At 37.8% G+C, this 144,179-nt stretch overlaps 2 protein-coding genes across 2 annotated transcripts; one reads left to right on the forward strand and one right to left on the reverse strand.

The window, feature by feature from the left end:
• The first annotated feature begins 21,763 nt into the window (after positions 1-21,763).
• On the forward strand, positions 21,764-32,590 carry ZNF518B (zinc finger protein 518B). The gene is made up of 2 exons (XM_032686248.1): positions 21,764-22,011; positions 28,782-32,590. Exon 2 carries the CDS (start codon positions 28,995-28,997, stop codon positions 32,229-32,231), a length of 3,237 nt encoding a protein of 1,078 aa, XP_032542139.1. The 5' UTR covers positions 21,764-22,011; positions 28,782-28,994; the 3' UTR covers positions 32,232-32,590.
• A 2,938-nt stretch (positions 32,591-35,528) lies between these two features.
• On the reverse strand, positions 35,529-92,320 carry CLNK (cytokine dependent hematopoietic cell linker). The gene is made up of 19 exons (XM_032686249.1): positions 92,217-92,320; positions 87,558-87,606; positions 67,211-67,282; positions 66,161-66,210; positions 63,248-63,285; positions 60,701-60,860; positions 58,894-58,970; positions 58,544-58,589; positions 56,377-56,405; positions 56,015-56,034; positions 54,474-54,602; positions 51,583-51,610; positions 48,370-48,388; positions 47,350-47,413; positions 46,145-46,185; positions 42,201-42,334; positions 41,759-41,836; positions 41,472-41,627; positions 35,529-36,024 (listed from the first exon to the last, which is right to left on the reverse strand). The coding sequence occupies exons 2-19, from the start codon at positions 87,566-87,568 to the stop codon at positions 35,881-35,883; spliced, it is 1,296 nt and encodes a 431-aa protein (XP_032542140.1). The 5' UTR covers positions 87,569-87,606; positions 92,217-92,320; the 3' UTR covers positions 35,529-35,880.
• Between the last annotated feature and the right edge of the window lie 51,859 nt (positions 92,321-144,179).

The raw sequence follows: 144,179 nt of genomic DNA on the forward strand, positions 1-144,179 counted from the left end.
TACCTGTCTCTGGCACGACAGAATAATGAAGAAGGATGTAGGAGAAAGTTTCAGCTGCTTGTGGTTCTTTTCTCCTGCCTCTCTATTTCTGCCCTGTGGGACAAGATAGTGACATTTAGCAAGAAAACAGCTTTCTGTTCCTTGTAGCCGCATGTGTGAGTTCTCCACAGAGATTATGCATGTGGCTTTCGGAACATGCTCTGCCTGTGTCATATTGAGGCCACAGCATATGATCATTCCCTTTCTGCTAAAGGGAAGGTAAGTAAACAACCACACAAATACAAGAACTGCAATGCTGGGAAATCAACTCATGGCACACAATATAAACAGAGATATTGTCCCAAGAGTCGTTATTATTTGGGCCATTTACAAGAAATCTTCTACCAGTGCACTGTATAAATTATTTTGATTTATAGGAATGGCAGGTTGAGGTTTTAGAAAATAGCTCTGAACTAGGGAAAAGCAGCTGGTGGGTCTCAAATTCGGTATTTATGATTCTTCCTGATACTAATACGTGCAATTCAGATTTCATTTCTGTGCTGCAAGTAGAGAGTAAAGGGACATCCAGGTGGAATTGGTTCATTTCCTTGAAACCTGTAAGGAAATTCTTTAAAAAACAGCCTAACAAGAGGTCTAGCTTTCACATCACTTACATTATCTGAACAAAATTCCCTTTAACTTACAAAGTATTTGAATAAAACACACTATTGGTAAGGCTCATAGTAGTTTATAAATCCTGGCTGTCAAACAGGGATCCACAAGATGTGGACTACTAAGCAGAAAATTTTGGTGTGTTTTCAGAATGAAATTGCACTATAACAATATCTACCATTGAGAAGTTTTCTAGCCAAATCCACCCACAGTCCTATGAAAAGACAGGGATTAGATTTCAAAGGCTATAGAGAAACTCTGCCTAGTCTGGACTTGAAAACAGGATGTAAGTCATGTAAAAGGAAAGACTCGAATTGTAGTAATAACTTCTACTATTCTGAAATGATTTAGGACAGAGATTATCTTTCCCTCTTAAGAAACAAGTAAATCTCACCATTTCATGTATTAATAATGTTAGATTCATAGATGCACCTATGAATTAAAATACTGCCCTTGAATAAATTGAAATCCTGGACAGTGCACAGCATTTTAGCTGAGTGTTGTAGTGTAACAAACACTCTGAGTGTTGTTGATTCCAGAAGAATTGGGACATTATAGAAAAAAAGTTATGCTAACAACCATACCCAAGAAAATAATGACAAATTTATCCTGGACAACTCTGAAAAATCAGTTCATGCAAATGTTTAACCTTATGTGAAATGACACTTTTTGCTGTCATGTAATTGGTGCTGTTTTAAAAAATGTCTAATCAATGGCTGCATTAACTTTCCAGAAGACAGAGCTGGAATGGGTTCCAGATGGGCAGCAGGTGGGAGATATGGGAAAATAAAAAGCATCTTGAATTCCAGTTTGGAGGAACTAGTCTTGTTTGTAACTGCATTAAACGCTGAAAATATTTATTTATTGATAAAGAATTATGTAGAAAGATTTAGTTTGATGGCATTTCTCCCAGCAAGCTTTTAAAGAAAGAAAAAACACATATTTTAATTTTTGTCAAAGCTCAGAACGAAATGGACCCATTTAACTTTCTGTTCTCCACTAAGGTTAAAATGGCAGCTCTGCTAAGTTGTCTGCTGCTTTCTACACAAAATCTCAAATTCACCAATGTTCAAATCTGCCGAGAAGGATTTCAGTATTCATCAAATGAAAAATAAAGTGTACTGTGGACATATTAATGACAGACTTAATCTGTAAAATGTGAAGGCTTCTACATTGACCTTAACCTCTTTTGGTAGCAGAAATTTATAATGGGGTATACACACGAGCCAAAATCGCCCATTCAAGTTTTTTTCCTTTCTATGTTTATAGCTGGTAATTATTTGGCAAGAGAGGTTGATGTTTCCAGCTGGCATTTTAATAATGCATTATAAGAGTCACCGAAGGACAGCTATTGCATCTGAAAATCTTTGCTGTTATTTTAGCAGACTCTACTGCAGCTGGTAATGCATCACATCCTGCTGCTGCCAGGGCAAGCCCAATCTCCTGCCAGAAGTCACAAAGAAATAGCTCAGGCATGATATAAACCTTATAAATGTTTGAGTACTCTAATTTTAGGCTCTACAATTTACATTTTATAATCACCATAAATATAATATGGTGTCTCTTAAAAGTTGTATTGCTTTGTCAGGAACTCATATCAATAAGAAGTCTGTATCTGCAACTCTCTGGGCAAAGGAACAACATCCCTTCATTATTACATTGGCCACAGATCAACTGACTGCTGCTACAGCTGCCACTTGAGTTAGCTGTTGTGATGCAAATCTGCATCTTCTTGACCATCTTCCCCAAACAGTGCTTTCTCTGCTTCTGCTTCATTTTGCATTACTTTTAGATTTGTTTTTCACTGTTTCAGGCATTTATCATCAACTGCAAATTTTGCATCATGCTAGAGTCATGTTTGGTGGTTATTTGGGGAATAAACAAATGACTTCAGTTATACCGACTTCTCATTCCATTCTCCTCTTCGGGGAGGTAACAGGAATGTGATGTTTTACTTCCCACACCTCGATCAGTAATTTAAATTGTGGCAACTTTCCACAGCTGTGTCCTGACTGCAAATGTACATTTAGTTGACATTTTGTCCCTATCAAGAAGGTTTTCAATATTCAATTTTCATTTAATAGCAATTCTAATTCGTTTTTCGAATGGACTGCAGCCTCAGTTTAAACATTTGGACAGAATTATGGCTAAGGTTTGGTTCTATTCCAAATAAAAATAGATTCCTCAAGTTCTGTTCTTACACTGGTCTGACTCATTGAATGAAAATGGTTGTTATTTACAGCTGGCTGACAGCTGTAATACATTTGAAGCCTTCACTATTTGCAGTGTATCACGGGCAGGAAGCTTTTAGCAAATATCCTAGCTGGAGCAATAACAGAATAGTTTAGTGGTTCTGTTAATAGTCAGCACACTGCATCTCATCCCACAGGTTTGTTAGGTCTTACACTGGGAACCCCTTCGCTTGTTGGACTGAACAGCTCATCAGAGCAGCAGCACAGCAGAAAACCAGAAAAAAAAAAAAAGCAAAGACATAGAGCAAAAAGCATGGATTCAGATTCCCACTGTCCTCCAAACAGCCTGGAGTGGCAGTAGCAGTGGCAGAGGTGCAGGCATGAAGGATCCTCCTGGCCCATTACCACTCTGCACCATTTCTCCTCCATTTTTCAATGGAGAGTGAGCTCAGACACATTTGTAAAATTGTGTTTATATTATTCAAAATATAAGGTGAAACCCAGGAGGATTTGGCTGTGTATTGACTGGATATGATCTTTATTCTTTCCAATATTTTCCCCCTATTGTTAGCATGCTGTTTATAATGTAATACTGTATTCTTCTTATTAACTACTAGACCTTTGATTCTTTTTTTTTTCTTCAATATGAACTATATGAAGGAGTTTGTTCTATTTAACTGTCTCTTTTCAAGGAGTTCTTTCTCTCATCTGGTGAAAAAAAGATTAAACATGATGAAAGTACCTGAATAGTGATATTTCTTAGACTTTGTTTCTGTTCTTAGTTCATTCATTATTAGAAATATGAGACAACTGTTATTTCAGTTTAACACAGTGGCTTTTTTCTTTTCTTTTATCTACTCTCCTTTTATTACATACCCCTGGTTGAGACACATGATCTGTTCTTCTGTTTATATGCTTAATTCAGGCTGTAGTTCCACCTAAAATAAGATTCAACAGGAAGTTTTAGCTTCGTTTATATTTTTGTATTATTTTAGTCTAACTCAACCTATCAGAGCTATTCCTTACTTTAAATATAACAAGTTTTTTGCCTTCATTCTAATTACCTATTCTGCTTTGTATTGTGTTTTAACATTGTGAGCTTAGAGACTAGTATAATTTCATTATACTGAATTCCATTTCCAATGTTGTTACTAAGTAGCTGTATTATTTTATGCTTATACACACTTCTTTTAAACAGATGACATGATAAGCATTAAAATAATGACTGATTACTTCGATTAATTCAGTAATGAGTATATACATTTCTTGGCTTCTATGATCCTACATCTCAGACTGACCTGAGCAGCTTTTGTGAAAAACCACCATATTACCAGCTGAATATCCAAAAACAGTCTGTTGGGAAACAATGTCCTCATTGAAAATGTCAGTTTCCTACTTTTAAGGGCTAAAGTTGTGTAATATTATCCAAAGGCTGACATCCTGTTTCACTTGATTTAGGTTAAGATAAGTGGAGTGGAAAGTACATTACAATTTCTCAAACAGCCAGGACAGCTACAGTTACAAGTGTTAGTAAAAGGCACCAATAAAAAAAGAAATAAAACTGTAATTTTATCTTTTTTTATAAAAAATTTAGATCTCAAGTCTGCTTGCAATCAGACAACCTATTGTAGGCTCTTTCCTGGCCCACACAATGAGAAACTTCTCTCTTCATCCAGACTTTTTATCATTTATCAGAAAAAAATCTCCTTTACTGGGTCTATTTTTTGAAGCTCTCCTTATTCATCTCTAACATCCTGAGGGATTGCTTTGATGCTCCTTCCCTAAACTAAGAACTTTCTGACTTCCTTCAACAGAGCTCGTTTTAGCAGATATATCTTGACCTTGATTGTTGTATTATGTTTCTTTACTAAAGAAATACTTGACTTGTACCCGGTGAGCTACAAAGTTCTTGTATTTTACAGGCATTTGGCATGCAGATGAGATTTACCCATGCAGTGCATCAGTAGTGCTTAGCTGAGAACAAACAGTATGGGAGTCACTTACTTCAGGGTGATATTTGCATTGTGAGGACTGAAGTCCAGATCCTATCTTTGAAAGCTGCAGCCATAATAGTATCACTTCATACAGGAGGAAATAAGGTTCACTTTACTCCATCTCAAAGATTTTTCCTGATACATATGAAGCCTTTTAGGCAGACAAACAAAATCCAGTCTACTCAGCAATGGAATGTAATATTTGTGGCATAATCTATATATGAAGGATTACAGCAACAGTTTCACAGGTCAGCAGTCAGTCACTGGTGACTATTTTACATTAAATAGGTAGAATCCAGTTATCTACTCTGGAAATTATTCTTTTGGTGTGTGTCCAAGTGCCATTTTTTTAAACACTATGGAAAAACTAGTGGGATTCATTGAGTCATTGGTTCTTCGTCTCTCCTCTAACAGGCGTTTTCACAGTTCACTTTGCTATCTCATAATTTTAATTTCACTGTTGAACCATTAAACATTTCCAATGCCTCCACACCACCACAACTGTTGCACCCTATTTTACATTGTTTTGATAATAAATCGCTGTGATAATACATCACGCTGTCCTGTGGGAAAGTTGGATTAGGAAACAGAGAGACACAAACTGCTCTTCAACATACTTATTTACTTAACTTGAGGGTTTGATAAAAGAAAACCTTTTGTGTGTAACTGCTGGATCATGGGAACAAAAGGAAGGGAGTGACAAATCAGAAAGTGCTTCTTCTTTACTAAAGTTGGGGGAGGTAGTAGCTATGGTGGAGCAGTGACATTACTCAGATATTACTGCTCTGTAACTGGAAGAGAGGATGCTGGAGCAATTTATTTATTTCTGCTTTTCCTTTGTTACCTAGGAACTGTGTTGGTTATTTACATTTCCTGGTTATATTCTTTGTGTTTTCACTGTAGACGGGATAGTTTACTTACAATAGATACATCTCTGTTCTCTTTGCTATGCCCTAAACCCACCTCTGCCTGGCTCCCAAGGCTGCATTCCTGCACTGACGAGTTGTTGACCTTCAGTGGTTTGTTCACACCCCAGTGTGGAGCCCCTGCTCTCAGCCTCTGCCAGCACTCCTGGGGGCTTTGCAATGCTACTGCAAAATCCGACAGGCTTCTGGCACACAGTGACAGACCTTCAAAGGGCAGTAGCACCCCAAAGCTCAATATTAGCATAATAAGCCCCATTTCCCTAGTTCCCTGCACAGTCAGTGTAGAGAGATAAGCTCTCCAGAGAGAAATTCAAAGTGGTGAAATTGGAGTTTCACTCCTGAATCTTTCTGAAGGACTCCAGCTCTGACTGTTGATGCTAGAAGAAGCCAAGATGTTAAGTCTTTGAATATACTGCCTACATCCATCATCCCTCACCTACTGCCTCCACAGCCTTGCAAAGGAAGAGTAATTGTCCTGTGGATCAATCATTTTGGGATTGCTGAGCAGCACTGACAGGCTCTATGAGCAATAAATCCTCCCATGAACCAGTTCAGCCAAAGAAATGAGTTCAATTATTGAAGATACAGAAGAACGGTAACACTTGAAGGATACACTTTAATCCCAGTAAAATCGAAGGAGTTAATTTTTCCAGCTACTCATGGTATAGTATCACTACAGTCTTTGTAACTCTTCTTGTATAACCTTTAAATACAGACAGGTTTTGTTAACTGTTTTCAGACATCAGTCATTCTGCTGCTACATCCTGTCTGTAGCAGGATGCTCTGCCCTAGAATGTGGTCAAACAACCCTAACAATGCCCAGGTTGCAAGGCTATCAGTGGTGGACTGAGAGAGGGTATGTCTTGCTGGTTTTAGTGTTGAATTATGCTAAAACCACTCTGACACATCAACCTCAAATTAACAACCTGACAGTGAGGCACAGATTTAGCAGAGAAGCTGCTAAGCTGACCTGGAGACCTGTGGCTGGCAGTCAGTCACTTTATACTACAAAAGTTTGGTCCACTTTCATACAGCAGGTTCTTCTAACATAACCCTTCTCAAGGTGTATGTGTGGAGATTCCTCCCTTGAGCAGAGGACACCCCTCAAGGTTCCTCCTCCAGTGAAAGAGATGTGTCCATGGCCATTGGTATGGGTGAGTTACATCAATCTCTACTTAGTAATAATTTCTTTCTTTTTTGCTAGTTTTAATAGAATTGCTTTAATGTAATTGTTTTAATATAATTGCTTTGATATAGTGCCCTATCTTATCCAATCCTAGACTATACTAGTAGTTTTAGCTTCCATGGTATGTAGTAAATAATTCTGATTAAGATCTTTTGTCTAATCATTTGTCATAATAAATAATTCATTTTTTATAAATATAGCTGGTTTGCTATCTTTAATTGTGTGGAACAAAGTTGTACTTAAAATTATTGACAAAATCTGGAGCTAAGATTGGATCCAGCTGCACCCAGGCTCCTCTCTGAGAAGGAGTTTAGAAAGCAAGGGGGTCCTTTCTGCCCCTTGTGACTCAATGACAGGGCTTCTCTAACAAACTTTGTCTGAAGCTCCCACTCCCACCTGCACCTCAGACCTTCTCACTCACTTTTTCTCACTTTATTCATAGCTTACTTTCCTAAAGAGTACTTACACCACTGCTGTTCATTCCTGTGCTTAGTTAATGAACTTCTTGTCTCTGACACTGAGCTTCTACCTTATTTAATATTCAATGTCCATAACCAAAATGTCTCAAATTTTGGATCAGTTCTCATGGGCTATAAAATTGTTTTATGGAGGAATAATATAAACACAGATATGCCAAATATTCATATTATATAATATTTATGAGGTAATTATGCTATTTTCTGAAATCTGTGCCAAGTACCAATGGATAACTTAAATTTCCATGTGCTAAAAAATCCCAAATGCCTTTAGACTTCTAAGTTACAATCTTGTCACATCACTTTTTAACATCCTTATGCTTGTCTGGTAACAAACCTCCTTTTATGTAAGAAATACCTATTGTTGTTTTTGTTGGTAAAATCACTGTCAATAACTTACTATTTAATTCTAGTTTACAGATCCTTAGCAACAGCTCTCCATTGCTCCCGTCCTTTTTGACAGGGTGTAAGATCATTTGTGTTGTGCATCAACCTGATACACAATACAAAAGAAATTTAGGACAGAAGCACAACAGCCTGCAGCAGCCTGAGTATAAAAATGACTCACTAAGCCAATGGTCCTTCCAACCCAGTAATCTGCAGCAGCCAACAGCAGATGCCTAGTGCAGAATACAAAACCCAGTAATCATGTAGTGATATTTTCAGAGTGTGATGTGCCTTTACTTAGTCCCCCATGGATATTTCTTCTATTTGCCCAACCGCTTATTGAATCCACATACACTTTTGCAATGAACAACAATATCCCTGGAATTTTTATAACTTATTTACTTATTGTGTGGAAGATCATCTCCTGTTGTTTGTTCTGCATCTGCTGCCTGCTTGCTTTATTTGAGAATAACACTGCTGTCCCTTGAACTGTAAAATACAATTGTTCTCCATTTATTCTCTGTGTTGCTAATGGCTGCAGAGGCCTCCATTGTATTCCCTTTTCAGCCATTTCTTTTTCATGCTAGCACTTGTTCTTCACAGAGTTGGTCCAGACTCTGATCATCTCTGTCCTTCTCTGAACATGTTGTAGTCCCTGGGATAGAAGAGTCATAACATCCCAGAATACCCGAGGTGCAGGCACACGGGGTTCATATAGGGGAAAAAAATGTTTCCTGTTGTCTTCTCTATTCCTTTCTCTGTCATTTTTAGCATTTGATTTGTTTGTTTGACTTGAGCACTTGACCACTTAGTTGACATTGTAATAAAATTCTCAATTTCAGTAGCAGGCAGCAAGGCTATTATTTTATATGTAAGATTTTCATATGTGAATCATCTGCTCTTTAGTACTTTTCTCACTCTTGGTTTTGTTCCCAATACTCATGGCCTTTGTTCCCAATAATTCAGTGATGATTTTGAAAATCTTGTTTTGCTTTAGATCATTTTCAGCTGCTGCCTGCTTTGCATGTTGAAAGTACATATCCAATTATTTGATGTAAATCAAAGCTTCCAGGCTACTACCCAATTTAAATTCTCCTTCAAAGCCATGATTAATTTGAATAGAAAAGGTTAATATCCCCTTTTTTATGCAGAGACATATTTTAATTCAACCAGGTTTTCATCACAAGAGACAGTTCTAAGATTTCTACCTTAGACTATATGCAGTTCTTTCTTAAAAATAAAATGTCCTTATATTTTTTCTCACAAAGAAGTTTTTATCAGTATTTTTTTTTAAAGTTAGATTTATCGTCTTTTATTCTTTTCCCACTTTGCTTTTCTCCTTGAAAGTCCTTCATAACTATCTAGTTTTCCTCCAGTAGCAGGTATATTCCATGTGGAATCTACTAGGTATGAAATTTCCTGATTTTCTGTATTCTTTCTTTTTACAAAACTTATGTTGCCATCTGGCAAACTGCACTTGGTCATGCCGCAACATTTTTTGAGTTTCAGGCATCTGTGAAGCAATTCAGAGTTCGCAGACATGTATAACATTCTATATTGACCCTAATTCTCCTGTCAATATCTGTCTTGTGCATGTAATGCCTTAAGTATACAGATACGCAAAAGACTCTCTTGTGTCAGTGCCACAGGGCTGGAAATTGCAACAAATGCATTTTTCCTGTTCTGTCTTCCACGACGAACACCCGTGGTGTTTGGATAGGGAGAGGAAAAAACTACGTATTTCTTGTCCTGAGGCTGAAACAATGTTATACCTGATTCAGATTGCATGTGCAATTACATGCCAAAGAAGTAGTGAAAAGGCTTTTGAATTGATTTAATTTTTTTTATAACCATATCTCATTTCTCAACTTGCAGTACTCCAGTGGAGGTGTACAGTACTATCAGTAGAGTATATTTTTCCATTTAACAGTTTTCAGGATTTCAGGCCACTTAGAATAATGGTTCAAACAATCCAAACAGAATTAATTTTGTTTTCTATTGAGTTTATTTTTTCTCTTTGTGTTCTTGCAGTAGCATGGAAGAAAATGTAATGTGTGGGTGTTTTGTAGAGGCTTATTCATCTGCTTCAGCGGGTCTGCTCATTTTACATCTAAGCATTCAGTTGCTAAAATCAGCAGTATGTGTAGACCCCTTCTTGCATAACAGCTGATACAAGACCAAAGAGAAATTCAAACTGTTTCTAAAAATTCTTAAAAATTTCATTAGAATAAATTATCCTGAAATCTAAACACAAACATATTTGATAACCAACACTGAAATGATTAGTTTCTCCTTTTGTGCTGACAGAGCTGATATTTGCAACAGAAGAATTTTTGTGTGTGTGTGCTCTGAGTAGGGACCAGAGGCCTCAATAATTTTTGGTTTTTCTCTCATGAAAGACAGTGTAAATTGAAGATCATGCTGGGATTATGAATATACCACCAAACATACTCTCTAGTTGCAAATGTTATGATAACATTCCTGGAGACGAACATCAACCAGAACCACATGAGGCTTCTGTACTGCCCTTAGTACAGAAGCAAATTCCTCAGGAGGAATAAGTTTTGGGTTACGTTTCTGGACAGACAGAATCACAGAATATTCTGAGTTGGAAGGGATCCACAGGGATCATCAAGTCCAACTCTTAAGTGAATGGCCCATATAGGGATCAAACCCACAATGTTGATGTTATTAGCACCATTCTCTAATGAACTGAGCTAATCTCAGGATCAGGCTGATATAAAGGGTCACTGATTTGGAGACAACAAAGCTGTGATTGTTTCTCACAGGAAGGCTTTCTCCTGCAGTCTCATCTATGTTTATGAACACGTGAAAATTATGTTTTCTTTTAGAAATGGTGTGCAAAGGCAATAGCTTGGCTTTTCATCCTTTGTTATGCTGTGTTTCAGAACTGGTGTGCCTGCTATGTAATGCCTACTTCATACTCAGCTTTGCTTTCCTCATGTGCTGGCTGTTCACTGTGCTTATCCTGCAGTTTGGGGGGTCTTCCTCTGTGTGTGGGGGCTCAGACTCACCCTCTGAACAGGTTCATTAAAATTGATGTGGCTGCTGCAGAGTGAACACTGCTGGTGTCTTTTAAAAGTCACTTAGTTTTACATAACCTATGTAATAATCCAGCTGACTATCCACTTTTAAGAAAAATGTGTGTATGTTGGCGTAGAAAGAAAAACCTGAGACAGTTTATTTGCTGTTGACTTCGAACTTAGAAGCAAGTGTATGAGAGGAAAGTGCAACACAAAGACATTGGATTGTTGGGCACAGGGAAGCAGCTGGAGGTTAGGATTTCCCTGGGTGGCCTGAGAGGGCCACACAGCCATAGGGTAAAACACCCTTCAAGATTACAGGTCTCCACTCTGCACTCTATAACATTGTGTACATTCATCCACTTTACCTGCATAAAAAATAATTGAAAACAAAGACAGGGAATAGAAATAACCTTATGTTAATTCTGAAATGTTCAGTTTGTAGCAGGTTGTATCAAGAGAAATTAAGATCAGAGAACTAAGGTAATTAAATGACACTTGTACAGTAGATTATTTCAGGTCTGTCTCTTTAAAATCCACCTTTTGCTAGTGCACTGTTTCATCAGTAGCCCATAGAGTATAGTGAGATTAAATGAGAATTTTTACCTGCTTCATCACTTCTGTAAAGAGACAGATTCAAAGAGTTTCAGCTTGTTTATTGACATAATTATCCAGGTCATCCGGGTCTTGACTAAAGCCCATTGAAAATCAATGGAAAGACTCCCATTAGCTTAAGTGGATTTTGAATCCTGCATTTGAAACTTGGAATAAGGGTGGCAATGAGCAAGGAATCCACTTCTGTGCATAGAAAGAACAGATCATACTTCCATATTTTGTTTTAGTAAGTTAATGACTGACTTTTAAATACAGAATTGAACACGGACCTCATGATGTTTCTAATTATGTTATGAAGTGTCTTGATAAACATTAGTTATAAAGAAATTAGGAATATAAATAAATAAATTTAATATGGGTAAAATTGGAGGACAATGGAAAAGGTGGAACCATTTGCACTTCTTAATTTTAGTTCTGCAGAAATATAGTTAAAGACACTAGCAAATCCATGTAGTACTTTGTGCTGTTAAATAGGTCAGTGATGTGTGCTGAGCAAGGGCTTTAAAGTTCTGTTGGTAGCTGAAGAGGTAGATGGAGTCTTGGGGCCATTCAGTTTTTTTTTAAGGTAGGACCCTCAGAAACTCTCAGCAATAACATGAAAACAGACTATAGATTTGCTTCTAGAATAAAACCACTATTTAAAGTTACAAGTCTAAACACAAGGACTTATGCAGAGTAGCTCACTTTAAGGACTTAATAAATTTAATCAGTTTTAACTCCAGGCCATGTTTTAGCTATAACAGTGGAGAATAAAACGCTCTACAATAAAGTAACAGTATAAGCAGTGTGTCCATTGGAATTTTATTCTGTTGGTTCCCTTTATGTTGAACAGTTTCCAGGAATGGAGATGGAAGATTATATTTTTCTTGAAAAAAATACCAATTTGCAGCTGCTAGGAAATGTATTCTAGTCTTGAAATTCTAACTCGACTAAATACTTGACTCTGTTGCAAACCTCATTATTTTAAGGAATTATTTACTGCAGATAAAAATATCACTAAGGATGTCTGTTGAGATATTAAATTGACTTCAAAAAGCCAAGTATTCTCATGAGGTGTGTTCAAAAGATTACCTGAATCCATTATCTGTTCAAACTAATTTAACTGACTTTTATATAAAACTAGAAATCCTTTCTACAACTGTGTACATTTTTTTTTCAGTGATGATTACAAGACTAAACATACATTAAAAGAATAATACACTTCAGAATACATATACATCTAGGTCTTTCCTCACCATAAACTGTTTATATCTATTTCCTTCCAATGTAGCTTGTAAAAGCTGCAAAAGAAATGAAGTATATCAGTCCTAAAACAGGAGTCCCCAGGTGTCTAATACTCTGTCAGCACAGTTATCCTCCCAATCTGAGTTGTTCTCTCAGCTGTCCAGAGCGATGCCATCAAACTAGACCTAGGCAGCTAAAAGTAAAAGCCTAAGAGACTTCTCCAATTACTTACCCAAGGCCTTGCACAGCACCAACTATCTTTTGAGATTTTCTGTAGAACTGAAATTGTGTAAAACTCCAAAGGGAAGAGAGTAACTTTACATATGTGGGGTTAGAAGTGGTTAGACTAAAAATCTTACTTTTTTGCCTCATCTCAAGTAATTTATTGTTATCACTCTTCTGGGCACATTTAAAATAAAAATATCTGCAGTTGTAATGTATAGGGAGCAAGTGTCACAGTATTTATCAGATCTAATTTCTGGTAAACAGTAGAGATGATAACCTGGAATTTATAGTATTCAGTGTGTTGTATCTGATGTTTATAAAATTGTTGTTCAGATATTTGAGCACCCAAGACCTTTGAGGCTCTATTTTGCAGTTGCTTGGTAATGTGATGCACTGTTTCCTCTCACTATGATTACGACTATGTCAGAAGACCAAGGAATTTTGTAAGATTTCTTTTGTGATTGTACAAATATGAAACATTATCTCTTTGTTCTTTAATATTAGATTCAAGAGAGTGAATGATTACTACTAGAAGGGCAATGAGACTCTTTGATTCAAAATGAAATGGTAGTTCACCACAAAGAGAGTTCAACAGATACTTGTGACTCATCAAAGGGGTATTTAAAATGCATTTATTGCTAAAGTTGCCATAGCAGCAGGAAACTTAAAAACCATACTGAAAATTTGTGACTCTGCGGCATTTTCTAAAATTCAGGTTCTTTTGCATCAAATGAGAAGCTGGGAATAACTTTCATAGCAGTAGGCTTGCTGGAAGACTGTCCTAAAAACTATGCTCTTCTCTTTTAAATTGTTTGGGTGCAGTGTTGGCACCCTTAACTATCAGATGTCAGAGATACTTTACAGCATCTACAGGTTCAGGAAAAAAATTAAACAAGAATCTGTATAAACTTTTAATCTTCTAATCCTTTCTAAGATGAGAAATTAAAAGGTGCCCCTTAAATGTGATTTTGATGCAGGCAGTTTTGATACTGCATCGTGTCTCAGGTTTGTATTGAAAGACTCATACTTCATAAAGCACAATCCTGTCTTGTGCCATTCTCAGTGCCCTGTGCTGACAGAGCAGCTCCAGTGCTTTGGGATGTTGTGCAGGAGAAAGAAAATGCTGTTCTCAGGCTTGACTGAAACACATATTTAGTAATTCTAGAACCTTGAAAATTATTAAAAATATTTCCTTCTACTGATTTTTCACCTTTACTTCTTCAGGAATTAAAATCCACAGATACAAAAGTGAAACACAAGTGATAGCAATGACTTGAACTTCTAAGCTATTGGAGGAAAAAAAACCAAAAATGGCCCCAAACTTCTCTTTGGCCTTTCCTCATTATTCTAAAGAAGAAGGCACACACTGAGCAGTCTGGATTTACATTATTCTTGAATATTTTCTTCAATATTGAACTGGATCCTTTCAGAAAAAGTCACACAGTAAAATTATTTTAAATAAGAGAATGCCGTTTAAGACCTCTATAGCTTTATCAGGGTTTAATTATGTACAGATTTAACAGGGATAATCATCCACCTGTCTTTAATTTCTTCATAAATGACAAACCAAAAATTTCACAGAATGGGTAGTTATCTGAAAAAGCTCTTGTAATAGTTATGACAACTAAAGAAGTCTAAGGCAATGAAATTTGAAATTTTGATTAAGTTAGGGGAATGAGGCTACTGCAGTAGGGCAAATATGCTTTCACAAAAACATGAAACCAGTTTATTTCTAAAGAAAAAGATATATAATTTTGGTATCACACAGCAGCCAACACAGATACAGATACAAGTACACCCACACTGATTTTGTCATCATGTTTGTTCATCACTGTATCCTAAAGCTCTCCATTTCTCCTAGATAGGTTGTTTTTCCTTGTATGATCACTCCTTCAGAGAATATGAAATAGAGGAATTAAACCTGGGGAGTCAGTGTTGATGGTAGTGGTTCCTAGGAAAGCACTGGGCGTTTGTGAGGAGTCAAAACAAAAAATTACTGCAAGGTTTGTTTTTGACAAATTATACCACCATACAGCAGTAATGGATTGTGTTACTGCATATATATATATTTATATGTGAAACAGATATTAAGCAGAGTATTCACAGCACTTAAAATACACTAATTTGTGTTCTAGAGCACTCACAGACTGTATATGAAAGACCTGAAGAGTAAGACGTGTTAATGGTATTTAGCTAAGCAGTTTTCTAATTACTGTGTAAAATACAAGACTATTTCAGATTTCTCCTACTGTATTGGTTCACAGGACACATCTTCACCATGAACACTTTTTACTGCTTGACTAAGGTTGTTATTCTATCCTTAAGTGGTTTCAAATGTTTTTTAAGGAATAGCTAAAAGCCACAAAAATAAGGGGTGGGAGAGAACTGCTGACTTATAACTGCATATGTTTTTAATCTAATTGATCCACTACTGATTTTTGCTTTCAATTATTTCATATTTCCTCCCCATTCTCTTCTGGGAAGCTGTAGTGTGCACTGGAATCCTTGCCACTGCCCGTTGCCTTCCTTCCTGGGTGCTGCCAGTGGAGATGTGCTGGTTGACAGCCGCAGTTCTCGGGCCCTTCCCCCGGGGACTTTTCTCAGCTCAGCCACCAGCAGGGAGCACAGTGCTAGAAGGGTCTCTAGCTCACCTTTGGTCTCTTTCTTGCAGGTAATCACTGTGTGCTGCCCTTCAAAAATGTGCCCAAGTCGCTCCCCAAATTAATGATTGCTCAGCCCAAATAATGATTGAGAAGCTGTTGCAGAAGTTCCAGCCTCTGGTAGCTCAGAACCTCGTTCCAGTTTCTGCTCTGACCACACTCTCAACTGGCTTCTCTCTTCTTCGCCTTGACTTTCAGCTGTCAACCTGGTTTCCCAAAGGATCAAGGCTTATGTGATCACACAGCCCACAGCCTTCACCCTTACGCTTAAATCTATTTTCCAAATAAAAACATTTGACAAATGAGCCGAGTTCTAAGTGAGAGTGTTGCCCGTAAGAATCTAAAACCAGTTTACTTGCTGGAAGAGCAACTAAATTAATCCAACTCGCAGCCGTACTGCGATGCTTGCTAGCAGCCCGTCAAAACGTGTTTTGCTTGGCGAGAGGCAGCATATGGCACTGCCACGTAGCTCAGAGCAGAGGGGCGAGGCTTTGTCTGTGTGCGCTTTGGGGTGGAGAGGAGACACTGTCTGTGAGGCGGTGAGGTCACCGACAAATGGGGAAGTAGGTGGGAATATTAGAAATGTCGGGGCAAGAGAGGGAAGAAAAACGCGGGAGACTTGTATTTTTTTTTTTCTCCTCAGGACTCGAAGTCTCAATTTCCTTAAACCGAAGACGAGACAGCCTCGCCCGCGGGCGGGTCCGCGGTGTCGCAGCGCTGAGCGCGGGCGGCCGCCAGAGCGCAGCAGAGCACCGCGAGTTGGGCGCTCGGGGCCGCGGCAGCGCCTTCCAAAACAGGGACGCAGAAAAGAACATCGTAATGTAAAATTACCCTCTTGACTCTTCTTAAGGGTCCTCATGCCCTGACAATCAAACAAATTAGCAGGAGGGAGAGATATGGTAATTAGCAGCAACCTGTATCTAAGGAAACCTCCCGAATGCTCACATAGTGTGTGCACTTCGCTTGGCCACTTGAAGAGGAGCGTATCATAGAGCGTTAATATCACCTGCAGAAACACAAAATAACAACTAAGCTAGTTCTTTCCGTTTCAGTGTCCAACCCTGCAATATGTGGGGCTGGGGAACTCAGAATTAAAACTTCTGCTGCTTCTGCACTAGATCCTGACTATTGTCATTGTGTGCAGTTTGTGCTTGCACATTTTGGAAAACGAAGATTGCATTTCTCTTTTCTTAGTGCTTTGAATGCTTACAAAGTAGTATATTTTCCCCCTGCCAAAATGTTCCACTCAACACAGTTCAGATCTGCAAAGTGCATTCCCTGAGTTCAACAGATTGTGCTTTTGCATTATTGCAGCCTATAGAGTGAAAAAACATATCCACATGACTACGGTTTTATGATAGTGTCCTGAAAAGGGATAGGAGAAGCTGTTATGTGAAGGTACTGCAGCTATTGCAATAGCCAAGAGAAAATTCTGTTTGTCTCCAAAAAAGTGCCTTTCTTCATTTTCAGCTTGGGTTATCACTGCTGAGGGGTTTTTTTTTGTTTATTTGGTTTGGTTTGGTTTATTTTTCTTTCCTTTTTTTTTTTTTTTTTAGGTTTCCCAGCGCATTGCCTTTTTACTTTTTTTGGGGGGGTGGGGGGAAGACTTGTGATTATAGTAACACGCAAAGCAAAACTGTTCAAAGAGAAGCACCTAGAGCGTGTGATTTATCTTGTAGTTCACTTACTCACCCTCTTCATTATCTTTTGTCATGAATCTTCTCCAGACATAGCTATTTCATAGTTTTGCAGTTGAGATTCAAAGCTGAAGGAGCTGGGCTTGTTCAGCCCCAAAAGGAGGTGACTGAGAGGAGATCTTATCAATGTCTGAAGTGAGGGTGTCAAGAGCACAGAGCCAGGCTCTCCTCAGTGGTGTCAAGCAATAGGACAAGAGGCAATGGGCAGAAATTTAGGCATAGCAAGTTCCACCTGAATATGAGGAAGAACTTCTTTACTGTGCAGGTGATTGTACACTGGAACAGCTTGCCCGGAGAGGTTGTGGAGTTTCCCTCATTTGACATATTCAAGAACCATCTGGATACAGTTCTGTGCAATGTGCTCTAGGATGACCCTACTTGAGCAGGGAGATTGGACCAGATGACCCACTGTTGTCCCTCCCAGTCTTGCCCATTTTGTGATTCTGTGATTCTTTCTACCTGTGGTTCTCATGGATCCACAAGCAATTAACTTTTCATGTCAGATAATCTTGTTAGAGGGTAGAAAGAAATGCAGGCTGGCAGCAGGACAAGTGGTGGCAGCAGAGGAGTCACGGTGAAGTCCTGGTATGAGGGTGTTCTACAGCATGTGACAGGATCAGCTTCATGGCACAGCAATGCTGCAAAGGATGCAGGAAGTAAAAGAGGCTACTTGCTTGGATGTTCTTCTGTTTGCCAATTAGTAGCATTACTATCAGCATTTCCTACTTGGGTAACAACCCTTAGCACTACTAAATGATAATCCTCCCTTTAGGGCCCTGGGTAGGGATGCTCACAAATGCCTAACTAGCACTTTCAGGGTGGGTGAGTCACAGGACAAACTGAGAAGGAACAAAGGACCGGGCAAGAGCCGGGAATTTGGAGGTCACCAAAGACGACTTACAAATGGCAAACCAAAGGAGACTGATAAGGTGGAAACTGCAGAGGAAATTATTCCTTGTCTGGTGTTCTAAGTAGGCTCAGGGCTGGAGCCTGAGTGAGAAAGAGGCACTATGATCTGATTGGGTCTGACTTGTCCTTGGAAAGAGAGCCTTCATGTGACAGGGAAAAGAAATGGCGTAGGTTTGAATGCAAGCTTACAAAATGCAGAGGAGGGACTCAACTTATGTAGCTGAAAAACACTGAGAAAGATGTAAATTGTCTCTCAAGCTTTCCATAATAAAGCCTCTTCTGTATAACACTGTTTAGTCTGGCCTTATTTAAACACTGAATAATACATTTGCATTTGTTACAGGGAATTGCAGTTCTAACCTCAGAGCAAGCTAGCTATGTATATCTAAGAAAGAGAGGTAAAAGTGCTTAATCAGTGCTGAGTATCAGATAACTGATTCCATTTTACTGACATGAAGTATATTTATTGCAGACTGAATCTTTTCAGCCACAGATAGATGAGATAAAAAAAATAGCGAAAAATTTCTTGAATTATTATTTGTGTTAAAGATTATACTGTTGTATTTTAGGAATGTTTCTAATTTTTCTGGTTTTGAAAAAAAACAGATCAACTGAAAAAAATAGGAACTGCTAAGTGTGTTAAGAAAATTGCATCAGTTGGTGCTGACCAAGAGAGGCCAGGAAACAGAGTATAGAATTACAAGTGCAAATATTTATTCATGTGCCTGAGGTATCCCAGCCAAACTGGGTCCCCCTGAGTGGTTTTACACAGGGTTCTTATAATCTTCAACCACTCAGCTACAACATGATTTGACTAATTACTAAGACCCACAAGACTGATTTCTAATCATAGCAAAACTTTGCCAAGCAACCATATTTCTGCAGGAATCTTGCTGCTTGTCTATTGATCCAGATGTTCCTGGGGTCAGTTTTGCCACATAACAGTGGAAGGGTTTCAAAGACATAGTAGAGGGGTTAGGATGCTGGCTTTATCTGGGTTGTCTATGAGTGTCCTTCATCCTTCGTGAACAGTTCTATGCTTCCAAGAAGCAAAGTCCTTATTTCCAGGGCTGGGCTGTCCTTTAGCTTGTTTTACTTGAGTATGAACAATACCAAAGACTACACTAAAATTCCACTATCTCATTCTGTTGCACTGTATACTGTGAACTAATTCATAGTGACAAAGTGAAAACACGTTCATATTATGAAGACTGACTGATACAATAGTTAGGGAAGTAAATTTTCATAACACTACATAATCACCTTTGCAGAATAGCTGTCACTAGTCAGTAAGTACAAATTGTCCCTGATAGCTTTCAAGACATCCACATACACAATTTCCAGATGTAACTGCTCACATTACAATGTACACTCATGGTTTTTAGCCCTTTGTTATATCAATAGTCATATTTTTTTTCCAGACAGAAACTTACTTAATTGTTCCTTACGTGAAAGTTGAGAGCGAAGTACCTTTGATCATCCTTTTTACCTTTCATTGAACCTTTTCCGCTACTATTCTGTCTTTCCTGAGCTGAGGGAACTTAGAAACCCAAAGAGCTTTCAAGAGGTGTAAATCATGAATTTACACAGCAGCATAAGGCTGCTTTGTTCTCTGTTCTTTTTCAAATCTCAGCATACAGTTTGATTTTATGAATTCTATTAAGCATCAAGGTGAGATTTTAACAGAAACTTTTTGTGAGTCCAAGATTTTGCTCCTGCACAGTACTAGTCAGCTTAGAGTTCATAATTTTATATTTGAAGTTATGTTTTTCCTCACTGTGCATCACTTTTAGCTATCCGAAAATCTAACCACCATTTTACTTCCTAGTTATTCAGTTGCATGTCCTTCTGCAGATCTTTAGTGAGCTTCTGTCCTTAAGTCCCTGAGTAGCTTCGTACCATCAGAAGGCTGTCACTTGAGTGCCCAGCTCCTTTTCCAAGTCACTTGTACGTTAAGCAGGTCCAAGCAGAGACTGATATAGCAGCACACCCACTGTATCTATGCTACGAGGATCACACATTCACTCCTGCTCCATGTTTCATCTTTAACCAGCTATTCTTGACAAGATATTTGGTCTTATGCCGTTACTGCTTAGTTGCTTTGACAGTCTTTGTCAAAAGCCTTCTAGAAATCCCAACAGGCTCAGTCAGCCAGAAGACCTTCTTCACATTTAAAAATGTTCAGTAAACTACAGTGTTCCAAACTCCTCCATTAACAGTGTTTTCTTACACTGCTAATCAAAAGATGTAACATACTCTGAGGGCAACATTACATTTTGGAACTAAAAAATTCATAGTTGAGAGGATTCTTTTTCTCCAGACTTCCCTCTCTGATAAGATTAGCTTTCCCTTTTCTTTTTTTGTGACCTGAAGAGCCTATCCCAAAATCTGAGATCCCTGAAGAGGTGTGCTCATGTACAAGACCAAGCACTCTTTCAAATCATTCCAGTAGAGAACTGATTGCAAAATGTACCTTACTGGTTCCTCTTATCACACAGAATCCATGCTAACAAAACAATCAGCAAAATGGAGTTTAACTTTGAAGTCATGTACTGAAGAACACCATTTCTAAGACCTCATCCAGAACGACATTGGGCCCTGTGTTAGTTTCCTTTTTAACTGGAGGTTACGTACAAAGGAACATGTAACTTAAGTAACATGGTGTACTGACATTAAATGCACTTTCAGAGGCCAACATGCTGTCAGTTTAAATAATTTTTGCTCCTTTCAAATTTGGATAAGAGCAGTTTATTTAAAAAGAAGTCTGGATTTTTCAGGACGCATCCGAAAACGTGCAACTACCATGTTACTGTAGGACTTAATTGAGCAATCCCCATGAAAGGCGCGCCCACGCCATACAGTGATGACACACAGCGGAACCGGCAGGGATGCAGATCCATTATTGGGAACAGCAGAGCATCCTTTGGCCCGTTGCATGTCAGAATGTGGAGGGACGGCCAAGGGCTTTCCTCGGCCTCTTTTCCCCGGCCTCTTCCCGCGCGGCGGTGCCGGGTCCCTCGCGGGTGCCCGGGGCGGGCGCGGCCGCGCTCCCTGGTTCTCGGCGGAGCTCCGCGCTCGGTTCTCAGCAGAACTCCGCGGTTCTCAGTAGAGCTCTACCCGGCGGTGCCCCGGCGGCGGGCGGGGCGCGGCCGTGAGGTCAGTTCCGCCGCGGCGGTGGGCGGGGGCCGCGCGGGGCCGGGGCGGTGGCGGGGGGCTCGCCAGCGCGACCGCCCTCCCGGGGTAAGTGCCGCAGGGCGGGGCGGCACCCGCGCAGGACGCGGGGCGGCGCTGCGCTGCTCGCCTGTGTCCGGAGACGAGGGGAGCGGCGGCGGCGGCGGCTGGCGGGGTCTGCCCTGAGGGTGGCAGCGCTTTCTTTTTTCTCCTCGCCCTCTCCCGAGCCAGGCAAGGCGCCCCTGCCCCGGGCCCGCGGCTCCCGCCGCCGCCGCCCTGCCCGCTCGCACCGCGGTGCCGGCGGTGCTGCCCCCTGCGGGCCGGCGGCGGCGCTGCGGGGGCGCTGCGGGCGGAGGTTTGCGCGGCCCGCGGAGGGGCCGCTCCGCCCGCACCGCCCGCACCGCAGCGCCCGGCTCGGCCTCGGGACACGGGCAGCGAGCGAGCGAGGGAAGGAGAAAGCGAGGCCTCTGGAGAGGCGGCAGCACTGATGCGTGGGTGGGCTGGATGCCCAAGACAAGGAGATTTTTTTTTTTTTTTCTTGGTGGTTTTTTTTTGTCTCGTGGACGCCATCAGGCCGCTTTGGACTCGTCTGGACTAAGGCTGTTGTCCAGGTTTGTCGTCTTGGTCATCTTCCCGAAGAAAAGGAGCTCTCGGGTTAGTAATTGTATTCCTGAGCAAAATAGAACATCCTGTTTTGTGTTCAAATGAGGTTCTTTTGAATATTTGGGCGTAAGAGTCGCTTAATTAAATCCCACATTGAGTTTTGTTGCAAGAGAATCTATCATTGAGAAGTATTACATTGGACACTTAAACATTTTGTACGTCTGAATTACCTTTTCTTTTAAATAGATGATCCAGTGTTATCATAGATGTAGTCAAGGTGTCCTACAATGTACATTTAATTAAAAAAGTCTATTTTATGATTAGGAAAACCAATGGTGTTTTACAGGGTTTTTCTAGCAGTCTGTTGTGCATTGTTACTGCAGTAGGTGGTTGCAGTCAAGGCCCTTTTCTTGCACATGCAGATAAGATGTGGCTAATCTTAGCAGGAATGAAATCTGTAGAAATTAGTTTTAACATCTGCATGAGTGCTTTGAGAACTGGGCACGGAGGGATATATGCTTTTAATGACACTCTTCCCCCTCCACTCCCATTTTCTTCAGTGCCATACTTCCTTGCTGTATTGCTTACAGGCCTTAGAGCTTAGAGAAAAGCAGTGCTACATACTAGTCAGTATGGTCTGGATACACAGAAAGATTCTCAAAATGGTCGTGAATTGTGTGAAATGACGAAATGAGCAGCACAGATTTAAAAAGTTGGTCATAGATGTAATGATATACAACTGTATAAACATCTCTGAGCACTCTCTAGACTATTGCTTTTGATACGCTAGTTATTTGGGAATACCTTGTTAAGCTTATTGCAGGAAGACCACCAAGCAGTTGAATGATATAATAGAAGTGGGTAGCTTTCAGATATGAATAAAGCTAGGCCTAGGTCCTGGAGCCACAGGGAAGCAGACCTCCATTTCAGTAGAATACTGCATAGTACATACATGTACTTGCCTTCGTACAATGCCAATGAACGTCAGTAGATTGGACATTTTTTCACTTATGCTTTTGAAAAATAGTGTTTTAATCAATGTTTTGCATGACTTTATAGGTAGTAAGCATTCTAAATGTAATTGATTTTTTTCTGTAGAGTGAAAGAACTGTATATTTTATAATAAAAATGAGCTCTAAAAACTTGATGCATGGTCTTTGCTGTTCTTAATTCTCTGCATTGTCATTCTTCATTAATTTTGATCGAAAATCTTCACGTGAATTTCAGATACAAAACAAAAACTGCTATGACTGTGATTAGCTGTTACTGTGAAACAAAATGTCTTTTTAAGAAGGAATAATTGTAGACAAAATTTATGTTGTGTATTTGAATAGTTTGCTTTAACACAAAATTAATTATATTAATTAATACAATATGCAATACTTAAGTGAAACACTTTGTATCTCTACCAGTATTAGGCCTAAAATTAGTGACTGATAATTGGCAGCTTTGTAGTTGGGTCAGTAGAACAGTTAACTGCTTAACAGAGATAGTCAGTTGATGTTACACGGTCAGTATATGGTGTGTATGCATATATAATTGCAAAATATAGAGAAAGTAGTTTTAAGCAAGGACAGAGATTTAAATTTTTCACGGGGACTCAAATTTTACACACTGCATCCTCTTGATACAGTCATGCACACGAGATGCATGCATACATGTCTTCCAGTTTTGCTTAAACTTCTTTCTCCTAGGCATGACTTATATGGGCTTTTCACTACCAAAGCACACCTTGGTTGTTGGCTGCAGCCTGTGAACTTAGTATGTGAGAGGTGTGTGCTTTGCTGAAGTAAGGGCTTATTTGCTTGATCACATAGGATAAATGCTGTTCATCACACCCTTTTCATTGATAGCAGCACATAGTTTGAGCTAAAGGGAACTAAACCCCTGCAATATAAATGTTTTTCTTTGAAATGACGAACAAAGTGTTAATGTATTTGAAGTAAATAGAAATTTCCTGTCTGACAGGTCCACATCAGTAGTTTGTAATCTTCTGCAGAGGAAAAACCCTTCTACTGGATGAATTTGGCATAGTCAGGCTGCACAGGATGTTTCATCCTATTTTCCTTTGTTTTAATGGATCTTTTGAACCATTACATACATGTTATATCCACAGTTTGGAATACCTTTTGACTCCTGTGGATCTGTTAATCTCTGTGTGTTGAGCAGCACAGTTCAAGATATGTTAGCATTGTGTGAAAGGTGGGAATGCTTCTTTTCATTGGATGCCTGAGTTTTTAAGGTCACTGAATTTCAGGTGTTTGGTAGAAGGAGTGAATGAGGAAGTTTGGTTTATCTTTCTTCTGCTGTCCTTTTTCCACATGCCTCTAAATTTTTACTTCTTTTTTCCCCTTTTTTTTAAAAAAAAAAACAAACCTAGGGCCTCTAGATATTTTTTTTTTCATTTCTCCTAATTCAAGTACTTTATTGTATTTCTGAGTATTTTTACTCTTTTTTCTGAATCCATTACTGTAAATATAATGACTGGAACTGATTTTAACACTCTTAGTGTCTCTTACTCCATTCTTTATCCATCCCGTTCCTATGTTTGCCATTCACTCCTTGTGGACTTTCAGGTCTTCCTTTAATGATGTCTTTGGATCGGTCTGTGTGCACTGCACATGAAGAATCAAGTATCTAAATTTTCTGAAATGTGTTTCTGCCAGCCCTTTAAACACCAAAACAAGTCTTAAGGGGAATTCCTCCCTCTCCTGCCCAGTGATATGGAGTGTATGTAATGTTCTCCTTGCTTTGTACATTGATGATCTCAGTTTTTTGAAGAACCCAGAAAAAGCAAATGTATTTTTTTTTAAATATAAACATGAAATTACAATCTCATTTTGCCTTATTTAAAATAATGATAAATTGGACCTGTTTGTATCAAAACTTTTCTTATTAACTGTTCAGTGTTCAGGGTACATGGTGAATTACTAGCTAGGAAGACAGCAGAGATGTTACTTTGGCATCAAATCATTATTCACTTCTTTTTCACCTTGTACTAGATCTGGCTGGGATGGAGTTGAAAAGCAACCTGTACAGTGATGTGTTTTGAATCTGTGGCTAAAACAAAGTTGATAACACACCAGTGTCTTGGTTGTTGCTGAACAGTGTTTGCACAATATCGAGGTTTTCTTTTCCCCCTCTCTCTGCCTTTGCCGCAGTGAATAGGCATGGGGTGGGCAATAGACTGAGAGGGCACACAGCTGGACCAGCTGATTACAACTGGTCAGGGGGATAGTCCATGTCACATGACGTCATGCTTAGCCAGGAAAACTGGAAGTAAAAGAAGAAAGGGAGAGTGGGGTTGCTTTCCAATGTGGCTGCTGCTTGGAGACTGGCTGGGCATTTTTCTGCTTGTGGAAGGTGGTGAGTGATTTCCCTTATGTCACTTCCCTGACTCTTGCCTTCTATTCAGCTACCTTTGTGCTGACCCATAAACTTTCTTGTACTTTTTCGCTACTTCACTCTTCTTCCTAGGCAGGAGGTTGTGTGGCTGCTTGGCTGCTGGCTAGGATCAACCCACTGCACATGGAAGACAGTCACACACCAACACTTGAAGCCTGGATTCTAGCAACATGGTATTTGTCACAGGTCTGAATAAAAGCTTGATTTTGGGGTGACAAACCTAGTTGGTTTTACTTTCCTACGTGAAGCTGTTTGAATTAGAAGAGTTTAGTAGGATTGCTAGCCTATTCTTTGAACTACCTCTATTCAATTTTTCTAGTGTCTTCTTGGACTGAGCAGCCCAGATCTCTGTTAAAGTGAAGGGTTCTTAAAATGCTGGACTGTGTTTCTTGTACTTCCCTGCCCTTTAAAGCATGTGGATTGTTTTTCATGTTGTCCCTTAAGATGAAGTTTACAATGTTAAAAAAAAATAAGAAAATTCTCTGGATTTATAATACTTTTTTTGTGGTTAAGCATGTTGGTGGCATAAAGTGCTCTATATGTAGCTTTTGGTCAGTTCGTATGGAAGGCAGTTTCAGTGTCAATGGATAGCTGTTAAGAGCCAAAAAAAGGCAAGTGCTGACCTAAAGTCACCCTTTGCTTTCAAATGAGATTTTAGTTCTTTCTTAAAGCTTATAGAAATGTGCAAAGCATCTTTGGTCTGGATATTGAGCTTATCAAGATCTGTTACCATCTTTCTCTTGAAGCAAAATAGTGGATCTCCTGAACACAGGCCTACCATCACACTTGTCTGTCAATGGGTTCATCTTAAAAGTGGTAGTAGCAGAGGAAGAATGTTCCATATGAACTACTGCACACATTTGCTTTTTCTTTCCTTTTTAGAATCAGAATAATAGAGGCCATAATGTCACCCAGATTAGAATTGCTTAAAAAAAAAATTCTCCAGATCGTGATACAGCAGTCGTGTATACTTTCCTCCTTCCTGCAAGGCTGCCATTGACTACTTTTTCACATTTTTCATAAGTATTTTTACAACTGTCTCCCTTGCACTGAGATGAGGTTACTACAGTCCTAGAACTACCTATTAAGGAGTTTTAGTGTGCAGCCATTCATCTTCTAAAGAGTGAAAAGCTCATTATGTTGTCCCTAACCAGTTTTCTGTCTTATTTTTGCAGTTGTTTGAAGTTGCATTCAGTATACTTTTTGCGGAGTCCCATCTTTAGGGCAGCATTGCTATAGCAGTTAGGGATATTGGCAGATGGAGCACAGAAATATAGAATTACTGGATGGTTTGGGTTGGAAGGGACATTAAAGATCATCTAGTTCCAACCCACCTGCCGTGGGTAGGGGCACCTTCCACTAGACCAGGTTGCTCAGGGTTCCATCCAGTGTGGCCTCAAACACCTCGAGGGATGGGGCATCCACAACTTCTGTGGGCAACCTGTCACAGTAAAGATTTTCTTCTTAATATCTGATCTAAATCTACCCTCCTTCAGCTTGAGGCCATTCTCCCTTGTCCTGTCACTACATACCCTTGTGAAAAGTCCCTCTCCAGCCTTCTTGAGAGCCTACTTCAGGTACTGGAAGGGACTATAAGGACTCCCCAAAGCCTTCTCTTCTCCAGCTCTCTCAGCCTGCCTTCATAGGAGAGGTGTTCCTGCCCTGTGGTCAACTTGGAACGATTCCAGAGGAGAGCCACTAAAAGGCCCACATCTAGACAGTACTCCAGGTGGGGTCTCACAAGAGCAGAGTAGAGGGGGATAATCACCTCCCTCAGCCTACTGGCCACGCTGCTTTTGATGCAGCCCAGGATACAGTTGCTCTCTGGGCTGAGAGCGCATAAAACATGGGTAAAGCTGTTTGGATGAGATGCTGGCTTCTGTCAGGCCATTGAGGAGATCACAGAATCATTTAGGCTGGAACAGACCTCCAAGAGTTCAACCAGTAACTCAGCACTGCCAAACCGACCTTTTCTCCTGAGCCTCCTTTTCTCCAGGCTAAACACCCCCAGTTCCCTCAGCCACTCCTCATAAGACTTGTGCTCCAGACCCTCCACTAGCTTTGTTGCCCTTCTCTGGACATGCTCCAATACCTCAATGTCTTTTCAGTACCATAGGGTAATTTCTTCATTAACATAGGATTATTGTCATGGGAAGCTACTTAAGTGATCTCAGCATTGTGCTTTTGGAGTCTAAATCAGGTCTTGATCTCCGTAGATAGACTTGGTGGGGAACTGGATTTCAGAAGCAGAAGCCTTCTGTTGGATGTATTGAAAAGGCATATAGAATTAACCTCATGAAATAGATTATTTGTGAATGCAGGTCTGTGCAATGCCACATCTGTAATTAACTGTTAGAATAGGAAAGATGTTGAGTAGATTTTATTTGTTGGTGTTAGCTTTGGATTTTATTTTATATATGTCTCAAAAGCCTAATTTAGTTGTTTATTTTCCAAATAACAGTGGTTTCATAGTCTTGCCAAAAACTTAAAGGCTGAGATCTTGTTCCTGTTAAATGTAGTAAAGAGACAGTCAGAGTGCTGGAACTTGTGGGGCCAAATATACTGCACATGTTCATGTGGTGGTTTACAGCGATATTGCTGTTCTCCTTCTGCCTTATGTTGCATTGTTTATTTTGCTTGATTGACATTCTGTATTATCAGGATGCAGTGAATTATTTATATGCTTGTCCACATATATAGAAGTGATTACACTGTGATATTAATAGAAGAGAAAGTAATTAATTTTGCAGCCACAGATTGTTTTGACTTCATTACTTTGAGAACATGTGAATCATGAATCATATCTTCTTATGAATTGGCATTCAAGACTGTTTGGATCTGAAACATTGGCACTGATTAGAAAAGAACTTCCCTCTATATGTCAGGAATTTCTGTGCTAGCTTAAAAATCCTTGTATTTAAAAACAAACAAATAGTTCTGTGTTTCTACTAACCATTGTAACCATGTTCTGTTTCCCTGCTGAGATTCACAAATGAGTGGCACTTGCACTGTTTCATAATATCTTGTCCTGAATCAAGGGCTGTACTTGAAGTCAAACTGCTGCTCAGTTCTGCTGCCAAGTATCTTTCTTATTAGGTTTCTAAATACGTTTCTTAAATGTAAAATTTTTCTTGACGTGGGGGAAGTAACACGAACTCTTTAGGTTTTGATACATAGCAGATAACTTATGTATTTATGAAATTTTTGAATAAGAGCAAATGTTAAAGGATTATTTGATTTGGTATTTTTTGCTTAGAGTTAATGGTGTATGTGCAGAATACAATCAGTGGTATATTAACAGTAGACTTGCACTCTGTAATTCAGCTGTAGTCTGCTAATAGTTCGCTTATTAGTTCATTGTATTTCAGTGATCACTGAATCCTAACTGACTTAATCTTCTGCTTTTTATTCTTTAGTGCTGCAAGTTGATTGACTAAAATTAAGAACATGGGAATATAATACAGATGCAGTTGCTTGAACATCGTTTCTTCCAAAGCATATATTCTGCAGATTGGCAGCCTGAATGATTGATTGATTGATAAGCAGCATATACAAGACTAATACCAAGAAAAAATTTTATCTGTTGCTGCTGTGTTTGATGAAACTGGTGCAGCGTCACGTCTTCTGAAATGCAGTTGAAAAAAATGAGGGAAATATTACCAAGATTGTACCCTGGCCAAGTTAATGATAGGAATAATTCCCTAACTACACCCCGAAAGCAATCTTCTGAGGATAAAACAAATCCATCAAATGGGGAGGATGACCAAAACTGTTGTTACCAAGGAACTGAGGCTGAGAACAATAAATTGTCACTGATAAGCTGTCTAAAATGCAGAAGTGTTCAGAAAATTTCAGTGCAAGATATAGAGAAGCATAAGAAGATTGGGTGGACTGAAGACAAAAATTTCATCTGCAAGAAATGTAGTCATATTACACCACCAGCTTTCCATTTTGTTCCCACAGGTGCCAATGCTGCAGACTTTAAAGAACATGAAAGGAAAACCCCAAGTAAACCCCAGAAAACATTTAAAGTAAAAAATTTTCTGCCAGGTAAATACTACTGTGATAAATGTAGATTTTCAACAAAGGATCCTTTACAGTATAAGAAACATGTAGGGCAACATGAAGAAATTAAGTTTCTTTGTTCCCACTGTAGTTATGTATCCTACACCAAAGGAGAATTCCAGAGACATTTGGTGAAACACACTGGAACTTTCCCATATCAGTGTGAGTACTGTGAATATGGTGCTGTTAGACATGACTATATAGTGAAACATACGAGAAGAGTACATGAAACACCCACAAAACGGCTGTCAAATACTCTCATAAAACACAAGCAAAAGAAGCCGAGTCAAAGCACTTTATGTAAAAAGCAGAAATACAATAAAATTCCTTTTCAGAATGAATTTTCGAATTTGTCTTCAAATATGGTTTGTGAGATTCCAGGTAAAGCAACTAAAACAGTCTGTTCATCTCATAATGTAGAATGTAGTGTAAATGCAGCGTCAGTTCGGGATAAAACAGTGTCGGAGCCATCTGAAATGAGTGTATGTGAGAATCAAAGTGTGGAGGTTGAGGTTTATTCTCCAAAAACAGAGCCTTTACAGCCTGGGATGCCTTTAACAGTAATTGCGCCGTCTGAACTTGTAGTTCCTTCTAATTGTTTAGCTCAGATAGTAGAGATTAAAATAGTGAATGGAGCACAACAGCTGGTTCTTAAACTAATTCCTATGAAAGAAGCAACTTACAAACCTGTGAACTGTACTGAAGAGGAACTTGAGAGTCAAGGTATAGAACGATCTACAGAAGGAAAAAAAACATCATCTGTGTCTCAAAATGACTTACTAACCATGGAAGTGAATGTAGACAAATCATCCAGTGTTAGTAACCAGCTTAATTTGGATAGTACGTATGACAAGAATTCTGAATGTCTTTGTTCTCCTGATTCTCAACTCTCAACCTGTAGCTCTGTATCTATGCAGAGAGAAGATGCATCAAAATTATGCTTTCATTTGGTGAAAGGTGTTGATGTCCATTCAGGTGTTATAAAACTTTGTTCTCCATCTCTGGTAATGAACAGTACTGAAAAAAAAAGTGATCTTAAGTCCTCAAGGTGGGAAGTAGATGGAAAAAGTAATTTCCATTGTGATTTGTATCGTTATGAAGAAGCTGAGGATATACACCTGCGAAAATACGCTTCTATTTCTGAAGATAAAGGTTCCAAGAACATTTCGTTAGAGGCTGCTCAGGAGAGCAGAAATTATTCTGCAGTCCTAAAAGAAAAGTATACATTGCCTGTGAAGAGGGATGACAAAGAATGTAAGAGTCTGCCAGTCAGCTCTACAGAAGCACATTTAGCTGGTATGGGTTTTGATAAAAAATGTGTTACATCTTCTGTGGCAGGAAAAAAAATTCGCATCACTAAAACTCCACCTTTTGAGGATATAACTTTTGGCTTTAGCAAAGTAAAGAGAGCTGAAACCATAAGTCAAAAGAACAGTCGTCTTCTGGAATCACTAGAACTACAGAAGATGAAAAATAAAGGCAGTACGTCTGAAGGACCTGTTATTTCATCTGTATTTTCCCTTAGCTCTGGGGCTGAAAACGTTCCAGAGGATGTCAGATGGGTTGACAAAACACGCAGTAAGAAGTCAGCAACGTCGCTGTGTAGAAGGATTGCTCAGCTCATGTCTGAATCTAACATGAAGTCCCTGCCTTTGAGATGTCAAGCTTCTCGTAAGAAGGTGCTTTTGCCTCAAGAAAGTTCAGCAAGTTGTGAGAGAGTTGTATGTGCTACTGAAGTGGAACAGCCTGTAACTTTGTCTCAAGAGCATGGTGCAGACAGTGTGATTAGTAGCAAAGAACACAGTGAAGATCGGCTATTTACATTTGCAAGAACATCTAAAAACAGGGTGACTAAAAATTCCCATGTTGCTACTCCCGTATTTATCCCCAAAGGGACAATGCTGAGAGTGCTGAATGCTACTAGCAGTCAAAACTCAGGTGGAATAGAAAACAACGGTGAAACATCAGCTCCTTCTGTGTATTGCAATGAAATGTTTCTGCCTCGCCCTGTCCCTGTTAGTGTTTCTGAGACACTTAGTGATAATTTGCCCTGTTTGCCTAATCAGAGTGAACCAAATGCTGAGTCCCGAAGTATATCACTCAGGCAAAGACCAAAGCGAGAGGCAAGTGTTAAAAATAGTAGCAAACAAACTGGTGTAACATTTCAGAAAAGCAGTGATGTGAGCAAGCCAAGCAAGCCCTATTCAAAAAGTCAATTAAGTCCCAAAAATAAGGCAAAACAAGCAGGCTTCAGAGAACTTCCTAAGAGGAAAACAAGAACTCAGTTGGAAACCACTTCAAGTTCTGACATGTCATACCTGTTGACAGCAAGACGTCTTCGGCTTGTCCCTCTGAAAATTAATCAGTTGATAAAATGCCCTCGTCGTAACCAGCCAGTTGTGGTACTAAACCATCCTGATGTTGATTCACCAGAGATAATTAATGTCATGAAGACTATCAACAAGTATAAAGGTCAAGTCCTGAAAGTAGTTCTGTCAGAAAGGACAAGTAGTTGTCTTGGTGTCAAACGTTATCGAAAACGTCTTACTCTTCAGAATGTTGAGATAGGAAACCAAACAAAAAAGCAGAGTATGCTAAAAATGAAGCTGAAAAAGACCCATAAAAACAACTACCAGGTGGTGGAAACCTCACCACCTGAAACACTTCGGTGTCTTTTTAAGTGTTGGTTTTGTGGAAGAGTATATATGGACCAAGAAGAATGGATAAGTCACGGACAGAGGCACTTAATAGAGGCAACCAAGGGCTGGGATGTTCTTTCTCTTCAAGCAAAAAACCATTAAGTGAGAGACTAGCGGAGGTTTCCCCTCTTGTTTATGAGTGCCACTAACATGCTTGGGATGGAGGATTGAAATAACTGCTTTATTTTGCCAAAAGATCTCTGCTGTTAGCAAAGTGGAAGAAGAGAGCAGAATTAGAGAGAGAGAGAGAGAGAGAGAGAGAGAAGCCAATAGCAAGGATTAAGCACTGCTTTGCACTCATGCTTGAAATTTGTATTGGAGTTCAATTTCATCTGTTCCATGGGAGAAATTTGAAAAAGATTTGCTATGCAAACATCTTTCTACTTACCCTAGGATACTGTGCTGTAACTGGTTTGTGCTAGGTCTCTGTGGATTAAAGTCTTAGATGGTGAGATCTTTGTAAATTTAATAGGATTTAGTTTGCTTTATTACAGCATGGTGTGTCAGAGATCGAGCACATGTATACTGAAAAGCACCTTTGGTCCTCTGTGGACAGCAAGTGTATACATAGGTTTTAGTGGCAAACTAAGCACTATCCATAAAAAGTAAAAGTTAAATGCAAGTGCTCTGTTTCAGTGGAGTAAAAACACTTCTGCTGACTTCAGAGGAGATACAAGGGTGTAAGTGAAAAATCTGTGGAATCAGTTACTCCCCACTAGGTCAGATAGCACTAATAAGTTTGATTTTGTTTAGTACTTAGTCTTTACTTAGCCTGTATTGTGTAGATGTGAAAGAACAGAGCAGTCAGGTTTGTGTACCATCAAGCCAGATATACAATCAGGCTTGAGTTGATAGGAACAAGAAGCACTTCTCTATATGGCCTGTAGGCTGTTCTGAAATAGTAATAGCCAAACATAAACCCTCTACCACCATGTGTGTGATAGAATATTTACAGAACTCAGCATTTGGTTAGAACTCTAGTTAGTGAGCTTATTTACAGAGGAACTTGCTGAAGATGAAGACTTTTCAAAATGAAAAGCCACGTTGCACAGTTGTATTTTGACAGTGTTGAATCAGATTTTCAGTGCAATCTTTCATCATTCTTAAGAATTTAGATGTTGTTAGAATATATTTTTTGGAAGCCTCAAATTCATACAAGCATGTGCCTAGTTACAGATTATGTCTAACATGTACCTGCTGACTTCAGTGCGGTGTGAACATTGCTCAGTTTCTTAAACAAATTTCTAAATCAGGGCCAAATTTCAAGTTTTAGTAAAGAAGAGGGATGAATGACACTGAAGTCTACTGTTTCTGGATGTGTACTATAGATGTTTCTCTTCATCCTGTCAATTTTAAATCATTTTAGAATCATATAGAATGAAGTATATTGAAGCACATACTTACAATTAAAATAACTTCTTACAGTTTTAGGGATAAGAAAATCAATACTGACTCTAATGCTGGATGTGTGTTCTATGTTTGAACTGGGACTTCTCTTGAAAAACTGGTAGTCCCTGACTCTTTCCACTGTTGGTGCATTTTTGTAAACAGTTTAAGCTGGGAATATTTTTTTATATACTCCAGCAGATTATACATTGTTTTGATAAAGTATTTATCATATCTGCATTGAAATGTACATATTTTAAAACTACATCTGACTGAGGTTTATTTTCAAAACCACTTATTGCTTTCCCATAATTTTGCAATACAGTGTTAAAATCCTTCAGACAGTTGGTGCTTTAAGTCAGATCTTTTTTGTCATGTACACATTGAAAATTTTTGTATCATTTGTATCAGACTAACCTATTCCACAGAACAAACTTCGTTTTGCCTGTTTTGTCAATAATAAGGAAATGACAGTTCTCATTTTGTATTCAAATGGAATTATATTTTTTTAGATGGGTGCACTAGAGGGTTTTTTTTTCACTTCATATACTTTGATGCCAAACCTAACAGTGCTCTTTGCATTTTCAATAGTGAGAATAGTTTCCGTTTTAAAATTCTGGCATATCATATACAATAAATACTGAAATGGTTAACATAAAAAACCCCACAAACGTGGTTATGATTCCTCCTTTGTTTTAACTCCTTCAGTCCAGGTTACTGTTTGAATTAATTTTGTTTCTGTAGAAGCTCCTAAATAAATAGTTTTGAATTTGCTTTGTAAGAGTTGTCACTGGCGGAATTAAAACATTGCTTATGACAGTTGTACTGGGGAGGGGTGGGGGAGGTGTTGCTGCTCAACTTTAAAAATTCTGGGTGGATTAAGTATCCTAGTAATACTTGTCTTCGTCTGTAAGCAGGTTTACTGTTTACTTTAGTGAAAATCTGCAAAACTTGGTATGTCACTGCCATAACCTGCTATCTGAATTGTTGAGATGTGAGGATTTTATGGTTCTTAATTTAGAAATTTTTTTTGTTTTGTTTTTTAACATGGGAGTCTTTTGTAAGTTAAATTGTATTGTGGCTATGAAACGCTTAAAGCAGGTTACGTCATGCTTCTTTTTATAAGCTCTGCTAAACTCTACTTTTAGCAGCTTCTGTTTTGTTAATTTTATTCTTATTAGAAAATGTTATGTCAGAGTAATTTCCTTTGAGTTTAACAGGTTCATCAGTTTGAGAGAAATAATTACAGTGAATGTTCTCTTGCATTTTGATGCAGCATCGAGAAATAAAAATGTTTCAAAAAAATAACAACCTAAATTTTTTTAGAGCTGGTTTGTGCCACCTACTACATCATAAATTGGGTTGGAATGTTGTAGTTTTGGGCTTGAGTGTTTTTATTCTCATTTCTGTTCTTAAGGATAAAGTAACTGAAGTTACTTTTTTATATATTCCAATTACCTAGCCAAACTTTCTGAGTGTGCTTAGAAAGGAAGACTATGGATGCTATGCAGAAAAAAACCTGAAGTTTGCCTTTCATATACATATGGAATTTAGTTAGGGCTTCCAAAACTCAGATTGTATGAATAAGTATTACGGTATTTTTTTGCGGGAAAAAAATCACATTCTCATGTTCTTTGATACACACTGGAGCATGTTTTCTTGCTGAGTTTGAAGCACATCTACTGTTCCTATTGATGATTTTTATCTCTATATTTGCACACAGTATGAATCCAAAGTGACTGTTTGCATAATTGTTCTACTTATGTAAGTGTTTGAAGGCTCAGGGATGGAATACAAGTATCTGCTACGCAAGTTAAAGAGTAAGTGTTAGCTGTAATTGTGTAAATTCTATTACTTAACCATCTTTATAACCTGCTCCAATACCTATGAGCAGCAGCTAACACTCACTGACTTCAGTGTTGGCTGAGCACAGCTTGTTGTTGAGCAAACATACGCACACCACATGAAATTGTTAGACAGTGAGAGCTCTGGCACATAGAATATTTTTTTTATATGACTGTGATATGCTTTATTAGTTTTTGCTAATAAAGTGGAGTTTCCATGACATTTAGGTGAGCAAGGGTGAGTTTGGTTTCCATGTTATGGTAGAAGGTGGAGTGCAAGATAAGCAAATTGGTCCCTTGTTGTCAGGATACCAGGAGTCGGTTTCAACACTTCTCTGTGAATTAATATGTTGACATACACTTTACCTGTATCCTCAAAGTTAGATTGCAACAATCAAAAAATGGAGTAGATCTGTAGAATGCCACATATTGTGGGGAGCTCCTCGCTCAAAAGGCTAATCTGATTTTTGAGACATTTAAATAACTGTTCCATTTACATCTGTACAAGTGAATCTGCGATGTTAAGGCAGAAAACATCTGCGTGACTTGAATGGATGTGTGAGGTAGCATTGTTCTCTGTGAGTTCCTGACTGGTCCTTTCCGTCAATGAGTTTTATGGGAACGTGTTTGTAGAATTCAATGATCTCTTCCACAGAATTAAATTTCTGGGGGAGGAAAAAAATAGTAATCAGTGACTGAAAATACAATTGCTGTATGGTTTAATCTATAACATTAAAAGACTATTAATTGACAGTATTAAAAATAGGTAGTATTTTGCATAGAATTATGATTAGATGGAAGTGATTATAAAAGGAAAAGTACCATATTTTGATCCTCTTATTTCCTTTGTGTGTCTCTGTTTTGTGTAGGAGAAAGTAGCTGGCTGCTTAGGGTAAAAAGGGAGCATATCTAAGCCCTGATAATGCAGTATCACCTATAAAAGTTTGTGATGCCAGGTGTGATGACAGATGTTGAAATGACGAAATAACTAAAAATCATCACTAATTTTTGCTGGCAAAAGTTGCACTTAATTAGCAGTACATGATACTTTACTCTGCAAGTTTCGTTATTAAATGTAACCTTTTTCCCCCCATTCAGTTTCTTGAGAAAGTTGCTATAAAAGTGTGGAACAAGGAGCATCCCAGCAGAGTAGTAGTCTTGTACTCAAAACAAAGACAACCTCCAAGCACATTCCTAAAGTGATAAAGGTGTGATTGAAGATTGCTGCCTTGATTAAACAGGAACAAAAAGCTATCCAAGGTGTCTATCCTTATCTGTCCTAGTGAAGGCATCTTAATCCTCCCAATCCACTGGTTAGCAGTCCTTCAGTTTAAATAGTTCTCTTCCCTATGTGTAACTTCTAAACTCTCATCACACCATGAAGCTCTCACCATATTACTGTTTTTCCTCTTGGTCTATTCTTTGGACTCATTGGTATTAAATCACTAGAACTGCACACAGTAATGCAAACTTACTTTGACATTAATACTTATCATGTATTTATGTAACATTTACTGTGAGTGTGAACCTTCATTGTACACCTGGTGGTATCTTATCATAGCTTCTCTCATCCCCACCTGTTTCACACCTAGATTATAACAACAGAATCTGATTAAATATGTGATTTGGTGAAACTGTTTCTGTATTAAGATAAAAACCATTGTGCTAATTTTTTTAGTTTTGTTTTGATAATTTTTACTTGTATGCATTTGTTCTACTTCGCTGTCTTGTCTTTGTTTATGTTCAAAGTCCCTGTTGCTACTGAAAATCCAGGCAAAAACTGTGGTTTTTTTGTTTGTATTTCATACTATAACAGAGTAACCCTTACTTTTTTTATTCTAAACATTTTGTGAGCACCAATTCTTTTCCTGCTTTCTAATGCTTTTTTGTTGGTTGGGAGGTTAAAAAGTCTTACTGTGATTGTTCACCTGCTTTGGAAATTTGACTAGGCTAATGTCACGTTATTCATTGCTGTACCTTTAAGCTGTAGTTCTTTGGTAATGAGGAAAAATGTTTCAGATGTTACTTAGGTATTTTTTTCTATTTTATTTCATGCTGTACTCTTATTTGAATTAATGAATTTTAATATATTAAGCTCTGAGTCTCTTTATGTCTGCTAGAACATGAAGTTGACTTAGACACTATAGTGATGAGGTCTAGAATTTTATGTCCTCAGATCTTTTAATGAAACTCCTCCCTCACTTCATTAGGTGTAAAGACACCTAAAGACATAGAGATGAAGAAAATTCAGTACTTAATTTGTTTCCCTTCACTGTGTGAAGAAACTCAAGCAATCTCTACTGTCATAGGAATGTCTACCTGCTGGTCTCCAGACTGTTCTGAAGAGATGGGAATAGGGTTTCAAGGATTGCTCATGAAAGATATGGTTTTGAATTGTGTTGGGGTGGTAGCAGGAATCTTGGCTCTGTCACACATCCTGAATGAGACTATTCATCCTTGAGCTGTCATTTAAGCTGTGGACAAGATGTTTACCTTGTAAATATCTTTCTCATTTGGAAGTATTGGCTGTTTGCTGTGCTTGTTCTCCTGGCAGTAACTTTTGACATAACACTGTCAGTGGAAGGCATCATGGAAGTGCTCCCTAATCTACTCAAATGAGGCAGGCCAGTTTGATGGCTGGTGAAGGTAGGTGGAACTAATCCATTTGACTCACATGCAAATAAACTGACTGAAATGTTGTAGCTGGTATGACTGATAGGTTGAAGATGAAAGTTAGCTGCAAATGGAGTGGTGAGAATGGAGAAATCTCTCTGGCCAGAACAGGGAGATCCAGAGATCTACACCAGGCCATGCACTAAGCTTCTTTGTAAAATAGGCACAGAGTTGAAGAGAAGCCTACTTCTGCCTTTGATTTTCAGTTACTGAATTGGGAGTTGAGTCTGGTGCTGCAGACACACTAAAACCCTGTATTTTGTGTGTGGCAGGTCTAGTTTTGCAAAGGAGATAAGAAAAATATTTAAATTTTGTGTCATCATCTTTATATGCGAGCAAGGTTTGTCTTTTTCATCTTCAAAAGAGTTGTGCACATGAAAAGAGGCAGTATTATAGGATCTCTGGATCTTTACTAGTGAAACTGTCTGGCATAGAGAAAGGCAATATCCAAGTAAATGGTGCTCAGGACAGCTGTTTTGAATGTAAATGCCTAAATTCTATGTATGCCTCATTTGGGATCTGGTCTTTATAGCTTTGTATGATTTGGCCTTTAGTAAGCTCAGTATAATATATTAAATATGTATTTAGGTATGAACATCTGTGGCTAAATTGCTAGCAAAAGATGTACCTTCACCAAGAGAGTTAGTGGTGGATTGTTTCCCCCCCCCCATCCCTACTTGTATTCATTATATTAGAATTTGATACTAATTTAGCTGCATGGAACTTCAGTTACTTCAAATATAAAAATCTGATCATCAACCCATCTTCCCCCCCTCTTCAAGGCCTTATAGGGCTACATCAGAGCTAATGATAGAAGTACTCATGAGAGTTGAATTAAATAAGTTTTAAAAAATAATTGAAAATCTTATTCGATGATACAATGCGTTAACAACTTGTAAACTGTATGTGAAAAATCAAAAGTTGCAGTAGTATAGGGAAATCTTTGAACAATTATATTTACATATAAACCCCCCCATCTTTTTAATGGATGAAAATAGACTAATTTGAAAGTGAAAACACTGCAGAAAATCTATTAAGACTGAACCTCTGAACAAAATCACCAACTGGGGAGAAATGTAATAGGTCTGCACCTGTTTGTTGGTGTTCAGATTTCTTTCTCTTTGGCAGGTGAAGAGGGAATATTCAGCTAATCTAGATAGAGCAGCTGGTTTGGCTGCACTGTGCTGTGCAAAATGCTGTGTAACAAAGGGTATCCCTGCTGAGGGACAATGCAGAGTGCTCTGGAAAGCATTTTAACAGGCACTGGAAAATTACAGGCAGCAATTTGCTGTAATTCACAGCCCTACAAAGTGTTTTCACCCTCCTGAGAAAAGAACCTCAGACGAGCTGCAGAAGTTGAGATGAGAGTTTTCAAGAAAGAGCATTTTTAGGGAATCCCTTGAGACTGCCTGAGATGGAAGAAGCTCTTCTGAGCAATGCTGGTGCCTCTGATTGTTCATTACTGCCCATGTGCCTTGTACCCAGTTCTGTTTTCACATCTTGCTGCTGAGCATAATACACAGGAGTAGGAGATTGCCATGTCTGTGATTCTTTGATACAACACTTAATTAACTGACTAGCAACGCAATTCTGGAATTTTTTTTGTTGTACTTGAAGTACAGGAGGATTTCTGAGTTAAAGAGAAACAATACTTAAAAGAGAAGGCGTAAAGTAAGGTGCCGTGATTATGGATTTGACCTGTTAGAGCCAAGTCTTGATTGTTAGCTAGGTGCTTGGAAACCTTATTCTGGAATTTTTACTTTCCAATTTGACTGTTTTCATTCCAGACCCACTCTTAAGATATGTTCTGTCTGTGCAGAAGTTGGAACAAACAACAAAGACATATATTTTGGTATTTCCTGAGATGGGAGGGATTGTGTTCTCCTTCCTTTTAGTTCAGTAAAAAATTGTTCATGTACTGTTCAAGTAATTTTCTAGTTGCCTTAATTGTTAAAGCTGTTAACACGATGAAAATTTAGCTTTATGTCTTTATTCTGTAGTCTACCATACACGTACTACCTTATGCTGCAGTGTGCCATGTTTCAGTTGTTTCTGATCTGAGCTAGGAAGACTAAACAATGTAAGAACTGTGGAAAACTAAACTTGCTTTCTCCTAAATCATACTTAAACTCCAGGAAATCTTCTGTGAGGTTCAGTTCAGAAATGCAGTCAGTCCTTTACAGAAGACTGATGGTCACTACAGCAGCACCAGGACGATGGTACCTGCAGTACAATTCTCGATTTGTGCTACAGTTCAGCTTCCCAAAGCGTTTAAATGTGTTTGAATAATGAAGGATTTTCTCTCACCCCTCATCATTAAACCAGTGTTCCTGAAGAACAACCTGCCAGTAAACCTTGTCCCTCTCGTGAAAGCTCATAAATCCTATCCCATGTTTTCTAATAAGAATTCTAATATAAATTTTGAACCTGTCAAATGGTTGAAGTTGGCTTCGGTCACTTGTGACTTCAGTTTTTTTAAGTCTCTCTATGCAAAAGGTAAGTTTAGAGAAGTATTGACGTGCATGGAAAGGGCATAATTGAAGATTTAGCTACAGAGGCTTTGCTGCTTAACCTGAGTTGGATTTGTCAGTCATTTACATAGCTGATAACACATAGGAGGTTGTTGCTTTGCTTTTTTGCTCTGCAGCTGAGCATTCTTGAAGTTTTGGGATTTTTTTTTTTTTTTTGCACGTATCACATTTTTATAGAGATGACTTTCAGGTTTAATGTTTTATTTTTTCTTTTGTTAAAGACTTGCAGATACAGTGTTATTTAACAATATAGGTAGAATAAGAATTAGACTCCTATCATGACTATAATTGAATTGAATTATGTAAAAAAGCATTGCTAATCTAAAGGGATTTTCTAATTGAAATTTAGCGTATCTGAAAGACTGATTACTGGGGACCCACATGATTTAATTGCTTCTGAATATCCATGACAACTATTGTCCCACTGCCTCATTAAAAAAAAAAAATTCTCCTTTTGCTGTATGAGGCACAGACAACAAGAGACATTAAACAGCAAAAGCAGCACCAGGCCATGCTGTCAGATATGTGAAGTTGTATGTATTTGAAAATGTTTGCTTATATTAGTTTAAAAATGTGCTAAAATAATATGTATACTTGAAAAGGTAGAACTTTTCTTTCCCTTTTACTTTGCAGGTGTTACTTACAGTAGATAGAAGTATTGTAAGTACTTAGGAAAGTTTTACATTGATGTAAATCTGAATTTGAGTATGATATGTAAAATTTGGTTTTAAAATATTATGTAAGCTGCTTGAAAATTTGAGACATTTGAAATGAGAGTATTGTAAAAGAAGCTAATGAAACAGCAAGTTTATTATGTGGGAGAGTTTGTAACTAATATTTAGTATTAAGAACTTGTGAAGTGCAACACAAAAGCTATAGACTGTAACAGCAGATGGGATTTTACTTACACTATCTCCTCTGAGCCCTGTTCCCAGTGCATATTGTTGGCTCTCTTCCAGAAAACGTACTTTAATGTTGTATACTCTTCTTCCATAATAAACAACCAAAACATATGGTTCAGCCTTTGATTTCTTTGAACAATCTCTAACCAAGAATGTCTCATCCTATATGATACAGATTTAAATTACAGATTGTATGGTTAGTTCACAACAAAACTTGTAAGCCATTATGGACAATATACAGAAATTTTCCCCCAAGAGTTTATACCCCAGGTTTTGAGATAAATGGTACTTACAATGTTTTCCTGTAGCAGTGCCTTCTCTGCTTCATGGCGATCGTATTCTCCAACGTACCATTCACATTTGTTTAAATCCTTAATTTTAAGATATCATAATCAGTGTATAGAAATTAACAACAGCTGGCAGAAGCAAAGCCAGTGAAAACAGGTTGTATCTAATCTGCATTTAAAGCACATTCAGCATAGTATATAAAAGTATATGCATATATCTATATATATCTATATATATATCTATAGATATAGATATATAGTCCTGTTAGGAAATGTTAGTCAAATTAGACATTCACATTCTTATCTATGGTTTCAAGAGCTCATATTGGATTGTTTTGAAGAGTGCTGAATAACCACAGCTTTCAGAGGGGGTGGGGGGGTGGTGCCCTATAGTGTTAATCCTGTTTCCTAAAAACTTGTGTTTTTATGAAGCAGAGCTGGTCTTTACCTGTTCAGTGGGTTGGGTAAGAAATTGCATTTCCTGTTCTACAAGTGAATGTTTTGATTTATTTTTGCATACTGTATATGGTGTAGGAGATGGTGACCTCTTCACTGTCAAGTTCTCTACATTTAGCGTGGAACCTGTAAAAGTAAATTCAGAAGGAAAAGAGTTGTATTCTTTAAATTAAACTCATAGTTTCATTTTACACAGTGTTTTACTGAGTAAGTCTGAGAATAGCACTTTTAGTTTAAAATTCAGAGCTGTCAGTTAGGAGTGGTCTTGTGCTAATGCAACATCAGTGATATCAGACTTTTCTGTGATGTCCCCAGAGATTTAACAAAGTTTCCTGATGGTTTTTAATGCACTTCAATCTGCCAGTGCACAATACCAAAATAATAAACTCTTAATAAAATAGCAAATGCTAAATAAAATACTGAATGTGAGACAAGGGTAATGGTTCATTCTGTTCTGTTTTCACCTTTTGAGCCCCCTTTATTTGCGTTGAGTCCCAGTTGCTGTTATGTTGGATCATATTCTATCCCCCCATTATCCATTGCCAGCCAGCATTGTTTCTGCCGAGCTGTTGAAACCTTCTACCACGTTGACGAATTTCAGTCTACTCTGTGACTTGTTTCAATTAACAAATTCAAGACCAAGGGGTGAGGCTGCTCTTGCATTAAGATGAAGGTGATGGTCCTTGGCTGTGTGCACCTGCTCCATCCTGGGCTACTGATGGAGAGGGCTTGCACAGCTCCAAAGCCTCCTTCCAGAGCAAATGTGATTTGCTGTCTGTAGATTTAGGGCTGCTGTTTAACAGGCAGACACAGTTCCCCAAGTCTCTGGGGAGCTGTGCAAGCAATCACAGGGGATGGGGCAGGAACACAAAGCGTGGGGTAATATGGGAGGCTTGGGTTAACCCTGATCAGGATGCAGCAGAAACAGTCTGAGAAAAGCAAGGGCTTCCTTTCAATTTGAAGATCAAATATAGTTTGCAGGTACGTGATACGGGAAAAAATTGTAAATGGAAGATGCAAAGAATCATATCCTGCTATACAACAGAAAACATTTTTGTTTGTTTCATGCAGTGCTGGTGGGAGAAATGACCTAGTGTCTATTGTAGGAGTAAATGAGAAGAATGTGGCTTCCATCTTTTCCTTCTGATTACTGTCACCTGAGACAGTATTGTTTGCCAGAGCAGTATTTCATTGTGCTTTATCTGTTCAAGCTTTATCAGTTTATTCTTCTGCTCATATGTAGCATATGATAGAATATTAAATTTTACTTGGAAGACTTTCTTTTGCAGAGGAGTAATAGTTTTCACTGTGTTTCACTGTTTCATTCGTACATGTACTAAGTTGTGATTTATAATAGCATTATATTTGTTTTTAAAACAACATCCACTGATAGCAGTAGTCAGTGATCTTCAAGAGGCAATCAGTCTATTCAGCAATTAAATCACTGTTCAAAATAAACAGTGGGACTAGACATCAACCTTTTTTTTTTGTAATCAGTTTGAGTTGTCAAAATGTGAAATATTGTTACTGTTCAACTGATTGCATTATGATTTTTGCATTTTTGTTTGCATTGTGTTTTTAGTGGCTATCCCCAGCTTTGTCACCTGTGCTGTGTATGTTTTAAAGATTTTTTTTTTTTCTACTGCATCTTAGGCTGTGGGACAAGACATGTAGAATTCTATTGTAGTGCTCATGTACTGAGTTTGGCTGGCATGGAGCTAACAACAGCTTGTCAAGAAATTGTAGAAGAATGTTTTAGATTTTTGCACAGAAAATAATTTGTTTTTAATAATAAAAGCTAAAACTTCCAGAGAGAGAAACATAAAATCATTTAGCTTGGGAAAAGACCTTTAAGATCATCGAGTCCAACCATGAACCTAACACTCATGTTCTTATATAGGAGGAAAAAAAAGGATATTAGTATAAATTTAATAAAATTAAGTCTTGAAATATTTTTTAATACAAATATGGACATAAAAGACAATTGTAGGGTACCAGAGGGAAAGGCTACTTGTACTCTCCCTGTTACTTCAAGAGGGCAAGGCATTGACAGAGGGAAAAAGATACTGTGCTGTTCCAGAGAGCTCCCAAAGAGCCCTAGTAGTGATGGTAGGAAGTGTCTAAAGTGGCAGCAGCAAACAGAGATCTAAATGAGCTTTGTGAATTATGTAAAGAATGACTTTTAGTAAGTATCCAGAGGAGAATGTGTGCGATTGCACCCCCAGCACAAGAAGGAAGCAGCTCGGTGGAGGGAGCCCACCAGAATCTGGGAGCTGGGACCTGTGAAACAGAGCTGGGGGAGGTGGGCTTGTTTAGCCTGGCAGTGACCAAAGTTAAGTTGAATTCTACTTGATCTGAACAAATAATATAGTCCATATGTTCTTCCTGATGGTATTTGCTTTTACCATAAGTTCACATTATGCAGTTCATAGGTTCCTGGCACAGCTTAGAGGTTTGTTTTTTTGATAGAAAATGGTGTTTGCAGAGGCAGTTACAGGACAGTTAAAGTATGCTATGTAATCAAGGACAGCAGGAAGTCACCAGCGTGGATGATTCTTATAGTTCCTCAGTCCTGAAAGCCCCTGGGTCTTCCAAGTCATGAACTCTATTTTTGAGGAATGGAGATACAACATGAGCTAACTTGGCTGAATGACATTCAAAAAATCAGAAAGACCAAGGTCATGTTATTTCTAAGTATTCCATGTAAGGTACAGATACACCTCTTTACTAACCAATCTGTTTGTGAAAGATAAATATATGGAATTTCCTTTATAGCATTTTTTATGCTGTTCTGCAAAAAGAAATAATATTTACAAAACAGAATAGGTTTTTTCTTGTGCTTTCACAAATTCATAATCAAATTTGCCTTGCTCTTCAAAAGTGTGTAAGTACATGCTGAGTTGTTTTTTTTTTGTCTCTTTTGGGTTTATGAAAGTACTTTTTAAAGCAGGTGTAGGTATATTAAAAGGTAGGGATGAACCACATAGCAATTTTGGGTTAAATACTAATGAGACCATATTTTCCTAAAATTAGGTAGAGGGGTTAGTGAATAACAGATACAATATGATATGACAGCAAAAAACTAACACAAGTGTTTGTAGAAGTATTGTCTTCAAGGTTAGAGAGATTTTGCTAATGAATCTAGTGAAACTACTCCTGTGCGCTGGATTCACTTCTGACAGTCTTAAGAAGTCCAGGGAAAATGAGCAGAGAGACATGGCCTTGGTTCCTGGGGAAGTCATACCACAGGCAGTTTCTTGGCAGAGCACCCCAGCAATCAATGTTAATGTTGGCTTCCAGTATGTTCCCTTAGGTAAAGCCACAGAGTCCAGGGGAAGTCCTATTTCCGACCATAATTATTTGATAGACCTGCCTGATAATGGCACTTACATGTCCTTGCCTTTAGGAATCTGGGATAAATCTAAAGCAATTTCTTCAAAGAGTGGTTTATTTGTTTACACAAAAGCATTTACCCCATAGTAGCTGATCTATGATGTCCCAAACATCTCTAGTTTCCATTTAGCCCAGCTGATTGCATCTCTGCCTGGAAAAGCAGAGAAGGTTGTGCTCACAGCATGCCCTTTCTTTGTACTCCCAAGCAATTTGCACTCTCTTCCTCTCTCCATTGTCCTCCAAATCCCTCTCCTGTTCTGGGTGTGGGGGTCTGCACTGGTTTAACACTTGCAGTGTAGGTTGGGCATTTCTTTGCTTGAACCAGGCATAGGGTGATAGCAAGTAACTGCTTGTTTCTGCACTGCTATTGACTGTGCCATTGTTTTATTTGTTGTCCGCTTCCTTTATTTAATAATCCCTTTGCACTAACTCAGTGCTTTGAAAATCCTCAGTGCAGATATACATGCATAGCAACCAAAATCTGTTTCTTAATCTTATTTCTCCACATTTAGTTTGGTTTTCAAAGCCATCACTGGTTCTTACCTGAGCTGCAATTGATTTTAGGGCTCCATGTACATTGAGGGCTAGGAAAAAGCATTGAATGAAGGCATCATCAGAAAAATATTTTTTTTAGTGGCAATGTAAGAGTCAAATTAGAGGGCAATGCAGGGCTGTGCTTCCCCAGAATACCCCTTCCTCTACTCATGTCAGCTTTGGACCTTCACAGGTTTTGGGTGGTAATTTTGTATTTAGTGTCTTTTGATAGATTTCCCTTAATTTCGCCAGCCACTTTTTGAAGTTATATACATTTTTTTTACTCTCCAGAAGAGTACTTGGTAAGAGTTCCACATTTTAACTGCATGTGTAGTGAAGCACAATTTGCTTTTGTTCCCTGCAAATTTCACCTGATGTTTCCAGTCCCTCTACAGGAAGACCCAGGGAACTGTTGTTCCCTGCCTGTTCTGATTTTCTAGGCCTCTGCTGAGTGCCCAGCTGGTATTTTGTTGTGCTATTAATTGGAACAGTTACACTGGGAAGAGCATCGACCAAATAACTTCATATAATGGAGCCACTGGTACCACACCAGAAGAAACAGAATACTAAGGGTGACAAATACTGTCGCATTTACTCCAGACAATAATTTTATCTTGGAAAATGCCATCATTGTAAACAAGGGTAGATATGAAATCCTGTATTTGTCTAGGGAAGATGTCGAATCATTCATATACTTCTTATGCTGTCAGCTATACTTTTGGTTTGTTGTTGAGTATTTTAGGAGAATATAGATTTAAAAACACATTTAGAAAAGAGATTTGTGTGGGTTAGAAAAGAAAAATAGGACTAACTATGGCAAATTTCTATGGAAGAATAATTGGCCTTTGAAAGGCCAGGTATGTATCCTTTGTAAATAAAAATAGAAAATGAGTAGGAGAGAAAATTCTGAGGCTGGAGATAGCAGAGCTTCTTTATACAGTATATTTAACACCCTATCACAGAAATAGCAACAGAAATGTAATACAGCAGCATGCTATTAAAGATAAAAATTGGCTGTGCAATTACAATAGCTTGAAAGCAATTCCCAAAGATGGTTCTTGTCATGCATCAAGGCAAAATATAATATACCACTGCATGGCATCAGAAAGTGATATCATCTTGCTGTTATTGCATAGTGAGGCATAATTTTCTAGGGCAGAATATTTAGTCCTTGAACCATCTAGTACAAACTCATGAAATTCTTATATTCCTACCTGGCTTCAGGATGATGCTGTTGTGCTTGAAAAGATACTTCAGGTTTCTTCCCCAAACTTGTAACTAGTAGTAAAAACAATAAGAACTTATTATTTCCTCTTAAGTGTAACTGACAGTATCTAGCAACTACTGTGAAATAAATTAACTACATTCATGAATGAGGGTGAAGCAGTTCAATAGAAAAACTTAAAAGGCTGCAATCAGTCTGGCTTGAATGAATCAGCTAATGATTTTGGTGGGAAACATTTATCCTAGTAGTGAGTGTTACATGGGGAACATTACAGGGTTTGCTGATCCCAACTATGGCTGAACATAATAGTAAATAATGTAGAATGCTGAACTAGAGGTATGTGGAGGGTTCATAAATCCTTTTTATAGAACAGAATAGGCATTGAATTTATTAATGCAGTCAATACTATTTCTTGCTGAAAATCAGGAAACAGTGCCTTAATCCACGAAAAGAAATGCCAGAGGAAATGATGAACTCATTAACACGAACCGTAAACGGCATAAAAGTCACGTAACCTGTATCTACCTTCTGAGTATTTTGGAGTAATGTTTGTCATGGACCTTCATGCATGCATACATAAACACACATGCACACATGGACCTTCAGAAACACAGATAAACAGCTTAAGCTGTTTAATAAAAAAACCTTTCTTTCAAAATTCTCACCCTCAAATTATGGGAGAGCAGCAAGATAGAGAAGAGTGATGTCCTCTGTGTAGATCTCTTTTGGATATTCTTCTCTTGGTTTTTTAGGCTCCAACACACTTATTTTTCCCAAAACCTTAAGATATTTTCTTAGAAAAAATGTGATACCGTGGTTCCCCACATAGCTGTAGCTAAGTCCAAGTTAAGTTCCTTTTTTCTGCTGCATTTTCCACAACTATTGAGGTCTCTCTAAATCTCTCTGTTCCCAGCAGATCTTGCTTCAGTTGGAGTTTTAATGATAGACTATTTCAGTTTTGGAATATGAAAGAAAGACATCAAATTATTATTATATATTAAATACTGACCTTGCTCTCTTCCAGGTGCCTATATGAAATGATAACATAGTAAATATTTTTCTTTGGATTAGTGACTTTAATTTACCCCAATAGACCCAACTATATTTCAGTTTTAAAGCAATTTATAGACATTCAATCATTAATACTGGATCACTTTGTCAAAATCCCAGGCTGAATGCTTATGTCAGTTCACTGATGACAATGAGAACTGAATTTTTTAGAGGTGTAAGTGAACATATGATTTATTGCAGTGATCACCAATTCATGATGACTATTGTACATCAGTTTAACTTACAATATGGTTTTCCTTCCTTGATCTTAATTGACTGGAGAGACACTATCCAAAGAGTAAAATCAGCAATTTCTTTTCAGACTCTGACTGTACAGTACAGACAGTACAATTATTTTTACTGTCATGGCAGATACTTCATTCAAAATCACTGTGTGGTGAGTCTTAATCCATCATATTATTTAACATATAAGTGAATGATACACAGGTTTCTAAAGACCAGAGTTTGACTCATAAACTTTCACTCTATTTCTATGTTATTTTGATTCACATGGGAATAGTAATTATTTTGTTTGTTAATTTGATACATGTAAGACTATAAAACATAAATATTTAAGAGAAGAATTGTTGACTCTGTAGATGTTACACTTTGAGCCTTCCATATAAGTTGCTTTCCCAATAATGTTTACCCATTACTTAGGAATTCAGCTCTAGCCCAAGCTTCTGCTTAAAGCGTGGTGAACTGTGACATGAGACCTGTGGTCTCAGACCTTTGACCAGCTGGGTATTGCAAACCTCCCAGAACATATGGTGATTTCACAGCCTCTCTGGGAAACCTGTACCAATACCCTCATATTTAATTTTTCTTATTTCTGGTTGAAACCATCATTTCAAGATCATTGCCTCTTGTACTTCCATTGTGCATTCTGCAAAGTGCCATGCTCTGCCTCCTATATAATCATCTGTTCAGCAACTGGCTTGTTGCTATTGGGTTCCCCAAGAGCTGCCCCCTCTCTAGGTGAAGGGAGGCCAGCCCCATCAACCTCATTTCACAGGGCAGGTGCTGCACTGGTGACCCTCTGCTGACCCTCTCCTCTCTGTCAGCTTCAGCCTTGTGCAGTACTCCAGCTGTTGTCTAGGGAGTGATGAGTAAAAGGGAATAGTCCCTTCCCTTGATCTCTTGTCTATGCTTCTGTTGATACAGCTTGATGTGTTGTTGGCCTTTGTGGCCACCAAGGACATGCCAGTGGCTCATGCTCAGCCTTTGGTCCCCAGGTCCTTCTGAGCAGAGCTGTTTCCTAGGGGTTGAGTTCATTCTGGGGCAGGATTTTGCATTTGTCCTTTCCAATTTCAAGAGGCTCCTCTGGACCCTTTTTTCCTGTAGACTGGAGTTCTGGTGAAGGGCACTCCTTCTCTCAAACCTATTGACCTGCTGTTCAGCGTCTGAAATCCTGATACGGGCCCACTCTTCTCCTCCTTCATGTTGCATCAAAACTATTTAAATGTTCAGATCTATATGAATGGGAAATGATGAATATTTTATCTTTTCCATGCTAGGAGAGACACAGTATTTTTCCTTTAAGAAGCAGCCAACCTAAGAGCCTGTTAAGAGCTGCGGTATTTGTGCAGCTGTACAGTGCCTAGACAGAAATGTTAATTAGAAGTGTAAGATATTTATTGTACTTGGGAGTGTTTTCATATTTGTAGTGAGTCAGTATCTAGGACAAGACAAAGCTTTTTGTTTCAAAATAGTATCTTTCTTGACAATAGATTAAAGTGTTAATTACAATATTTTTATCAAACCATGTTTTTGTAACCATCTTTCAAACTAAAGGAATTTCTGACCATGAGAGGAGTGAGGTTTGGGGCAGCCTCCAAGTCAGAACTGTGGAGAAGAAAAACTCAACAGATTTGAAAGTTAGAGCTAGACCAGTCTATAGATCTGTGCTACAGTCTACTGTGGTAGGAAACAGTTGGACTTAACTAGTATAGAGATTCCTTTCTTCTGTTTCTTTGCAATGAGAAAAAAAATCAAAAACAATTCAGTAGGAACATGTTAGTGCAGTAAATAAAACACTCAGTAAGAAGCACAAGACGCCATAAATTATAACCTCTCTCTGAATTTTACAAACAATCTTCAACATTGCATGATTGTAGGGACTGTATCTCTTAATAAGTTTTAAGGAAAACCACTTGTCATAACTAAACTCCCTTATTGCTAAACCCATTTCCTCTGCTTCACTTCCTTAGTCGGAGTAGAAAGTGAAGGAACTTGTTAAAATCTTTTTTACAGAGATAGGGATCTGAAAAAAGTAATGATAAAAAAAAAAAAAATCACTTGCCTTTACTAGTCTCTGTGTAAAAGTTACTGCTTTCTGCTTTTTTATAGATGCCTATAACTGCATTCCCAGCATCACCTCTTGGCTTCTGCCCCCTAGACAGAGCCAACTGGTGCGGGGGTCACTGGAGGTGGGACTGCACGTGCTGGGAGATAAGGGGTCAGCTGGGAGGAAAAGGGGTCAGCTTGGAGGTGTAGAGAGAGAGGGAAGAGCCTTTCTAGCTTGTCAGAGAGGGGAACTTGGAGCCGCTGCTTCAGGAGTGCACTGGGAGCAGAAATGCCTCCCTGGTGCCTGGAGCCTGGCAGTGGAGCTTGGCCCTAGGGAAGGAGTGGGGGAGGAGAGGGAAAATGGAGCTGAGGGATAACAGGCATTGTTAAATCTGGATATAAAATTTGTCTCTTTTTGTTTCTCTTATTGAAAAGGGTCATCCTATTTTTGAGGTATTTATTTTACATTAGTGCTGTTGCACTCCTCTAATGACCTTATAATTTCAGTCTTCTGCTTTTAAAAATCTATGTGGAATCTATGCTTGTCTGAAGGAGAATGTCTCTCCTACTGCTCACTGTTCATAGGCATCCACAGCCTCTGGCAGTTATGAGAGATGCTTTTGTGTGGATAGTTGGGAAGGTGAGTTTGCACTATATCTATGTTTTATTTCAGGAAACAACTTCAGGAATTTACCTACCATTCAGAAGGGAGCAGTATTGAAAGTGCAACACACATTAAAGATAGACATTTTATGATTCAAAGCTAATATAATTCTACTAATATAATATAATTCTTTTACATAACATACTATTACAAGAGAGTCTGTGTAGCCATGGAATGTATATGGTTTTTATGGTCCTGAGATATACAAAGATGAATACTTACTTCATTTAGTTCTTTAACAGATAAATGTCTGGAAAAAAAAGAATAATATGAAAAAATTTAATTATCATAAAATAAAAATCACTTTGAGTACTTAAATACTTTGATTACATTATCACTGAAAACTAATGACCCTTGACAAGGGAAGGATTTTGTTACTGCTATAGAAGTTCAGAGGCTGGTTATTTTTTTACATAAATTATTTGCAGGAGAAGGTTTTGGAGGAAGGGAATAAGAGAGAGAAATATCAGCTTTCTTAACACTTCATCTCATGCCAAAAGGTCTTATTACACACTTTAGAGTCAGCTATAAATGGAGGTAAGTTCCTTGAAGACTGAAGAGTTTCAAAAATGAAACACAGAGGCAGAATGGAAAGTGTAGAAGGAAGGAGGTGAAAACCAGGGGAAGAGAAATGGAGAATGTTCTTCATGGTCCTGAATCAAGTAATTGTTTAGGTATTTTTCTGCCTTCTCCTGATGTGGCTGATCAACAGGAGTATCATCCTTTCCTGGGAAGGGAATATTCTCCCTCCAAAAATGGACAAGTATTGATTCTGACATCTTTTGTTAGATGTTTTGGTTATGGTGAACACTCATGCTTTTTAACATCACGTATCTCATAATAATAGAGACAGAGGACTAGATTTTACAAGTTATTTAGCAACATGAGATGTGGATAAGCATCTAGTTGTTTTTGAAAAGCCCTGGGATTTAGGCCCTATTTAGTCTATCTCCTGAACTGAGAAAATATGACAGTGAGTTATTCTGCTAAATCAATCAGAGGGAGCACAGAAGGAAGATCTGATACAGAAAACCCTGAGAGCTATTTTTCAGCTGTGAGAAGGGGTCTCTTCATCATGTCTGTGCAGAAAATATCAATCAGCATGGAGGGATAGAGAGGCAAGAAGTTTGGGAATGATCTGTTCAGGCAAAGTTTCAGGAAGGCTAGGGGAAAGGAGAGGAACTGTTTTGCATTTGGATAGTTGCTTTTATGTTGGCTTCTGCAATTTGTTAGCTTGGTCTCCAGGACCATTACTTCGTGTGTGAAAGCCCATATTCAGGGCACTGGGTGCATGGTAAAGTTTAGTGATACTAAAGGTGTGTTTGCACCTGCCTTGAACAGACATGCCACTTGCATGGCCTGCTTACCACAGGCATGTAAAAGTTTAAATCACACCAAAGCTGCTAGGTACATTCCAGGATCCTGCACATACCTATTTTTTAATGAAGCTATTTATAGCATGTATAAATAATGATGTGTTAAATTTTAGAAGTCCTCCAAATCTTGTTGAAAAACAGAACTTGCACTCCTAAATCACATCTGTGGTTTGACAGCTTTGCTTACAGTCTGGTAGATACCGGCTGTAGCATTGAACTCCTTCACACTGCAGCTCATGTGTGTGTTTTCTCCTTACAAAGCTGTAACTGGACTGAAGTTGGTGGACAAATATTTTGAGTGAAATGATTGTGCGGGAAATTTGTCAACTGCCTTCCCCAGATCATGTGTGGTCTTATGCTGTGCCACTCCTTTCTTACTCATATGATTAAACCCCCTACTACAATAGACATGACATGTATTTATATTACAGAATTTGGCTTTATAATAGGACCTTTCAAATCCAAGTGCTCTGCATACTGATGTCTGCTGACAACATAGATTATAACATTTCTCACAAAGCTTTCGATCTGTGTGCTGCTTTACTGAGGGAGGGGGTCAGTCATGGGATTTGGAACTTTGCAGCTCCATGTCAGATCTTGCATTGAATATGAAGCTACTTCACGTTAATAAAATGTCTCAGCTACCAACAGCTTTTGGAACCTAATCAATGAAAAAATTTAGCCACCATTCAGGAAAAAACCCACCCCAAGAACGATACTTAGAGCTCACTCATTAAGTACATGCTTAACTTTAAGCAAAAGATTATTTCCTTGGTTTGTAAGCTTATTTTCCCTCCAAGGGATTTGTAGTCACCTCTGTAAAATGAAGCAAAATTCCATCCTGATGAAATAAAATTGAAATCATTTAAGGAAGGATGGGCAGGATTGACACGGCTTCTGGCTGCAATAGGTTTTTGTCAGGATTCATTTGAGCATTATACCCTGTGGGCTCTGGAATTGTGTCATTCCTCTTCCCACCACGTGTCTGAGCACCATCCCCTGTTAAGAACGTGCATTTTGGTCATGGTGCAAGACCACATACACACCTGGTTACATGACAGTGACCAGGTACGAGTTGCGAGAAAAGAGCAACCAGACTCATAACCTGACATATGCATATGCTTGGTCATACAGCTGGACACAAGCAGCTTGTTCTTCAGGACTTGACAGAACTCATCCTCACTGCCACGTCAGGATCCTGAATGACCATGGGCATTGTATGACAGGAGTGCAAGACACAGAGGGCAAGAAACGAATCATAGTCTGAATTTGTTGGCTTCATGGGCTGAAGCCAGATTTTGCCTACAGAGAAGTAATTTGTTTTGCTGAATGTCACATCCTTGGGATGTGGAATGTATTCCTATATCTCTGATGCAGTCGGTGTATTTCCCCATCGCTTGATTCACCAACTGTGCTAAATAAGTAGAATTTTTATGCTTAAAAGTGGTTGCAAGACCTGTAAATGTTATTAAGAAAAAATAGGACAAACCTTAAACAAAGTATTCTTGAAAGTTCTGCCTACTTTTCTACCCCTTCTTTACTGTTATTTTGTCAGTTTCTTTCTTAAAAAAATGCCAGTGTCACATTACACTAAATACCACTTCTCTCAATTATTCACAGCTGTCTAAAGAATAATTTCTTAAGTAAAAGCAGAGGTGCAATGGAAGTAAAGTCTTGCGGTTTGACCAGGGAGAGTGTTTTGATTCCTAGGGAGCGAGGATGAGGAATGCACCATACCTTGAGACTTCTGCTGATATTGGAAAGGTGGAAGCTTGGCTGAGCGCGTTCCTCTTGTGAAAGAACTGGCTGCTTATCCTTGGCTCTGGAGGAAGTGGCTGATACTGCTTTGGCAGTGTGTTTGGAGGCCTAGAGAAGTCAAAGGAGAATTTGAAGAACTATTACGGAATAGAGGAGGTGGAGGGACTGTGTTGTAAGTGCAAGCTCTAGAAGTAAGAGACTAGAATTTTCTGAGAGCATTTCAGTGTATTTTGTTGAGCCAAGCTCAGATCCAGGAGCTCCTTAGGGCCCTTCAATAGCAACAGTAATATTGGATAATATTCTACATTTGCAAGACATTACCGTACTGTGTTATGTGCCATTTAATACTGCTTTTGTGTGCCTCATCAGTATGTGCCAATCACATACAGCTTTCCAGTGTGGATATTTCTGGGTGGGTAGGCCTGTGTATATAGTCCAGCCAGGGAACACACAGCAGTTTCAGACAGAGAGGACAAAATGCTCTTCATCCCAGAAAACTCACAGGTAACATGGGTCTAGTGTTTTCTGCTGGATGTGGGCACACTCTGCCCATGCTCTGAGACCAGGCAGTCACAGCCCAACTCTGGCTGGAAGCTGTAGCACAAAGAGGCTGGCTGGATAAAACCGGAGCTGCATCCATGGTGCCTGCCAGAACTGCCCTTCAGTTGTGGGCTCCTGGGGAGGGACTGGCCACCATAATACAAAAAGAAATAAACAATGAAATTTTGTAGAATAATGGATTGAGAATGTTCTTGTTTTTGCACTTTTATAATTTTGAGTTTGTGAAGTTACACTGCCCTTTTATGCTATTTCACATTTTTAAAGTAAAATCTGAACATGTAGTGCTAATCATATTTTAAAATTCTTTATACATTTTGGGGCTGTCAGTGTAGGCATGGAGGAATAAGCTTGTAAGTCCTAGATGACCTTTTGGAAGGATGTTTTAATTGTAGCAGTTATTTTTTGAAGTTGAAAAGATCAAGAAGCAATTAATTTTTTCTTTGTGGGCATATCATAGTAAAATATATTTGTGGAATAGAGCTTGGTCCACCTTCTGTGGGAGTAAGTGGAAATATCCCAGTTGATTTCTATGGACGTGATTTAGATTTGTAGCAAAAAATATTGGCAGAATGATTTAAGAGGGAATGAAGTCAATATTATCACAGTGAACAGAGCCTAAGGCACCAATCAAATTGATGGAAGATTTTTTTTCCCCAGCAATTTATATGTCGGTTGAACCAGATTCAACATTTCTAGGTTTTTGACTTGTCTGTAGGCAGAGCCAAATTGATTATGAAAATGCAGGCCTGACATCCTCCTTACAAACACTTACAGCTCATGTTTTGTTCTCCCTAATTTCACATCAGAACCTGTAAGAGTCCAAAAAGTGCCAGGCAGTAAACGAATGCTGGCTCACTTCCAGTCACCTAATTATCATGGGCAGTACAGATGGATGTGAGCATTCCTTGGCACTGAGTTCCCCAGGGACCACAGGTAGGAAATCTCTTGTGTGATCTTACCGTGGGGGAGGCACAGGTTCCTGGAAAAGAGGAAACAAAAATCCCTGTAAACTTTTTTCCTTGGTTGACTAGAGAGAAATGTGAAGAAGTTAGATTAAGTAGACATGCCCATGTCAAGAGTCAAGGGGTTTGTGTGCTCTGCAGCACAAAATATCATGTTTTAGCATGCCATTTTAAAATCACTGAGGAATAAAAGACATCTACATAAACCATGAATGCAAGTGAGTGAGATAATGTAGGACTGCAGATTTGAGTTCTCTTATCCGCTAGTTACTGCCAGCAAAATGGCAGCCTGCTTTTAAAAATCTATTAAATGGCAAAATGACCTATAAAAATTTTAATTGATGAGAGATTCTGCTTACCTGGTGTCCCTGTATTTTCATTCTTCCTCCTAAAAATAATTATTAATAATTGTTAGTAGGGTGCTACTCACAAAATTCACAAATTAAGTTTTAGCTTTATTCTGTTATTATTATTATTACTGGCAGTCCAGTCCCATTCCTTGCACTCCCCCAGCTCTACCTCCAGAACTCTTTGCTCTGGCTTTCAGAATGAAATATTTGAGGGTGATATTTATTCAGGTATTGTAAATTTAATTATTGTTTAATTATTGTTCAGAGACTTTATATGCTTATCAGATTTGGGATGCATTTTTTGTCTGTCTTGATTTTTCTATAGAAATTAATAAAAATATTGAAAAACAATGAAAGTAAATATACTTTTTTGTTTTCAAATTTACCAAAATATGTCTGATTTTTTAAATTAACATCTTGCTAATAAAAAATAATTGTACTCTATTTTCATTAGATTTTGATATTGAAAATATTCTCATAAGTTTTACTTGCTGAAATCCTAACTGATGTAAAGGAGATGCAATATATCTCAAGCTCTTCTTTAAGTAAACCATAACAATTTGGTTTAACTAAAATAATGGTACCTTAAGTGTTTAACAATTCTAGAAAATACTGACAAAAATTCTTCTGTGCTGTTTATGCCATCTTGTGGCAAGGCCTCTTAATAGCACTGGGCATGAGAATAAACATTAAGATATATTTATTAACAGTGTAGTCATTATCTAAAAATAATAGCGTCCTCTATAAGCAGTATTGCTCAGGATGTATTAAAAATACTTATAAGTTGCATTCTCAAACTACAGAGTTTAATTTGTGTGCCTGGACTGGCTTTGGTTCATCTTAACATCAACACACATCACATGGAGGCAGACAAGCATGTAAATCCAACCTACTAAATCCTGGTGGAATTCAAAGCTTTAGATAAACTGGCAAACTGTCCTTGTTTACTGATTTCTGCAGATTTTGAAGCTGGCTTACTGGAATTTATCTTATTTCAGAAAACTTTGTAGTGTTTACTTTCTCATAATCTGTAGGAATTATTTGGATCTATGTTTTGCATTATAGTATGAAATAGAGGGGAAAAAAAAGCAAATTCTCTTTTATATGGAAATCTTTGAGTTATTTTTCTGGCTGATCAATTGCAATACTTACTTTCTAAAAATCAGCTGTTGAAGCAAACACAGAAAGGATCATATTTTCTTGGCTTGGCAGTTGCAGTCCTTTTGACAATATTTAGCTTATGGCTTAAAGGTTTGAAAATGGTAAGAGAAAAAATATTCCTTTTCAAAGCTAATCAGATATTTAATCCTTCAGTGGTTGACTTCATGATGTACTGCTACATCAAAGTATATGAAATATAAAAAAGTGTATAGAAACTACTTTAAAGATAATGTTATGATTGGGTAAACCCATCAATTAGAGTATTTTAAATTTGGACACTTTAGTAGACTCTTGAAGAGTAAGATAGCAATCTGTCTCTGATTTCACCACAAGAAACAAAACACGACAAACAAAAATTAAAGGTACATTTGATTTTGAAGAAAATTTGCAGTTAAAGGTAAAGCAGCAGAGAAAAAAATATATTCTAGGTGATGTAGCACACGATTAACATATTCTTAGTAGGTGAACATTGTCAGACAGCCTTTGTAAATAACTACCCTAGGATGTAAACCTAGTAGGAATTGCTAAAGTTGATATTGCTATTTGAAAATTGTTATTAGGTTATCCTTTACAATATATTCATATGAAATGTCTGAGAAGCATAGGGAATGAAAAAACATGAGATCATGAGAAGGTGAAGTAAAGCTTAGCAGGGATCTTGCAGCCTTTGGTGGAAGAATTCAGGAGACATAGGCTTCCCCCTGTCCCCTTATGTCCTTATAATATAGGAAAAGGAAAATCTCATTTTTAAATTGATTGGCTGCTTTTTCCTACCCCTTGAGGAACAGGGAGTTCCTGAGATAAAACATATCTCCTTCTGTAAATAATTACTTTGATGTTAGATAGTTGAAACAGTATTGCAAAATTTGCAGTGTGATTATTTGGAAAAGCAGCTGCTGTTCTGAAAACCCTGTCTATTCTATCATCTGCAGTCTCTTCCTGTGTACAAAAGATAAATATGGAAGTAACAATTTCTATTTCTATTTGCAGAAATGGGTAGATTTTTTTATTTTACCTCTAACACTTGGCACTCTCTGCCCCTCCGGAACAGATGTGTGAATCTGTTAATAAAACAAAGTAAAGATGTGATGTTAGTCATCACCCTTGAAACTCTGTCTAGTAGAAGGGTTGCTGCTCCTGACTGGGATGCCTCTAATACTTTAGAGGATCCCTGCAGCCAACAAGTGAAGTCAGTGGTGAAGGCATCAGTGCAAAGTGAAACAGGAACGGCTCACAGGAATGTGTGTGCCCTTGTATGAGTGAATTTTATATGGCTAAGACTTTAAATAGACTGCACTTAACTTTAAAGAATATTAAAGAAAAGGGGAAATCTGTTTGTGAATAAGGTTTAGTATCTATACTTACAGCTGAGTATTGAGGGGGCTGAGATGGGTGCTCACTCATTGGGGAAGTGGAACCTGAAGGCCTTAAACAACGTTTATCTGTAAAAGAGGAAGAAAAATCAAGCCTGAGTAATCCAGTACTATGAGGTTTTAAGAAGAAGAGGTTTTAATGTTCAAAATTTGCTTTTCAGATCAGGTCTTGCCATTTTTATAGCATTTTAAATTTTCCTTTTCAAAATGTAAATGTCATTTTAGCAGCTGCATTAGGACATAAGCTTGACCCTCATAAGAGCTTCATGCTTAACCTCCTCACTGTGGTTAAAAAAAAAAGCCTTCATAAGGTGGTACACAGTTAGGGCAGACATTTAACCTTAACTGTGATTAGATTACTGAATTTGTTTTTCATTTGAATCTTTGTTCTTGGCAACGCTGTTGTTTTGTTTGGATTTTGTGAGGGTTGTAGGGGTTTTACTCTCTAGAGAGCTTTTTAAGTTTCTCTTTAGCTTTTAATAAATACTAGATCCCTGGCTGTCTAAACAAAATGCACAGGTTGTATGCTAGGATGTGTTTTTTAATCGTTAATTTTATATCTCAAGGGCACTGGTATTTATCTAGGAAAGATGGCAAAAATGTTAGCATTGAGTTTTACCCTTTTGAGATATATTTTCAGACCTTTCCTCACTCTTGTATCTTGCCACATTATAGTTACTGGGCATAACATACAGGAAAAAAGCAGCTTTTTATTTAATGTGTATTATCTGAATTCACAAAACAAAAATTACATTTTTTGGGTATTTCAGGGCAGTCTTACATAAACAACATAAGATGTTGACTTCTGACTGAAAGTTTTTACTACTAACTAAGACAAAAACAGTATTTGGAATTCCAAATTTCCAAATAAAACGTGCAAATTAGTCTTTGGAACATAATGTAGGATATCTGGATGTTCAGACTGATTGTGATCTGCTCACACACTGGTAAATTTACTCACTTTAAAAGCCATCTATTTGTTTAGACATCAAACAAACTCCCACAAAGAATCAGTAGATAAATCTTTGCTGACTTTGATGTGAACTGGAGCAAGCTTTCATAATATATTGATCCTGTATTTTCAGATATCTTTGGTTTCTGGTTTCTATTCTTCCTCATGTAGGATTTTCCTCCAGTTTTTTAATGATTTAAAACCTCCAGAGATTGTTTGTAATGGCTTTGAGCAATGGATATCTATGATGATATTTCACATCCATAAACAGAATATTAATTGGCTCTGTATGTCAGGGCATTTAAATTTGTTTGGGCATTTTAGTAAACCAAAAGGGGACTAATGAAGCTATCTTACAAGGTTAAGAATGCCTGAGAAATACCCACAAAGCAATTGCTTATTACAGTTACTGAAAGCAGCAGAGAACACCTTTAAAAGGGTACATTTCTCCATCTGCAAATTATCATCTGGAGGGAAGTTTCATGTGTTCTTTAATCTTAAAAATTTCTAGGGTTAAATATCAGTGAGCTTTTCTGAAACGGTTGTGAGTTTTATCAGTCAGGTTTTTTGCACATTCAAGGTGGAATGGGATAATAGAGTTTCTCCCATGAGGGTAATATTAAAATTAAAAAAACAGTGTGTAATTATTAATTTAACATAATCTAATGGAAATAAGGGTAACTTTTGAATTTGAAGATGCAGACAAAGCTCTTCTCTATTTCTGCCTACCAGTGTTATATTTCAGTTGAACCATTTAATTCTAAAAGATATCCACACTGAAAACCCTAAGTCTGTAGTGCTCCTGTATATGTCTAGGTTTTTCTCACTTTCCACAGACAGAAGTTACCTGCATATTCAGATTCTTGTAGAGGTTTGGCAGGAAGAATTCTTAAAGCATGGATGGCCTGCAGAGTGGAAGAACTTATGGTCTCGTAATCATCCTCTTCCTCGGATAACTTGGGGGAAGACTGTAAGTCAACCCTTCCCTTCATTGTCAAATATTTGCTCTGGACAGAAGAAGAGATATACAGATGATATAATTAAGGTCAAGATTAATTTCAGATTTGGAAATATCTGATTATCATAACTAGATGTTTTGGTACACAGGAAATTTTCTGATGGAAATTGAAGGGTTGCAAAGTAGTTGAGCAAGTGCTTTGAGTACCTAATTTTTTTTAATTTAGATTGATAAAAGAGCCATTTGGGAGGCAGTTTAGATGTCTCTCTGAATTTTGCCTGTCTGATCTTGAAAATGTAATGATAGTGTTTAATTTTATGATAATTTGAAACTGTGTCTTTCATTATAGTATTATCCATGTGGTATTTATATTGTACTGATTGTTTACATATGTTACTTGCAAGAATATATTAACTAGCTCATCACAAATGTGCCACTTTAAAATAAAAATATGGAGTGTTTTGGGGAATTTGTGCTAGAAAATGTGCAGTTGAAGTGAATGCAATAGCAAGTATGTATTGAACAGTGAAATCCATAGAATATGACGCTGAGAGTGACTGAGGATGTCCCTGCATGTGTCTATACACTTGAACTAGGTTTGTCCAAGATTATTTTCTGGAGTCCTGCTCCACCCTTCATACTCACTGTTTGTATGCTGGAACACAATTGCTGGCTTCCTTCAGCGCAGAGCTGAGACTGCTGCCGAGTGAACTCAGCTGAGGGTGCCCCGAGTCTTTATAAGTCATATTTTGCTACCAACAATATAGGTACATCATGCACTTGGATCTTCCCTGATGGTTTTTTTTATTATCTTCTTGAACTTACTAACAATGGGGAATCAATAGCTTCCTGAGATGTCTTCTTCTGCTAGTTAGCTGCTCTTTCAGTTCATGCTTTTTCTCTTGAGTGCTAAAATTTAAACCAATTTGTTTTACCCTCGAAGGACACTAAAAAAAATTGATTACTATCCACTTTATTTCAATCTTTTTCATGCTAATGCCTATAATTATATTTCCTTTTAGTCTTCTCACTAAACAAATATGCTTCTTGAAACCTTTCCTGAGTTGTCAACCAATTTAAGAGGTTTTGAACCTCATCAGGAAAGTGTTACTTTCCTGATTGTACACATCTCTCTCCAGGTTGTACACATCTTTGTTACAACATCAATCAGACCTCCAAGAAGTGTTCTTGACAGTACATTGCAGGATTTTTGTAGCAGCACATAAAAAATACCACCACACCCTTGAGAGACCCCTGCAGGGTATCTGGCTTTTCTGGCACTTCTCTGCACTTCAGGCACTCCTCTCTAGTTCAGTAGCAGACTACTGTTGGCTAGGCTGAGGGGGACTATTTTTTTCAATCAATTGTGCAAACACTTCATGCATTTTCATCCAGACTAGGTTTCCAGGTATCTACTTGTGAGACTGTCTTCTGGGAAATGTCAGAGGCCTAACAAAAACCAAGATATATCACATCTACTATTTTCTTTCTCGCTACTGTGGTCATATTTCTGCTGAGAAGGAAATTACTTTTGGTTTGAGGAGTTGATGAGATGTTCTTCATGTTCACATTAGCAATTATTTTACATGATCAGACCTATTATTTCCAAAAGATGCTTTCAGATTGACTTTGTTTAATAGTCTCTATGGGCTTTCTCATAAGAAATTGATGTTACCACTGTTCTTTTTCGGTACTTTAGGAACTCAGTACTCCTTGGAAAGTTCCCAAAGATAATCAATTAATGTCTCATAAATTTCTTCAAATAATTCCTTAACTGCCTTAGCATAAGTAAATATTCTCCTGACTGTTCTTTCCCTGTTCTGCTCTGTGCTATTACTCCCTTCTGTTTGATATTAATCCCATATACCATCTTATTATTATTAATCTTTCAGTGAGATCTAAAGCAGTCAAAGTATTGATTCCATCAACCTTCTTTAGTCAATGTTTACTTGTCCATCTTGCTTATTAAGCATAGACCTGTGCTTTATTTTCGCCTTTCTGTGATTTAAAAGGTATTTACACTCTTATACGTCTGAACTGAAGCTCAAAACCAGCTTTCAGATAAAAATGGGAAGACATTGAAATGTGTACTGTTGGCTTTTAGGCTTTCATCTGCATCAGTTACATATTAAACCTTGAAGTTTATGACTTATATACTTGTTCGACTTCACTCCTGTTATTTTCACATGATCTTATGTAAAGGTATATTTTAGATTCAGCCCATAAATGGAGAACTGACTAGTGAGTGAGTCACTTCTCCAATCTAGCTCATATATATGTCAAAATACTCATGCTTTATTTTGCATTAGCAAACAGTGACAATTGCATTTTCTGTTACTAGCATTATAGCCAAGACAAGATTAACACATGCCAGGAAATGTTTTACAATTACGATTACAAAAGTAAAAATTTTAGGAAGAACAGTGTGGTACTTACAGAATGATAGGTGTTATCAGGAATAGTTCTTCTGGTTTCTGTATGAAATGGAGAAGAACTGTCAGCAGGTCTCATTCTGTAGAAGATGATACACTAACTAATAATTTATCTAACAGAATAAAAATCTACCAACTGCACAGTATTTTAGAGATACTGAAACAAAGGAGATTAAGCAAATCCACCCGTGAGTTTGTTGACCTATACAACGCATGAGGAAGTAGCTGTGTGGAAATGGAATTCACAACCATAAGCACGCCTAAACCTGCCTACCAGGAACACCCAAAAAAGGATGTGCTTGAACTCCTCTCTTTCTCCTGAGTTTTGCTGCTTGGTGCAGAACTGTGAGAGCTCACCATGGTGAGATTGGGGATCCTGATCTGGAAATCCCTGTGTGAATAGAAATGTGTCTTGTTCCCTTAGCAGCAGAAGAAAACCCCAAAACTGAGAACACTCCAGCTATCAGGCTATAAACTCTTCTCAGTGGTGTCTGTCTGCCCACAAAGTTGTCTCATGTTACAGCCAGGAGAGCACAAGGGCCAAAGAGCTGGCGAACAGGAGAGTGAATTCACTTTAGAAGAGACTCCCAAGTTCTGCACTTAACCTGATTTACACATTTAATCCAGTGACTATTTAATGCAAAACAGCCATGATATGACCTTGCCCGGTACTTGCTCTTGTTTTGGACTGTTGCAATCCTTTCTTACACTGCCTGTAACCTCACAAATCTTGCATCTGTGGCTACATAATAGCTTGATTTCAAAAGTAGAACATGAAAGTCCTTCTATTAAGACTAATCAATAACGTATAATTAAAACATGCTCTAATACTTAGGAAAAAGGGAGAATTGCACACTGAAAGGCTTTTGTGTCAAGTAGAGAGTTAAACCCAAATCTACTTCTTGTCCAGGGGTTGTACCTAGGTGCTGAAGTGTACTAAGGACAGGCAGTATCCCACAACCCTCCCTTACAACTGCTTCTGCCTGAAGACCCTTTTCACATTTGTTGCTCTTGTTCTGTAAGCCTGGTATTGCATATTTCTGTATACCCCAGCAGATGGCATTGAATGTTCATTTATTTAATATATGCAGTACTTTAATCTCTGCTCAGAGGATCATTCATGAAGGACAGGGAAGGAGATTTATCCATACAAGCTAGTTGTCTGATTTTCTCTTTAGTTATGCTGGTGCAAATCAGAAGTAAGCCCAGTTAAATCAATGGCATTGCCAAGGAACACAGTGGTAACTAGGTGGTACTAGGATAATAACAAAAAAGACAGACAGTGTCTTAAATTGTAGCCTTTCTACTTCTATTAATAAAAAAACCTGGTTGTTTTGTTCTCAACAATAAAAAACTAATAACAGTGATAAACATCAATGCCATTATCCACTCATTTCATGGCTTAATGCTGAAGAGGGACTGTTTGACCCAAGGCTTTGGGGTGATGTATTGCTATTCAATACCAGTTTACAATTTGACGCCCAAGTTAGTTTATAATCTATTCTGTTGTGAATGAATCAGTGGAGTTTGGAGGAGCTCCAGCCCTCCTTCTCCTTTTCTTCTTACTCCTCCTTTGCACAGGGCCAGTGAAGGGAGCAGCACTGGTGCTGCTTTCCTGTGGGTGTGCCTTTTACATAAGGTGTATGCCCAAATATTTACTCCATGCTATCTGGGGAGTGCAAACCAGCTAGAAACCACTCCTCCTGATATTTAAGAATGTCATTTTGGAAGTGAAGATGAATATCTCACTCTCTCCACCCTGCTGTACATAACAGGCTTTCAGAATGAAAAGTGCTGCACGCTGTCCAGGCAGTAGAAGAGGTACTGTCGCAGAGGCTCACCATCTAGGGGGAAACTATTTCTGATGTCTACTATATATATATCACCCTGGAACATCCAATTTATTATAGAATCACAGAATAGTTGGAGTTGGAAGGTACCTTTAAAGGTTATCTAGTCCAACCCATCTGCAATGAGCAGGGACATCTTCAAATTTTCTCACTTCTCGTGCACTGGCTGTTGTAAAGGGATGAAAGAGGACAGAATCTTTGTTGCAAGTAGTTGCAATCAACTGAACCTTCTGGCATAATTTTTTTTTCAATGCAATCTAAAGACTTAGAGCTGGCATGGGTTAGAGTATCCTCAAGCTATAGGAACTGATCATATTTTATTCAGTCTGAAAATTTTTTGTTGCTTTGCTACATTTTATGTGAAACTAATAAATAGAGAATATAAATTATAACAATAGGAAGGTGTTACATTGCTATGGCTTATGTGTGGGTGTGTTTCTTCCAGTTGACAGAGAATGCCTGATATCAAAGGAAAAATGGAAAAAATTAACTTCTCTTTAATTTGCAAGGGAATAAAACAATGTGTGCATTTTGTGGCAACCTTGCTTGCTTTTGATAGAGACCTAAAAAAATTCTGTTTAAAAGGGTGACAGGTTAGCAATTTATACAGGAAAACCCAACATCAGAAACAAAGCCCTTCTTTAAATGAGAAAGCAAAAGGTAAATCTGTTCCCGTTGGTTTCTGTGAGTCTATGAATGCACAATGGTTTTTTAGTCACTGTGGTGTCTCAGCCAGTGTTGGGAAGCGATAAAGTATTGTCGCTTGTGTTTTAATAAACACTGTTATCCTGACACAGTGTCTCCTAATCACTTCAGTAGAAAAAAACCTGAAGCTGGAAATGCTGCAAAGAACTGCATAGGCATTTTCGGAGTCAATTTTTACTGTCTGGTCCATACTACTCTGCTCGAGTATATAGGCATCTTATAATTCATCCTAATGTTTATAATATTACAATGTTCATGTCTGCCACACCTTGCATGTAACAAACTATTACTGGCTCTGAGTAATAAGTATGCTAGATGGACATGCTATAGTACATCCTTTTTCACCGCTGAAAGAATTTTACCTTTCAGATGTATATCTGGATTCATTGCTTCACATATGTTTGGGCTAGATCTAAATACATAAACAAAGAAAAAAACCATCAACTTCATTAAATATTAGGAATTACCATTGTTCTATAAAAGTGCTCAAATATTTCAACTTAAATGAATGAATGGAAGCTGCAAGGATAAGAACTACAGTTGAGAAATGACTGGGCAAATTTGGAAATTCAAGAAGTTTGGGTCAAACCTTATATTTTTGTTCCCTTTCAGCTCCAAGTTTGGTGCAGTTACAGAAAGTGCTACTCATTTTACAAACATTCATTTCAGACATAAATGCTGTAACAGCCTTATTGATACTTTAGTATATTCAGTGTGATGTTGAAGGGATGAGTTTCCATAGGAAGATAGGAGCTAAATCTCTCTTTTTGCATGCAGCTGTGACACTGCACATGGCTCCCTTCCAATTCTACCAGCCAACAAAATAAGTGTAACATTTTCCCTAGTTCTGATGAGGTATTCTTCCATCCTGCTATTACTCTACCACAGAGAATATAGGAGATATATTGGGTGCGAAAGAACAATATAAATAGATCTTGACCTTAGGCCTTACTCTGGTGTTGGTTGTCTCACAGTGACCCTCTTTACCCACTTAGCTCTGTATCAACCTGTCTAGTAACATTTGTGGATCATTGCAGTAGAAGTATTTAGTATTCAGAAACAACACCAAGAGTTATTTTGCAATGAAGATGTGGCCAGGGATCACATTAAAATTGCATTAATGCACACTTGTTTTATCTATAACTAAGCATCCACCCTTGGAACTGCCCAAAGTTTTGGAAATACCAGCACAACCATCTGAGTTTCAACTAGCCCACTCTACAATTACAAAATAATTTAGGTTAGCAGCAACTTTTAAACGCAGAGTGAAGCTGAGTGGTTTCCGGTTCAGTGAGCAGGCTGTAGACCGCATGAGTGTACTAGAGTGTGTGATTATAGCATGGACACATCAATCATAAAACTTTTACTTATGTTACTTACCAGTGCTTAAAAAAGGTAATTTATTTACTTACTTAAATTTTGGCAAAGCTCTCTTCCCGCTGTTTGTATCTGCTGGGCTATGTACTACTGTTTTCCTGTTGGCTCTGCCAGAATTGGACAAAGTTTACTGTTAGTGAGTGGCAGTAAGTGGGGAAGAAATGCAAGTGTAAGCAGAGCTGATAAAGTAATTTTCAAAACTGGGAAACGCATATATGTAAATGTTTCTCTTCCTCTCTTCCTCAAACATTTTCAATCTATGAATATTTTCCTGACTTTTTTGTTTTCAGCCATTTGAAAAAAAGAACAACTGTTTCCTGCTGAGAGAATGAAAAGCTGGAAACTGAATTCCTGCATCCAGTGTTTTGGTTACTTTAGAATAGGGTACTTATTCATTTCAACTGAATAGGAATTAAAACCCAGGGAAACCTACCCAAGATCTTTATTGCTACTAAAGTAGTTGCTAAACACCAATGAGGTAGCTAACAAAGCAACAGAGCTCAGTTCTCTTGGCCTCTCTACTTCTGACTACTCTTGAGCCCCTGTTAGAAACAGAACTCCATATTTCACTCATGTGAAATAATACTGATCTGTAAATCCTCAAAATAAAAACTGAGATGATTTAAACTTTTACCATTTGACTAGCAGAGACTTCAGTGTTTGCACCAGAAGAGTTAGTATTACCTCACTGAATAATTCCTACAGATTGAAAAGATGGTCATGTCCTTTTGGACACAGTCTTGCCCAAATTCATTTAAATTCGTAGATCCTATAATCAGTGTTGCCAAATCAGGTTTCAGTTTTTTTTTATAAACATGCCCCCCAAACCTATTTAAAACAGAACAAATGAACAAAGAAACAAACACCAACACCTCCCCCCCACCCTTTAATAAATATTTAAATGTGCACATTGCTAATTAATTTTTCTGTCAGTATGGAAATACTAAAGGGCACAAATGCAAAGATGCAAATTTTAGAAGAATGGCAAAGTATGATTTTATTTTCAGTTGTGGATTTAGCAGGAAAGGTATGCTTGAGTAGTTGCTACAGCTATAGAGAATTTTGGTTAAATGGTTAAATCTATACTACTGAATCATGTCTCTCGAGCATGGGAAATATGAACAAGTAACCAATTTCTGTCATGACTATGCTTTTTATTAGTCATGTATAACTTTTTTTGTCTTTTGAAAAATTAATTCCATTCCTTGCAAAACCCTTCCCCAAATCCTCCAAGGCAGTCTGTATTCCAAATGCAAAAGGCTGTTGCATATGAGTATTATACACATAGTGAACATAAATTTTATGTTTGAATTTACTGCATTCCTCCCTGACCCCTTCTGTAGCAAATTTCCCAACATGCACCTGCAGTGTGACCTTCTGCAGCTTCTCCTTTGCCTGTTGTGGGGAACTATTTTAGCCTGTTTGGGTAGTTTTTGTCTCTGTGTCAGGCGCAGCACGGAGGTTTTACTGGTATCTCCATGAGTCCATCAGAACTACATACATGTTACTTGTAACTAGTAGCATAAATGGCTCAGAAGCACAGGATTTGTCAGAAACATATCATGACTCAGACTGGGAGGACATTCAACCCCTTTTGGATGTTCTATGTTAATAAAATCCCCCCACCTTGCTTAAAAAGATTACAGAAAGTCTTTTTCACCATTTTTGCTTTAAAATACATCTATGCCATTTTTAAAATCCCCATGTTTAATTACAGGGCCAAATCATTTTTCCTTCACAGAATTTTCTTCATTCTCTTGTCAATGCTCCAACAACATTGCTCTCTCCTGCAAAAAGGTGGGATTTTTTTTCCTATGCAATTGAAGACATTTTCACCTTTTTTACTTAAAGGAAATGTGGAATTTCGTTTAACTGGGTGTATTCTATAGCTTTTTCCATTTATGATGCTCATATCAGACTGATCAGATAAAAACCTCTAAATCGTGTGTCTGTGATAGTGGAGTTTAGTGGTACAGACAGAGCAGCAATAATCATTCTGCTTAAGATTCAAGTTATATTATATATGGTCAGATTCAAGTTATATATGGCCAGAAGATATACTGGGGACAAAAACTGAGGGTAGACTTAATTTTAAGTGGTGATTGACTAATATTTAAATGAACACTAATTGTAAAGGATCACCTACAGAAATAAGAATGACATTTACATTAATGTCAACTGAATTCATCTTGATGGGTTCTGTTGCAATAAATTATGATTAATTTATGATGAATTGGTTATATAAAAGTGTCTATTTCAAAGATCTTAAAATTTCCAAGAGTCACGAAAATATTAGATAAATTGTAAGACACTCCATTTGAAAGTTTATTTATTTCACAGCCTTTAAGGGGATTGTTACTGGGGTAAATTTTACTTGCTGGGAATAAAAGGTGGCTAAGTATAGGCGGTTAAAAGAGAAAAAAGTCCATTTCTTCTTGTCTGTTTCAACCGTGAAACAACAAGAAGAAAAGTAGCAATCCTATTAACTAGCTCTCCTCTGACTGCAACATTTTGCATGTAACACTTAAATATTGCCTAATGTTTTGTTCCATCATTTACCACATTCCAGAGGCCCTGTCATACTCGTGTGTCAAATCCTACTTCATGACAGACTGTTGATTGCATAATCTGGCCCAAAATATCCAGAAGCAATTCCTTATTGCTTAAACAGTATCATGGTTATCTGGTTTTGTTTTTACTTGTTTTTACTTATTTTTACAGTTATTTGCATAATTATTTGGTTTTGCAGAAATGTTTGAGAGCTCCTATCACAGAACAGATCCTCCTATGACAGATGACTCATAATCGTAAAGTCAGTTGCATAAACCAAGAGAAAACAGGCAGATTCAACTGAAAAATGGGGCTCAAACAACAAGCTGAAGGTAAAAAGAATTTTACTAGAGGTAAAAGAATAAAATGTGAAGCATGCAACTCTGTACTGACTGTTGGCATCTGAAGGGGGTGAGTCCCCAGTTTGAAAAGCATGCACCTGTCAGGCCTGTGGAGAGAGTAAACCACATTTGTATCATCACCACTACTGAAAGAAGCCAATATTATATTTTATGGGCTACTTAATGCAACAAAAGGATCATACTATTTAGCATTTTGATTGTATCAATCAATGGTTTAAAGCTATTTTCTGAATAAATTTTTGCCAGGGAGATTATTTAGAAGCCGTCCTGTTTCCTGAAATGGCTATGAAAGGTGCTTTGTGCACTGCATGTGTCAGTGTGATTGGACTTTAGGGGACTTTGCAATCACAAGGTGGTCCTTTGGTTACATGGTGGTTTGAAAGTGCATTGTACTGTTCAGTTGTTTTCTGGTAGCGTCTGTGTCTGTAGATGTGTTATTTAATAGCAGCATTTGGACTGGGAGGAGATTTAGCCACTTCGGCTGTGGCCCTGATTAAGCAAAAGTGAAGTCAGAAGGGCAGAAGTCATTTTGAAGTAGTTTAAATCAAGCAACAGATAACATTGTCAAAAGTCTCTAAGGGAGCGTGTAGAAGAAAGTTCACTTTTTGAAAGTGAGGCCTGCAAGTAAGAGAGATTATGAACCTGGATTGATTGGGCTAAGTCACTATTGAAGATAAGCTTGGATTTCAAAGTTACCTGAACGTGAGTGTGCCTTGCCATTTTGGATGCCTGGGTATATCTTGCCTGGCCTTGAGAGGCTTCTTAGGAGGGACCTAGGTCTTTTTCGGATCTTGGATTGAACTTCTTTGGCTGGTGCCTGTAGAGTTAGACACCTCAAAGCAGGGTCCAAAATCTCAAGCTTGCTGAACAGGGAGCTGTTTTGAGCTAGTAAAGAGCAGCTGCCTGAAATCAGTCTTGGCTGCTGCTCAGGCTGCAGATGAGGCACAGCCTGGTGCTTGCAGTACACAGCTGGGAGCGTCAGGCAGATGCTTTCTTCTGAGCAAAAGTGAGGGGTAGCTATCCACCATCTTTTGCATGAAATAATCTAGTGATCTGAGAAGGTATGTAGCTTTGTACCTTGACTGTTACTGTGTCTTGTTTATATTTGATCTCCACTGAAAAGAAAACACAGGTACAGAAACCTGGTGTGTGCTCCTGCACCCCAGCTGAGCACATGCACCCCTTGGCTCTTCCCTCACAGTTTGCTCATGCCCCTGATGAAGGAGGGGAGGTTTTCTGAGGCACGTGATGGGCAGAATACTCTGCAGTCCTCTTCCTATCCAGAAAGAGGGCTTGGATCTCCCAAGGACATGAGCCTGAACCTTCCTGAATGCTGTAAAGATGTGCAAAAGGACAGTGTGAGTGTTTCACTGCTCCCTCCTTTCAGCAATGAGATGTGACTTTGACACTAATCCTGCTGGTGGTTGGGAAGTCCAGACGGGGAGTTCTGGTCTGAGCAAGGCTATTAAGGGCCTTTAACAGACTGAGACACAGCCTCCATACCCTGACTTGCCTGTGGTAAGCTTGCTTATCTTTTAAGCCCTTTTGAGGTAGTTTCAAAGAGGAACAGAGTAGCCTCCCTACATATGTGAGATAATTTCACTGTACTGGCTCTGGCTGGGATGCAGTTAATTGTGCTGAGAGCAGTCTGTAGGGTGCTGTGCTTTGGATCTGTGACCAGAACAGTGTTGACAACACATCGTGTTCTGGCTGCTGTTAGCAGTGCTTGCACAGCACCAAGGCTTTCTCTTTTTCCTGTTCTGCCCTCCCAGCGAGCAGGCTGAGGGTGGGCAGAAGCTGGGAGTGGACAAAGGTGGGACAGCTGACCCAGTTAACCCCAGGGACAACCCACACTACAAAGCATGTGCTCAGAAAAAAAACCAAGTGAGTTGGTTTGGAAACAGCCACTGCTCAGTGATAGCATTCACACCATTTGTTTTGTTTCAGTGTTTTTTTTTTTCTTTTTCTTTTCTTTGCTTACTAAACTGAATCTATGTCAACCTACAAGTTTTCTCACTTTTGCTCTTTCATCTCTCTCTGGGATGGGGTAATCCACCGTAGGCACCCTGGTGAGCAGAGCCAATGGGAAGGGAAGGAAGAGCCATTTGACCTTTAGCTGATGATGGGGGTTTCAGAATAACTGTTTTGACATGGGCATACAAATATCATATGGGTCCAAGGTAAAGGCCTAACCACTTTTCTGAAATACATCCCAGCTACTGCCCTAAAAGGGAGATTTTGGTTTTTTTTTGCTTTTTTTTCTTTAAATTTTTGAAGGTCAGTTTTATGAATCAGTAATAAGGTCATGCACAGCAGCATTGTGATCAGTGTTGCGACTTAAGAAAAAAACTCCATAAAACAGATGCTCGTATAATTAACACTTTTAAACTGCTATAGTCCTCCAAGTATGTTAAGGAGACTTGTTCTTTTTTTTTTTTTTTAAATACCTAGAGGAAATGTTAGAAATATAATAATAAATATTAAAGGCTATATTATCTTAGCAAAATTATGTAACTGATCACTTGCAAAACTACTTAGAAATTATGATTGGTGCAATTAATTTGAATTCTTTTCTTCCAAAAAGAGTGCTCTATGTTTCCCTGGCAACCTTTAAAATGATATGTAAAAAACCAGCAACTAATCAGCACACTATCAGTTCAGATAACCCCACAGAAACACAAATACAATGAACAGTAATTAATTATTGTACTGGTTAAATGCAGATTTAAAAATTGTCAAAAAGAAATATTTCTGTCGTACCAAACTTCATTAACAAGCTGCAAAGTGCCAGCTCTTTGCAAGAACCATGGAACTGTAGAATAGCCCAGATTGGAAGGGACCTTAAAGTTCATCTAGTTTCAACTCCCTGCATGCGCAGGGACAACTTTCACTAAACCGTGTTGCTCAGAGCTCCATCCAACCTTGCCTTGAACGCTTCAGGAATGGGGTAGCCACACCTTCTCTCGACGGCTTGTTCCAGCACCTCATCACCCTCACAGTAAAAAATTTCTTCCTAATATCTATTCTAAACCTGCTCTCTTTCAGTTTGAAGCCATTTCCCCTTGTTCTATCACTACATGCACTTGTAGTCTCTCTCCATCTTTCCTGAAGGCTGCCTTTGGGTACAGGAAGGCCACAATTAGATTACCCTGAAGCCTTCACTTCTCCAGGCTGAATAATCCCAATTCACTTAGCCTTTCCTCATAGGAGAGGTGCTCCATGCCTCTGACCATCTTGGTGGCTCTTCTCTGGGCTCATTCCAATAGGTCGATGTCATTCCTGTGCTGGGGACTCCATAGATGGATGCAGTGCTCTAGGTCCACATACAAAGATATCAAAACTAGCTTCATCAGGGAATCAGGTTTTTTGGTGAATGTGTTATGAATCCCACTTCTCTAGTACTGATTAATACAGGTATTCAGGCTAAAAATTAGGATACGCAGAATGCACTTTCCACAGACTCGTGGAATTGCTGTAATGATTCATGGCCAGGTGACTTTGCACTGGATGAGAGAGAGAAACAGAGAACCAGTGGTAAGCCACTGTGGCTGAAGTAAAAGTTGACACTATACTGACGCATGTTTCAAGCAAAAAGTTTGCAATCTTTTAGAAGAAGAATGGCACGTACTGACAGAGACTGCCCCTTTTAAGCCATTGATGTTCTGAAACTGAGATTTGGTTTTTGTTGTTGTGCATGACACCACGCCTTGCAAAGAAATGCCTGGAAAAATTCAGTATTTGGCATGGTTTTCTTCCCACAACTTTTGTATTGACTCAGAAAAAACATTCACACATAAAAACAGAGTGATATGGGATATTTCAAGCCAAATGCTGCAATATAATCTGAACCACGTTTCAACAATTCCTTGAGGAGTTGTGTCATGAAAATTTTACTTCTGAATAAAATGGTATGAACCATGAGCCTACTTCCTCCTTGCATTACCCTTCCTGTATGTTTTCTTAATGGTATATATTGCACAAGGCAGTACCACGAGCTTCATTAATATGTTCTGTTTGAGCACAGCATCTGTCACCTCAAGTCCATAGATGAGGTGAGACCAACATGCTTTTATAGAACCATAGAATATGCTGAATTGGAAGAGACCCACAAGAATGACTGAGTCCAGATCCTGGCCCTGCACAGGACAACTCCAGGTTCCAGGAGTTTGGACTACTAATAAATTTTCAGAGAGTGACTTGCTGGCTGAAAAGATGCTGTTGGGAGAGATAGGGGCTGTGGGTACCTGAAAGGTAATCACAGGCATTTGACACTTGGAAGAATGTTAGTGGGAGGCTTTGGTACCTGTAGTTACTGTTCATATTACTGCGCTTGCTTATGCCAAGCACTTTCTTATCTACAATAGCAGCTCTGTCATGGCACAGTATAGAGCAGACAGGTTAGGCAAGCAGAGGATTGAAAGAGAAGTGCTTATTAAGAAGTAAGTTTTGCTAAACTGACCTAAAATCATGTATTCTATGAGAAGATGAGGAAGACTACAGAGGAACCAAATCTATTCTGTGGACAGGGTTTTCACATTTTTCAGTCCAAGCAGATAAATACTAAACTGAGTGGACATGACTGAGAGATGTCTTTATGCATGTAAAATGGTTTATAGTAACATAATAACAGTAAAAAAAATGCTTTTGAAGCACTGGTTGTCTGTGATCCTAGAAATGGAAGATGTTGAATTACAATGCCTCATCTGAATTTGATCCTGGGATGACATTAGCACTTTGTAGAGGCTTAGGGTTATATCACTGTGACTACTTTCATTTTTACATTTTCTAGCTTCTGTGCAAACCTTTGGGATTTTTCACATTTAAATAGTAGCGGATTTTTTCTGGAATGAAGAGCAAAGTTGTGAGTGGGAAACAAATGCATTTTACTTTTTCATGAAGATCCTGGTAACAGAGACACTCTCAGAGGACAGAGAATTTGAAAACATACCATCTGAAGATAATTCTGCCTACAATATGTGTCTTTCTGAATGTTCATATATGTATTTTAAATTATTTTCTCTTTTGTCTCATAATTTTCAGACTTTTTCTGTGTTTTTACTTACAAAGTTATTTTTACTGCCTTTTTAAGTCCATACATCAGAATATATTGCTTATCTCTGTCTCTGCATCTTGTAATGAGGAGTGCAAATCCCTATTCACCTGGGGAAGTCAGAGGGAAAAATATTTAACTTCTTAATTCTCTCACTAGTCCTTGAAATCTTGGAGTTACCATCTGCCAGACCTTTTGGGGACTGCTTGATGTGAAAAAGGAAGTTAAAGCCTTCTAGTTTTCCACTATTTCCACTCACCTAGAGAATACCTAGGTATCCCAGCCTCAGTGGTCAGAGGAGCTGAAGGCTTATTATCTCCCTCCTCTTCCACAGATGAGCAACATCCTGGGAGCAGACATCAGGCAGATGATAGTGGATCTCAGAGGATGTGATGTTGGCTACAGCTACTTGCCAGAGAATCTCTGGAAGTGCTGTGAGACTCAGCGCTGCCTGGGGTGTTGTCATTACGTGTGCAGCTCTTTCTAGCATGTACCAGAGTCTGGCAATCTTCCCCATAGCCCTGGGCAAACCTGCTGTTTCAGCAGACATTTGACTCAGAGTTAAGTGCCTGAATCAAAATGCTCTCCTTACTCCCGTTATACCAATGGTTGCTACTTCTCTACAACAGCAAATGATCTTAGGGAGGTGGTAGTCTGGTAGTAGAACTTGCCACTGGCTGCTACATGAGAGGAGCCCCGAAGAGGAGATACAAGGACTCCCTGAAACAACATCTCAGCCTTGGCCATATTGATCATCATCACTGGTCTACTCTGGCCTCCAATCAGGAGGTCTGGAGACACACCATCTATAACACTGCTGATGCTTTTGAGAACGCACGCAGGATCACTCTCAAGGAGAAAAGACAACACAGAAAGAATTGTGTCTTGCAGAATATACCACCTAAGGAGTCTTTCTGCTGTGCCTTTTGCAACTGGACATGCCTATCTCGTATTGGCCTTTTTAGCCACCAATGCGCTTGTAACAAACGTGGGTAGAGCCCTCCCCAAATCTTCGTTCTTGAAGCCTAGACATGACATGACGTGACGTGACAACACTAAATCATAAAACAACCTGAGCCTACCTATTGCCTATGACAGGCAAGTAACAAGGTAGAATTTGAAGGAAATACCATTTCTGTTCTTCCTTGCTACCTGCTGTCAGGAAGAAGCTAACAGGTAAGCAGCTTTTAATTTAATTTCACTCTATCTGAGACAGGGTGGGCTAATCTGCATATAAATGTAATAATGTAAGTCCTTTATTCCTCCCTCACAGACATGGAATCTAACCTAAAATGTGGCTCTTAGTATTCAAGGAGAATAAAAATACCCTGATCAAGGTTGGAGAGAAATGTGTATCTAGTGAAAAGAACAGCATACACTGAAGCAATCCAGTTCACAGCTACTGCCCTATAAACCCATACCCATGTCCTTAGTATCTGTGAATTCAACAGCATCACACTGTGTTTACAGGTTGCCAATGAAATCCAGTTTATAGAGGGTTGAAAATGATTGCTCCAAGTATTCTCTCATTTATGGGTTCTTTCATTTATATGCATTTTGATGGAGTTTTTGAATAATCAGCAAAATATAAACAAAATTAATTAATTTTATTATTTTAATTTGTTTATTTTATTGCCCCGTTGTGGTTTTTTACAAAAATAGCCATTGACATTTCCTAAACACAAAGTTCTTCAGGGAAAAGAGCAAATAGTAAATCAGTAGTTTCTACAGGGGTCTGACTGAAAACAATATTTATTATTACAGGTAAATTTAACAGAATACTTTAGTGTCTTGATTTAGCAATCTGTAGAACTCACACTGAAAAATCAAATGTGAGAAATGTTAAATTTGGGAGAAGGTGAAGGGGCTTTGCTGAATAGGTTATACTTGCTTATTTAAACATTTATATCACTCAGATTGGGGTCTTAAAATATAAATTACACGTTTGAATTAACTTACTGTTGACTCAGTGTCAGCATACACGTTTGAAAAAAGTAACTTTTCTCTAGCTGTAGCTATGTGCCTCTGAAAACAAAAAACCCACCCAAACCCCTCCATTTAGGAAGAGTTCTTCCTTCCTCTCTGTCTTTCAATTATCCAACTTGATGTAAAAACTCATGTTCTTGACCAGTCCTACATTGTAACCTGTGTCTGTTCCTGACAAATCTCAGATTAACTCTCTTCTCGCTCTTGATCACTCATCTACAGTTGCAACCCATTCTGGAGGATACAAATTCTGTAGAAGTCATGGCTGGATACCTGCTCAGCTACCCGATCTCATGGCTTCCTGGGATTTCAGTTCATGCTGCCTGACAGCTCCAGACATGTGCTTAGGTGAAATGCTGGATGTCTACATGAACAGCTTACTAAAAGAGTGGTACTGGAGTGGAATAGATCTTGCTGTTTCTGAAGCCTTTACAAATAAGTGCCTGACTCTGGTAGCTGCAAAGATGAAAAACAGACACATTTCACAAGAAGCGCAATGTTGCTTTTAGAAAAGATTTCTTAAATCATCACTTTCAACTGCAGCCTGATGTTTAATCCTTGTCTCAGTTCTCTCCTTGAAGGCCATTTAATGGAAGCAGAGGCAGAGTCTAGGAACCACAAACTATTCTGACTAAATAGTGCCTCCATATGTTCAGTTAACCCACTGGCGCAGTATTAGTGCAGGCTTTGCTGCTTGCCCTTGCTGATGTTCAAAATGCTACCAGATGAATTACTTTCAAGGCTAAGATCGGTAGTGCTGTACCCAGACAGCTTTACTATCATGGTGTGCCCAAAGGAGTGACTTCAGAAAAGTCCTGTGAAAAACTGGACAATTTTCCATCTTAGTCAACAAATCACCGGAACTGCTAAAGCCCAGATGCTTTGGTTTCAGCTTCAAACGTAATATTAGTAAGATCTAACACTCAACAATGTCAGTTACAACCAAAACCTCTTTGAAAAGGGGATCAACATTCAGTATTTGTCCATGTGAAATTGACCATTGACACATGCATTAAAAAAATCTATTTTTCTGAAGGAAGAAGATTAGCTAACCCCTTCATCCTTGCTTTAAGTCAATCTGCAATTTATTCCTGTTCATGTTCTGAAAAAAAAAAAACCAAACCACACCAGAAAGCTGTCTTTATTTTTTTTTTTGGCCATTGCTGTGGTTAAACCCACCAGGCAGCTAAAACCCACACAGCTGCTTGCTTGTTCCACTCAAGTTGGATGGTGGAGAGAATCAGAAAAAAGGTAAAATTTGTGGGCTGAGGTAAATAAAGGCAGTTTAATAGGACAGAAAATAATGGGAAAATAATAATGATAATGCTAATAATGATAATGATGATGATGATGGTAATAATAATAATAATAATAATAATAATAATAATAATAATAGAATATACAAAACAGACAATGCACAATGCAATTGCTCACTACCCATTGGCTGATGCCCAGACAGCCTCTGAGCAGTGCTTACCACTTCCTGGGCAACTTCCCCTATCTTTTTTGCTGAGCATGACATCATACGGTCTGTAATATCCCTGCGATTAGTTGAGGTCAGATGTCCTGGTTGTGCCCCCTCACAGCTCCTTGTGCACCCCCAGCCTCCTCACTGGCAGAGCAGCACAAGACAAGACACTGAAAAGTCCTTGACTTAGTGTAAGCACTGTTCTGTAACAACTAAAACACCAGTGTGTTATCAACATTATTCTCATCCTAAGTCCAAAACACAGCACCATATCAGCTACCGGAAAGAAAATTAACTCTATCCCAGCTGAAGCCAGGACAGCCATTTTAACTTCTTAATAAGCTCAACCAATACCTGGGTTTTCATTTCCAGTCATCAAAAAATATGAATTAGCCCTACAGAGAGACACTGCAACTTAATCTATCCTAAAACCAAGCACAACTCATTCACTAAGCCAGCCACAGGTCTTATCCTAGCCTATACTACTCCAGCAATAAGCTGTACCTTTTACTATACCACTTACTTATTCTCTGAGTGGAACTTAGCCTTAACTGTACTTGACTGAAACCTTATATAGACCTAACCATGCTGCTGTTGTCAGCCCACATCCTCATTCCGTGGGGTTTATCTGACACAGTTTATCTCCTAAATCTATGCCTTGAGCCTCAATCCCTATTCTGAACCTTTAAGGTAGGTCAGAGACTCTTGTCACTACTCATCATGTACCATCAGGGTCCTGAGGGCACTAATAGTCTTTAATGGCTCTGACCAGCCTCTCCTGGGGCCTCTGGCTCGGCTCCACCCCTGACCCAGGAGCCCCATTTCAGCTCAGTGGGGGCTGTCATACCCTACCCAATGAATGACATCACAGAAGTTCCAGACTCCAGCTCAGCCCCAGCCATGCCCATGTCTGTCCATGGATCCTGTTGATTGATACCCCAATCCACAAAGGACTTCTCAGCATGACTTTGATCCTGACCAGCAACCAGAGGGCTGTGCCTTCAGGCCCTGATTACCCTCACTGGCCTGAAGTTGTGTCAGAGGAGGTTTGGGTTGGATATTAGAAAGAGGTTCTTCACCCAGAGGGTGTTTGAGCACTGGAACAGGCTCCTCAGGGAAGAGGTCACACCACCAAGCCTGAAAGAGTTCACGAAGTGTTTGGACAATATTCTCGGGAACATGGTATGACTCTTGGGATGGTCCTGTGCAGGAGTTGGACTTGATGATCCTTGTGGGCCTCTTCCAACTCAGCATATTCTGTGATACTGTGATTCTGTGATCAGACAAGGTTGGATCCCTGACCAGCAAACTGACTTCCCAGCTTAACCTTGTCCCTGCCTCACTGCCATGAACTTGTCTGATCTGGATCCTTGGGCTGAATCTGACTATCACCCACACATATCCCACTGGTTTGTTGGGCTTGGGCACTGCCTTGCAAGGCCCTTTCTCCAATGGTCCTATCAACTCCCTTGGCTCCTCTCTCTGCATCCCTTGGGATAGTTCTCATCCTAACTCTTCCAAGCTGATCAAATCCATGTTCATTTAATTCCCTTACCTTGCCCCAGGTGCTACGGTGTCTTAACAAACCATATCCATTTGTAAAAGTCACCTTCAATAATGTGCATTTACTGTCTCTGTGGGTCTCATAACATTCAGCAACACCAAAGGATAACCAAAGGATGGTTATCCTTTCAGTGCTTACTCTCTGAGAACTTTACACTAACTCCAGTTCTATTACTAGTTATAATATAGCCTCAAACAAACAGAAGATCTTTATCCAGAGCAGCAGCAGCATCTGCTGCCTTCATGTAACCCCAAATGCCTTTCAGAGTCCTGTAATAAACAACTTCTAGTTACTTTAGTCTCAAACTCCTGTCCTAGATCTGATTGTGTCCCAAATTTAAACAATGCTCCATAATCCCATCTCCACACCCCACCCATCAGCAATTGGATTCACATATCTGTTAGCTGTTTTCAATTCAGCCTCCTGTTCTTCTCACACAACTACAGTGGCCTGGCAGAAACTTGTGAATACTTGGCTGTACTTGGCCAGACTACTGATAAAAAGAAGTGGAACAGTTCACCTCATCCAGCTTATTGAATTCCTATGAGTGATTCCTGTTGTGACTCGTTTTATGTTTTTAATAATTTGTCCTGAAATATCTTTGATTTCTAAAAAAATAGAACTAGAGTGATGTTGCATATAATAAGGGAAACAGCAAAAAACCCCAAGAAATACCAGTTCTCTGCCAAAAACTTAAGTATTGATGCCTGCTAAAGCTTTGCTTTCCCAGCCATGGTTCCTGTCTTGCTTTCCCAGAAGCCAGAGATTGCATAAGCTTAAAAACTTATAAACTTGTAAGTGCTTGCATGTGAATTAAAAGGTAAATTTCTAAGCACACAGGTTTTGAAATATAAAAGCTTAGCATTTAAGGAAAAGCAGATGTGATGGAAATCATGAGTGTGTTCAGATCAAAACCAAAGGAGCATCAGATGCTCTACCAGTTGCTGGAACGTTGACCTTAATAAAGCTATGACAACTCACACAAGCTGAGCTCTGCACCACAGAGCAGGGAGAGTCATAATGGCTTTGTCCATGTGTCTTTCAGTCCTCCCTAATGCAGGTTAGAGTTATTTTGGATGTACATAAATTCCTCAGAACTAAGAATTAGAATGAAACTAAGAATTAGAATGAAAAAGAATATTGCATTGGGGGAGGAAAAAAAGGGTAACAGCATTACAGGCATCTTTGCTCTGATACAGTATAATAAAATGAATATTTAGTACCAATGTATTATAATCTCACAGTGATGCCTTACTTTAAAACTTTCAGCATAAACTGGAAAATTCAACATATTTTGATAATAACAGATGGCTATGAAGTGAATATGGAGCTGTATTTCACTCCTGGGGCTTCATGGCGATTCAGAAGCCACTTGAATTATACACTCGTGGTTAATAACATCAGCAGAGCCACTCCAGTTAATTACAGCATTATAGTTACTCCATAGTTCTCTATTATACTTTAAGTTGCAGTAAGGAAAGGGCAAGCATATAATCCCTCCAAAGACATTGTACTGCCCTTGTTAACTGAAAAAGCTTCATAACTGTAGACAAAATGTAAACCCTGGTATGGAACAAGAGATACTCTTTAATGTCTCTTGCAGAGAGCAGCTTAGTTGACTGTAATTCCAGCCTGGCCAGATAGCAAACATCATATTGCTTCTTATCGTGGGCTAGTAAAATGGAGTGTTGTCTCCAGCTAGAGAAGAGAGGGAGGAAATGGGAGGTGTGATGAATATATAGGAAGGACTCTCAGGAAGCTTCAAGCTGTCTCCAATTTAACTTAGCTTTTCCTCCTGATTTCATCCCATTCTCTACAGTTTTGAGCCTTTTCATTTTATTTTGAAGGAGCAGAAACATATAAACAAAGCCAAATACACAAGAATGATTTGTTCATCAAATAGTTCAGACAAAGTAAAATGAAGCTATTTCACCTAGAAAATCTTAAGGAGTTTTTTAAGAGATGTTTTTGTCAGCATGGCTGTAAATTATTGACTTAGATTTTTCATTAAAAATAAAAGGGTAAACTCTTAAAAGTAGGCTTCATTTCAGAGGAAATAAAACCCATGACTAAAAATGGAATTGACTGCCCCCCAAAAGCATTTTCTGAAGATATTTTTCCACTCCTGTGGCTCAATACCCTCTGTAGACAATGGACCAGCAGGAGTTTTCTTGCTGCGTCTCTTGTCCACCTCTAAATCCTCTGTTTAGGCTCCAAACTCAGGAGATGGAGACAGGCAGAACTACATATTTGTGGAACAGGGATAAGACGGGGTGTGTGGATTAATGTAGAAAATACTATTTAAACACATATTGGTGGGACTTTTTTTACAGCAATTTTATGAAATTTGTGCTCTTCACCAGTGTGAACCAAGTTCCCTCTGGATGCAGTGTCTCTCTGATGAGGAGCTTGTTCTCACCTGCCTTACCACACTTATAGAGTGGCAAAAGCCACAGTGTTGCTCTTAGCTCTCCTTTCACATGCCAAGGTGTGTTTGAAGTGTTTTGGCTATTTCAGAACAAAGTCTGGGAAATAATACTGTCTCTACATATAGTAGCACTATAGTAGCACTGACCTTTTTTCCAGCTTGAACACTGTACTTGGCTAGTATATGGAGTCATTTCTCAGTATACTGTATAAATATTTCAGAGCCCTTGACTGATCATAGGAACAGTTCTACCTGACATGCTAACTAAGGCAAATCTTACTTTCAGCACCTTACCAAACTACAGGAGGTATATTTCTGATCCTTTGGAAGGGAAGGCCTCTGAAAAATGTAAATAATTCACAAATTTTAAAACAACTCCTTCATCTAAGTAATATTTTAGGGTGTAGCTGTATTTAAAATTGCAAATTAGTGTTAGAGATGACTTCCAATTTATTAAAATGTGTACATTAATAAAAGCGATGATGAAAAACTTTGGATCATAAAATCTAGCATGTGTTGAAGCTGGCATCTTAATTCTAGCTCTAGTACCAGCTGTGGAATCTGTGCCTTTGAAGTGCTCACAGCTGAGTTTGAAGCTTCCTCTCTGCAGACAAAAAACCTCACTGTCTTAAAACATTGGCTTTAAATTTTCTGTAGCTTAGCTGGAACTTGACTTAAGGAGTTGTTTCTCAATGCGGAGAGACAACTCTGCATCTATTTTAGAGGTGGGTGATACCACATCTTCAATCTCAGGTGTAGTTAAAACCCACTCTCATAGCGAAGGTAAGCCACCAGCTTTAAAACACAGGTTAAAATTCAGTTTATAGCTGTCTTACACTTAGGCACAAATACCTTGGCTTAAATTTGAGCTTCTTTCCCATAGAAAATGTCATTTAATCGATTGCAATATTTCTGATCTACCTGTAGCCCTCCAATTTGAATACCTATGCCTGCAGCTCAGCAGGATTTTTTCCAGAACAAGCAGAAAATAAGCTTTCTGGGTTCAAGCTCCTTGGTTTAGCACAGCAGGGCTTTCTCTACTGAGCTGCCCCTACCTGCGAGCACTTCAAAGGAGCAGTCACAGCAGGAGCTGCAGCTGAAACCAAAAGTGGTGGTTTGATCTAGCATGGGAGATTTCACCAGTCTTCAGCCTTGAGGGCAACTTGTTCATTTAAAAAATGTATTTTAAAGTGATATATTGCATGGCTGTTATTAGACCTTGAAGAGAGTAATCGTAGCCGCATATTCTTTCCCTCTGGTCAGCTTTGTGTGAAAATGAAATAGAAAGGAGGATGAGTGCACTGTTCCAAAAACTCTGTGTTAACCCCATTTCTTACTGCACCTTGAGAGTGAGAGGATGTGGAAGGGTGAGCCACAAAGGTTGTTTGTGCTCTTTGATGTTATTTTATGATGTACAAAGACAGCTATTTGAAACATTATTTTCATTCGTGGTCTTAGTTAAAAATATCAGGAATACTGGGTTATACCTTTACTTTTTTTGCTAGAAGACTGACTGTGGCAAGGTTTTGAGAGATTTTGGAAATGTCTTTTGCTTAAGGATGAAAGAGAATGTTGACTTTAACATAGTTTAATCCCATGTATTTAAAGCTGTTATTTCCAATTGATTTCCATGTTAGACGGGAAAAAAATGGCTTTGTTTATCTTCTGATAGGAGAGAAAAGCATGTGCATCTCTGATGTGTTTTGTATTGTTTCACTGACTGTAACTCTGATATGATGAATACTAAGTGACTTTATACATATGGGATTTTTCCACAAAGGGTTATACTGGTCAGGCCCACACGTGTGTTTTGCTGCCAGTGGATCTAGGAACTGCAGTAGTCCATTCAGTGATCAATGAATTTCTGTATTTACAGAATGTTATCTGTCATGCTCTAAATTAATACATTATCATAATTTTGGATTTTATTAAACACCTTCAAAATTATAGACCCACATTGGGTAAGTCCTGCCACTGATCAGTTATAGAATCGTGGAACATCATGAGCTGGAAGGGACCCACAAGGATCACAGTCTCAAAAAGAAGGGTGAGCTCTTATGGAGAACTGGCTAGCTACATATTTGATATCTGTAAAAGCTATAGCAAAATATATAGAAAACTGTCTATAACTGAGGACCTTTTAATTTTCTTAATTTTCAAATTTGGGTTTGTGCCTTTTTGTTTGTAGGTCCAGTGTCCCATGAAAGTCCAGCTTCCTAAAACATAAAGTGTGTTTTTTGTGATAGCTGAGTAAATGGGTATTTATGAAGTCTTCTCATTTAGCTAAATCTGAGCACTGATAGCTGAAGAAGTCTCCCTGCACCCATCTGAACAAGAAAAAAATTTACAAGTGCAGCATAGATATCATTTTTTTCAGACAGAATGACCTAATATTGGCTATTATACACATAACTTTTCATTTGCTGTAAAGAGCTGACCAGTGTTACCTGCCAGAACACAAATTTGTACTAGTTTATTATGGCAGTGCTCCTACACTACCACAAATTCAACCTCCCATCCCATGCATAAAACCTACCTCCGTATCTTTAATTACAGTTAGAGGGACTTCAGTCAAGGCGGACCTGCTGAAGCTGTTTTTTAACTGAGAGCCTTGCCTGGTCATGGAGGTAAGTCCTCTGTGGTTCGTTTCATTGAGCTGTTGGTATCTTACTATCAGTAGTGAGCTAACTAGTTTAAGATGAGTTAGCTGTTTCTTTACAAGATCTGGTATCTACAGGGTGTTTCTGCAGTAACACTTTCGTTATGTCTGGGATGCCTAAAAATAACCACAAAAGAAATGAAAAAACTTTTTCACAGATCCTTATAATTCCTGTTGTGACGATAGGCAGAAGCTGCAAGCCCCCTGGTCTTTGTGGAAATGTTGTGAGGTGATCCTGACTGATGGACCCAAGTCTGAACAAAGGAGTACCATAGCTTAGAAAACCCCCCCACTCCCCTCCTGAAACTACAATCTCTTGCTGCTGTTGAAAATAACATCTGAAATACAGCTTCTCTTGTAGCCACTGTGACATGCAAAACCTAAGGGTTTTGCAAGCCTGTAAAAAAGAAATTACATAGTCTCCTTCATGTTTCTGCAAATTTGAGTCCTTCCCTGAAGGCTAGATGAACTTGAGAGATAATTTCCAACTTCAACCATTCTGTGATTTGTTCACTTAAATATTACATCAAATTAAAGTTTTTCAACTGTCAAAAAGACATTCTCATGTTAGTAGTCAGAGGATCTGTTAAAGAAATGCAATTGTCTTTAGAGGAAGGCCTATATGGTGGCTCCCATCATTTGGGAGGACTGAAGGAAACATGGAAAAAAACTATGAAGAAGAAGAACCGTGAAAAGTGAGTCAAAGGGCAGAGCAGGAGAAATATAAAGGAGAAGGAAGGTAAAGTTTTAAAGTCTGAGACACAAAGATCTAAAACAAAAGACTAATTTGGAGAGTTGTTACCCTTTGTCAATTTAGTAATTGCTCTCAATTACCTAAGATATGTTTTGAAATAAAACACATATTCCTGACAGCATATGAATTGTTCTGTTCCTTATAACTGAATTGGTCTGCAGCAAAGGGAATACATTTCAGTGCTGAATATTTCCTTTCTGTGTGTGCTGCTGAATCCTGATGCAACACAGACACTTCCAGGCAATTGATATGAGTCAGTGTGCTGTTAGATATTCACTACAGAGGAGAAGAGGGTGGGGGTGGCTAAGAGCAGCAAACAGACAGTGGTTTTGTGATGCTACCCAGAAGCAAAATGAAGACAAAGGGATCGCATCGATGGTACAATGTTGCAACACCAGTGTAAGTGGTGTAAGTGAGGTACCCTGAGCAGAAGTTCAGATACTTATCATGATTAAGAGGCAAGATGTCTCTCAGTAGAAGAAAGATGTGTCACCTTATTAGTGAATTAGATTTCCTTTGGGGAAAATATCTCAACAGCAAACATAGAAGTCCCTTTTGGTCTTTGCCTCTCTTTTCTGTCTTAATATTTTTTGCAAGAGGCAGACATAAATTTGGAGAAGTATGCAAGAGAAAAAAAAACACATAAAGAAAGTGAAAAGTTATCGAATCCAACTCCCAGATGAGTTGTTCACTTTGTATGCTTACACAAGAGAAGTATTTTTAGGGATAACCTGTGACACAGTAATAATTTTAAAGTCCATCTATTACTCATGGAAAAAATCCATTGGCTCCAGGTTATTTAAAACCTATTCTGTCCACTAATATATGACTCTGGAACTGCTTTGAAAAACTTTATGTTCAAAGATCCCAGTTGAAAAGAAACACAGGAGAGAGTATTTTGTAGTTCAGGAAATCCAAGTGGGATTTGGAAAGCTTGGATTCCTTGCTAGAACGTGCTGCTGAATCCCTGTATGACCTTGGGTAAATGTCTCTGGCCATGCATTCAACGTATTTTAATTGGCTTCAAAATTGAGCCTCAATTTTTTTGTCCGCAATTACTACTAGAAGTTCCTACAGACTAACTCTAGAGTGCTGCAGCTGTTTTTCCCAGGTATTGGAAGATCCTTAGTTGTATGTGTGTAATTTGTCCATGACTTCACTGACTCCCTGCATCCCCTCAGCACTGGCAATGACATTTTTTGACTGGCATGAGGCTGATGGCTCTCAAGGTTTTTTTAAAAATCCCTGATATGCTCTGCTAGAAAGACAAATGAGGTCTATATACTGAATATTAAAGGTAAGTGTAGTGAAATTAAGGTCACTCTTCAGAAATCATCCTAGAGGGATGATTTGAGAACTAGGAGATAAATAGGGAGATGGCAGTTTCAGAAAGGACAAAAGTAGAAGGCAGTAACAGATTAAAAGATGTGGAAAGGCTGTGGGACTGCACGTAACCTTTAGCATGAGTGAAGCATAAAATTAACATCAATAATCAAATGCAATAACAGCTAAGTATTGAGTGTCAAAAAGAGGCTGGCAAACATTCAGGGACAGTACTTACTCCTTGTTCATGATTCGTGACTCAGGGAAATGCAAACCTTCAAAAGAGCCTGTGTGATGAAAAAGTAAATATATTGGTTGTTTAGAATCTTAAAAATGTACATGTATGAATTTGCAGTACTTTTTTAAAATTTTTTTTCTGAAAACTTTTTGCTAAATTAGAAAAGAACTTATTTTGAATTGTCTGCTATTCTGAGAAGAAAATGTTTCAATTTTGGCAGCTGTTAATCAGTTTGAAGGTGTGATGATGACTATGACCAGCATCAGAAAGTGTATAGTGTGGTCATGTTTTTAAAGGTGGCCTTAATGATATCTCCATTTGTACACAAAAATGTTTTCATTTATTTACACATTGTTCTACCATTACCCTCTGTGCAGTCAGTAATGGAATTTGTACATGCAGGTCTGTATTTATATGAGAATCTGTGAAGTGGATTTTAAGTTTTACAAACCAAGCATAAATTATGAAAAGTCTCTCTGAACCCCAAATCTAAACATTTTGTGTCTGTGAAGCTCCTTGATCACAAAAGAGGGAATTAAAATATGTGTGCGTATATACACATGCACATACTGTTTTTGAAAGTTTGGTTTTGCCATTTTGTTGGAGAAATCTAAAATTTTAAAAGCTCTTTCAGAATTTTCAGCTATTGTGTTGCCAAGACGTTTAAGCTGATGACTCAATCAATTTTCCAGTTGTCTGCTTGTCCCTGCCTCATATTTCCTAATAGAAACCTCAGTTGTCACATAATTTAGACATAAAAATGGAATTTATAACTTTTCAATTTACTCTGTCATTGTCCACTGCCATTACTTTCTCTTAGTTTAATAACTGCAGAGTGAGTAAAAAAGTCTTATTGTCTGCTCTCCTAATGTGCAGCTACTTGTCAAATGGCAGGGACTGGCAACCCTATGTATATAAACTGGTTTGTAGCTTTCTACTGTCCTCACCCTATTTTACATTTTCTTTTTAATTTGTCTGTAAATTCATGGACAAAAATTCTTAAGCTTTCTGTTTAACCCATGTATGTGCACATTCAGTTTAGTTTAAAATACCTTAGCCCAATTTTAGCTATTGCCAAATGGTATTGGTAGTGAAACAAAATGTTTTATTTTTCTACAGTTAATTTTCTCCTACTGTTTTTCTGTATTGATTATATTTATTCAGTGTTTGTGGGGTACGTGGTAGATTTCTAGGGCAGGTTGCTCTTTCTCTGAAATCATAATGATAGGGTGTATATATACAGTGTTTGTGATAGTAGAAATGGCAAATGAGGGCTTGTGATTTACAGTAAGGAGCATTGGTAGAAGCAGATGGATATCTGTCACAAAGAGTTCCTCAATTACTTTTTAAAAGTAAGAAAGGATTAAAATTTTGGCAGATGTGCAAGAAAACTGCACTTTTTTCTAAACAACTCCTTTTTAAAAAGGTCACTAAAGAGTGTTGACTTCACTTATCACATACTAAGGGATGAAAAGCTCTTTCTTCTGCCTTAAATAGCGGACATTATGCTTCAGACATCTGAAAAGACCTTAATATTCTGAAGAAAGCTACCTGAAAATCAAATGCGAGATATAGGATCAAAAGATCATTTATGAAACAGTTCTGTCTACATTTTCTTTGGGTTTTTGCACTTGTTAAAGTGCAAAGTGTTCAAAGATGGCATGAACCAAATTGTAATAACTCACAGTATTGCAAATGAGTTATTATGAATTTAATACATAGTTATGTAATAATATCTTTTTAATAGTTATAGACATTTTGGTATAGATTGGAGCTTAAAAGTACAAAGTCTAAATTAGAGAGATGACAAAAGAAAAAACTCACATGAAAAAATTAGATCTTATGATTTTTCTAAGGCTTGCTTTGAGAGTTTGAAAAGCCTGAAGTTGTCACTAGTGGGGTTGTAAGATGAAGTAGGGAGAAAACTTCAAATACATTTGCAGATTCAACTGAGAAAGATGCGAGGAGTAGAACTTAGCTGAAGGATCATCTAAACCCTGTGCAGCTGAATCACAGAAATACCTCCTCATTTCTTGTAACTTAACCAAACTGGAAATTGCTCAGAGTACAGAAATAACACTATACAAAGTTCCCTTACACGAGTGTTTTGATAAGCCACTTTTCTGCCAGTTTACATCTACTGAATTTGGGTGGCTGCCTTTACTCTGGGCATGGGGGGCCTTTGGAAATAAAATCTTGAATAAATACAGCTAGCAAAATTACCAGCCATGTCTGCTATTGATTAAGAAAAAGTTTTGCAACCATTTGGTCTGGTAAACTTGGCCCAAATTGTAGATGTTGATGTTCCATAAGTGAAAGGAGGAGTAAGTGAAAACAAACCATAGCTGTGTGTCTGCTTTTCAGCACCACCACAAAATCTTTTGCAGACAACAAGAATTGGGGGCCTCCTGGTGTGCTTTACTCTGCCTTTCTCCCTCTGCCCATCAAACACAGGAACATGGAGACATGCAGTGCATTTTGCAGGAGTCAAGGAGACGGTCTGTTTCTTTTGGCTAAAACCCTGTGGTGCGGAGGGCCCTTGCCAAACAAACTGACACAGGGCACATGCCAATCATGTCCCTGTCCTAAAAGGACCATCTTATTTCAACAACAACAAAAAAATCTAGTCTCCCATAAGCTAGGTTCAGATGGGGTGCTTCTATTCAACTTAAAAAGAAGCGAGAAAAATAAAAGGCCGCAAGCCATCAAGAGTTTGTAAAAAGCATAACTAAGTGTAATGAGAAAATGAAAATTAGCTTTTATGTGCTGTCTAAAAAAATGACTAGTTGACACATGAAGCATGGTTAAAATGCCAGCCAAGTACTATTTGCCAACAACAGTGAAAAATGTTCAAAAAGTTTCAATTATTACTACTTAAATGAAATTTCAAAATGAAAGTCAGGGGAAAAATGTGAAAACCTGTAGTCTTGCTTTTGTTTTAGCTCTGCTGCACAAAAGGCAGCAGATTTCCCGAGGCTTTTACTTTCAGAAGAAGGATGTGCAATGCAAACAGATTTCAGGCCCCCGCAGGAAATTTCGTTAGCTGTTTGTCCAAACATCAAACTGGAGCAAATCATAGGAACCTGCATTATCCTTGGGGTGACTGAATATATTAAAATGCTGAGCATTTAAAAATGTTTCATTTTGTAATTGAGAAGGTCCTTGTGTGGTTCATGTGAATAGTTAGTGCTAGTTTGTTCTGTTAATAACTTGCTAGACAGTACCTCCTAGTTAGTGCTTTAAAATTTTTTGCCATTATTATTTGAATTAGAAGAAAATGTAAAAGTTCTTCAGGACATTTAAATTTTTCTTAGATAACCACCCTCCCTAAACCCCCAAACTCAACAGAAAATAACAAAAATAAAACCTACATGAAGTTGGTGCAGAAAAAAAAGGACTTTTTCCCCCAATGAGGGGAGTTAACAAACACAGTTTGCTTCTGAAAATGGGATATAAGCTTCTGAAATCATTTAGACACCCTTGAAAAGCAGATTTGAAAATCCAGCTGACCACATAGCCAGATTCCTTGTCGAGTACCACTGAAGGAGGAACTGAAGAATTTGGTTTTCAGTTCTGTAAATAATTAACTCAACCTGTGTCCTATAGAGATTCCTATAAACAGCTAAAAATGCCTGCCAGGAGCCAGATCTTCATAGCTTGCAGACACTGTGACACTACAGATGCATTATGTAAACTTGTCACTGGTTATCATTGCTCATTTGGCCATCTGTATTCTCACAATAGAGAGTAATGGAAATGTGTAGAAGTTGCTGTGCCTGGTTCAGAAAATCAGTTGTGCAGTTAGAGTTAAGCTGAAGGAATTGTTGGGAAGTTTAATTTTTATGCTGCCAGTGTCCTACTCTATCTCCTTTTGAAGTGCTTTGTACTCCCAGGCAAATTGCATTTGGTAGAAGAGGGAACAGTGGTAGAAACTGAAAGAGTTATTTCACCAGTGAGTGAAAAGCAGTCATCAAATGGCATTGCCAAGACTTTTTTCAAAGACTGTCTTCACAACAACAGCAAACAATTACATGTAGGAGGAAGCACTTATTTATCTGATTTAAATTAATACCGTCTGGCTTCACTGATTTGTTTCTGGTAATAATTAGCATGTTGCTCAATTTATTTTAATTTATTTATTTTAATAGCACATTAATTTGATTCCTGTTCTTGACAGAAATGCAACCAGAAGCTTAACAATAAGAAAATATATCTAACAGGAGCTGACGAAGTTCTCTGTAAAGGCAGTTATTTAGGAAACTATTTGCATCAGTTTCTTAAGTGTAACTTTATAATGCAGTTCTAATGCATAACTTTTACCCAGAAACATAAATTAGCAATGCAGAAAAAACATGCAGTGGTATTATACAAAAAAGTTCCAGTTGCTCAGTAGGGATTCTATTGATTTTCTTAAGGGACAAAGGAAGAAAACAGTTAAAAAAGTAGGCACAAGCTTTTGCTCTATGCCATGAGGCCGCCCAAGGTGGCAGGCTATTTCTAGGACCCTCATCCCATGAAATTCACATATTTCAAGTCATAGCAGGTATCTGCTGGAGCAAAAGCAGACTGCAGAACCCAAAATAATCCCTTGGATAAAACTTTCTTTAGCAGAAACTTTTTAAAAGCAGAAGAGAATAGGAAGAATCAAGGGCAACTCACGAATGCTTTCCTTCACGGTGTATGGGTTCAGAGCTAACAAAATGCCAAGCTGGTTTCCTGTAAAGCAAATTTGTACAGCCTTGCTAAATGCTTCACAAAGCTGTCTCAAGGTCAGCGGTACTGATAGGTAGAAACAGTGCAAGTGGGCAGATATTCTGTGGGGTTTTGGTGAGTTTCCTGTGCATGGCCACCACAGTCTGGGCACCAATCAGCACTGTCAGACCCGAGCGGTGGATACTCAAAGTTTCTGCTCTGTGAATCTGCCTCAAAGCGAGATAAGACAGACAACATGCTCTCTCACTCTCATCTCCCTTAACCCATATTCAACAGCTCTGTCTCTGTGACTGTAGCCATTTCAAATGTTAGCACAGAGAAAATAATTTCTTTTGATAGGCTGCTGATTAATTTTAACGGGCAAAAATACACCTCCTGATTTAAAATTTTCTCATCTTCTAAAGCTTTTAAAACAGGTTATAAATTATTTCAAGATATGTTTAACTATTTTCATTATCTGTTTCTCAGAACAAAGTTAATAATTTGGGAATGTTGTGCTTACTCTTACACTATGGTTTCAAGGTGTTATAGTAGATTTTTGTATCTATGTATAGGACTACTATGTAGAATGTGAAGAATGTTTTTCTTTGTATTTTAAAACATCAGACCTATATGTAAATAGAAAAGATGAATGAGATTTTTAAAAAGATATAATTTAGTAAATTTTTTTCTATGAAAAACAACATTTTGTAAAAAAAGTTAATATTTCTGTGGGAGAAAGCTGTACATCCTGAAAACGTCTGTTCGTAGTACACAGGAATGGTATCCAGTATAAGAGCATGGCAGCATTTGAAAGAGTCCAGAAACTAACATGCATGGGACACTCACAATATAGCCCAAATAAATCTTTTAAATAGAATTTCCAAAAGAAATACTTCTGTAGTAAGCTGACTCCTCTTACAACAGCTTTGCTGCAGGCTTTTGTGTTGCTCAGGAAAAAAGAGTATTTTATCTGAAAATCTGCTTTTCATGCAAGAAATCTGTCAATAATAGAATAGGTATTTCCAATTCTCAATCAAATGAGCAAATGACCCACAAATCAATTGATATTTTGTCTGTATTCAGAAAGCATGCTATGTTTTTTATTTGGGATTTTCAATGCAAATATTTGAAGCCATAGCACTTCCAGTACTGTGTGCATAAATATAATATTATAATTAAAATATTGCATGGAACCATAATTATGGCAGATGAACAAATTTATAATTATTATCTATAAAACTGCAGAGTCTCAATTCAGCATAAACTGGATTCAACATGAGTCCCACTGTTCTCTTGAATTGTTTTAGGAAATGAGTAAGAACCCTCCTACTTCCTTAGTAAAATACCTGTGCAAGTTCAGTTTTCCTCTTTCTTTTATTGCTGTCCTATGGGCAGTCTGTACCATCCTGCTGAGGGGGGGTTACTACAGGAATTCTTGGGAAGAGTTTTGATGGAGGAACAACAGTGCATGATGACACTAATAGTGTCCATTGCAGGATAGACATTTATGGTTGTATATTGCAGAAGTGCTTTCACAGCTTCTCACCCTCTCTTGCTTTCTGTTCAAGTCAGGGTATCATCTGACTGAAGTAATGATAACATGACTTTTGGTTTTGTTCCAGAAGTCTGTCCTTGCTCATGTTTTACAGAACAGAAAGTTCTGGAGCTGTGAGGCAGTTTCTGAGAGATGGTGTTTTTGTGCTGCACTTATGACTCTATGATTATGGGTTTTTTTTGCCTGGACTTATTTGCTTTAATTGCTGATAAAAATAATTTCAGTTTACCCACATCTACATGCAGACGCTGTTACCAGTGGATTCCAGTAATAGTTCAGCTGAAGAAAAAGTGGAAAAAAAAATCTTTGATAAGTTTTATTTTGATATTTCTGAAATTAAACATTTTTGAGACTATGTTCAGAAAGTTCACAGAAGTACCATTTATAAAAGCACTATTTGAATCCAAGGGAACAAACCTTCCTGAACGACTTTGTGGATCATACGAAAATGTTTGTGACAAAAATGTATCTTCTTTAAGGCTGATCAATACGGTACATGCTACTGCTATGGAGTGACCCATCTCACAATTTCTTTGTGTAAACTTCATCCCAGCAACAGACATTGACAAAAGCTTAAATCTGTAAGCCCTGAGCTCCTATTTCAGTGAGGGGAAGCTAAAAAAATCTCACTTCCCCAGAAAATTTCTCAGTGTCTCTAAATGATTAGCTTCTAAATTCCCTCAAAATCCCTTTTCTTCAGAAAATATTTTTTTAACATTATAGTAAGACTAGTATTACTTCACCTTTAGTAAATGATACATTACTACTTTAATATCCAAGCTGTTTACTGTGAGAAAACGTCTCATTTACAGCGGTGGGACTCAATGGCCGTATATTTGTGCCTTTGAAAGAGCAGCATCCCAGGACAGATGTAAACACAACATGGTTCACCTCCTGCAAGCTTTCCATCTGCATGGATGCCTTGGTACAGCCTGCAGACTGCTCGTGGGAGAGGCTTAATGCACATGAACACGCTGGGCAGCCCTGGACATGCAAGTTCTCGTGTACTGGGGAGAAGGCTTCCTAGCCAAGGTAGAGCCACTCTTGCAGGCCTATCATGTTAAAGAACCAAGCCTTAACAGGGCCAGTAGATGTACCCTTTAATGAATTATATGGGCATACAGCACTTTTCTCCATGAGATAGAGAGAAGAATGTTCGTTGACTTTTGTGTTTTGGAGGACATGGGCTTTTCTGTGTTGCAGGACATTCCCTTTTCTCTTTCTTCCCTTTGGTTCTTGGATGAAGAACTAAGGCCCTACATTCAGGTCTTCATTTTACTTCACATTCATTTCTGCCCCTTTATTTTTCTTTTTAGTACATTATCTTGTTAGTCATGACAGCCCTCATATTTTTAGATACTACAGGTAGCCATCAATGCAGGATGAAATGCCAGAATCACCAAACTCATTTTCTAACAACATAATTTTTTCTGTGTGTCAGTGTTGATGAATTGTGATGGGAAAGTAAACACAGAAAGACAGCTTTTGCAACACAATTTTGAATGATGAATAAACTCAGATTTTAGATGTATGGAATAAAAACCTTTTGCTTTTCCTATTTCAGTGAAAGGGTTATAAAAATATCTAAGAGTATGGATGCTTAGCGGGAACCTTCTGTCTTACATGGCTTTATCCAAATGCTATGCTGAGGAAAGGAATGAGTAAATGGCAGGGCAAAATCTATTATTTATACATCATTTATGTTTCTACCCTACAGGTGACATCCTGTAAGACAGACATTTTCTTTGTGTTTTGATCAATAAAAAAACCCCATAACACATGCCTGTCCATTTTCCCCCCCAGTTTATGCTTTGATGATGGATAGTTTTATGGGTAAATCATCTTTATAATGGAATTTCTAGTACACATGGAACATGTCTATTTTGCATCTCTTCCCCAAAGCAATAATAAGTTACTTGTCGCATTACAGAATTGGATTTAAACCTTTCTAGGAAGGTTATTCTTCAATCACTTACAGACTGTTCTCGCTATTTTTGCTTGTAATACTGCTTTGAAAAGCAAAGTATTTCCCTCTATTTACAAGGCATTTTGCTGACTTCCCAGTTTTCTTTCTTATACATTCATCAGTGTCACTTACAAGGCCAAGTCCTCCTCTGTATTATGCTAATAAAAACAAGGCTGGTGTATCTGGTTGGGAAGCTCTGTGTACAGTATGCCTTTGCAATATTTTGGAGACCATCTCCATATTAAAATGTTTATGTGTTATCAAGGTCACAGACTCTGCAGTAATAGATCAACTCTGCCAATATAAATGAGGTCAGAACATACATTTTTTAATTCAAATGTATTCTTTTTCAAAGCTAAATTCAAAGACTATAATGCCAGGGAAGCCTTATGGGAGCCTTTGCTTAGTTACTGCTAAGGGGAGGTTGCAGTACATTATTATTTTTCTTGACAGTATAAGTTTTGCAATTTTTAGACCAGGACATCATATTTTGATCAAATTTATCAATATTTTTGGTCTCCTTTGCATTGCAGCAACTTCCTTTTCTCCAAATTGACTAGAAATGTGATAATTGCACATAGCAAAAATGTAGGTCTGTGAGGTACAGAAATGTACTGTAAAAAATGATAGAGGTTTTGACTGGTAACAAATAAAATTTTCGTTGATGTTATGCTGATTAGCTCATTTGTGTGGGTTTTGTTTTATTTTGTTTTGGTTTGTTTTTTTTTTTTTTTTTTTTTTTTTTCCAGAGACATGGGCTTTGAAATCAGCACACTGTGCTGGCAGGAAACCTGACTTGAATCAGATTAAAGTTTTAGCACTGTTTAAGAAATAAAAACATATCAAGCCTGCTGAACAATGAAAATAGTATCTATTAATATTTAATTCCAATTCAGCTTCCTATAGAATATACTAATTAAAATGGTAGCATAAATCATTAGCAGCTTATTTCCTTTCAACTTAGGTAGCTGTTTGTACTCAGCTAGCAGTTATCAAATATGGGCTTGGGTAAAAGTTGCTGAAGTCAATTCATTTGCAGAAAGAAGTGCATTCGAGTTAGTTCACGCAAATTACAATGAGTCTGATCAAGTCTGAGGCTGGGGAAAAGGAGTTCAATGGTAAGTTTCAAGTAAACCCAGTGATACCTTTGTGAAATATTTTGAAACTCCCCATCAATGTGAGTATGCTTTTGGAGCACCCTGTCACATGGCTGCCTGGTATTAATGTGGGATTGCCAAAAAGGTCAGCAAAGGGTTACTGACTTCTCTGCCTTTAGAAACATGCAAAAGCCTACTTTTTTCTGTCTCTTCCCAATCAGTGGATGTGGTGAGACAACTTATTCAGTGTCTCATGTCTAATTGATACATGAAGGAGCAACTGAACAACTGGAGCAGTTGCTTTTCTGTATCTTTTCAGTCATCTATGTTTCAGTGTCAAATTACAGTCACTAGGCACTAAAGTAACATGTCATATTATGTCTTTTCATTTTTTTCTAAAGCAGTCAACCAGTCAACCTGGACTCCAAATTCCAGAGACAAGAAGCATGGTGTTTTTTGTGCGGGTTTTTTGTTTGTTTGTTTGTTTTTGTTTTGTTTTTGTTGTTTGTTTGTTTGTTTAAAGTTTTTCCTTCTTATGCAAGCTCTGAAATGGTTGCATAGAGCATTTTCAAGCAGTTACAACTAGCCCACCTGGACGCTGTGTACCTCAGTATCAAGTATTGAAGACATAAATACAGTGTTTCACCAATATAACACTGATCTAACACTGTCCAGCACAGACGCCCAGCTCTCATCAGGCATTAACCTGTGCAGTGCAAAGGATCACTGATAGCTGGCTAAGGACTTTTTGCCACCCTGAGGAGCATGGGCTTCTGTCCTGACGTGCAGTTGGAAAAAAAGGTTGAGTAGGACTTGCTGCCTGTCCAAAAGCCTGTGTCCACCCCCAGCATAACAGACCTTCCGCTGATGCTGAGCATAAAGCTCAGCAGGAAGCACAAGTCAGGAACCACAGGAGAAGATACTGTTGACAAGGCTATCACTTATCTTTACCATTGTGAAATGTAGTGCTTGGTGAGCTGAGCTGAGCTGACCTTTCTAGATGAGAATTCAGACTCTCTCATTTGGTTTTGCCCACATCCCCCAGTTCAGCTGTTTTCTACCAGAAGTGGCATTTAGCTGATGTTCTGTTCAGAAACATAAGTTTCTGTTCAGAAAATAAGTCAATGGCTGAGACAGTGAATTTGTGTTGTATGACAACACTGTGATTTTGTGTTGTATGACTACACTGTAATTTTAGAGTTTTTTCATTAACAGTTCCCATGCTTGTGTCTGATCCAAGACTGAGTACTTAAAATTTTACATTGAATTTGATGAATTTAAAAGAGAGTAGACCAATTTTAGAAATAGACAAGTCAGTAAAAACTTACACTGAGTTAAAATACTTGAAAAACTCTGCATATGCTCATGTTTTGTGTGGGTACTTTTTTTGAATTTAAACTTTTTATGCTTGGCCATGTTCCCTGGAACAGGTTACTAGAACTAAGCCTTCAGTTAATAAACTACCTACTGCACAGACGTTCACTGTAGAGCTCAGAAGATAGATTCTCTTTTAAATAAAAAGCAGAGAGCAAAACATATCTCTGGATGTGTGATAAAGACATTAAACAGATGTGGTAAACCACATCTAACCACGTGTATTAATCTCTGAGAGTTATACAAAAATTCAGCTTTAGAAGAGCTTTCTGGAAGTTGCACAGTCCGCACTCAGAATTAAATGCTGTAATTTCTGTGTGGGCAAACTTATTCAGATTCTCTTTTCCCCAACTTAATTTCTTATTTAGATAAAAAAAAGAAAAAAAAAGAAAAAAGCATTAAGATGGCTCGCTAAGTACATTCAGTGTATTTGCTCAGAAACAGTTTATTCTTTTTCACTGTTCAGTTTGTGCCTCACCTTTTTACTTCACGTTGTTGGAAACCTGCTTTGATGAGGGAGTTGACACTTTCCTGTGGCACGATTGCTGTGGTATCTGAGTGCTTCATAAACATTAGCTAATAAATCTTCATGGCACCCTTGGAAGGGGATGGCATGGTATTATCCAAATTGATATTATCCAATTGACTAATGAGAAACTGAAGAATTCAGGTAAAAACTTCCACTCATTTTTGGAGCCCACTCAGCGTAAGTCACATTTCCCTGTTTATAGATTCTTTGCTGCGAAGCTGGGCCTTGGGACGTTGGAAGACTCTGGAATAGTCTGCAAGGATGGGACTTCTCAGTCATAGCTGTCAAGATTTCTCTAGAAGTCATTTGGAAAACTTGCAGCTCAGATTATCTAAGCACCTATAGATTTTTGAGACTACTTAGTTTGCATAAAATTTTGAAATATAGGTATTTTTTCCTAGAAGAAAAAAAATCTGTAACATAAATATGATTTCTCTGTCACAGGCTTTCTTTAAAGTATGAGTGCTGGGATACTAGATTTCTACATAAAAAGGTGAAAATAATTTTCATATGGTTAAAATATGAAATTTAGAGATGTTTTTACATGGGCAAAATATTATAATAATCCTTAGTATCCATCTTGGAAATAATTGAGTCATTTGGGCTGAGGCAGAAAATGATAAAAATGTTTTTCTTGTTTTGGATTTTGTGTTTCTAAGTGCAGGAGGAATATAAAAATTAAAATAAATGGATTAGTAACAGCTCATACAGAAATTGTATTTTAGTAGCACAAGGAAAAGGAAGAATCCATTTGTCAAATTGCTCTATTTAGGCATATTAATCATATTTGTATACATATGTATGTAGGTATTATGTATCACCTTTTGCTTGCACTGACTGGCTAAATATTAAATGCAAGTTTTTAAGATTTTTACATTAATTTTAATTAATTTAATTTTAATTAATTAATTAGGTCAAAGACTTGTTAGATCTTGTTTATATTACAGGTCATCAGGCAAGACTAAGGAATTCAGTATTTGGAAAATAAATGCTTATCACATATAACAATGAATTGAGTTTTCTGCAGTGAAAAGGACACGAAGAGAGTGCAATTATTCTTCTTAAGTCATAAATTAAAGTTTCTGCCATCCTCAGTGGAGACAAAAATTATTTCCCTACATCAACTTAAATTATTAATTAATTAATTAATTAATTAATAAAATAATCTAGTTGGGAGGCTCAGAGGGTGATAGTTCTCCATGTCTTACCCTTCCCATAACTAAACTCTGTTGCTCTGAGGGAGGTAAGAACCCTTGCCCCACTGCACCAAAAAAGCATCATGGTAAAACTGTTATTTTCAATTCTTTACAGACATTTTGACAAATCCAAAAGCATGAAGCTTATAATCCTTATCTTAATGCAGAACTACAGAGCATGTGTGGGATGTGCATGCAAGTCCTGGTCTCACTGGAGCTCAGAAATAAAAGACATGACTGATACTAATCCAATCCAAGGAGTTCAAACCCAGAAAGATTCTCCAGCCTTACTCTTCATTTCATAACATGATCACAAGCCAAGGAATTTCTTCCAAAAGATAGATTAATTCTGTTCCGGAGAAATGTATCTAATCTCATTTTACAGGCTCAAGGTGTTAGTAAAGCCAAGTTGTTGAAGTATTTAATCAGTGTCATTTCTCTGAAATTTCATCTTTTGTGAAATTTCAGTTACTTTGAAGTCAAATTACCTAATTTCCATTTCTAGTCATTGGATCTTGTTATGTCATTGTCAGCAAGGTTCAAAGGCCTCCCACTATCAAGAAGCTATTTCATGTATTCATGATCAAGCACTTATAAAATAAGTTGAGCTCTTTAAGTCTCTTATAATGGGGTTTATTTTTCATGTGCCTTAGTTCATCATTTTGGCCCTCTTTTGAACTGCCTTTGCATTTTTACATCTTTCATCTTTGGACAATAGAGAAGATACAACATTGCTAGCACAGGTGTCTTATGGATGTTGGTCCAAAACTGTTCATTGACAGAGCCTCTAATTAGCCTGTCACTGTTGCCAGAGTCTATTATATACTGTTAGTGTTACATACAATCATGTCCAAGTTAACTTTTCTATAATATTCCTATAATATACAGAGGAAATACCCCTCTAGGGCTCTAGCTGTATAAAATGTATTCATGATTTTGCAAGCAAATCTACAGGTGAACTTTGTATATTTGTTATTTTTTTGGATTTGCTTTATATATTTAATATGCTAAAATGCCTCTGTAAATTATTTTAATCTCCAGTATATAATTCCACCCTGAATACTACAGGAAAAGTAATTTTTCTAACATGGGAGTACAAAAGCTTAAAATACCTACCATCATATCAAATGAGATCAAAAGCATTTAGCAAACACAATGAGAATAAGTTCCTTGGTGTAAACCAGAAAAATGAGTGTGTCTTCTTACACTGTGGTCACATATGTGGTTTCAGCTTTTCATTTTGTTGTTCGTATTGCTTTTATAGATTCAGTCCCTCAAGACACTTCTGTGCAGTCACTACAGCAGTTTTCACCTTGGCATGTTCTTCTCAGCATATACATGGTCCATCCTGCTGACGTGTATTCCAACAGTGTCCTCCACCAAAAGCCAAACCCTCCCAGCTAAAGAGCAACTCCTGAACCTCATGAGGTGACTGAGGAGACAAACTTATTCAAAGTGTTTTCTAGGACTTTGATGTCTGATGCTTTGAATTGAATGATTGTATGAACTTATTGTGTTTATGTGTATGTGTGTCAGGAGTACACACCAGTGAGCAGTACTGTGCTTTACCACTACATATACAGTGTAAATGAGATGGTTACTTCAAACAGCACATACGACAATTTCTAAAAGTGTGTGGAATGAAAAATGAAATAGTGATAGAAAAGAGCAGGTGTTTTAAGAGAGGTGGGTCCATGAAAATTTCTCATAAGTAGCAGTCTGCATAACAAGAACTGGCTTACAGAAATGAACAGTGTTGCTGGAGGAAGGTTGATCACAAACTTTTTTCCAATGAATACTTTGTTCCACTACTGCTGTGTGTATGCAAGAGACTGATTTGAATAATACCAATTTTTTCAGTATATTTTTCCCAGACAGTGATTATTGCTCCTGGGCGCTCAAATAATCACTTTTATATGTGGCTGGAATTTTTAAAATAACAGATACATCTGTTTCACATAACGTAATATATTTTGTTTGGATTTTCAGCTAGAGCCTAGTACAAAGCACACTGAAGTCACTGAAAAGTAAATTTCTTAACTGCATGCCATAATAAGGCATCATGGTGTTAAGTACTGTGAGAAAAACAACATCTTATAGACAAATAGAGTGTGATTCTCGATTTCTTAGAGGTTATTGCTTGTGATTATTAATTTATGGTGTGACTTTTCTATTATGAAAAGAAGTATAACAAAGATTCGCATTTCTTATTCATTTTTACATGTTAATGCTTCTGCCTTTAAAAACCCATTTCTACAGCTTTCTAAATAGTCACTAGAGATACATGACATAAAGAAAATAAAATAAGAAATAATGTTTATCTTGTCTTCAACAGAATTACTTTTATGGAGATTCAGAGAAGCTTTTATTCTTAAAAAAGTATTATTCATGTTTGTCTACAGCTTTCTTCCTCATTCTGGTTTACAGGGACTATGCCAACTTATATTTGACTTGTAGACTGCATATAAACAGACTTTTATGCCATTGAGACTGACAGAAGTATTTGTTGCATTTTATTCTGATTTTATATATTTGATTCCAAACACTCTGTTACGATGATTGAAATGCCAGCATTGCACTCATTGCTGCCAATTCTCATGGGTGAGTCTTGTAATACATTATATTTTCTCTAACAGGCCATAGTCCCAGAGTCACACGGTTATGTAAGATTCAGCTTTCCTTTAAATGGTAATTATGTTTCTAACTCTCAGAGGAAAAGCTTGAATATATACATCCCATACTTTTGAAAACATTTCAAACACTCCTGGAATAAATTATGAGGGTGTGCTTTTTCACCCCCATCCAAAATCCTTCCAAATTCTTCTGCTCTTGAATATCCTCATTTAGCAACATTGCTTTGAATGTCCAAATTTGAGGACCAGCGAGGCTGCCTGCAGGGATACAGATCCAGACTGCATCATCCCATATGGGGTTTGTAGTCATCAAGAAAGTGAGGAAAGGTGTGGGGGCTTGAGTGTAATGCCAGAACTGAGGAGCTGAGGTTAGGGTGTGTTTTATTTTGGTGTTTTTTAAATAGAGGGGCAGGGATAAGAAGGAGTAAAGGTTTGGAGAAGGAAAAAGAGAATGAAGGATGGATCTAGGCAGACGCGGAACCTGAAAAATTGAAAAGATAAGAAGTTTGAACCTATTCAGTTTTACCTGTACTAAAATTAGCCAGCCTTGACATTTTGTTGCTTTTGCTTTGAATGAGGCTGCATTTACAGCCACCTCTACATTATTTAAATGCAACCTATTTCACAGTGTTTTCAAAACAAGTGTTCCTAAGGAGTTGTCAGAAAATAATGAGGATCTTCTGAGCCAGCTACATAATCTTGTATTCCTGTGGCTGAGACTTCAGTACTAAATTCTCCCTGGAATAATTTCTTGTTGGGAAACTGAACTTAAAGAGACAACTAATTGAAAAAATTGAGAGAAAACAAACTCAAAGAGCTGTAGATTGAAACAGCTAGTATTTTAAATATCAGGATATGCTTTCACCCAAAAAGCTGCCATATTACTCAAGTTTATATGAAGTGAATAGTAGGGATAGAAATAAGCTATATTCTGCAGAAGCATCTAGGAAGGTTATATTTTTATGTCTCTCTGGGAGAGACAGAAGCATCTAGGAAGATTATATGGAAACAAACATTTTCAACTTTAACATTCTCATTAGTTGTACACGAGTGGGGCTCAGGCTGCACAAGGTTTACTTGCACATTCAGTCTATGTGAACATCACAAGGAAAATTAACTTCTTCTGAACATTATTCTATAACAGATTCAGAGTCCTGCAGTTTGTGGGCCTGGTCTTAGATCATTCTGACACAGACATGTCTTTATGTTTGCATGAAATTTCATTGGCTTTGAGTGCAATGCTGTACTATGACTGAAAAGTTTTAGGCATATTATTTTATCCTCCAAACTGTGGGCTAAATGATAACAATTTACTTTTTCTGATAGCTGCTCATTCAGCAGAGTAGTTAAGTACCTGTTTAACTGCTACTGTGAAGCAGATAACTTGAAGCTTGTGAAACAGGAAGACAGATGTGAAACTGGGCATAAAAAGGTCTGGTAGGTGATGCCTATTTGTCTTCATAATTTGTAAGAAAAATCTGGAAGGTTTATTTAAGATAGATTATGTGGTTATGGCTAGAAGATTTAAAAAACCCTCTCAGCTTCCTACGAAAAAAAAGGATAATTATCATTCTAGAGAACCCTCAGTTTCACCGTGAATTTTTTATCAGAATGTCCACAGGATTTAACTTTTTGTTACTTTTCTCCATCATCGACAGTTCTTCGCAAAAATTTGGCCCAAGGTGGATGTGAATGTATTTGTGTTGCCATTTTTATCTGCTTGTTTTTTGAGTGATCTTAAGTCCATTTTTCTTCAGAAGTTCAAAACAAGAGAATTACAATACTCAACTTCTTTCTTCTCATTAAATTGTTTCCCAGCATAAGTCCTCAAGTAAATCTTGTGTCAGATTAGTGTGGAGCAAGAATGATTCCTAGTACCTTATCTGGAAATAAGAAATTGAAGTGTGGAATATAAGGAGAATGGGACCAACACACGGATTTGATGAAAATAAACAGGAACCCCTTGTACAATAAAGTCTGAGAGCAGATTCTCTGTACTAGGAGAGAAATTTACAGGGAGGGAAGAATTATTAAACTAAACAAAAGTGTCACTGGAACAAGTGTGTATAAGTATATATATTTGACTAACTTTAGAAGGTAATATAAATCAATGAAAAGATTTTGTGTAACACTTTCAAAGAAGAGAGCTGCTGCAGGGAGAATCTGCCTTCTTTTAAATTGGGAAAAAAATCCTCTTTCACAAGAATCAGTTACCTTCTTCTGAGGGGAAAAAAAAAGAGAAGTGTTATGAAGTATTTAGGAGCTGGGGACACACAAAGGTTGGAGATCCAAATCCATCCTGTAAAGCAGAAGAAACAAAGTCAGATATTGCACTTCATAGGAGGGAGGCCACTAGTCTTTACCATTTCTTTACTCTTTAAGCTTCCCTGAGGAACTCTTCACAGCAGAGAAATGAAAGAATATCTCTTTGTCGCAGAGAAAGATAAGGGGTTTGTTGGCACTGCAATAAATATACCTCAATACCAACAAAGAGCTCTGATAAATACCTTTTTTGGTATCGTATATATTATTTGGTATTTATATATATTATATTTGGTATTATATTAAGCAATTTTTAAATATGCAAGCTTTATCAAGACAGTAAGTGTTCTAGAATCCTAGAATCCTAGAATGGTTTGGGTCAGAAGGGACCTTAGAGATCATCTGGTATGCTGAGGTAAAAATGGTGTTTAAAAATCCAACATCTTAATGGGAAGCTCAAAGTGAATAAAAGATTAGCCTATTTTAAAGAAGAGGAAATGAATTCAATACTTATTAATACAAAGTTAATAAAGTTTAAAAAAGCTTATCTGAGTGTAGATATAACCCTGTCCTGAACTTCTGACTGCAGCACTCATGAGATAAAATTTTCCAAATAGAAAAAAAGCACTTGTATAATCACTTAAAGGTTGAAGCTATTTAGGTGGAATGTTTTTTATTTTTATTTGGGAGGTATTTGGAGAGAGGCAAAAGCAAGCCAGAGCACAGAGGGAAAAACTGATGATGCCAAAACTTGTTATGACTACAAAAACATCAGCCTTGACAGAATTTGTGGCTGAGTACTGACTAAAAGTGCCTTGTAGCTCTAAGACAAAAAAAATCGTTATTTCTTTATCTCTGAAAGGCTTAGTAAAAAAAAATGTTTGTACTCAAAGATCCCAAATTCTGTTATTTTTTGTGAAATACCAGTTATCCAAGTAAAAAAGGGTAATACTGGATTAAGTGTTCCAAAATTTGTTTATTTATCCATACATATATATATATATATGTATGTGTATGTATGTGTGTATGTATGTATATTTAAAGTTAGCGTATGCCCAGCTTGGTTAGATATTGATGAATTTTTTAGGGTGCTTTTCCTTCAAGAAATCATTCTGTGATCTGATACCACCACAGTGCTGAATATCACTTTCTTCCCACCGTCTTCCCCCCCGCTGCCCTTGAGGAAGGGGTAACCTTCCCCCTTTTCCAGGTTTTCTTGACTCACAGTGTACATACTGGGCCAAAGAAGATGAAGAAACTTTTCTGCTTATTGTCCAGATATAACTTTGTAAAGGATCAAAACTGTGTAAACTTGTAGTAATTGTGAATAAACAAATTAAAAAATTGTACAGTCTGAAACTGAAAGGGTGTGAGGTTGGAAAACCTCCTATTCTCCTGAGCCTTATAGCTGGGTAAATGAAGACATAAAATAGCTGAGAGGTTTGCTCAGGGTCTAGTCTGTAGGTATGAAGTATCAGTGCTTTGGGAGAAGTCACATTTGCAGGGAGATCCGTGTGACATTTAAAAGCAATAATTCCTTTTAAAAATGTATGAAGAAGTTTCCAACAAACATGTTTTGTCCTTTGCTTCCCTTTGAAACTTGTTATTCATCCTTTTTTCTCCTTTTGATGTCAAATCAGAATTTAGGCTGGCATTATAATACTGAAACATCTGGAAATTGTAAATCCAGAAGGAAAACCCTTCTCTTGATCTGAGTAATTAGAAGATCATGAAATTCTTAAAGGTTGTCTTTTCACTTTGGCTTTCATATGCGGGAAGAAAAGAACTTTCATGCTTCTTACATCCTAGTGACACAATGTTCTCATGAGGACATTCCTTCCTACCATCACTTTTCTTCAGAAAAGCTACCTTATAGTAGTGGCAGTTGGTTTCAGTTTTTCAGAAGCTGTGTTTGCTACTTAATCACTGATTTTAGTGTTAGAAGACTGGGTTCTTAGAGTACATATCCCTTACTCCACCTGTTCAGGACTCTTTGATCCTGCTGCATTGCTTTTGATGATATTTGTCAAAGGTGATGGACTGGATTTGTAGAGGAAACAAAGCAGACTTAGATGTAAACTTCCCTTCACTTACGAAGAAATATTGTAGTGCTTGGCTATTTGGCTATTTAAAACAGAAAATTATTAAGAAAGCTGACAATTGGCAGTGTTTTCATGTGCTGAAAAACAGAATGCTAAAAAGCTTAAAGCTTAAATTATTTCCATTAAAAAGTAGGTGTTGGTGGAAAACAAACAGTGTTACAGTAAACAGCTATTAAAAATACTGGAAATACCAGTTTTAATGACTGATAAAAATAAACTAGTCTGGATCCAGGTGTAGGTGTAGGCTAACCCTATGTTAGAGGGACAAGGGGCACATAGAACAACCTAAGATCAGATTATCATATGGCATTTAATATTGTTTTACTGGGGGTAGAGATTTAACTCTCTCCCTGAAAAATCCATTCCTCAAATTCACTGCTGATAAGCATTTTGGTCTACTGAAGGGTTTGTATGTAAGTCACTAACTAGTATCCCCTTCCAAAATGCCTTGGAGATTCATCAGAAAGAAATTTTTCCAAGAATACCCTAATAAATTTCCTGACAGTATTTTTGGACAAGGTCGTTAACAATCCAATGATCAATGCCATGTTTGCCCATGTAGTTCCTAAATTATTCTATTCTATTAATGCTTTATAGGAGAGTGGTTCATATTTGAATTAAACAATAAAACAATGCATGCTCATGTTTCAAAACAAAATTACAGAACCTCTTCAAATAAGTGATAGCATGTTCCCAACACAACTTGTGGCAAAACTGAAAAATGTTTAAGTAGGTGTAGTGGTTTGGATTTTTTTTTTCCCCAGAGGCTAAGAAAGTGGTAGCCCCCAAGGAGTGGAAACCCCTGGAAGTTTTGAAATTCTGTCCAGTGAGCACTCCTGCAAAAATGTAAACATACCACAACCAGACCGGAAGAGAAGAGTGGTAGTTTTTAGGTTAGAAGAAGTAGCCATGTTGTGACAGCCATGAGGAGAGGGCAGGAGCCCTCTGGGGGGGCCTCTGCCCCCCCCCAGCCCCAGCTGGGGACTACAGAGACTTGGAACAGTGTTAAGCTGGACTATGTGTCTGTAGCTGTGAGCTGGAGGATGTTTTCCATCGTGAGTGAGCAGAGACAGAGCAGAAGCGGTGGCAGCGTCCAGAGGTTATGGCTAAAAGCCAACTGATAAGACCTGAACCAGGGAAGCAGCAGAAACAGTATGCAGCCAAGGAAGACTCAGAGTTGCTCAAGCCGAGGTAGAGAACCGGCAGCAGAGAACAGAACTAAGTTTCTACAGAGAGAAAGCTTGGGGATAAGCACTGCAAAACTCCCCTAAACTTCCTTGGAGATCCCTCCAAAAATGGAGGGGGTGGACTCTTACTGATTAGAAGTCCTAAATGGGTAAAGGAGCTAAGAAGCTCGGTCGTCCTGAGAGCTCAGCCAGGACGGAGTGTGGGAGGTTGGCCTCGAGGGCCCTCCCTTGCTGCAAGCTACAAAGAAGCTCGCAGCCTGAGACAGGGCACAGAGGCCCTGCAAGGAGCTTGAATCTCCTGGAGATACCAGACCGTCACGAAGACCCCCTGTGTCTTCATGATATGACGTGGTGAAACGACCTTGTCTGGGGTGACGAAGCCCACGGAAGACCCCTCGGTTGGTTGGCGACGGGGCCGAGAGGAGCTTGGATACCTTCCTCGTGAGTGCTGGCAGAATCCAGCTATCAGCTGCTGCATGCATGTGGAGAGGACAGATGACTGCTGCTGTAGAAGAGACTCCTGCTTTCAGACTGAAAGGGATCTGTCCTTCTTTCCCTCCTGGACTTTTATTTGGAGGGGAGAAGAGATCTGATCCATTGTAAATACTTATACTATATGTCATGGTAGAGATAGTTGTAATCATGTGTATAATGTATTATAGTATTTATTTGTACAGTCATTGTAATATATTCCCTTTCCCCCACTTTGAGTCTGGTTGTGTTTTGTCTGGAAAAACCCATCTCATGTTGGGTTGAGATGTGGGAGGGGGATGGAGCTAGGGAATTGGATTTTGGGCTACCTCAAACCATGACAGTAGGAAATATATTTAGTAAGAGCTACGTATCAATAACAGACCTGAATTAACAGTGAATTAACGTCAACCTGTTTGTCAAGGCAATCAGAGGTGGGAGATGGGGGAAGAAGGACACACTTCTTCCTGCTTGCGATGTCTGTGGGAGTCTCTGAAATTATTGTATGAAACGAAGCACATTCATAGCTGTTATTATAGCTTGCTAAATGCTGAAGCAATGTACCCTGGAGATACACAGTAAATCTTTGACTACATTATATTCATATAGATGTGCTATATCTACATTACAATGAATGTCTAAAGGAAGTCTTAATAAAATTTTCTTCTAAAGAGGTTGCAATAGAACAAACTGGAAAGCTAAAACTTCATTTTTATAAGAAAAACTGAATTAAAATATCTGATGCTATTACATGAACAGTTCAGCTCTAAGGATAGTTTTCTGGCAAGAAAAGGGCAGTAAAAGTTTGAGCTCTGCCACCTGATATCTTTGATATTCTGTGTTTAGTCACTATGTATCATCACAAAATTTCTCATTTCGTCTTCTTCCTTCCTCCGTTACTCACCCTGTTGCATTGCTGATCTGTCATGGAGCTACAAGTAATTGTAACTTGACATTCATTACTTACAAAGGGGGGGCTCCATTATCTGCATTGCTTTGCACTAGTTAATGCTGCCCAAGAAGCTTCTGGAGCAGTTATGTGGATAGATCCTGGGACAAGTATGTCCTTGGAGGGAATGTCATCACTTTCTAAAATGTATATTAATTTCTTCCTATTTTTAATCATATGCTAATTTTAATTATTAGTAGGATTTCATTGTGATGCGTCATTCTTCAGCAAAGGGAATTTGAAATTCAGCTATTCATGCAGGATTAAAGGTATTTTTATTTATTCATAGATTTCAAAACAATCAGGATAGATGTGTATGTCTACAGGGAAAAAGTAATAGCATTTGTAATGCCTTTGGAAATTAGTTAAAACATTTTATGGGTAATTTAATTGAACCAAGTAATGGACTGTGAAGACCCATGTTTTAAATGCATGTCCGGAGCACTTGGATCTTTAAATGTTGTCTCAACTGAATAATCATTTTTTCATTCATAGCTTCCATTTTTAAAATATTCAAAATTGCCTTTTAGCCATGCAGGAGCACTCTACTCTTGATTTCCACTAGGGGTAGGGGATTTGAGCATTGAAAGACTTAATGCTGAGTCAATGGCTATTGCAGACCTGTCCTTCTTAATGGAATCACAATAAGCTCATTGTTTTGTGTTTTGTCTCTGCAATATATCAAAATAAGAAGCAGACTATTCATCTGATATAATTTAATCAATTTCTAATGAAATAAAGCTGAGTTAATACAGCTACGGGAACCATGCAGAAGTTTCAGACTTAATTATATAATTATGAAAGTACAGGCACATGTAAATTTCATCTGATTTACTTCTATGTTATAATAGGTTTTCTTTAGGCTTATATGCATGGACGGAATGGGAAATGTAAATAAAAAAGTATTCTTGGAAGTGATACTTCCTTTTTAATCTCAAAGGGAAACAGATGCCATTTGGAATAGACATTTGCTGGCATCAAGTAATTGTTGAACATTTGAGGTCACATAGTTTCAAATTTTTCATTCTGATAACTCTGCAAAACTCTGGAAAATTTAAAGAGGTGACAAAATTGTCACTTACTACAAAGCAAATGAATTCTAATTAGTGTTAATGGAAATCTGTGAAATTTGTGCCAATTGTTGACAAGCAGGACTGAAAGAACAGTTAAAACTCTTCCATTCTGAAGTCAGGGCTAAACAAATACACATTCACTAGGTTATGTAGTTATCATTGCCAAGTTTCCTTTCTGAAAAATACATTCTGTTTTAGGAGCTATCCATAAAAGATTTAGGATTAACCTTTTTTCTTCTGTTGAGAAGTTACTAAACTAGAAGGTGAAGCCAGCTATTGCATGGAATTTTTAAAACAAAAATACAGTAAAACAATGTATGCAGATCAAAGTGCTAAGGCCTCTTCACCTAGAATCCATTATGGGGAAGGAAGACAGGCATTCTACTAGTTAAGTAAAACTGGAGAATGAAGTAAGATATTTTTCTCATCTGCAACAATCTTTAAGAGGACTGAAAATTATCATTACTTTGACAAACCTTGTTGATTTCCCCCCCAGCAAAACTGGAGTTAATATTGTTGATTTTGTTGCAGAATCACAACTTTGGCTGAAATAGTGCTTTAACTTGACAAAATGTGTTTGCTCATGTAGTGCACCTGCTTCATCACTGATGTCAGCTGACACTAGGAAAGGGTGATTCCTAGATAAACACTACTGTAGAACCAGCCATGATACTATAAAACTTATGGGCAACTGCTTTCTTTCTATAAGGAAAAAAGAAGGGAAAGACCTAGTTTGCAGGGTCCAGTGAGAAAAATTAGGCTTGGTGTGAAAGGCCTTGCAGCTTTCTGTTTGAACACATGCTAGTTAAGTCCCCAAATGCATGAGCTAGCTGATGGGAACACGATGACTCTTATGAGAGGTTCTAGCAGAACCCTGCACACAGGGGATGGCAGGAGCCTTTCTCCAAAGACCACTTCTTTCTAATGTTTTTGGCAAATTCTCAACAGTAAATAGAAAAATACAGTCATCTAAAGTCAATGAAATGCCTTTCAAATCTTAAATAGTAATGATCCATATTTATAGATGTTCCACTGATAATCAACTTATTAATAGATTAATGCTTGAATTTATTATAAAACTAAATATAAAGCATTAAATTTTGCTCTCAAGTATTAAATATTTTCTTCTTTTACAGGTCCTTTGCCCTTCCCATTCACACTGCCTCTCATGTACTTTTCCTTGCCCAATTCCCTGCCCATGTAGAGGTGTCACTGAGTGCTGATAAGCGCAGAGAACATAAAGTCAAAACAGCGCTTCCCGCCTACTCAGCTATCTGTTGTGTTCTGCATTCAGGTATAAGCTTAAGAAGACTCTTCTAAGAAGCTTAACATGTGAATTAGGCTCTCTCAGACTTGCATCTAAGTATTAACATTTATCAGGTGTATATTATTACCTCATCAGTCATGCCACAAGCTTTGCCTTAACTAGTGTTCAAGGATGACGTTAACACTGTAGCTCCACTTTTACTGCTTTACTGCTGACCAGTACCCCGGTCTGTTTGTCAGCACTCAGTGACCATAATGCTACTGAATCATAATTTGGATGAAAAGGGACCTTCAGAGGCCATCTTAACCCACCACCTGCTCAGCTAGACCCAGACTGACTGGGTTGCTCCGAGCCATGTCCAATTCAGTCCTGAGCTGCTGCGCTCACTGTGTGTGCTGACCACACACAGCAGCCAGGCACCCTGCCCTGCTAATGACCCCACTCACAGGGCTCCCAGGAGCAACCCCCAAATGCCACCCCACCCCAGGCCACCCTGAGGGGAGAGGATCCCACTGCAGCCCTCAGAGTGTGGGCCAGCCAGTGCTCATGTGGCAATGAAAGTAGTCCTGACTAAATCTAGTCCTGACTAAAGTAACATGAGCTGGGAAGATAGTGGAGCATCATTACAGAAAACAGTTCATGCCCAATCTTCCTCTGTGCCCTGCGGTTGCCACTGACTGTGCTTAGGAAAAGCACAAACTGTGGCGTGTCAGATAAGAAATAACCACCTTTACTTTGTACTCAAAGAGGAGTTTAAACAACACATGACAAACTGTTCATAGAATCACAGTATTGTTAAGGTTGGAAAAGACCTCTAATATCATAGAGTACCTGGCTACAGCCTTGTAAGGGGTCTCTGTGGCTGGGTTTTGGTAGCAGGGGGATTACAGGGGTGGATTCTGTCAGAAGCTGCTGGAAGCTTCCCTTGTCTGGTGGAGCCAATACCAGCCAGCTCCAGGATGAACTTCCTGATGCTGGCCAAGGCTGAGACAATCAGGAGCAATAGTAACGACTCTGCAATAACATATTTAAGAATGGAAAGTTATTGTGTGGTGAGAATTCCAGCCAGGGAAGAGCAGAGTGAGAACGTGGGAACAACAAGGTAGACACCAAGGTCAGTGCAGAAGGAGGAGGAGGAGGTGCTCCTGGTGCCGGAGCAGAGGCCCTGCAGCCCGTGGTGAAGACCACGCTGGAGCAGATGGATATCTGAAGGGGGCTGTGACCCCGTGGGAGGCCCAAGATGGAGCAGGGTCCTACTGGGGATCTCCAGCCTATGGAGAAAGGAGCCCACGCTGGAGCAGGTTTTTCCCTGGAAGGACTTGTGGCCCTTGTGGGGGTAGCCCAGCCCCTTTGTCCGCTTCATTGAACTTCTCTGGATTAGAAGTTCTTTCAGTTTGCCTGGTTTTATACTATTTATTACCACTGTGTCATTACCTGGCTGACACTCTGTGTCCCCTAAGCAGAAGGATGCTATCCAGTTCCAGGGATTCCAGGGCTGCCAGCTTCTGGTTGTCATCAGTTCAGTTGTTCAGAGTGCTCTGCTAAGGACACAACCAAAGTCCAACTCATTCTTCACCTCTCCTTTGCATTTGCTCTGGAGAGGGAAAGAGAGACAATTAAGCAGAAAGAATGTGGAGTGATTCTTATCCATGTGCCTTTGAATGCAAAGTTACCCTCTACAAGTTAGAGAGGAGATTTTTACATCTTAGGTCAAAGAAAGAAGCACAGGCCCAGGCAGAATATATATCAAACTAAACATGAAAATTATTCCAGCAATGAAAAGCAAGCTGCTGAAGTCTTTCTGTTGAATTGAAATAACATTTTTTTACTAATTACTTAATACTAGCTCTAAAATATGATAGTGCCTATAGATTTGTCTTTTAAATAGCCATTAACAGTAAAAAGATAAAATAGAAAAGTGACAGAGAATTAGCGAACAGAGATTTTACATCTCACAGACCACTGTTCAGACTATTAAAATAAGCTGAAATACTGCATAATTTATGATGCAGGGTTAAAATAATCGATTTCAAAAATTAAACAGAGTTGAAGGGTTAGTAGAAATTTATCAGAGATGAACAGAATATGGCATCATTGAAGAAATTTATATTATGCTATGTAAGGAATGCTATTGAATTAAAATTAATGAACAGAGAAAATGTACTCATCTGTACTGTTCCCAGTGATTGCAGGTAACATGAGACGAAAGCAAAATAAATGAGTTTCTAGAAGTTCTAGTAATTTTTGCCTAGATTCATCTTACTTTATTTCAGCCATCAAAAAAGATACAGCTCTATTCTAAGGTAGTCATCAAGGCTCACTCTGTAGTCACTGGAGAGACATAGCTATCTCCAGATAGCTATTCATTCCATCTTAAGATAGACGAGATGAATTACTTTTTTCAGTGTCCATCTCTCTTCATTGACTGCAGAAGAGTGAAGGTGGCTAATTGAGACTGAGAATGGGATTTATTTCCCCAGTCCTTTGTTCTCCAAAATATAGGTGTCTAGTGTAAGGATTAGGCTACAACAATTCAAGGCTTTTAAGGCTTTTTAAATTTTTTTGACTCTAGAAGGCAACCCAAGGAGGATTTCATTGTGAGCATCTCTGCAGGCATCAATATGGCATCCATCAGCATGGTTTATCTGATAATTGTGTTACAACTTCCTTTGTGACTGCTATTCCAACCATTGCACTCTAAATAGAGGCAAATCCTTATAGAGATTGACTGGGTTTTTGTCATTAGAAATCCGTATATTCTTCTGGCCTATTGAATGGCCTGTACCTGCCATGCCTTCTGATTTGGGCTATGGAACTGCTGACAGAAAGTACTTAGTTGAATGCAAAGAAGGTGAAGAGTCCATGTGGCTACTCCATCTGCTACCTCCTGTTTCCTCCCTCCCCCACAGTAGAGTTGCAGATATTTTCATATGGGTTGTCTATGCAAACCTCCCTCCATATTTTGGTGTGTACCATCAAAAAAAATTATAAATGCTAATCACCAGAATTTATTTACATTTACCAATTATTTCCTTTTTCTTCTTATAGCAGGTTTCACTTCTGGTGGGAAATCAACACTTCATCTCTTACTACTAATTAGCTTGTGCCATGTTCTCCCCAGCAATATCACTTAGGAAGCACGTTCTTTAGGGAGTCAAGTGAAATTCCAGATGTCAAAAGTTCAGAGGGAGACTGGTAATCCAAAAATTGAGATTCAGTCACCCTTTGATACCTTAACGTTTCTGCTTAAGCATCTGAGGATACTTAAAAAACCCAAGCCTTCATATTTAACTAAGCTGAAATTTCTAATTATCCATGCTTTAATAGTATTTAAATAAAAATGACAGTGAAGCACAAATGCACTTGATGAAATCTGACATATTGTGCTGATAGGGCAAACAGGACAACACAAAAGCAAACTGAGACTGAAATAAATCAAAAGATTCTCTGTGTAAAATGATTTCATTCTCCCCCTTCTCTACCCTTTTCCTTCATGAATGTGAGATTCAAACTCAGTATCACACATCAAGATACTAACAATTCTTTTAAAGGAAGGGATATATTGGTAGGCAGAAGGAGTGCCACCACTATAAAATAAGTATTATAATCCTTATTTTGAAAAGATGTCCAGCATTATGCTTCAGGCCTTAAGCTGTTCCGTGAGTATTAGTAACTGGGGGACAGGCAGAGACAGCACATGCTGCGGATGGACATTTTTTTTCTGAACCAGCACGGAAGTTATTACTGTGGCTGCTTGGATTGTTGATTGTACAAGCTGAAAACTGAAGTAGAGAGAATTGAGGTAGTTGGGAGGAAGAGGGGAGAGAAGGAAAAGAAACAACATACACATTGAGTATAGAGTATGACAGTTCTGTAACAAGAGAAAAAGGGAACATAACAGGGTTGTCAGGAAGATGTTAGTTGATTCTTCACCTAGACACATACATCTATGGGAGACAAACTATCCTATCCATTATCACTTCCCCTCTCTTGTCCGCTGAAACCCACTTATAATTTGGTTTCAACAAGTATGATAACTCTATAATTTTGATATGCCCACAAGGAAAATTACCTCAGTAAATGATGTCAGGCCCAGGCCTCATACTTCCCTCATCTCATTTAAATTCGGTGGTTTCAAAATTATATAACAGCTGACTAGGAAAGCTAGTTCATGTTGTTGTCCTCTGGGACTTCAACAAAGATTTTCTTTGCATTGCATTGTTTCAGAAAATCATCTCTGTATCATCACTTGTTATTAGTTCATGTGCTGAACCACATAGTCCATATGACATTTGATAAGAGAACTAACATATCTGAAACCCTTAAGCAAAATTTTAGTTGCTAAAGCGAAATTGTTGGGTTTAAGATGGAAGTTATTCTTGTCTTAGTGAGTTTAACCACTAACTAGTACTCAGTTCATGCTGAATTGTGGTGGTTCACAAAGTGTCTTTAAAAGACAACTGAATAGAAATCTTGTGCCAGTGAAGTTGTCTTTTTCTTTATTCATCTAGACAGGGATAGAAAGTTCATCCATTTTTGGATTTGCTAGTAGTATCTGAGTTAAATAACCCATGTACACAAGCTTTGAGGCTGCACCCTTTCTGTTGATCTAAAGAGCTCCTCATTCTCCACAATAGTTTTTTTAAACGCATTCCCGGGTGACCTTATTTGCGGTCTCTTGACCTTCTTTCTGAGGTGTGTCATCAAGCCTTTATTCATTTGATAGTCCTTAAAAAAGCTTTAATAAATATAGGTAAAATATTAGCAAAGCATAAGTGAAAATCACAGATAATAGAGATCCAGTTTGGCCTTAGACCAGTTAGGCTTTTGAATAGGAAATAAGATGACTAGAAATTGTTGTCAGGAAGAAGAATCAGAAAGAATTAGGATCCAGAGCCTCACATGGGCAAAATTCAAAAGGCATTTTGATTCAAAACAGACCAGCAGTTTTGTATTAAAACATGAAACAATTTAAAATCATTAAAATTTAAAGCATGTGTATATATTTGTCTAATATGGTTGAGCATCATATATAGTAATATTCACTTAATTCATTCAGAGTAAAAAAAAATAATTCTGCATTAGGAAAAGGACTGTAAGGAGGTGCTGTGCTTTAAAATGGTATTTACCCTACACCAAACTTACATTCAAGAGGAGGTTCCAGTTTCAATTGAATCCAGTCCCCTTGGTCTCTGAAACTGTGCCTCTAAACTGAAGTCAGCTCCCTTTTCAATGAAATAGTGAGTCATGAGTGATATTCAAGTTAATATTTGAAGTTTTGAGTACAAACATTTCTTTTTTATTTGATGCTCAGATTTCAGTCTGCTTTTGTATGTAAACTCTCTGTTTTAACTGCAATGCACTATATTTATCACTGTATTTGAGTTTATGATTTAAATGAAGTTCTTTGTTAGCCTGAGAATCAGGCCTCTGACAGCTGTTGTTTCCCAGCTTGTATCAGGTATTAACAATTCTGGTCTCAAGAGCCAATTCTACAACAGGATTTTTATCAACTTCATGACTTTACTGATAATTTGTATGACCTCGAGAGGTTTTATAACTCTTCTTTGGGAGTTCTTGATTTCGTACCTGAGAGTTTTAAGAGCTAGTTTGAAAGCTGGTTTTATTCCTTCTATTTTTTTTTCATTCTATAAATATATTTTATTTTATGTTCATTTATGTGATTTTATTCACTCCATTTACCTGTTTTATTTGCTGTTTATTTTTTCTCTCCCTTTACAGCTTCTGATGTGTATTTTTAACACCTGTTAAAAATAATAAAAATAAAAAAGAATGTGATTTTTTTATATAGTACTGTGAAAAGAAATCTGCTTTCTGCTGTTTTAAGACTAATTCTACCTTTAATTTGGAGATAATAGTTGTCAAAGGGAGTAATTTCTTTACACATCCTTGGAGAGCGCAGTGGACCCTTTTCATAAATCACTGAAACAGAGACAGAAAAAGTCTTCAATGTGTGTAATATCTATTTGCTAGCATTTACATTTCATGAACTTCAGTAAAAATAAGGTGGAAAATGCACCCAGGAATCATAGGTGTGTTGCAGTACTGCTTGGTTAGGGTCTTCCTTTCTTGGTTTGTATTCTTCTTTCTTGGTTTGTCTGTATATTGTCTAATCTATCCATCCAATCCATGCTTTATATGTAAAGTATATGTAAGTACTCAAATTACAGATTCAAAACTGTGTTGGGAAAACTGCTGTTGGGAAAAAACCTCCTACATAAGCAAAACCTACATTTAAAAGACTGTTTTCTCTTGCACGGAGGGAGAAAAAGGCATGATAGTGACATCTTGGTGTTGTGTAATAGAAACAGCAGAAATAATAGAAACATCTGTGATCAGTATCTCCTTAAGAGGAAGCAGACCTTCTTTCAAAATGAGGAAAGAAGGTCTAGATTGACAATACAGGTAAGACTTTTATTGAAATAGGTACTGAGTTATTCAGCCTTGTCCAGACCAAGTATGACACAAAAGTTTCTGGGGCACTCTAACTTAAAAAGATAGAATGGAGGAATGTATGGAATGCAGGATTTTTAAATTCCTCATGTTATCTCTCTGGGACAATCATAAGGTAAAATAATAAATGTAGTGTATAGCCCTGATAATTTTTAGGATTTGTATATGCTGACACACAGCTGTTGTAGTTGTACTGAGTGTGTCACAGCTCACAGCTGGGTTACTCACATTGGTAACTAATAGAGTCAATGCAACCACTGTGCCAGTAAAGTTGTAGGATTTGTCATAATCCTGTTATGGTGCAGCTACTGAGCCACTAGAAGATGGCATGATCCCATATATACTGAAACATAGAGGATATAGTTCACTCATTAGAATAAATTATGTCACAAAAGGTATGCATAAGAGACAGAGAGAAATGGATGTAGAAGCAAAAGGAGGAACAATGTAAATTTCAAAGTAAATGTTATTTTTTAAGCAGTGATAAAGCTAGCAGTGATATTGGTCAAGCACTGCTCAAAAGTCTTGGGCTGATAGGAGCTAAATGGGTCTTCAGCTCCAGTACTGAACATCAATATTTAGATCAGAGGAATCTGATTCCTGTCATTAATCTCATCTGTTCTTGACAGCCTGGGATCCTCAACCAAGTTTTCATTGTAGGACATGAAAGGTAAAGTCCAGGAAGAAACCTGTTGGGTGAAGAATGCTGTTAGGTTAAGGTGATGGCATATCTTGTTGCATTAATTTCCGTCATGTAAGATTACAGCTTTAGGGAAATGGTAGTGCCATGGATGCTCAAATTCACTCCGTCAGTTTTAAAAGGTCATTATTTCTATTACTGAGCACTGTACATTCCATACGATTTACATCACGACTCTTCATAATTTCAGCTCTCAAGTTGCATGGAAGTATGTATGTATGGCCAGTCTTCGCGAACGAAGATTTGGGAAAGGTCTTTACCCTTCGAGCCTGCACAGTGGATTTTTTAGGTGAGACACAGTGTGCGCTGAGCTGAGCCCACCCTTTAATCCTAAGGTTCATCTGCTGGGGCCGAGCAAGCTTGGGTCTAGTGGTTAGGATGCAGTGCTCTCACCACTGCGGCCCGGGTTCGATTCCCGGTCAGGGATACTCCCCCAAGCAGATGGAGCTCGTCAGCCCTGTAAGGCCATCCATCTAAGAGAAGGTCACTCTAAATAAACCTACGTCCTGAGGACCTCACTGCATGGAAGTATCTCAAATATAAATGACTTTCTATAGCTGTTTAAACCTTGCATGTTACAGGACTGTTCTCAGACCATGTTCTTATTCTCTTCTCAAAAAGACTCATAAACCTGTTTAAAACAACTTATTAAAATGTTGGGCAGAATATAGTTACAGCTTTTTAGCTGTCATATTAGTCTATGATGTAGTCTTATCCAATGAAAAGAAAGGATTGGGTTTCATTTTGAAGTAGAGTTTTTGGTCTGTCAATTGCTTTCCTGAAATCTCTGGAGCCGTCAGGGTTTGTGCCCTCTTTGGGCTGTGTCCATACTACTAAGTAAAGAAGGGCCAAGAAGAGGCCATTAGGACTCAGTATAAATGCAAATGACTGGATCATGTCTGAATATCTTAGGATTTGTCTCCTCTATAAGAAGCTATCTAGAAAAGAGTTAGTTAGAGTGAACCAAAGCAAAGCCAAAGCTGTCTAACAGTGACATGGTGCAGATGAATGGGGATCCATCCCTTTTCCATTTGTGTACCTCTTTTTTTTTTTACATTGCTTACTCAAATTTCTAATGAAATCAAAGTTATTATTATGTATAATTTATTATTTTTTACTAGTACATCTATTACAAATAGAACAAAAATATGGTCAAATCAAAGCTGTAATTAACATACTAGATCAATGATTCCCATTAGTCAAATCAGAAAATAGATTTAGTGGATAACCATTTTTTTTTGATTATATGCTTGGAGCTGAAAGATACTCCATCATTTTAATTCCCTCTTGATGAAATTTAAGGAAGGACTCCCAGATACAGTGCTTTAAATCATGAGGGTGCTGATCTGGTGAAAGTATCTGTAGACCATAAATTTCCATCAGATTATATTTTATTCTTAAAATGTGAACTAAGGAATTAAAGCTTGCTGAATACTCCAGAATGCAAAGGTTGTAAAGGAACTGTGAATCCTCCTTCATCTCTTAAAGAAATTGCCTTCTAGACTGGGGCCACTTGTTAAAAGGCATATAAGGCTGAATACTTGTCTCCTTAGAAGACAAGCCATTGGAAAGACAGACACTTTTGAAGGACAGAAAGTGGGGATTTGAGGAGACAGAGCTAAGGAAGAAAAATGAAAATTTTTAGACTTAAAGCTATGAGGGTCTGGGAGCCATTTAAAAACTTAACTTTATTTATACTTATGATAAAAGTCTGTGGTCATAGAGAACTATGTAAATAACATCATTTTAGTTCTATCATTTGTTTTCCTTTATTTCTGGTAAAAATCCAATAGTCAGGAGATGTGTCGGTAGTAGAGATGCATTATTTTATCCATGGATTTTCTGAACTACATATTGAACACTTTCTTTCTCAGAACATATCAGATGAGAAAGCAGGTTATGGAACTTGGGCAGGTGTTGCTGATAAATTTTTGAAGGCTGGTTTTTAGCATCCAAGCTGATTGTGCACAAATAATGTTTATCCATCCACTACTTAGCTCCAACGTGTTTAACTGAAAACAGAATCCTGTTGTATTGAAAGGTCACAGATTGAGAGTGAAGGGGTAATATGGTGAAACAGTGTAAAGTACTTACCATTTGTGGCAAGTGATAAGAATCCAATGAGATAACAAAGCCTTTCCTTTCTTCGACAAGTTCATATATATTTACAGAAAAAAACATGATCTCAAAGCTCTTTCCAGTTTCATACATTGTTTTGATTACTTACAATTGATTTATAATCCTTACAATTTCATGAAAGTACCTTATGCTGTGTCCCTTATCCTAAATCATCAGTGCCAAGACTGCTATGAGTTAAGTAAGATTAAGATTACATTATCTAATTGATATCACATGCCTTTGCTTTGCAATGTCATTTAATACACTTTCATTTGGGGCAGATGTTTTAAAAAGACATTTCTTTAGTTATAGTAAGCGTGGACATGTGATATGTTGATTTTAGCTTTTACAAATATTGTGGATAGAGCGAATATTTTGAAAGAACATCAGCATTAAATGAAGCAGTTTTGGTATAAAAATTGCAAGTAGGTCAAATAATTGCAGGAAATACTCTGTTAAAAGTAGGAAAATGGAAACTTGTTTACAAATATTTATCAGTTTAGAATAGGATGTCTGAGAGAATATCAAGAATATTAAGGATAACAAGGAGCATGAGAAAGGTAGAATACAATAACCTAACCAGAATCAAGCCAGGATACCAGTGAAAAAATAATGAAGAAAAATGACATGGTGACTTCAGTGACTGTTAATGATCAGCAGCTCAGTTTTATTTCCAAACTGGAGGGAGAATGAGATGCACTTGTTTCAGCCTGACCTGCATTTGTGGTGAGTGCTCAGCGCGTGTCTAAGCTTGCCTGGGCAAATCTGCTATGGTGTATTCCACAGAAGGTTTGTGACAAATCCTGCAGGGTTTGTGACTGAGAAAGATAATACAGCAGTTAAGGACCATTGTCTTTTACTGCTTCAGAATTGCTGGTCCTGCACCTCATAACAGTGGTTTGTCTCCTCAGCAGTAGCTTGAGCTGCTGTAAATATTTGGCTTGCCTGTATAACAGAAAGAAAGGGCTGCTTTTCTCAACAGGGGAACAGATTATCACCCCAATTCTGTGATGCTTTTGAAAGGTAGAGAGACAGCATATTCCTTGGTTAAGCCTGGTTTAGCGTGTCTAAGTTCATACTCTCTTGTTTTCTAGTCTATTCATCTAAAAGAAGGCTTAATGAGGAATCTAGAAAGCCAAGGAATAACTACTAAAAGACTACATGATACTTTGATGAAGAGCACGCAAATATAAGTGTGGGCTCAGACTGGCCGGGCATTGATTACAGGATCTAAACCAAATGCACTGCAAAGCCCTGTGAGCTGAACAAGGACCCCAGTCCACACTCAGAGTTTGAGACCATGGCTTTGGCCAGTCAGACTGGGAATGCTGACTGAGTTGTGCCTATCCTCATTTCACTGGGAAGCACTTGGTACTTGGAGTGTAGGCTCTTCCATGCCCGATACTGCAAAGATCAGGGATTGGTCATAACATCAAACATAGAACATGGAAGGTTTTCTTGTTTCTTTTTTTTTTTCTGTTAAAGGAAATCTTTGGGTTTAATAACATATAATATGCAGATCTGTTTGATCTTGAGACAGAAGTTTTTGTTTGTACTTTATTTCCAATTCACACCCTTGCAACTGAATTGAGCAGGCATGTGGAGCATTAGTTAGATCTGAAATCAACTGAGAAGGTTAGTAACGTTGAGAAGATTCACCCATCCTAATTTACAAGTGCACCTGAGTGAAATCCTCTCTTTCATATTGGGAAGGGAACTTTTTGTAAGTTACACCTCTTGCTTCACAGTAAAGTGCAGTTGCAATTGGCACCCCACCCTCAAAGATCCATTAAACTGGATGTAACAGAAATTTCCAGACACAGGCATACAGTTGTCCGGGCCTCAGTGCGTTAATGCATTTGATTCAAACACAGTAGGAAAAGGTTCCAGTTCAGAGATGAAAAGAATTTACCTAAACTCATTTAGCTTCTTAGAGACATGAATGTGCTGCCTTGTCACAAAACATTGGCCTACTGCTTTTTTTTCTTCCCTTTAATTTAGTTATTTGTAGTAGAATTGCAAAAATATGTTAACATTTTACAGAAAAGTTGTCAAGAAAGAAAATATTACGCGGGTAACTGTTTTGCTTATGATTTTTAAACATGGTATTGGAGATTTTATTTTCCCCAAATGAATCTTGTCTTGACGAACAGAAAAAGAAAAATGAAGCTAAACAATTGATCATTCTAAAAATAATCGCTTGCAACTGTTGTGAATGAGTGGTTTAGGTTGCTTAGGGGGGTGTGTGTCCTTCCTAACGATACAAATGTTAAGTCTGTAGGTGATTTTCAGCATGATTTTAAGAATCATAGTAAATGTAGTTTAGTGTGGCAGAAATTCCTCTCTACAGGACTTAGATGACATGCCCATCAGAACCCAATGATGAATTTCATCTGTTTCTTACTTTGAGTTTGTAACCGAAGTAATGAGCGCTGCCATCCTCTTTGGAAGTCTGAAGGCCACTGCACTGTCTCTGCCTTGTGCTTGCTAAACTTCCCTATCACTAAAATGTTTTTGTGATCCATTGAACTGTGTTCAGCTTTCTCGGAACCACTGCTTAATTTTATAAGTTGTGATATTGGTTAAGATATGTATTTTTGGCATGGAACTTTATAAGTAGTGATGCATTTATTTATGTGACAACAGTAGTGCTGTTTGTGAATGTAAAGAAAGGCAAGTTAATACTCCCTAAATAACTGAAGGGTTGATGTCTGTGTAAACAACCAATAATTCGATTTGCTAATGCAGAGAATTCCTGCGAGAACTTAGGTTTAGATGTCTCAAAGAAATGATAAACCAGTGGAAAAATTGTTCCTATTCTTACTGTATGGAACTTCATATCTGAGTCAAGGGTGCTAAAATTTCATTAATCAATATAAACTGCCTACACAAATTTTTAATATATGCTTGTTTAAAATATAGGATTTCAGAATTGTGTAGCATATCTCTAGTATGCTTTTGAAAGTCTTGTACACTAGATTAGAATGTGCCCTCAAATGTATTTCTATCTTCCTTCTGAAATATAGATTCCCTAAAGTGAAATGTCTGAATATCTCCCATACGACCAATTTATGAAGCTACAGAATAATTAGTAATTTTCATTATTAAATGGATTTTTATCTGCATTCCATGTAATCATAGTACTTTATGTAGATACATAGAGAGCTTACAAAACATACTGTAATATAGTAATATTACATATGAGAGAAGCTTTAACATTGAAAATATTATTTATTCTTATCTCTTTAGGCTGCTACATCATATATTCACATCAAACCAAAGTACGCAACTTTTTACCAGTACTATCCAATGATAGGAATAATATTTTAAAAAGCCAGTGAATATGTCAAATGGAAAAGAACAACATAAATATTTTCAAAATTAATTAATGGATCCCTCTTGCCTCATTCTATCTTTGTTCTATTATAAATGTTTGTTTTACTTCGTATATTTCTGTGAACTCTCAGATATTCATTCTGCAGAAGACAACTTTCCCCATTTCTAATCTAATGACTGTATCTATCACTTCTGCTGTAGCTTCCTATATTACATTGTTAATTCTAATACTTGCATTGTATGTTATGTACAGATGAAAAAGCTATCATCATTGAATATTAGAAAGTTTTTCAACCATTATTTAACAATTTGTTTCATCTGTTGAGTTTATCACACATGACAGAGGAAATTTGACAGTTAACTCTGTAAGATACCTGAACTTTGGCCTAGTACCCAAGCCATAATTCCTTTCATCCTTCTTGAAGCTGATGCATTTGTTGTGTTTTTCATGTCAAATGGTGGCTGGCTGTTTATCCCCTCATATACATGCCTTTGTTATTGTGAGGGCCCATGGAGAAAAGCAGTCACATAATTTCACTTGGTACCTATATTTTTTTTATTTTTCCAGATTCCTACTAGTATAAAAAAACATCGGTTAAATATAAGAAAAAACATCCTATTTGTTCCTTAGATAGGTGTACCAATTTGTTGTGTGCTGTAAAACTGTCAAGATAAACTTACAGCTATGTCGTACAGTTGTTATAACCATGACCACCTGATTTCATTTCAGCATTTGGCTAATAAGGCAATTAACAACACTAAAAATACATAGAACATGCTTCTCTTAATCAGAAGATGCATGCATTTCAACCAAATAACTGAGATACACCTTGTTCCTGAAACTGTACTCACTAAAGGTACTAGACTGAGTAGGTGCATGTCAGCGAAGAGCCTGTTTATTTATTTTTAGGGGGGAAAAGATACCCTGGTATCATGGTATGAGTGTCCTATGTACTGTAACTTTTATGACATTAGCAAGAACTGCAGAATGTGATGCTGACTCATGTTAGTTAGCATACATAATTTTTAATCTTTCTATCTCAATTAATGCAAGCTGTTGAAAGGATGGTGCCAAAACCAGATTTTCTAAGGATTATGTTTACTAAGACTTTCATAGCAAGACTCTAGAAAAATCTTGTGAGACTGGGAACTTTCAGGTGATAAAGGTGAAGTGGGTCATTTCTCCATTTATTCCCATGAGGGAATGTATCTCAGAGGGATGCTTTTACAGCTTTAATTTTCACTGAAACTTGGTTGTGTTAAATTTTGCATGGAGCTTACCCCGTCAGTTGATAGTTTAACAGAAGTAGTTAACAGAAGTAGTTAACAGCTGTTTCACTTGGCAGGAAAGAAAAATCTGAGCGTGCCGAAAACAACTAAATATATTAAAACAAGTGCTCGATTTTCACAGAAGAAGGACTTAAATTATCTATTGTAACATTGCTTATCAGCGACATTGCTGATAATTGCTATACCTCTAGGTGGCAAGTAGTTGAAAAATGAATGTTGGGAACCATTGTATACTGTTTAGCAAATGCACAGCAGAGCAGTCTTCAAAAGCTGAATTTTCATGGTTTTATGGTTATTGCACTACATTTTTATTTAAGTTTTACTGACGTGTGAACAATTAAATGATTATCATCTTATTGTGATAATTCCTGTCTTCTCTATTTTGTTTCTATCATTAAATCTCAAAGCAATTTGCAGTGGAGGTCAGAGTATTATCACTCCTTTCCAGGAAAAGCAGAAGTAAAGTGACTTGTCAGGTATACAGAGGGTGAATCAGGAAGGGACATGGAAGTGCATGAAATAAAATTAGGTTCTGTTGTCTAGTGGGACAAGATGTCTCCCATGCACAGTAGAGTGCAGAGGGGAAAATCCTGTTTGTTTCATCTTAATTATGTCATAGGGTAGGTTGTTGCTTAAAAAGAAATGATGGTCTGATAACACAGCAAATACTGGATAGAGATAGACAACAAGTCTTGCATTATTAAGCACTTACCTAGACTATATGGTGGTTTTATGTACGTATTCTCTTCATCTTCTATCATCTACAAGTATTTTAACATACATATTTTAAGAAAGAAGTAAAATCCCATTTTAATTTTCTTAAGTCTCTTTGGATGTTTATGCTTTAGATAAAACAATAACAAAAATAAGAATGAAGTTTAGGTCTTTAGTAGACTTGAGTAAATGAGGCACTCTTTTGAAAAAATGCAGTTTTCTGAGTTAATTAAGTGAAAGAAAATTCATCCTTGCTTTTGCTCACTGATGATTTTCCTCTTGGTAAAAAATTCAACAGCTCTCTATGAGAGCCACTCAAAGAGCACTGTGCCCCTTTGGCACAGACTAGTAAACAAGTCCCACAGAGCTTAGAAGATTATCAGCTGCTGAGGAAGCAGACGTTTGACTGTGAGCCTGTAGACACACACAGCAGGGTGCATAAAATAAGGTAAAAATAATTGTGCCGATGTGTCTGGTTGAGAAATCCAAAATTCCTGCAAGTGAGAGAATAAAAAAACATATGAGACAGAAAATTGTAGTAACATCAGAGTGAGGTAGTTTGTGGATGAGCTGCTTGAGAACATAGTTTTGCTCTTCAGAAAATTTTGCACAGAGGAGCAGAAGATTTGTGTTGTGGATGTATGACAGAAAAAGAAGAAAAACACGGAAAGACAAAATTGTAACTGAAAGTGTAAATTAAAATAATCACTGATGGGAGAGAGAAAGCAGAAGAAAGACATTGATCTTTGATAGTTATGAATCAACACAAAAATCAGTGGACTGATTTATGCAATTCATACCAATTTTTGTATTTATCCTTCCTGAAATCTATCCTCAGCATGAATATAATGATATTATATCTATCATAAATTGTGAGAGGAAAAGAAATCACTGAACTAAAAATGGTAAAGAAGTTACTTCAGGTGGTTGCTTTTTATGTGTCTTAGGTAAGATGTGCTTCATAGCTTTTGCTTCATATACTGCAAAAGGCATGAGATTCTCCGTGGCAGCACCTTCGAGCCTCTAAAGCCTGTGCTAGAGTAAGAGGGGAGGTATTGAGAGTATGTTGTGCTGAAAACGCAGCCATTCTGTTGTATACTTGTTTAAAGAGGTATGCAGTCAGAAGAGACAGAGTTTTGAGACCTTCAGGCTATATAAATACTACTCAAAAAACATAATCAGAAGAATGGCTGGGCTCATGGCAGGTTACCTCCAATGGATGGTGGCCTAAGGACATTTGGCTAAAGCCTCTGGGTGGGTCTGTCAGCATAATGTGATGGGGTGTGAAGGCTGAGATAAGGCCAAGGTACACTGAGGAACAGTGTGATCCAGAAGGCAGTCTCTGGACACATCTGGGGTTTTGCTGAGAGATTAAAGGAGGCGGATCTGGGCTTGCAGGCATCTTAGGAGGCTGTATTAGTAGAATAGTATCCAACATAATCACAGAAAAGAGTCAGAGCATATATGGATAGCCTCAATATGTACATCTGCTTATTTCAGTTGCAGAAGAAACCCAGAGCACAACAATGAGAAAATAAATATTATATGAAGAAACTGTAAAATGTGTAGTCAGGTAAGGTTTGAACTGCCTTGTAGCCCATTTTTTTCTTGTTATACTCATGCCAGATTATTCATTTAACATACTTTGACGAATATTCACACAGATTGTCCACAGATTGTTGTTGCTGTAAAATGCTTGATTTCCTGTTTTTTACAAGGTATCTTGGACTGTGCTGACAGCTACTTCTCCCGTAGCGCTGCTTTCCTTTTTATCAGTATGCTCTTACACTTGTAGGAAACAAATACATCATGAACTATGTGATTTATTTGGTTTTCTTTTTCTTCACTGATTTGTCCTCTTTTTACACATTGCAGCAAGTTTCCCCTCTGCTTTTGGTGTCTACTAAGTCTTTAATTGATCTGAAAGAGATTCAAATGCAAATAGAAAAAAAAAATGAACTTGTGTGATGTGCAGAATCCTCTTGTAGTTTTTCTTCTCATTTGCTGTAGATTTAATATAATTTCTCTTTTTTCTACACATTCGAGGAAACAGCCTGGGATCACCAGCACATGCTCATATGGATTACTCAAGTGAGTCTGGCATGATGATTGAGAGATTGAAGCATCTTTGGCATGTGGAGAGGCCGAGAGAGCTGTGGCTGTTCAATCTGAAAAGAGAAGGCTCAGGAGGGGACCTTATCTGTGTGCATTTGTGCATTCCCTCCTTATAGGAAAGAATGAAGACAAGGGCACCAGGTTCTTTTCAGTACTACCTACTGACAGGACAGGAAGTAAAGGGCACCAATGAAAAAATATGAAATTCCATCTTAATGCAATAAAACAATTTCTTTCCTCTGAGAGTGATCAAGCAGCTTGCCCAGAGAGCAGCTGGACATGGTTCTGGGTAACCAGCTCTAGGTGGCCCTACTTGATCAGGGGAGTTGGACTTAGATGATCTCAATAGGTCCTTTCCAATCTCACCTATTCTATAAATCTATGATTTTGTGCAGTTCTTGTTGCTGTGTTTTCTGGCTAATATTTACCTGAAAATCAAACTAATATTACATCATTATTCTGTAATTATTTGTTAGTAAGCAATCTTTCTATCTAGTAGTCCTGAACAATTCTAAGTGTTTTCCCCCTCTCCTTTACATCATATTTAGAGTTCCATGATAATATTTTTCCAGAATAATTTCATATTATCTTTGTATATTTGTCTTTTATTCAGGGAACTGATCTTAGTGACACTTATAATCCTCTAAATATATACATCAAATATCACAAAGTCAAGGGCCTGATTAATTTGTACTAGCAAATATGTTTAAAAGCCCTGCATTAAGCTGGCATTTCTAGTCCTTCTGAAATAAAGAATTGTCAGTAGATGTTTCTCAACTCTGTGTTAAAATGATCATACAGTGTAACATATGCACGGTCCCTTCCCCTCTTGGGTCCAATCTTATAGTCTTATCTCTGTTAACACTTTCCTTGTTCTTCAGAATCAGTGTTACATCAACTGGGAATTTTCCCACTGTATTTCAGTCCACCTGTTTTACTAGAGAATTTGTATATGCTACTATATTAGTAATAATTTACATGGGTATTTTTTGAGAACTAGATGCATCAGTCAGAAGTAGAGTTATATACAGAAGAGTGGCTATCCCTTTTGGTTTTCTGAGATGTGCATAAAGTCTGCTACTACACTCTGATCTTCAGTTATATTTCATTTTAAAGGGACTTGCTTTTCAATATTGCTTATCGGGGTATTTTTAAATAAAGAAATAGAACTTTCTAAAAAATCCCTTGAATGCTGAATAATATTATGATTTTCAATTTTTGTATCACAGGTAATTGTATAAAACTATCAATAAAGTAGTGGTACAGATGAATTATTGACAGTAGTCGTGACTGTTTAAGGATTTCACACATTTCCAAGTGCATTTATTCTGTGCCCTTAATGGCATTTCTGTGAGGGTGGCTAAGGACTGTTGTTGCACCTTTCTTTGATCAAGAACTGAGGATAATTCAGCTTTAATAGAATTTGAAAGCAAAACTGGATGGCTTTAGGCTTTTTGGAGTGTACAATTTTATGGCTGTTTCCTTATTTTGATACACAGATTATTAATTTTTGGAACAATCAAGCGTATGCTAGAAGAAAAAGGAGATACTTGTATCATATTTGCTATGTGGTTTCTAATATCAAATTAGCAGTCTATTAATTTGAGTAGTTGAGTATTTTATGTGAAAATGAAGTTTTTGAAACTACTCAGGCTTTTGAAAACAATGTCTACAGTTCCCTCTGTCCAAAGCAGAACAGTTTTGACATCAGTAGTTACACTCATTTATCTCCACCTGTTTACATATGTCTTTGAAAGATATTTAAGGTGATTCCAGCTATCCCACAACTGAAATGTGAGACATGGCAGGAAGTATCCTATCTCTGCTACATATGTAATCACACAAACCAAAAATTCCTTCCATGTATTACATGAATTTTGGTTGAAATAAGAAAACATATGAAAGATCAGGAGAATATGAGAGATTTAAATATTATATTAAACAACAAGAAGAAAAAACAACATATGGCTTTGGAAAAATTGAGCAAGAAGTCGAATTGTAACTTAATCTGGAGTAAAAGCTTAAAGGTCTGAGGAACCTTTGTGCTTGTTGATTTATTTGAAGTAGATTTCCCACTTGCTTTGAACCATATAAAAGTAGTCAGTCATCTAAATGTGCAATGTGGTGCAGTAGAACAGATGCTCTATTTCAGTGTCCTAAGGCTCAGCATATGGGACTCACAGCTTACCAAATCAAGATAACCAGTCATCAGCTTGTGGAGTGCTTTTCAGGGCTTTCTGATGTGATCTGGAAAGATATATTCTAGCTGAGATACAGACCTACTCTTCTACTTGGGTGCCTAGAATTAAATAAAAGTAGATCTAATATAAATAAAAGTATCCTATATTTCAGAAGCATCTAAAGGGTCTGTATTTATAAAAGGAGACTTTGATCTTCACTGAAATGAAAGTTTGTATTCATAGTATGCCGTAAAAAGTGGTTTCTATAAAAATGTGCAAGTGTATTGGTATAACTTGGAAATTGAAACAGTTAAGGTTGCATTTATTTATTTATTTATTTATTATTACTGTCTGTAGTCAGCAAATGTAGAATAACAAAGTTTGTGACACAGTTCAATACCAGGTTCAGTTGCACAAGACATTCCAGTATAACTTGTACCTGAGAACTAAAGCAGGTTTCTTTCTGTAGCAAGGTTGTCCTTCTGTCCTTCACAATAACTCTCTACTAATATTCATTCTTTCCTTGCTTTTCTTCCTGACTTCTCTTTTATTACTGTTCTGCATGCTAGTGCCATGAGAGTGAAGTGTCTAAAACTTTGACTACTCAACAATTTGTCAGAATTAAGCAGCACTGCACTATGTGTTCATAGGAACATCCAGAACTATTGTCAATGGCTGCTCAGTTATAAATTTATTGAAGAAGAGAGTAAATATTGTCATAATGCTTTGAGACAGTGTTCTCACAATTTTTTTAATCTGCCAACTGAATGTCTTTATTTTTCATTTTTACTTTCCTGCCAAAATGAGAGATTACATCTTAATCATATTTTTCAAAAGAAATTGATTCAGCAGCAGTCTAGGTGTTTGCTTTTTTTAATCACACCCTTTATACTGATTCATTTGATGCTGAATCTGTATATCTATTGAACTCTGAGCATTTTGATTCCTACAGTAGAGACCTTGTGTTCCTCTAAAAGTATAATTTCTGCTTGTAAATACTTTTTTTTCTGCCTTGCATTGTCCTTCATTTTATTTCTATTGTTAAAGGAAGCCAGGGGAAGTGACAATGCAAATAGAGCACTGTGCTTGGCAGATGAACACTGTGTCAGGACATGACATCAACTGCAGGGCCCTGGGCTGCTTGTTCTTTTTCTGCTTTACTTCATAGTGCTCATTGACTTTTCTTCATGGAGCTGTGAAAAAAGTGGATGGAAGGATGATGCTGTTTCTTCTTTAAAGCCTTTCCATCTATCAAAGACATTGGGAAGGTGTAGCACTACAAACTTATTGTTTCCTGATGGTACTTCTTTAGTCTTACTCTGTATTTCTTAATGTGGTCTTAGAAGAAATTGTTCTGGTAATTTTTTTTTTAAAATTATTTCCAAACAAATACAATGTATATAGAGTCAGGACTCAGCACTGTGTGTCCAGCAATGCCTCTTTCTCTTTATTAAGGTAAAGCATAGCTAGCAAGCTAACTCACATGAAGGAAGTTAGTTAAGTGAGGTATTCCTACCAGATCTGTCAGCTGGTTATTTTGTGTGATGCTGTACACATTTATCCTGCACATCGAACTGCAGGTTCTGACAGAGGCTTCTAGAGGTGATTAAACAGAGAGCACTTCTCCCTTTTGTGCAAAGGAAATCAAATTAAAGGAGCAGAAGGCATGGGAAAGACCATGGCTTGTGTCCTGAGATAAGGTCAGTATATAAAATTCAGCTTTCATTCAGGTAATTAAATGAAATAATTTCATGTCCAGAGAAATAATTAATTAATTAGATTTTGAATGTCTTAATTTAATCCAAGACTTATAGGAAACATCAATCTGAGATCTAAGCCTGTGGAATTTGCACAACATTGACAAAACTCTGAGGCTTTGTTTACAGTGTTCTACAAATACTTAGGCACATGCTTCCCTCTCAAGCACATGAGCCAAATCAGAAGTGAAAGCATTGGAAGTGCTTGGAAGATCTAAGCTGCAGTGGCAGAATTTTGAAATATGACAAAAGCTGCTAGTTAAAACAAAAAGTTTTAATGAAGATGTAATCTTACCATCAATGACAAAAACCCTTCTGAATTGAAGACTGCCCAATTACAGTCGAGCATCATATCAGAGGGATAGTACATGTCCTAAGGCATATGGATATAGAGAAACACCAAATGCATCAATACTTTGATTTAGAACTGAAGAGAGGTGCTAAATATGTTTGTATTTGACACTGCTAACTATCCTGAAGCAATATTTGTAAAAGTTTGTAAAAAGTGTTTGTACCAGGTGGGAAAATGCAATGCCATCTGTTTACCTCACACAAGCACATTGGTTTGTGCAAACTAGTTATTATGGATATTATAACTGATTTGACAAGCAAATACATGTTTGTTTCTACAAATACCAGTACTGAAGTTTGCACACACTCCCGCAGATACAGAGGAGCCATCTAAAAACTGAACTCATTCTGAACGAAAGCAAATGAAGACATCATTAATTATTGGTCACAGTATAATCTTTGCCATTCCTCACAAGTATAAAAGTGAGTCTGTACTCCATCTTCTTAATTTAGAATCTTTTCAGTATGGTTAAATTGACCTTCAGCCTTTTAGTTATCTTGAATGTTATGCTCATTTCTCACCTTTAAAGATGTGGGTAAGATGCACAAGAACAGAAATGCCACGGTGCAGAAAACAGAGGGCGAGCAAGCTAAGAAACACACCACTTTGGCTGTATAGTGCTCTGAAGCCTCTGGTAGCAGGACATCTAGATATGGAGCTCTCACAGCAAATTCAAACTTCATGTTCATGACAGAAGACTCCAAAAAGAAGTGGCTACCTATGTGTCTGGAGTCTGTGAGCTATATATGTGTTTTCTGTAAAATTACAGCAGGCAGCTAAGGTAGAGAGTTATAAGATGGGTCATGAACAAAGGCTGTGGATTGAAGAAGAAAGGCAGTAATTAGGTCTGAAAAGAACACTGATTTTAGTTAATAGAGTTCTCAGTGATAAGAAAGTGATTCCTTCTGAAATACATGGTCTTTTTCTTATTGTTGTGTGACAGGGGTGATTCCCCCAGTGGACCCATGCTGGGTGGAAAAGATCAAATCTGCATTTCTTTGCCATTGATCACTGATTGAATCCCAAAGTGTTAAATCAAAAAAAACCCACATCACTGGGGACAAGTTTCTACATATACAAAACAAGAACTGCCCTTCATTGGCCGTGATTCTTCCATGAGCCATTCACTCACTGTCTACTTCTGAAGTAGATTAATGCATTTGGATCATTAGAAGTAGCTTGTGGCAAGAAATAAATAAAAAAAGAGGAATTGTATAAATCCATTAGAATGTATTGTTTGCTTTCTCATGGAGTGCTTGAAGTAACTTTCTAGTGTACAGATAGTGCAGAGATTGGCTGAAACCAACAAACCAACCAACCAACCAATCGACCAGAAATAAAAAAGCTGTTGATCTGACATGTTAGTTGTGGCATAAATAAAGAGTCATGGAGACAGCTGATTCCATAGCAAATGATCAAGGAAACAGGGAAAAGGTAACTGCAGTACAGTGCCTTTAGTCACATATTCCAAATATATAGGAGAATCCGAAGGCATCCATGAATTCACAGTAGACAAAAAAAACAGAGAAATGAGCCAGGTCTAGCTGGTAGAGGTCTGGCAGATCTTGTTTGTGCTCCTTGCTGTGTTCCACCAGGTGGGCACTACAGGTGGCACAGAGCAGAAATAGAAGAAACCAGCCATGCATAGGAGGGAGAAACATTTTATATGGGCATTTCTCTCACTTACCCCTCTATCCCCTTGCTGTTTGGTCATGTTTGACAAAGGTAGTGAGAAGGTATGAAACCCTTATAAAACAAATAGTAATTAGAAGAAGGTTGAGGTGAAATGAGAGTGAATCTTTTGCCTTCCAATCTCCTGGATCTATTTATAAAAGTACAGACACCAACATCGAAATTAGAGAGATTAGATTTCAATACACTGAGAAGTTTCTCCCACGAGGACTACATTTGTCATCCTGTACAATGAAAACCTGATTTTGACAGTTCCATCTGCAAGCAAGTAACACTCCACCATGTGAGTGCTGCGCTGTGACTCATTGTGCTACAGAAAACAGACCTGCATTTGTACAGTGACTTTCCACTTTGTCTTACTTCCTCACATTTTTTTTTTTTTTAGTTCTTTTATTAAGGAAGCTTCTATCCACCATTGTTCAGCAAATAGAATCTTGTCAAGTACATCTTCTTCGACTTGATAGAATTGATTCAGGAGCTGAATTATATACCAAGTAATTGGAATGACCTAGCAGAGAATGTGTCTGCATTTATAAATAGGATCTGAACTCAAATAACGTATGAGAAGGTAATAAACCAATCTCCAGATTTCCTGGTAAAGTCTCATTATCAGCATCCAACACCACCTTGATTAGGTTGCCCTCCTGGTATAAAAGCCAATTTATTACTTTTCCTTTTAAATAATAAATTACTCTGGTTTAGTCAGAGGTTTCTAACTGAAAGACTTTGGGACCTGTTTTAGAAAGACTGGGATTGTTTTACTATTCTATTACTTTTTGTGTTGCAGCATGGCATCATGACATGGGAAAATTGGTAATTTTTTTCAAGGTTAGCTTTCCAGGTTTCTGTTAGCCTATCTTTATGCAGCAGATTTTCTCTTGAAACTCACTATGCAATGATGTATTTATGGCTTTTACAAATACATTTTGAGTATTATCAGTTTGAAATTTTTTCAGATATTTTCTCAAGTCTATTTTCAAAGTTCAAAAGTTCTCCTTCATGGTTTCTACATTACTATAATAAAATAGCTGAGATTTGAGAATAGTTCTTCAAAAATATGGGAAGTGTTTGTAGGCTGGATGAGAGCTTAAGGGCTAAGAAATGACCAGACATCTATATTCTGTTTGTATTTGCCACTCTGCTTCAGTTGTCTTAGGGAGAGCTTTTGCTGCAAAGCAGACTGAGATACATCACTTGAATGCATGCAAAATAAATGGCTAGGGAATCTATCACATACTTTAATGTGGACAACTGTAGAAGCTACAGATTGTCAAGATATGGTCTGGTGTTTGGTTGTTGTGTTTTTTGTTGTTGTTTTGGGGGGGGGGTTATTTGTTTGTTTGGTTTGGTTTGCTTTTGTTTTCTTCTTATCTTTTTTTCCTGATTTTATTTTTTTTTTTGGCTTTGCTATAGGTAGATGAGATATGAGAAAAATGGACCAGAGCTCTGTGGCTTATGGAGAGATGCTTACACTTGTTTGACTTGCATAGTTTTCTCACCGCTTTAGGTTTGAACAGGTTTTTGAGATGCAGTCAGGAAAAAATATTGTCCTTATCTCTAAGTAGCATAATCATCTGACCATGTCACCCCAATCTGTTCTCTGCCAGGCATGGTTATGAGTGATAATTGCTTTTTTCCTAATCTCCAGCTGTTTAAAATTAAGTGGAGTAAATTTTGTACAGAAGGAGGTGTCCTGACAGACATGAATCTCTAGAGCTCTAGACTATCAGTAAAGCAGCAGTCTGAAACTACATACAGTGACTAAACTAAAAATGTTTATATGCATGGTCTAGACAGTCCCAAGATTAATTCTCAGTTTTATTAATATCTCAGTTAAAAACTGTATCTGTATTAAGGTCAGGTATCTGTTTGCATTCTACTAATGAGTGTACATTTTTAATGCTTTCTTCTCTCCTTGCAGTGTAAGAAATAGTGTATTGATACCACACTGCTTCTACTGTTTTTTGAATGGCAGTTACAAAAATATTCAGGGTCAGTTTTTATAATTATGTGGCCAATTAAATGTGATTTAATTTGTCATGTGTAGAAGCATATATATAAAAATATGTGCATTATTTACATTAGCAATTCCTTTTCATACATTCAAAAGGGCTTTCCAAAGAACTTGAACTACTGAATGACTATGTGCAAAGGAAGTCCTAAGCCACTGAGTCACTTTCAAACATTGCAATTTGTTATTGCATTGCCATAATCTAAAATCAACCTGAACTCCTCCTCTAAAAGCTTGTATATGTGGTGGAACAAGAGTGTAGTAACTGAAAGTGTAAATTCACTGGATGCCTGTAGAGACATTTATTTCCTGTGCCTTATTTATCCCTGTAATGCACTATTACTTTTCCTATGCAGGTGTCCTTAATATTGCACAAGCTTGTTCCTGTTGAAATTTAACCTTTCTGATTCACCTTATATTTTTTCCCAAAGCCAAGAGTTGCCCCATCATTCCCCTCAAAAGTGCAAGCAGTGCCTTTCAGTGCTTCAGCTGGCAAAAACATTTTGAAGAATAAACTACTAACACTGAGACACAGAAATGCTTGAATGCTGTGGGACTATACAGGACCTGTCAAAACCCTTAAATCAGTGATTCTTCCCACCACCACTCCTGCAGAGGGGCACCTGGAGGCAATTAATTCAGATTGAGAGGAAGGAATATATACAGTCTCTGCCCTTGCATGGTAGATGAAGGTAGTTTACTTGGTTCTTTTTCTGTATGGCTGAAAAAATAGTGCTTTCTTGCATGTGTGACTAAGAACTGTCGAGCCCTGGCAAGTATTTTATTAATTTATGCGGGCATGTAGGTTTCTAGCTACTGAGTTTAAGGGTCCTTGGGGAGTGGCTGTAGAAAGCAGCGGAGAGGAAGGCTCTGGGTTAACATTTTGCTGCCCAGTTTTGGTTTTACCAAGTGAGAAAATGCACACAGTTTAAGACAGATGGCAGTTCTTGACATATGACAAAAAAAGCTAACATTGAGGGGCTTTTGGGGGGCTCTGTGTGTGGTCTGTTGTAGCTTGTGATGTACAGTACATTAAGTTTGTTGCTGTTTTAAGGCTGTATCTCTATCTCTTAAGCTGATGGAAATATCAAGCTGTGTTAATTTTTTGTCTGCCTATAATTTCTGAAAATTTCTAAATGAAAAACTTTGTCTTTTCTTTGTTGTTATGACACTTGATTTGTGATAACTTTGGTTTTTTTCTTGCTTTTGTACAGAATAGTTCCTCTCAGTTGTGCAAGTAATGTAGGAAGAGCCAATGTTAAATAATACTCCTATTTAAAGTATAAATAATCTTAGTGTGAAAGTTCTAGCTGAGAAATCCTTACCATTAAAATATTAAAAAGATTAAAATAATACTGATATTATAGTTCAGGTTTCCCTAATTAATGCTCTGAACAGGATAAGCAGAATTTCCTTTATTCTGTAGAGTTGTGAATTTCAAACTGAAATTTATTTCTTTTACAACTTTATATTACCAAATGTTGCAAATTTTTTTTATTAAGTTGTTTAAAACTATGTATAAAATACAAGGATACAGACTATTCCAAATAGGGTGAAAAGAAATACCTGAAAAAGGACCATAAATGCTAAGATGCACATAAAGAGTTACTTTTACCAAATTATGTCAAATTTTTTTCTTATGTAATGTTTGCTTGATAACTCTTATCTTCAGTCTTCTTAATACGGATGCTTGTAAGATTGTAAAAATGTATTCTTTAATTTTTAAAGACTTATTTTTACTTATTTCTATTGTAACAATTAGGAAATTATAAATTAGTTTTTTAAAAATCATAATCCTAAAGTATAGTCAAATGGTGCTGTCTATTTTGAGTTAGAAATACTGCAGTTTAGCTCAACCCACACTAGCATTAATTTTAGATAAGATTGTGGTTGAATATGTTAGTTTTCCCAAGTTTATATGTGTAATTCAGGGATATTTATTGTTATAATAGTTAAAATGTGAGAGATATAAGAAACTCTTAGTGTAGATGTAGATCATTAGGATATACAAACCCCATTAATTTCTGGTTTTTTTTACACAGCTTTTGATTAATTTTTTTTTCTGGAGTTTGTGATTTTTTTACATTTTAGATGTTAGTTTGAATTCCTAGGACTAACATAACTTGACTATGGGAAAATTACTCTTTTAATTACGTTACTTACATATTATCAGCTTTAATTCTATGCAAATATAATACTTTTTTTGGAAATTATTTCCTACAAAATAGTAGATTTCATAAAAAAACCACTAATCTTGAATTAAATCCCATGTAAATGTTAACCTGAGTTATTTTTAACGAAATAACATCGTTAAATCCTTCTCAAAGGCAAACAAACAACCTTTTTTTATTGCAAGTTTAAATATATCTTCCAAAGCCCTTCTCGTGTTCTTGGTGCTGCTGAATTGCATCAGCTATAGAAGCATAATTACCAGTTCTGAAAAACAGCTTTCATGCTAACATGCAGCCCAAAGCCTGCAGTGGCAAACAGGAGAAGGAAAGGATTGATAAGAACTCTTGACATATGTCTCAGTCGCTGCCATATTACTGAATTATTACAACAAATAAACTTGCTGGTGCAAATCATGAGTAGAAGAAAGCTGGTGAGTGCCCGAGAGTCCTTTCAAAAATAATTGTGAGCCTGTTCACAGTGTTATAATATGAGCAATAAATTCTTAACATCTTAATTATAGTCTGAAGTCATCAATTAAACCTGAACATAAGATCTTCATTAAGAGTTAAATTTGTGGTTATTAATATCATTAGAGATGAAACTAAGACAGAGCTTTTTCCTAAAATTAGTCAAAAGATACAGCTAATAATTAATTTCACCAACTCATTCTGGTCCCAAAAATGAAAGCTGAATATTTTGGGGAGATAGTATAACTGAGTTATATTCTCTACTCAAAGTAGTGATTCAGCTCGTCTGTTATACTAAGTGTCACAGTTACTCATTTAATTGTACACGCACATACACAGTACATTCCTGGATTAGAAAAAAGAGAAACAGGAAAAATGATACTAAAATTGAAGATGCTGTGGTTTAACTCCAACCAGTACTCAAGCACCATTTGGTGGGATGGGAGAGAGAATTGGAGGGATAAAAGTGAGAACTCATGGGTTGATATAAAGACAGTTTAATAAGTAAAGCAAAAACCACCTGCACAAAGAAAAGTAAGGAATTAATTCCAGACTTCCCACAGGCAGGCAGGTGTTCAGCCATCCCCAGGAAAGCAGGGCTCCATCATGCATAACAGTGACTGGAGAAGACACATACCATAACTCCAAATATCCTTTCCTTCCTACCTCAATTCAGGAAGGACAGAGAAGGGCAATGAAGGTGGTAAAGGATCTGGAGCACAAGTCTTATGAGGAGCAGCTGAGGGGGGTGTTTAGCCTGGAGAAGAGGAGGCTCAGGGGAGACCTTATCACTCTCTACAACTACCTGAAAGGAGATTGGAGCCAGGTGGGGTTTGACCTCTTCTCCCAGGCAACCAGCGTCAGGATGAGAGGACACAGTCTTAAACTGCACCAGGGAAGGTTTAGGTTGGACATTCCTTCACAGAAAGGGTGATTAAATATTGGAATGGACTGCCCAGGGAGGTGGTCAACTCACTGTCCTTGGAGGTGTATAAGGAAAAACTGAATGTGGTACTGGGTGCCATGGTCTAGGTGATAAGGTGGTGATCTATCATAGGTTGGACTCAATGACCTCTGATCTTTTCAACCCAATTCATTCTGTCATTCTGTGCTTCTTCATCCAGTTCTATTGCTAAGCATGATGCCATATGATATTAAATATCCCTGGGGTCAGCTGGCCCGGCTGTGTCCTCTCCCAGTTGTCTGTGCAGCCTCAGCCTCCTCACTGGTGAGGTGGGGCGAGGAGGAAAAAAGGCCTTGGCTCTGTGCAAGGGCTGCCCAGCAACAGCGGAAACATCCCTCTGCTATTGACACTGTTTTCAGAGGAAATCCAAACCACAGCCCATGCTAGATAATGTAAAGGAAGTTAACTGTACTTCAGTCAAAACCAACACTGAAGACATACCCCAAAATCAGAAAATTGCAGCAATTTTCTGTTTGGGCTGACAGACATATATGTTTATGTAACTTCCCATGTTTTACGGGTGTATATTTGTCATTCTAGGATGCTATATTCTTCTGTCTTCTGTTTTGGCTTTAGTCATGGACATTCATGTGTATCAGGTCTTCTCCCTCACTGGTACTTTCCATAACCTCAATTCCAATCTCTCACCCAGGATTGTTGTCCCCCGTTTTTTTCACCTCTGATATGCTATGTTTCTTTACAGCTGATGAAGGCAGCCATCTGCTTTTGGATTTGAGACAGTGACATGACAAATACTACTCAGATCTTACTTCTGTGTTCCTCTTTGATCCAGAGCCTGCACACAGCATGGTCTAGAGAAGTAAGAAAATGAAAATTCATAGAAATCCCTTGACAGATGCAGCCATAATTTGCACATGATTAAGCTACCCAAATCCAGCAGGATTCTATTGATCTTACGCAAGTTTTGTTGTGTGGGTGGTTGTTTTTTTTGTTTGGTTGTTTTTTTATTTTTTTTAGGTGGTGGGAGTCGTGTGTTTGTTTGTTGTGCTGGTTTTTTTTTTTTTTTGGTGGATGTTTGGTCTCTTTTTTTTTTTTTTTTACCCCCGTCCTGGTAACTGAGCTACAGCAAGTAGATGAAATTTCTGACACTTTCTGCAGTAATGTTCAACCAGGTTGGATAAGGCTTTGAGCAACCTGGTCTAGTGAAAGGTGTCCCTGTCCATGGCAGAGGGGTTGGAATTAGATCATCTTTAAGGTCCCTTCCAACCCAAATCATTCTATGATTCATTGTGAAGTGCTAACATGGTTAAGAGAGATTCAATGAAATCTGATCAAATGCTCTCAGAGCGAGGGGAAAGTATATGCAAGATAAGTTTTACAACAAAGGACAGTTTATAAGCCTTAAACAGACAATTCTTTGCTTTTGGTCAGTTTGTCAAGACAAGCTCTTTGATATTAACTGGACTGAAGCTTTCCTTGCACATGCACACACAGTTCACTTGACAGGCATTTGGAGCAGTGAAGTTTCAGCCTAAATGACTTCAAAGTTCATGACAGTATGAGCAAGTAAAAAATAGTTCAACACTTGGGAAATTTGGACAACCTTTTTGGTAAACATTGTCATCAGCTCTGCCCCTACAAATAACGACAGATGTCTTTCCTCTTTCCCTTTCCATTACTAAGATAGCTTTCTTATGCTAATACCGTTGTCTGAAATGAAATATGTTACACAGAAAAAAAAAAGAATGTCCATGAAATCAAAATCTCAGTGTTCTACAACAATACACTTCAAATTATCCCTTTTATCTAATTCTGTGGGAATAAGATATGAAGCTTCCTCCAATTCAATAACCTTTTCCTTTACAACTAAGCTTTGGTATTGGATATATGTGATGTTTGCATTGTTTAACAGGGAATGCTTTTCAGTAGGCTCAAAATTCTATCTTCTTTGTTGAAAACATTTGAAATAAACATAATGGAAGTAACAAGAAATGCAGATGGAGGTGTGGGGGGAACCTTGGTTTTGAAAAAATGGCATTTGTAGGCTTTTTGATCTCAGATACCTTTCATTTACACTGAATTTCCATGTAAATTTTAAGAGTTTTAAATACCTCATCCAGCTGGCTGAAGTGCAATTTCTACTATTAGCCACAAAAAAAAAAAATAATAAAAATAAAAGGGAAATGGGTCTTTTGCCTACTGTTTTTGTTTCAAAGGAGTGTGAGTGTTAGCTGACAGTCGGTGTTCTTGTGGAGTTTCAGAGTCAAAGGCTGTACCAGAATATACCCTTCCCACACACAGAAATTTCAGGGCTATTTAGCTTGTCAGTGCTAGTTTCTCTCTGCAGCTGAAATCCTCTTGTAATACACACAGTGATGAAGCATATCACCTCAGCAAACATGCTCATTCCAACAGAGTATTCACTTTCTTGTTGCACTTGCAAAATAATTTAAGATAAGAGTGTTAATGTGCTACCCCTCCCTGAAACCTTAACGGTTGTTTCTATCACTTGAGAACTGGAGTTCATATCTGATCGAAAATGATGCAACTTGCCTGCTTATGTTCAGGCTTTTGGTTGTGCATCCGTCCTGTTTTAACCCTAACCAGAAGCCAAATCCCACACAGCTTCTCAGTTGCTTCTCTTATGCCCCCATGGAGGGATGGGGAGGAGAATCGGGAAAGAAAAGAAAATAAAACTGAAGTCTAAGAATTAAAGCAAAATCAAATATAATAATGATAATACTGCTAATGGTAATTTTCATAAAAAGGAAGGGGATAAAGGAGACAAAACCCAAGAGTAACAAGTGATTCACACTACAATTGCTCACCTCCCTCTGATCGATGCCCAGCCTGTCCCTGAGCAGCAATCATCCCCCTTCAAATTAACTCTCCCCAGTTTATGTACTGGAGATGATGTTCTATGGAATGGAATATCCATTTGGCCAGTTTGGGTCATCTGTCTTGGCCATGATCCCTCACAGCTTTTTGTGCACTTCCTTGCCAGCAGAACATGAGACACTGAAAACTCCTTGCCTTAGGGTAAGCACTACTGAGCAACAGCCAAAACATCAATGTGTTATCAGCATTATTCTCTCACTGAATCCAAAACACAGCACTGTACTAGCTACTAAGAAGAAAATGAACTCTTATCCCAGTCAAAACCAGAACAGCATCTTGATGAGCTGGGGCTTCTATTGCTACAGACTGGCTAATCATTTCCATTAAGGAGCTCTTCCAGTCTGTTTTTCATGTGATATGAGTTCTTTTTTTCCATGAATATCTGAACCCTTTCTACCACATGGAAACCTACTGAAAATACTGTGTTTTTTAGAGATAAATTCACTACTCTCTTAAAACTAATTTGTGAACTTCCAGTGGTCATTGTAGCCCTATAACCTCAGGAGTATTTCTGTGATCCTCAGATTTTGTTGAAACTATACTTGGTACCCCAAGCCATGTTGGTTTTGTTACCCACCCCCCTGAAGCCACCAGTACAAAACTGCCTTTTATCATATGCAAAATAGACACATTGTCTTAAATGCTGACTTTTTTTAGCATGTAATGCAAATGGCTTTGAAAGATGTAGGTGCTACATCCTTAGTAGTAATCTTTCCTAGGTACATCACCAGTGCACTGATAGGATGTTTCAGACTGCTGGCTGTATTTTTTTATCTTATGCTTCATTCAGGAGATTTCAGTATGACTCTAGTAGCTGTTATGAATCTGTGTTTCATGTACCAGTGAGGGAATGTGATCACTTTAATTTGATAGGAGTGGCATCTTCTGTAAGGAAGTCCTCATTCGATCTGTAAGATAAATTTCTATACAATCAACTACTTTTGCTACAAGTTGCTGCTGTATGTACATAACTTGTTCCCCAGCTTACTGTGCTTGCAGAAGATTCGTACTTCCATACTGAATATGAAGGCATAGTTAAGCTGATGTGACAGAGCAAGGACAGAG

The sequence above is a fragment of the Chiroxiphia lanceolata genome, chromosome 4 (genome assembly GCF_009829145.1).
Source record: "Chiroxiphia lanceolata isolate bChiLan1 chromosome 4, bChiLan1.pri, whole genome shotgun sequence".
In the NCBI taxonomy this organism is placed as follows: Eukaryota; Metazoa; Chordata; class Aves; order Passeriformes; family Pipridae; genus Chiroxiphia; species Chiroxiphia lanceolata.

What these genes read in the sequence shown, in the direction of transcription:
- CLNK (XM_032686249.1), bottom strand. An exon ending in AGCCCCCTCAATACTCAGCT is followed by an intron (nt 58,590 to 58,893) that starts GTAAGTATAGAT and finishes TTTTATTAACAG; the next exon opens with ATTCACACATCTGTTCCGGA. An exon ending in TGAAAATACAGGGACACCAG is followed by an intron (nt 56,035 to 56,376) that starts GTAAGCAGAATC and finishes CCTCTTTTCCAG; the next exon opens with GAACCTGTGCCTCCCCCACG.
- ZNF518B (XM_032686248.1), top strand. Translation starts at nt 28,995, where the DNA reads ATGCAGTTGAAAAAAATGAGGGAAATATTACCAAGATTGTACCCTGGC.